Source organism: Magnolia sinica, chromosome 5 (assembly GCF_029962835.1).
Source record: "Magnolia sinica isolate HGM2019 chromosome 5, MsV1, whole genome shotgun sequence".
Lineage (NCBI taxonomy): Eukaryota > Viridiplantae > Streptophyta > Magnoliopsida > Magnoliales > Magnoliaceae > Magnolia > Magnolia sinica.
This window is the reverse complement of record NC_080577.1, coordinates 15946884-16091062: the sequence shown is the minus strand read 5'-3', so window position 1 is coordinate 16091062 and position 144179 is coordinate 15946884. Positions and strand designations below refer to the sequence as shown.

Genomic DNA, 144179 nt, shown 5'->3' with positions numbered 1-144179 from the left:
AAATCACAGTGGGTCCCACCCACCTCGGCAAACAGAGGATCCAAACCCAAGAATAATCCTCATCAGATGGGAACCTATACTTCACGTGGTCCACAGGAATTTCGGAATCTCCTGTATTTCGCGTGGTCCACCGGAGTTTAAAAATCTCCTGAATTGTCATCTATCTCTTCATCTGGTGGATCGTACATGATTACTAAAATGGTGGGCCCTAGATTCCATCTGGACGTTTCTATGGTGGGCGTCACTCTCCCAATGTTCCCCATTGTCTCCTTTGGTGTAGCCCACCCAATTCATGGATGAGGACGGATTTTGGATCTCAGGCCTAACAGAGAGAGGAGCATCTAATGGATGAGTTGGATTTAAGTCACACATCACGTGAGCCCCACAAAGCTAGAACGCATGGTGACGCATGGGATCATTCTCCAAGAAAGAAAAAGCGAAATTGGCTTAGTGATGGATCATAATCCTAACTTCTTGACTAGGACTAGCTTCTCATCATCATATCCAATTCCAACCGAACAACTGTCCCTTGATGATAAGAAGTCCTCCTTATCACATCATTAAGTATCTTATTCAAACCCATAATCGATGTGGGACCCACTTGGGCGTGCGGCCCACTTTCTTAAACATCTTAATCAACGGCAAAATGATGACTTGGATGAAAGCCACCTTCTCCACGTGTTTGTTAAGAATCTACACTAAAAGTATGGTACGTGTGGCTGACATTAACTCAAGCCTACTAAGTTGTGGAACCCACTGTCTAATTCAACTCACCAAAATCAGGTTCGTTGAATGGTTTGTAACCTCTGATATTTGGATATTTTCTCACTCCTCTTTTAACCGTTCAATGCATGTCTATCAATCAAAGAGTTAAATAATCAAGAAAGTGTAACTTTTTGTTCATGATACAATTAAAATAGCAGCCATAATTTGGACGGTTATTTGAATTAATTATATGCAATTTGTATGTAGTTTCTAAGTACCTGCGTATATCTATCGCACTCTGCCTGAGTATTAAAAAAAAAAAAAAAAAGGGGTGCTAAAGGCAGAATAGTCCATTACGCGTAAAATCCGGGGGAGAAGCACGAGCGAAGCTTCGCTTCGTCAGTAATTATAAGATACTCGTCCGGAGGCTTTCCGCCATATGCTCGAATTTCAAATTCTGACAAGTGGGACCATATTTCAGTAATTCGGACTCTTGAGCTATATGCCCACGCTATTGATGGCATGTGACCCAAAAATCGACTCGATAGGGCAACCTTAACCTCTTTAGTTGTGGGACTTTAATAGAAAAGTCGACATTCAGCTGGAAAAGAGGCATATTGATTACGTGCTGGGATCTTTCAATCCTAGATATGCTGGGCCATTTTCTATAGATGGGAAAAAACAGCAGACCAGTGGTCTAGATTACTGAAACGTGGACCCTACATTGCTGGAACTAAAAATCAGATTGTACCACCCAAAACCTTGGGTCATCGAGATCACCATTGATTGGTTATCGTAGGCGGCCCAAGTGATAAGCGAATGTTTTGCTGGGCCACCACCGACATGAACCAGTCAATGTGCACGAACGAACATTTGCCTTCCACGTGTCCAGTAAGGTTTTTATTCTTCTCAATCCATCGTCCACCTCATGTCAAATCGTTCGAGGATAAACATAGGAACGGAATAGGTGTTATCCGGGTAACACTTCAGTAGGTTTTCGCCTTACAGTGGGGCCCACCTTAATCATGTGTTGTATATCCATGCCGTCCATCCGTTTTTCCAGCACATTTTAGAATGTGATGCTATAAATTAATCAGATAAAAGTCTCAGGTGGGTCACAGTACAGGAAACAGTGGTGATTGAATATCCACCTTTAAAAACTTCCTAGGGCCTACCGTAGTATTTCTTTTCCATCCAACCCGTTGAAAAGGTCAAAAAGACCTAGATGAAGGGAAACAATAAATACCAGATTGATCCAAAACTTTTTTGGCCCATAAAAATCTTTTAATGACCTTTAACCACTGTTTCAAGAGGTGTGATCCACTTGAGATTTGGATCTTCTTAATTTTTTGACTGACATGTTAATATGATATGTTAAAACGAATGGACGGCATGGATATATAAAAACTTCATAAAGGTAGGCCCAACAAAGTAAGGTAAACACCCGCTAAAGTGTTACCCGAGTAACACCTAATCCACCCCCGATAAATATGGGATGGGCATAATTATCCGATGTAACAATTTATTTCTGTAATTACTAACTTCAAACGTCTCGCACGTAGAAATGAGACATACGTGCTTGATACTGGAGCCGCTCATCCAGCCATACCTGTTGTCTCTATATCATGTATAGAATTTTAGGTCGATATGACCATTAGATGGGCCACACATTCAATTTGGACCACCGGACATTTTCTCTTGACCGTTAATTCAGGTGGACTTATCTGTGTAGTGCAACGCGGTTGCAAAATTCATAAACACCTTCACAGGGAGAAGCCCATGCAACAAAAAGTCCGTTGGGTCTACAGAAAATAACTGTGTCAAATCCAATCCATCCATCAGTTTCTCCAATTCATGAGACGTGAGACTAATGTGACAGATTTAAAATTCAGGTCGGCCACATCACAGGATAACTTCTATTCCCCGATGAGCTTTCAATGGTTGTTTTCTGTGGTGTGGCCCAACTGAGTTTTGAATGTATCTTATGTTTTGGCTTGTGTTGTAAAATAATCTGGTGCAGAGAATGGACAAGGTGGATTTCATAACCACATCACGGTGGACCCCACAGTACCATTTCTTGCTCGATTTCTAAGAAATTCGCGCGTGCAACGCACGTAAATCTACCTAACATACATACGTGTACACCTACGGTTCAAGTCTTCAAAGGACCCACTCGAGTATGCATGCTCATTAACCCATTAGCTTTTATCCACAGCCAACCTGGCCGCCATAACTCCACGCACGCAAGAAAATGCCGACAACGAAAGGAACGAATGGAATACGGCCACGTCATCAGATAACCGCCTCAAATCATGACACAACCCTGGCGGTCCACACACACGTCGGTAGCCGACCAACCGCAGCCATCAGGTCCCAAATTCCACACGTGTAAAAACCAAGACCTTTTGATGAAGTATTCCATCTGGTGGAATCTTGTGTGCTTAGATTGGGAGTGACTGAGTTCCCGCCTTCCCAGATCAGACCTTTCCAAGTAGCCTTTCTCAATTCACCCTGGTTGAGATTGACCCGCAAGCCTTCCAGGTCGACACACCTCATCCATTACGCAAGCCTCCCAACCTAATTGCATCCGTTCTTATCACAGAACCATCAATCCAGACCGTCCACATCATTTTCTCTATTCTGCATGGAGTATATAACTTAAAATCCCCACTCGCAATGGTTTAGTCATCTTCGCCATCATTTTTCTCTCATTGAAATTGGATCGCTGACCTTTCAATTTCAGTTGATTGCTACATGATTATTAATTTGACGGTAAGGATCGTCTGATCACCGTTTGTGTATCGAAAACGGGCCCACCATTTATGACTGTCTTGGTTGATGTGGATGTATCGTGGATGCATTTTATGAGATTAATTAGAATGTAAGGATATTCCTTATTGGTATACCCATTCTACACGGCAAGCTTCAAATGGGGACACGTGTGAGCAGGGACCACATGTATGAGTTTCCAGCTGGGTCCACAAGTCAGGTCGTCCGTCGATGAAAATGGATGGTTAGAAATTTTTCCCAACGATCTAAACTCATTGTGCTCAAATCCGGTAGTTAGGATGGCCCTAGGGGCCTAAAATTTGGCCTAGGTCACATCTACGGTGGGTGTTACCTGATGAACGGCTAGGATCCAGTACAAATGTGCCTGCTTTTAGGTTGCAATTAATTATACCAGCTCGTTGATTGGTCCACCTTAGCCAGGACGCGTTTGTTAAATACACGGACGCGGATTTCCGCCAAAGCCTTTTTGCAGGAAGTTCCTGACTAAGGATTTTGGGTGGGGCCCACTGTGATGTTTGTGAGATATCCAACTCGTTCATCCATTTTTTCTAGATCATTTTAGAACATGCGACCAAAAATAATGTGGATCCAAAACTCTAACGGGTCACACCAGAGGCAAGAGTGGAGATTTAGTGACCACCGTTGAAATATTTATATGGCCACAAAAGTTTTGTATAGGTATAAGTTTTCGGTGTTTTCGTTTCATCCTAGTAAAAATGACCTTACAAACGGTTCAAATGACAGATAAACATCAAGATGGATCCTAGGAAGGCTCCAGCGGTAGAAATTCCTTTACCCATTGTTTCATCTTGTATGCCCATTAAGTTTTGGATACTCTTAATTTTTTATCCCATATTTGAAAATGATCTCTAGAACAAGTTGGATTTCTTACAAACATCACAGTGGGCCCACCTAGAATCCTTGCACAGGAACTACCGTAAGAAATCCGCGTCCTTAAATACACTATCGGTAGAGGTGTACACGAACCGAGCTAGCTCGGTTATCTCGCTCGACGCGGCCTAACCTGGAACTAAGTTCGGTTTGGGACGGGCCATTTTCTTCAGCTCGAAACTGAATTTGGGCCGGTTTCAAACAGGTCCCAGTTCAGCCCGACTCGATCCGAAACCCGATTCGACTTGGCCCGACTCGGCCTTTATGGTGTGTGTGTGTGTATGTGTGTGTGTGTGTAATGATTTAAAAAGCCTTAAATTCGTTAATCGAGAGCTTTGTAATGGGACGCGAATTACTCGCCAAATTTCTTCCCATGAACTTACTGTAAGGTTCGAAATTGGCCCGAACTCGTCCGATTGTTGATCGGGTTTGGGTTGAACATGTTGGCCCGGTGACCGGGCCGGGCTGAGTTTGGCTGGTGACCGGGCCAGGTTGAGTTGAGCCCGGTTTGACTCGGTTTGGCCCTATGCACACCCCTATGTCTTGTTTAGGTGCACCAACCAGTGCTAGGCTAATTTTTTCTAATATGAGGACGCCAATTTCCTTGCCATGTGCCCTGCATTCGAATTGGACACGTGGCAGACAGTTCGTGATCTGGACCGTTGGTTGACTGTACCCATATGGGGAAGATTCCCTGAACGCGTGTCCCTCAGATTGGACCGTCCTACACATTCATTTCGTGGAACCTTTCCTGTTCAACATTGACCAGCACTGGTCATCCATCAGACGGTTAAGAACCTCCAATCGGTGAGAGCTTTTGTACATACCATTCTAAGTGGAGCTATACATGAAAGGACCGCATCATTGACCGTTTTGCCACGTGCACAAACTCAATGGACGCTGAGAGCAACGGGCACGGGTGCACGGTGCACCTGCTCGTCTTATTCATTCTACTATTCCCTGTTTTATATGATTAGTGAGGTAACCCCACGTAAGCCTTCCCGTGCACATACTTCTATTTGAATTTGATCATTCACATCTTAGATCGGAACCGTTCATTAGGCTCAGTTCCAAATTATTCTGTTGTTTGAAAAAAAATCAGAGAAATCTAATGGTTTTAAGCATTAGTAACTGGGCCTATCTTTTAGGAAAATATCTTACATTCATTTCACATGCAATTAATGGACGGTATGGATTGTTTGATCAGTATGTATTTTTTTGTGGAAGACTGTGACAAGTGAAATGGACTTAACGGATGTTCCAGATAGTGACATCGAGGCCACCGATTTCGAATGAAACTATGGGCATGTAAACGCTCCCGTACACTTAGCCCACCGGATCTTTTTAAATATCTTGCTGTTGTTGATAACGGCTGCTGTATGTGTGTGCTTGTTTCTTTTCTTTCTATTCTTTTTCATTTTTGCCTTTCCTTCAATTTTTACACTAGCCTCGGATTATGCTTCATGCGCATGCGCTTAGGAATATTATAAGGGGCATGTTTCTTATCATTGCTCCCTGGACACCATATGTGTACGGAAGGATAAGGTGCAACTCATCTATGAAGGAAAAACCCCACTTTCTGATAATTACCTCAGTTGCATCTTGCTTTTCATATGAAAGGATTTTTATCAATAGAAATAGTTAAACAAAAGAAAATATTTACAATCAATTATATGATGTTTTTCTGAAAAATAAATTGATTGTATTGATTAATCCAGCACAAAAGCATATATAAACTTAGATTATAGTTAAAGATTATTACTACTGAATTATCACTACTTTTATAATAGAGCCCATGCTATTGTATGATTGGGCATGCAAAAAATATGATTGGGCATGCAAAAAATTGACAAGACTTGGTTTATTTTGATCACGTGTGATATATGCAAGTGTACTAGAATTGATTTTACAGTACGATTCAAATTGAATAACTTGACCCCAAGTAATAAAATAGTCAGATACACAATAATTACAAGATAATAAGGTGATTATCGGATAATGAGGTTCTTCTTCTAAAGATAAATTGCACCTTTAAGGGAAAATAATGTGAACTCATGCTAAGAGCCTGTTTGGATTTACGTACATGGGTGTGTTGTATTGTATTACTACTGATCATGTATATTTTCGATCAATTTTAGAATACATTCACATTAACATGCCATAAATCAATATTTGGATCGGAGGAATTGTTCGGGCAAATATACAAATTCTTCATTTGATCAAAGTTCGGATACAATGTATTAAGGTTGTGTATTATATATACGTATAATATTGAGAATACTCGTAGGACGATGGCTATTTTCAACAGCTGCTAGAGTAGAGTTGATTTTGAGGAACTATATGGATCCCTCAATGACGTTCGCGAGCCATCCACACTGTCTATCTATTTTAGTTGTTAGATTTTGCTTCGATTAGGACCAAACAGCCAATCGATATCGTCCGATTAGAATTTTGGGACACATAGTATCCAACATTAGAAACCTTTTCATTTTTGTGAGGTGATCCGATTCCAACCTTGCAGCTAGTAGTTGTGGGACCCACCATGATCTGACCCACTTTTTTTTTCCGTACAATCTCTAGGAAAGATAAGAGATGTAGAATATAATGTATTTTCCGGCTGTATTATAGAAGTCAGACCTTCAGAATTGAACCTTCTCAGCTAAATGGCCACATGCAGAAGGCGGGGAGATGATCTAAGGCAATGCCGGAGTAGAAATTTTTGGTCGTCTTCAGATAGAAATCCCCCTGCAACAGACGCAGCCTCTATCAAATGCGAATACAGTATCTTTAATGGGTTGTATTGCAATAAGCAAAGCTGTCTGACAATACACTACCGTCATTTGAACTTTTTGATGAAATGATGTATACGCGCACATGGTACTTTACAGACCTCAACTCTAAATCAAACATTGTATGATATATTTTAACCCATTTAATACAATATAATTCAATCGGACCGTCAATCCAAACATGCCCTAAACCAATTATAGTGTGATAATTGCTTTCTCTAACTCACAGTAAAATAATAATAATAATAATAATGGCCCAACATTGGTAACCTTTGATTAATGGACATTTGTCTGGATGTTTTCAGCTCAACCGGGTAATAAAATGGCCAATAATAGGATAGTTAGATTATAATATATATGCATAAAGCTACGGTTCATCATACATCTAAACTAGACCCACAAATTGGACAGTTGATTTGAATTAAATTATTCGTATTCCACCTTTCTGAGAAATTTGTAAGTGCCTGCGTGTCAAGCACGGTGAGTTATAGTGGTCCAAGTAGCATAAGAACACTTAGACAGTCCCATTGTTCAATCTTGACTGTCCATTGTGCACAAACACATATTTCATGGACCACCATGCAAAAAATCACACCAATCGTACAATTTCTAACCATCCGATCATTTGCTTTAAAGATGGTCAAGATTGTTTATGTAAAAACAGGTCCGATCAAAATTTTGAGCCATCCATTTATTGAGGCCCATGATGGATCACTTGAAATTCTAAATAGTTACTTCTTGTTCTTATTGGAAAATGGATGGCTTTGAAAAGCTCAGCTTACGATTGGATTGGACAATCTGATCAGTTTGATTTTCGGATGGTAATCAAGTAAATGCAAGAAGGACCTAATTGACAGTTGTGATCGATGGATCGGGTGTCCATGTCTCTAGATTCTTCAGTGTCTTAAAGAAATGTAAGGTATTCACATCTTTTGGACCTTGTTATTATACAATATAAATGGATAACAATTATTGGTATTACCCTCCACATTCTCAAATAATACACACCTTACCTACCCAAAAAAGAAATACCAACTAGGCCAAATGACCAAAATGTCCCCAGATTCTGTGGGTGGGAACAGGCATTCAATAGTCAAGATTATCATTGTCATTTTCATTGAATGATCCATGTTTCCATGGAAACCTCTCAACAGAATCAAACCATCTCCTTTTTCAAAAATGTCAAACATGCTTTGGTTTCAAAAATCAATTGCTCTCCTCTTTTAGCAAAAACAAATCAAGGAATCTTTGAAACTTGACTGCAAAGGTATTAAAAATCCATAAGCTTTTTATCAATTTGGAGGTGGGTGGCAAAAAAAGAAAAAAAAGAGGAGAGAGAGAAAAAAAAGAAAGAAAAAGAATAAAAACAGAGAGAGAGAAAGTATTGTAATATCAGTCACAAGTCAAGCTCTCTTTTTCAAGGAAACTTCTATTATTTCATTTTTTTAATTTCTTTTTTTAATCCCTCAGCATTTCCGGAGAGAGTATAAATTCATGTGCTCATGCATTGTCCTTCCATCTCAACTTCCAACTCTTCCACTCTTCTAATCTCCAAAAACCCATATCCAGAATCTTCTGTTTCTCTCTGTTTTCTTCAGCTCTGCTCTTGAAAAAAAAAAAGAAAGAGAGAGAGAAAAAAAAGATGGTGGTGTTGTCCCAACCAGCATTAGATCAGATTAGTTTTGTAGAAAACCAGAAGCCCGCGTCCTACCCTGGCATTCCAACCATAGACCTGTCAAAGCCCGAGTCCAAAACTCTTCTTGTGAAAGCCTGTGAAGAGTTTGGATTCTTCAAGGTTGTCAACCATGGCATTCCATTAGAGTTCATCGATAGGTTGGAAGCTGAGGCTGTGAAGTTCTTCTCCTTACCTCAACCTGAGAAGGAAAAAGCTGGCCCTGCTAATCCGTTTGGGTATGGAAACAAGAGGATTGGACCCAATGGTGATGTGGGCTGGCTTGAGTATCTCCTCTTTCAAACCAAGGTCAATTCCATTTCTCAGAGATCTTGGGCCATTTCTAGAGAAAACCCAGAAATCTTTTGGTAAGAAAAACCAGAAAATCCAACCATTTTCTCTTGCAGCTCAAACCCAATTGCATTTTTCAAATAGCATTAGCTATCTATAGCTACGATTCTTCAGCTAGGAGCTTCTGTTTTTATGCAATAATACTTCTTGTTTTGATGAAATGACCTTTTTTTTTGGTGGGTTATGTTTCAGCTCTGCTGTGAGTGATTACATATCAGCTGTGAAGAAATTAGCTTGTGGAGTTCTTGAATCTTTAACTGAAGGGCTGAAGGTTGAACCAAGGAATATTTTCAGCAAGCTTCTGATGGATGAAGAGAGTGACTCTATTTTCAGGCTCAATCACTACCCTCCATGTCCTGAACTTAAAGCATTGAGTTGCAACTTAACTGGCTTTGGAGAACACACTGACCCTCAGATAATATCAGTTCTGAGATCAAACAATACATCAGGCCTTCAAATCTCTCTCAGTGATGGGAGTTGGGTTTCAGTCCCACCTGACCACAACTCCTTCTTTGTCATTGTTGGTGATTCCTTGCAGGTATAAATCTGCATAAGGATGCTTCTTCTTCTTCTTCTTCTTCTTCTTTCTATTTAATTCCCAAGTTTCTCTGTTTTTTTTCTTTTTTCCACCTCTCATGAGAAAAGATAGATTTCAAAGCTTAAATTCATAGATTTCACTTCTTGGGTAATTTTACTTATATCTTTTGAAGCTTTGTTTTCTTAGTTTTTTGTAAAAATTTAATATATTTTCTTTTAAAAAATAGCTTTTTTCTTCTTCTTTTTTTAAGTCATACCAAATGAAGTTAGTTGCATGTTACACTTAAAAGATTCTCTTAACACAACAGTAAAAAGCTCTTCTGATGCATTATCCAAAGCCGGAAGTAATTATTGTGGAAAATCCCATGAAATAATTACTACAAATGAGATAAAATTACAATAACAAAAGAGTAAAGGAGAAGTAACTGACAAAGATAGAATTTATGTGGTTCGACAAGATAAGTCTCTGTCCCCAAAAAAATACACTGGACTTTCTTCTTCTTCTATCTTTTCAAGGGTGTTCACCAATCGCCCGTGTCAAGACTCATTTTTATCATCTCAGCATGCGCGTATGAAAAGACACCTGAAAGCAACAACCTTTCTTCTCTAAAAGGCTTCGACCCACATCTTATCTCATGGCACGTGCACGTGCTCCAAAATGACCTCTAACTTTTCCATGTATGGTGGTACAAATCACTTGTTTCAACATTTCAACTCTTCTATCCCTTTTCTACATTTTGTAATACAATAGTAAGTTGTTTTAGGGTCTGTTTGGGTATGAAATCCTACAATATTAGGATTAAGTCTAATTCTAATTTTAGTACTTCATGTATGATTTACTGTTCTTTTCTCCACTAAAATGCAGTTAGAGGGTTTTTTTAGTTTTTTTTCTCTCTCTAAAACTTCCTTAAGTTTGTTTATGGAGAAAAAGTGCTACTTTAATGCAACAAATCCTACATGGAAAGCATGGGGCCCACTAAAATCAAAATTATGCATATCTCCTACCTGAATGAAACTTCACCAATGAGTTTACAGCTCCTAGTGAGCTTGTGTCGGCACAACATTCCATATCAGTTCCTCCAACAAGTATTATTTGCCTGGCCCATCTAATGGTTGGGATTGTTCATCTCTAGCTAATTCTCATTCTTGGAATAAGGGGGATTAAAAATCCATATGGTGATTTCAATTCATTATCTGTAATCTGGAAAGAGTAGCTAACCTAATCAAGAAATAGTAGCAAACTCGATCAATTTTGAAGTCCACCAAGATATTAAGAAACAAAAACAAGGTGTATGTAATACTCTATTATTAAGTATAATATATAGAAATTCTTGAGATTAGTGATTTTTCTGCAATTTTCTTGTCGTTTCTTTAATGGGCTTTTGTGGGTTTATTCATTTATTGATTTATTTTACAGGTGATGACAAATGGTAGATTTAAGAGTGTGAGACATAGGGTTTTGGCCAACAGCTTCAAATCAAGGGTCTCAATGATTTATTTTGGTGCACCAGCTCTAAGGGAAAAGATAGCACCTTTGCCAATTATAATGGAAAAAGGAGAGGAAAGCTTGTACAAGGAATTCACATGGTGTGAATACAAGAAATCAGCCTACAAATCAAGGCTGGCTGACAATAGGCTTGGGCTGTTTGAAAAGATAAAAAGCAAAGATCATTCATTAGAGGTCATCTGATGTTATAGATTTCTCTTTTGTAGTACAAATGGGTTTTGTCAAAAACAGGTTGGAAAGGCTGCCCATATTAACCAAAGATGGATAGGAAAAGCTTGTGTTGCTTATGTAATTACCTACTTCAGATATAAATGCTAAATGGGAATTTTATCATCATGTGTATTGCATGTTGTCATTTCGGAGTGGTAGCATACGTGGCAATTGGGTCCTTACTCTTGATGGGGTGGTAGACTCGAGTTTCAACACCTGGTCAAGGGTTCGTGTACCCATAGGTGGTGAAATTCCAGTAAGGCGTGAGTGTGTGGGGGTATGTGTGCGTGTGTTAAAAAAAAAAGAAAAAGAAAAAGAAAAAAAAAAAAAAAAAGTGGCAATTTCGACATGCATGGTATTTGCAACCGAAATGGTACTGTGTTGTTGTGGGACCCATGTGATGTGTGTCAGATTCACTCCATTTCACGAGCTCTTAGATGTTAGGCCATGAGGCAGAACACTCAGGTGGGCCACACCATAGGAAACGGTTTGGAGGGGACTCCTAGTGTGGAACAGAGCACCAATGTTGGTAGTATGTGCTACTTGAAATGTCCATGGGCCTTATCATGATGTATGTGCATTATCCATTCCATCCATTCATTTTTACAGTTAATTTGTGGGCATTAGCCCAAAAATAAGGTAGATCCTAGTCTCAGGTAGATCACACCAATGCCCACCCTTAAAAATTCCTAGGACCCATCGTAATGTTTATTTGACAGCTTGATCCAAAACTTTTGTTGCCCTCAAAAAAAAAAATTAATGGTGGGCGTTCAATCATGATTTCCTATGGTGTGGTCCACTTGAGACTTTGATCTGCTTCATTTTTAGACTATGCCAAAAATCGATTTAGCAAAATAAATGGATTGTGTAGATAAAATACATACATCATAGTGGAACATAATGATTGGCAAAATGGATGAACGACCTGGATAAAGTACATACATCACGGAGGAACTTATAGAGCTTTTCAAGTAGGATACAGTAGGGACTTCAGTGCTGTGTGCCACACTACACAATCTGACTCAGGTGGGCCAACGTGTCCTGAACCATCAGCCAATCCATGCATCTGACATCCAACAGGATAAAGGACCGTACTATAATTCCTGCCATTTCAAAGATCAGGTGCACCACGTGAATTTAGTGGGTTTAGGCGTGATTTGATCTTTTCCGTACGGTGTAACTCACCGTCTTTTTAGACTAGGCTGATTTTTGGGTTCCACATTGAACATGAGGGGCCAAACAAGATCTACGGAATGGATCTGATGCACACATCACATGGGACTCACAAAAGACTGGCACCCGTAAGTTTACATATTAACAATAACTGTCTTGAATATTTGTTATTACTTCTTGCTGCTTGGGTTATGCTACCGGCAAACAAATGAAGGGAAGACGGGGATTGCCTGTGACACCTTGTTGAATGGAGTTCCTGTGCTAAGAAGGTAGGAGAAGCCCACTGTAATGTTTGCTAGAAATCCACTCCATCCATCCATTTTTCCATATGATCTTGTTACAATATGACTTCAAAAGTAGGCAATCCAAAACTCAAGTGGGTTGAGTGACAGAAAACAGTGAGGATTGAACATCCACCGTTGAAACATTCATGAGGCCGCAGCCATGGGAGTTTTAGATAAGGCTAATGTTCTTTTGTGTTTTCAATTCATCCCAGTATGAATGACTTTATGATTGGTTTAGATGCTCACTAAAGGAGGTTTCAAAGGTAGAGATTTTGCTGCCCACTTTTTCCTAGCTTTGGCAAAACTTGAGTTTTGGATCTACGTCAGTTTTTAGTTTTTTTTTTTTTTTTTTTTAAATAAATTATATATATATATATATATATATATATATATGTGTGTGTGTGTGTGTGGGGTTAGATTGTTAGTACACACCCATTTTTAATAACCTCCACTGGAGAATCGATACCGAGACCTCAATATTGAAACGAGGTATCCTCAGTTTTTAGCTTATGTCCTAAACTTGATTTGGCAAAAAATGATATATGGATGAGTAGATTTCTCATAAACATTATGATAGCCCTACTTAACTTCCAAGAGCCAACATGGTGGCGCAGGCAATCTGTGTCCTTGAAGATAGAGTAGAGGAGAGAAAATGAAAGACACGTGGAAGAAAATGTGCCACTACACACTACATAGGCTAAAGAGGATAATTTCAATGATGAGAGTCATATTCATTTTTTTTCTAGAAACATGGCCCACTTGAATTTTAGATTTGCTTGGTGAGCTTTGAGAGAAATTGGGATATTTTTGTCCACCAATTTTATTACTTTATAGAGAAGGGAAATATACAAAATAGATATATGTACAAGCAAAAATAGAATACACGCAGGTATGATATAAACCGTACGGTGGTTTGCATGACCACACATGCATACACTAATACTTCCTCTTAAGATGGTGTATGAATGTCAAACATATCCAGCTTGGACACAGTAAAAAATTAAAAATTAAAAATTTGAGGCCTAATAATTTGTTTAACAAAAATTTTGGCAAAATGCTCATTCGATGATATGTAAAGAGTACAAAAAGCACCACTAGATAAATTTTCTTACATAAAATAATAGTCAATCCTAATATATTTTATGCATTCATGAAATATGGAACTAGGGTAATGTGGATAGTTGTTTGATTGTTACAAAATAAAAGAACTAGATATGGGCATCAATGCCAAATGCTTTAAGAAACTAGTTTCACTAGTGCCTGATATATGGAGCGACGAGGTTTAAGCAAATGGACGCACAATGATAGATTATTTCTTACTTTTTCATGTTAATAGATTTTACCCCGATGAATGTATAAAGCTATATGCAGACTAGTGATCAATTGCACAACTAGCATAGTTGATGCAGGGATGAACGTGATGAGGTCGAGTACTGTTTTCCTCAATAGGATAAGTGTTCCGAATCTATGGAACTTCTCTGGACTCCTCACAAAGGCTTCTCGAATTCACGAGAAAGAAAGCAAGAAAAATGGAAAATAAATTCTATAAAATTTGAAATTGATTAATGAATGAAATAAATAAGTTCACAACCCTTTAAATAGGGGTACCAAGCAATGAGAGAGAAATCAAAAACAAACTATAACTAAAACTCTTAGAATTCACAACTTACTATAAATAGTTAACTTACTATTTATAGACGGTTGCGATGTCTACTAGTGCGCAAGGTTTTCAGCCATAAATAGTAAGTGTCCTATTTGGCTTCACCAAGTTATTCTCCTAATTATTCTAAGCACTTTTCATGTTGAACACAACTCCTAAAGCCCAAAGATGAAGAGTTATAATCAAACTAAAACTTACTATTTATAGTAAAAACAGAATTAAAATTGGGAAACGACCGTCGATTCGAGGGTATTTCGCAAATCCGGCTTGCGCAACCCGACATAGCCAGGTTGGTTGGCTAAAGTAGCTTGTTCTACCCTAAAATCATATATTTTACGCCGATAACTCATTCCGAATTGTGAGATACACTCGATCTAACGTCTGACGGTTCAGATCACTTTTGTCGTCGATCGGGCCTTTTCTGATCCATCTTGGCCATGAAACTATCCGCGACCTGCTCTACATCAGTCCCCTTCACTTCAAAAGAACTCGTACTCGAGTTCTCATCCTGCTTTGGTTTATGATACTCGGTCAAGTCCATGATGTTAAAAGTCTGTGAGATCGCTATGTCATCTGGAAGATCAACAACATAAGCGTTGTCATTGATCTTCCAGATGATTGGTATAGGTCCAATCTTCTTATTTTTCAACTTATTTTACATTTTAGTTGAAAATCTCTCTTTGCGCAGATGACCATAACGCGGTTGCCCACCTCGAATACTTTTTGTCATCGATGCTTGTCCGCTTATTCCTTGTATTTCTCGTTCGAGGTATGTAACTTGGTCTACACCTCCGCATGAATGCCCATGATCCTGTCCACCATATGATCTGCTGTAATGCTTGTGTTTAGGAGCTTGGGCGGAAGGACCAAGTCAAGTGTGTGGTGAGGTATTTGTCCGTATATAATCTGAAACGGTGATTTCCATGTCGAGCGGTTCACTATGTTGTTGAATGCAAACTCTTCTTGAGACAAGGCCAAATCTCACTGCTTCGGTTTTTCTCCTGAAATACAGCGAAGGAGGTTTCCCAACGTGCGATTCACAACCTCGGTCTACCCATCAGTTTGTGAGTGGTAAGCGCTGCTGAATTGAAGTCGTGTATCGAATCAAGTTCACAAAGTTCGCCAAAAGTAACTAATGAACTTCGTGTCACGATCAAAAGTAATAGTCTTGGGGATCCTGTGTAGCCTACGATCTCCCTGAAGAATAGATTCGTCGCGTGTGTTGCATCGATGGTCTTCTTGCAGGAGATAAAGTGCGTTATCTTGGAGAAACAGTCTACTACCACGAACACCGAATTCATGCCGCGTTGTATTCGTGGGAGACCATGCACGAAGTCCATAAATAAATCCTCCCAAGGACCGTCAGGCACAAGCAATAGGGTGTAGAGACTCGTATTCTGATATTGACCCTTGGAGGTCTGACAAATATGAAAATGTTGTACGACTTTTCCCACATTACTTACCAATTGTGGCCAGTAGTATCGCTCTTCCACAAGAGCTCGCGTCTTGTCTCACCCAAGGTATCCACCAAGGCCACCTCCATGTAGCTCTTGAATAATCTGTTCTCTCAGAGAACTTGGGGAATGCACAATAGATTTCCTTTGAAGAGGAAACCGTCCTGTATATGACCTTCTTAGCATTTCATCCAAGAATCTTTAAAGTCATTGTCCTCGGTATACAGCTCCTTAAGACAGCTGAAGCCAACCACCTTGTTGCTCATCGTAACAAGTAGTGATGCACGACGGCTAAGTGCATCAGCCGCCTTATACTGTTGCTCTAACTTGTGCTTCAGAATGAACGTGAATTCCTGTAAAAATGCAACCCATTTAGCATGCACACGATTCGCGTTAGTATGACTATTAATAAACTTTAATGTTTGATGGACAGTGTACAGAACAAACTCTCTTTGAATCAGATAATGCCGGCTCATGCTCATACGTCAACCATTTCTTTCGGGTTTCGTTGAGCTTCTTACTATAGAAGGTTGCCGGCCTGCTTTCATATGATAATACTCCTCCAATTCCGACGTATGGAGCGTCACACTCAACCTCAAACAACTTGTCAAAATTAGAAAGCAATAAGACCGGTGTTGTGGACAAACGATGCTTGATCGCATGAAAGCTCTTGTTAGCTTCATCGGTCCACTGAAACGGTCTTTTTTCATGCAATCTGTAATAGGAGCGACTATTGTGCTAAATTTTCACATAAATCAACGATAGAAGGTCGTAAACCTGTGAAAACTCTTCACCTCATGAATGTTTGTTGGGATCTGCCATTCCCTAATGGCTTGCACCTTTTTATTGTTCACACGGATGCCCGTGAATGTTATAACAAATCCTATAAACAATAAGTTGTCCGTTAAAAAACTACACTTCTTCAAGTTGAGGTACAACTTATTAATTTGTAGGATCTACAGCACCTGCCTGAGATTTTTTCTATGCTTCATCTCATCTTGGCTATATATCAGTATATCATTAAAATATACTTCCACAAATTGGCCAGTGAACGGTTTTAGAACTTGATTCATCAAACGTATAAAAGTACTTAGTGCATTCAATAGGCCGAAGGGCATGATCAACCACTCATACAACCCTTTCTTGGTCTTGAATGTCATTTTCCACTCATCATTGGGTCAGATATGAATCTAATGGTACCCGCCCCTTATATCTAGTTTAGGGAACACATTGGCCCCTTCTAGCATTTGAGCATGTCGTCTAATCGTGGTATTAGGAACCGATATTTGATGGTAATTTTGTTAACTGTCCGGCTGTCGACACACATGCGCCAGCTTTCATCTTTTTTTAGCGTTAATAATGCTAGTACGACATATGAGCTCATGCTCTCTCTCAAAAGACCCTTATGGATCAATTCCTCCACCTACCCCTAAAGTATCTCACACTCCTTCGGACTTATCCGATAATGAGGGCGGTTGGGTAAGCTAGCCCTAGGGACAAGGTTTATGTGATGGTGGATGTCCCTCATGGGGGGCAGTCCATCAGGTAAATATTTAGGCCAGACTTTTTTGAATTTATTTAGTAATAGTCTTAAACTTGGAGGAATGTTTGAGGATTCATATTCCTCACCCTTCACCACTATGATGTATACCTCGCCAGTTTCCTTTGATTCCTCCATGAAATCCCAAATAGTCAAGAGGGAACTCCCCTCCACTTTAAAGGCTTTGGGGTGATTCTCTGGTATCATAGGGACAAGGATTATTTTTCAACTATCATTGACGAATATGTAGACATTGTCTCGTCCTTAATGGGTCACATCACGGTCCAACTGCCAAGGTTGACCGAGTAATATATGACATGCTTTCATGTCGACCACGTCGCAAAGTATTTGATCCTTATAATTTTTGTCAATTAAAAACGAGATAGTACATTGTTCAATCATCTTGGTCTTGTTTACATTTTTTAATCAACCAATTGAGTACGGGGAATGATGTTTTGTCGTTGGTAGTTGCAACTTGTCCACCATCACTCTTGAGACGATGTTCTCACTACTACAACTGTCTATGATTATATCACAGACCTTTCCATTGACAGTGCACCATGTACAGAATATATTGTATTGTTATGGATGTAATTCCTCCTGTAGTATATACAGTAATTGCCTCACAACTAGAGATTCGTCACAATCCTCGCTCGTCAATTCATCGCCATCTGTTATTTCCTCTGTGGCTTGTTTATATTCATCAAAGCCAGGGTCTTCTTCTTTGGTCTCATATTCAATACCTCATTCGTTTATGGTCAAGTGTGTTGCGGGACGTTGAAGACAAGTGTTTGATAAGTGACCCGGTTGGCCATGATGGTAACAATTGTTCCACTTTAGCCGAACGTAAGGATTTGGAATTCTACTTGGGCCCGCTGTTGTGGGTGCTACACGTTGAGGCCTATATGAGCCGCTCCCCGTATCACGGTTTGCGGTTATAAGAGGCTAAGGACGTTCTCCTACTGCTTCTTTTCCTCGTGCTAGCACTAGATCCTGTGTGAGACCTGTTATGGGGGGTTGAGTTGAAGGATAAGGCTGATTTAAAACTCTTACAAGCTGCGTTTCTGCCCTACCTGCCAACTGAAACGGTTCATCCATGGTCCCGACTGAGTGCATCTGAACTCGATCCTGAATTGTCGATCGTAACCCTCTTATAAATCGTGCCACCTTCTGTGACTCAAATTCTGACAAATCGTTTCATGTTGCCAACCGCTGAAATTCTTCAGTGTAATCTATGACGATTCGATTTCCTTGTCAGGAATTCTGGTATTGCTAGAATAATATCTACTCATAATCGCTGGGGAGAAATCGTGACTGAAGAAAACGTCTCATCCGTGGCCATGATGAGATGAGCGTCTTGTTCTGGCAGGCTCGTGAGAGTTGTAATTGCTCTCACCATATAGAAGCACCAGATTTTAATTTAAACGCTAGCAATTTTACCTTTTTATGATCTGACACGTTCATATAATCAAAATATCTTTTTACTTCGGCTAGCTAATCGAGGAAATTTTCTATGCGTAATAAACCATTAAAACTATGAAGTTCAGCCTTACCTCAATAGTTTCTTTCAGCACGATCTAGATGATCGCCTTCATGGATTGGTCGTCGGGTAAAACCTTCATCGAGGTTCTCATCGCTAAAACTTGAATCATCTGGTAAGCCCTACGGTTTTCCACTGGTAATGCTCTACGAAAATCGAAGTTGTGTCGTATAGCAACCATGGGTGATGGAGTAATCATAGGCAGCGGAACACTGCCTAGCGCTCGAGGCGGAAGTAGAGCATCCGCAAGACGGTCGAGGGTTGCCTACAGCTCTTATATGATCAACTGACTCTCCTGGCGGAAAGCTTTCATTCTTTCTATAAGATCACGAATCCCCGGATCACCGTCCACAGGATTTTGACTCATACCTTCATTATTTACCATCGGCCCAAGAGGAATCCTTGCTTTGATACCAATTAACACAGGGATGAATGTGATGAGGTCGAGCACCATCTTCCTCAATAGGATAATTGTTCTAAATCCACGAAACTTTTCTGGACTTCTCAAAGAGGCTTCTCGAATCCACCAGAAATAAAGCAAGCAAAATAGAAAATAAATTCTATAAAATTTCAAATTAATTAATGAATGAAATAAACGGGTTCACAACCCTTTAAATAGGGGTACCAAGCAATGGGAGAGAAATCAGAAGCAAACTATAACTAAAATACCTAGAATTCGCAACTTATTATAAATAGTAAACTTACTATTTATAGACGGTTGTGATGTCTACTAGTGCGCAAGGGTTTTGTCCAAAAATAGTAAGTGTCCTATTTGGCTTCACCAAGCTATTTTCCTACTTATTCTAAACACTTTTCATGTTGGACACAACTCCTAAAGCCCAACGGATTAAGAGTTATAATCAAACGAAAAGTTACTATTTATAGTAAAAACATAATTAAAATAAGAAAATGATTGTAGATCCGAGGGTATTTTGCAAATCCGGCTTGCTTAACCTCGCCAAGCAGGGTTGGTTGGCTAAAGTAGCTCGTTCTACCCCAAAATCATATATTTTACGCCCGATAACTCACTCTGGATTGTGAGATACACTCGATTTAAGGTCTGACGGGTTAGATCACTTCTGTCGTCGACCGGGCCTTTTCTAATCCATCTTGGCCATGAAACTGTCCGCGACCTGCTCTACATCAGTCCTTCCACTTCAAAAGAACTCGTCCTCGAATTCTTGTCCTGCTCTGATTCATGATTCTCGTTCAGGTCTGCGATGTTGAAAGTCCGTGAGATCGCCATGTCATCTGGAAAATCAACAAGATAAGTGTTGTCATTGATCTTCTGGATGATTGGTACTGGTCCAATCTTCTTATTCTTCAACTTGTTGTACGTCCCGGTTGGAAATCTCTCTTTGCGCAAATGGACCATAACGCAGTCGCCCACCTTAAACACTTTTTGCGTAGATGGACCATAACAAATTATTTTGCTCTAAAATAATTTCTAAGTGTATAAATCTTGTAAGTGACATATGGTAAGTTAGTTCAATTCTTTCTTTAAGGTCATTCTTAGACTTAAAGAGGGGTAAATTGAAAACATGAAAGTTCAAATTTGATAGCTATAAGTCATTTGAAGGAAATAATTAAGATCATTCTTATATATTAATTCTTTTTATAATCATAGTAATGGAGATGGTAAATTTAATAATGTATAAATTCTCTTTATAAGCATATATTTGTGCCCTCCTCATCAATTTGATCCCGTGAACAAGTTGAAAGGCAAATAAACATTACATTGGGCTTAAGAAAGCTTCCACAATGAACAACATTGTCAATGCTACTCTATATAGTGTGGTCCACTTGAGCCTTGGATTTGCCTCTTCTTTGAATTATATTTTAAAATAATCTATCAAAATGAATGTAGTATAGCATCGTATCCTTGCCCTTCCTGGTGATGGGCTTATATGAGATTAGGTGGGATGGAATTGTATATTGTCAATGTCAATTCTATCTTATTTTTGGAGTGGATGAAAAGGGTTGAGATTAAGTGGGTTGGAATTACATTTGGTCGCATGTGGAATTTCCAATAAATTTTAAAAGCCACTACACATATGGAGCCCACATTCATGCATGTGTTTTATTCACGCCGTCCATTCATTTACACCCGTGCACATAGCCTTCTAATTATATATGTGTAAAAGCGACCGATATCTGTTTTGAATTTGGTTTGTTGATTACAATTTCATAGTATACCAAATGAGATTTTGGTTAGTACTGTATTTTTCCTAGAGCAAGAATTTTATTCCAAACCAGAGATTGAACGGTATAAATACCATGGTATTTTTAAATATATAATTATTATAGAATAATAATATTAATTGATACAATTTTATACCATTTAATTCCAGGGATCGTCGAAATGAATGAAGCACAACATGAATAAAACAAACACGTACATCAAAGTGGGCAACTGATGAAGTCCGTTGTTGTTATAAGGATGAAGATGCAATCCACGTCAGGATCAGACCAACCGATTAGTAAGCGCATGCAAAGTGGGCCCACCCAATCCAGGTGCCCCATAACTAACGTTGCTAGCACGTGCAGTTCACTTGGTAGCTGTCATACCTCGGCAACTACTCCCATCTCGTAAACAGCAGTCCATGCGAATCAAGAGCCTCCCTTCTCGCCACACGTGAAAGTGAATCCCGCACATTTAGAGGGAGAAATACTAACCACGTGGCAGTGCCAGCTGAATGCTCTTAGATCTGGATAAGTGTCAAACATGCGGAGGAAATCCTGTATCGTGACAACAATTGCATACCAGTGATAGCTTACTCGTTTTTTATATAACATCAACAGCTCTCTGATATTTTTTAAGAAAGTATACACACTCTTTCAAATATGACAAGTGGGACCCATGATTTTCTACCCCAGGAAAATTCTATATGGGACCCACCTAGATAAATAATGCCTGATCGAACAATAACCCTAGAAGTTGGGAGAATGTGGCAGTTTTTACACTACTCTTCTTATCCATCCATATGCAGGTCATAAAATATAAATGTGAATTTTGTTCTGTGGTGTTATTTTGAACTATAATCCATCCATTGTGGGTCCACAACTGATGAATGGTCTCGATTCCTGAAAAATGACTTCAAGTTTCATAAATAAAAGAAGAGGTATAGTAAGGAAAGATGCGGGTCATGTATCATTTAATTCCTTATACAATTACGTGGCAAGTAGCGTTGGAAAGGAAACAACGCCATTTGCCAGACTTGTTTTAACTGACACCTATGCTGAAAATCAGCGGGATGGTCGGATGGGTGGGACACCTGAAGTTAACAGGTGTCTGTTAAGTCACACGCGTGATGGACATTTCTGGTATGCACAGATTGTTTCTTTCAAGTGGGCATATTTACGAAAGATCCAAGCCGCTCATCAAATGGGCCCTGTCGGTTGAATACCGAGATATAATTTTTATGTCAATATGTTCAAAATATAAACTGTTTAATCTAGAAAATGGATGGATGGAAGGAAATTGATGAGGGGTCTGAATTCAACATTTGAAGTGCATGAACGACCGAGATCTATCCTAACTCACCATTGAGTGTGTCGTGATTCCGACATCTGTTTCAACGGTACATACATGGAAGAAGACAACAGTCAGGATGCTATGCTACCAACACTCGAGTATCAACGGTTGGATCTTGTCGGTGTGATTTACATCAGGATTACATAATGATGCTCCACATATAAAATAGACTGGTTTTCAAATTCCAGTTTCCATTTATAGAGGAAGAATGGATAATGGGATGGTATCTATCGCTGCTTTAAAGTTACGAGATGATGATATATACACTGAAAAATGAATATGTCCTCTTAGCAAGTAGTGAATCCTACACCATCAACGACCGCAGTGGGGCCCACCGAATTGATCACCAAGGTTGGACTCATCTACGATGGAGACTGGTATAGGTCTCAATTTCTATACCCTGCACAACATACTGATGGGCCCCACTTGTCAATCGGTCCTTAACGTTGTCAATGATCAAGTATTTTTCGAATTTTCGCTGTTGGTTGCTGCATATATTGATGTCATTTTTTTATGACATCGAGATGTGTTCAATTACATCGGAAATGCGTTCGATGTCATCGAAGCTGGATTAAGTAATCAAAGATTTTTGAATGGTCGATGTTTTGTCTCTGAACAGTTTTATGCCATCGAAGTGGCTTCGATGTCATCGAAGTTTAAGTATCGATGACATCGAAAGGTGTTCCATGACATCCAATGTTTTGTGCGAAATTTTGCGGATATGTCGGATCTATGAAATTTGTTACCGATTTTGTGGGTGTAAATGAGAGTTTCTAAATCATCCTAGGGTTTCCAAAGGTAAAGCAAGAGTGAGATTCTTTGTCTTTATGATTTCTGCTTTTGAATTGTTATCGTAGATTCATCTCTCTATGTGTACGTGGTTCCCGACAAATTTGTAACTATCCATGTTCCATTAAAGAGTCCGAATGTTGGTGAATAGGATCTTCCATTCTAGGTCCCTATTCATGGCTAGTGGGAGACCCTGTGGGTTTCAATACCAAGGTCATGAGTTTTGAGTATCCATGTGGTGTGTGCGAGCATGGGTGTGAATGTATATGTAATATAAAAAAAATTAAAATGAAAAATAAAAATAAAAAATTAAAGAAGGATGTTATGTTATGAGACATGCTCATCTTAGACGGATACAACGGAGCCATGGTTTGGATTAGTGAAACATGGCCCCACTTTTCATGGCTGAAGACCAGATAATCAAACCATGGCCAATGGTCCCATCATGGATGATCGAAACCATAGGCCCTAGTCATGTTTTTATGATCAAAACCATTTATAAGGTGGGTCTCATCACAGATGGAGAGAATAACCCCAAAAATTTTGAAGCATGAATCATTTCAGATTTTTATAATTTATCACTCTATTTGGAATGCAAGATTAAATGGTATTGAGTTGCATTATGAGCAATTGGGGCATATACATACATTATGCTGGTATTTTGACCGTCCAATTTCATATTTCAAATTGAAATACTCCTTTGAAAAAAGCGTTTAGTAATTATATTGAGTGAAACCTATGTTTATTGGACCATAAAATTGTAATCAATAGATCAAATTTCCTCATTTATATAAGTTGCTTATATACATATCCAACTCAATTAATATGAATGAAATGCATGAAAAATACACACATATCAATGTGGAGCTCATAGACATAATGGATTTCAAAATCCATCATGAATTATGTCCCATCTCTTATTAGGGCTAGGGTTGCACGCGAACCGAGTTAGCTCGGTTAGCTCGCTTGACTTGACTCGGTTTGAAACTGAGTTTGAGTCGAGCTGATGTTTTGAGCTTGAAAAAATTTCTAATCGATGTTGAGCTTGCCCAAGCTCGACTCAACTCAGATTGAACCCCAACTCAAATCAAACCAATTCAGTGACTCAATTACTTTGATATTGATGTTGCTCATCAAGTGTTTGATGAAATGACTCAACGAAGTGCCGGCTGATAGGAAGGAAGGTATATATATGAAACAAATATTTTTTTTTCTTGATTTTGATGTTGCCTACAAGGCATTTGATGAAATACATGTAGACAACTACTATTGTTTTACATACAGTAAAAAAAAAATATTGAAAATGCAATCCATGTGTTTATAAAAATGCCGCATAGGCTCGATCTTGACTCAAACTTGGATCAAATTGGCCGAGCTACTGATCTAACTGAACCAAGCTGACCAGTCAAGCTCAAGGACCAAGCCAACTGGAGTTCAGTTGGGGTCAGCTAGTGGCCGAGCTAAGTTGAGTTGTGCCAAGCTCCACTCGATTCAACTCATGTACACCTCTAATTATGGCGGGATGAAACAACACCTAGGTCAGTGTAATCACTCGTGTATTGTGGAATTAAATTTACATGGAATCAAAAGCAATTCCATACCACCTAATCCCATATTCCAAACATGTCCAGTCCTAAGAAGCCTACCTAACCTTGCCTACCCCATAAGGTTATGGAAGCCGATTGCTTCCTACACTTTGGGAATGGGCAGCAGCTTTGAGTGTCTGCCCTGATGTATGGGTCTTATCCAAGTTGTCCATTCAGTTTTTGGTATCATTTTAGGGAAGAAGCCAAAATTGAGGCAGATCTAACGCTCAAGTGGACCACACCACAAAAGCAATGGTGATATTGATTCTCACTGTTGAAACTTTTCTAGAACCCGCCGTGATGTTTGTTTACCATCCAACCTATTTATAAAGTTATATAGACCTGGATGAAGAGAAAACACGTATATCAGCTCCATTCAAAACTTCTGTGGCCCCCAGGAAGTTTTCAACAGTAAGAGTTTAATTGCCATTGTGTAGTCCACTTGGGCCTATGATCTGTCTCATTTTTGAGTTTATACCCTAAAATGATTTTTTTTTTTCTTTTTTTTAAAGGATGAACGGTGTGGATAAGACCCATACATCAATGTGGCCACTCAAGCTGCTGAGACCGCTGGGGTAGGACGCAATCTGCGTCCAAGGTTAAGACTATGGCTAAGGCCTTCCTAGCCCAAGGGGCTACGGGATTTCTTATAGGGCTGCACTAGGTCAAACCCAGCTTATCCCAAGGTTGGTGATTGTCACTTTCGGTGGTCAGCTTACTTTTTGGGTTCCCTATATTTATTTTGCAAAATTAGAAAATTAAGGTCAGTCAATTGGTCGGGTTTGGGCCAGACCAGAGTACTGGTGGGCAAGCTCATGCATGGGTCCGGTCTAGCTGGATCTGGGCCCCTTCAAGTTAGTATCTCATTTTCAACTGGGATGATGAATACGAAGCCGACCAAGATTGATAAGGTGGGTCCACTAGATATATGTGGGTCTGGATATCTATTTACAGCCATATGCTAGATTTTCAACATGTCAGGCTCAACCAGTTCAAACTGGGGTCCAGAGCCAACCCCAGGCCTGGCCACTGCACTACCTTACAGGAGGATTGCCCGTGCTCCCTTCTACACAGGAAGTTCCCCGTGGTCGGAAGCTATGTGGGCCCACAGAGATTCTCGTGAGAAATCCACTCAGTTCATCAGTTTCTCAATATCAAGATAGAACAGGAAGCCAAAAATCAGGCTGATCCAAAAATCAGGTGGGCCACACAACAAGAAACAGCAGAGATTAAACGCCTACCATTGGAAACTTTGTGGGGATTACAAAAGTTCAGATCAGGATGATATTTGGAACTACAGTTTATCTCAGTGTTAATAACCTTATGAATGGTTTGGATGGCATATAAGCATCATGGTCGGCTCCAATAAGGTTTTCATTCTCATTATTTCCTAGCTCGTGGCCTGTATGACTTTTGGATCTTCCTGATTTTTGGCTTCCAACTCTGTCAGGCTGAGAAACTAACTGGTGGAGTGGATTTCTGACGGGCATATCTGTGGACCCCACATGGCTTCCAAACACAGGAACTTCCCGTGACCAGGGCACACGCAATCCGCGTCCGAGATAATACATGCTGTCTGTACAATATCTGTGCACGTGTATGATCAACCATCAGACTTTGCTAGAGTACCATATAACTGACACTTGATCATGGGAGCGGATTAGGTGCGGCCCTTACCGTGGGCCCACCTTGATGTATATATTCTATATCCATGCCGTCCATCCATTTTTCCAGATCATTTTAAGGATTGAAGATCCAAATCTCAGGTGGACCCCTACTATAGAAACAGTGGTAATTGAACACCCTACCACTAAAAACTTCCTAGGGCCCACGGTAATGTTTCCCAATGTCTATTTACCATGTAACCTATTTATAAAGTCAGAAAAACCTAGATGAAGGTAAAAGACAAATATAGTTTGATCCAAAACCTTTGTGGCCCATAAATGATCAATCACCACTGTTTCCTATGGTACGGTCCACCTGAGAATTGGGTCTGCTTTGCTTTGGGGCTCATGCACTATAATGATATGGCAAAACGGATGTGCTGCATGGATATAAAATACATTCACAAGGTGGGCCCCATGGTAAGGGCCGCACCTAATGCGCTCTCCTGGATCATAGACTCACGAGAACGGATTGGCTACTTCCCCTGCTACCAGTCGATGCTCTTTGAGCCCCAATATGATGTATGTGTTTCATCCATTCCGTTCATCCATTTTAAAAGATCATTTTAGGGTTTAACACCAAAAATGTGAGGGATATAAATCTCAGGTGGACCACACCACAGGAAAACAATAGTGATTGGATATCCGCCATTACAATCCTCCTAAGACCCACTGTACTGTTTATTTGACATCTAATCTATTGATTAGGTCATACAGACCCAGATGAATGGGAAAAAAAATAAAGATCAGCTTGATCCAAAACTTTTATGGCCCCCAAAAAGTTTTTAATGGTCGACGTTCATTCAACACTGTTTCGTGTAATGTGGTCCACTGGAGATTGGTATATACCTATAATGATACCATAAAATGATCTATAAAAATAGATGGGTGGCATGGATGAAACACATACATCATGGTGGGGCCCACATAACACTGACCATCAGCCATTCGTTCGTGGCCGGGGGAGTAGCCAAACCGTTTCCTGGACTCACGGCCTTGTTTTCGGATCCTGGCTTTATAATCCTGGAAACAAGGATCTGCCAAGAATACTTGGTTTTTCCATTTGTACATGTAGGCCCATGATTCAATGATCCGGATCATTGGTCTATTGTCCCCATGATTCCATGATCCGTATCATTGGGTATTTTTTCCATTAAATGCAGATCTTTACTGCATCTAATTGAAAGGCTATGATCGACATGGTCCATCTGCAGTGGGGCCCAACAGACCCAATGGTCTGATCATCAAACTGTCAGCCCCACTTATGCGTTATGAAAACCTGACTGTATACATGTAGCACATGGGATTCCTCAGTGTAAGATGACTAAGATGCTTGTGGTAATCTTGTGGGCGCTTTTCTGAATTGGCCACAATTAAAACGTGTTGCCTGCTTACTTGTTTATTAAAAGAGCTAGACAGAAATCAGAGGATGAATGCAGACCATTTTTCTTCCACCAGCTGGCCACCAATCCATGGTTAGACCATGGACCTGGAACATCTCTTTTCCTGCGCCTGTAGATTGTGAGCTATTGTACTCATGTCTAAGTTGATTATAGCTATAGTGATGGAGTTAGGGCTCAACATTATTAAACCAAAGAAGTCAGCTGACGTCCTAGAAGTGCTAGGTTATGTACTTGAGAGGGTGGATAGGGCTACGGTATCAGGCGATATTTACAAAATTTTAAATGCCTTTACACAATGCCAAATACAGATGGCCTGGTGATTTACCTAACTACTAAGGGGTGAAAAAATATAGCCAGCCAATCAATGGTTTGAATTGTTTAAAAGTAGTCTAATGAATAATGAATACTCTCTTGTTATTCAACTTGATTTTCTTCTTTAGTATGTGTTTATTAAGAAATGCATCATCTTTTATAAAGTGAATAATTAAAAAGATTGGGAGAGTTTAGATACGATAGCTCTTATACATATAATGCATTTGAACTCTTTCACTTACCACTATTTTTTTTTTTAATTAAAACTTCAAAAAAATAAAAAGAGAAATATTCACTTGAAAATTGAAAGTATTATGTATAAAAACTATGTTGAAATAATTCATTAGCGGTTGTTCATAAGTGGGGCCCTACAAACCCATATCTAACGATATGCAATGGATCATGTGACAATAATGTGAAATAGTGGTCACCATAGAAATGAGTGCATCGCTCGAGTGCAAAGAACAAAGAATTGAAGTCATTTCTCTCCTCTCGTTAGGTACTAAAATAATCTTTGAAAAAAGTATTTTTCATTATGCCAGGAAAGAACCTAGACAAACGACTAAGAAAAATGCATGGGAGAATTAGATTTTGAACAATTTAAGCCGGGCCTAATGATGTAGAGCGAGTCGCGGACAGTTACGTGGCCAAGATGGATCAGAAAAGGCCCGATCGACGACAGAAGTGGTCTAGACCATCGAACCTTAAATCGGGCATATCTTGCAATCCGGAATGAGTTATCTGACATAAAATATATGATTTTGGGGTAGAACGAGCTACTGAAGCTAGGGGTGTACACAAATCGGGCTAGCCCGGTTAACTCGCTCGACTCAGCCCGAAAAAACTCGACTCGGCCCGACCCGGAACTGAGTTCAGGTCAGGACGGGCTAGTTCTACAGCCCGAAACTGAGTTCGGGCTGAGTTCGGATACGTCCAAGTTCGGCCCGACTCGATCCAAAACCCGACTCGACCCGTCCCGACTCGGCCCGACCCGTCCCGACTCGCCATACTATATATACCCCTTTTAAAAAAAACCTTAGGTCGCTTTCCCCTTTTCCTTTTGAGAAAACGCCCCACCCCAGCTGTCCCCACCAAACCCTCTCCCTTGCTCGCTCTCTCCCTGCCCGACCCCACCAAATCTCTCTCTCTCTCTCTCTCTCTCTCTCTCTCTCTCTCTCTCTCTCTCTCTCTCTCACTCAGGTGGTGTGGCTGGGGGCTCACACTGACTCGGCTCGGTCTGTTTCTCGCGGACTGAGTTGGGACTCTCTGCTCGTCCGACCACCAGAGGCCGTCCGCCTCTCTCTGCTCGTCCGTCCGTCCAACCACCAGAGGACCTCCGCCTCTCTCTGCTCGTCCGTCCGTCCAACCGCCAGAGGACCTCCGCCTCTCTACTCTTCTCGCCGTCCGTCCAGCAGAGCTCGCTCGTCTTTCCGTCCAACCGCAACGAGTATGATCTCTCTCTCTCTCTCTCTCTCTCAGTGTGAATTCCAAATCTCTCTCAATGTGATAATAAGCAAAATGGAAGGTTCCACCAGAGGACCAAAGCCCTTTCCATAAACTTGTCATAAGGTTCGAAATTGGCTCGAACTCGAAGGTTCGAAACTGGCCCGAACTCGGCCCGAACTCGCCCGATTGCTGCCCGGCCAAGTTCGGGCTGGTGATGTTGGCCCGGTGACCAGGCCGAGCCGGGTTCGGGCCTGGTGCGGCTGTTGAAAGGGCTTGGACGGGCTGAGGCCAGTTCAACTCGGCCCGACCCGTGTACACCCCTAACTGAAGCCAACCAACCCACTACGTCGGGTTGCGTAGCCCAGAATTGCGAAAAACCCCTGGATCGACGGTCGTTTCCCTATTTTAATTTTGTTTTTACTATAAATAGTAAGTTTTAGTTTAATTATAACTCTTCATCTGTCGGGCTTTAGGAGTTGCGCCCAACGTGAAAAGAGCTTAGAATAATTAGGAGAACGGTTTGGTGAAATCAAATAGGACACTTACTATTTTTGGCCGAAAACCTTACGCACTAGTAAACATCACGACCGTCTATAAATAGTAAGTTTACTATTTATAGTAAGCCGCGGATTTTAGGAGTTTGAATTGTAGTTTGATTCTAATTTCTTTTCCATTGCTTGGTACCCTTATTTAAAGGGTTGTGAACTCGTTTTTATTCATCAATTAATCAATTTCAAATTTATTAGAATTTATTTCTATTTTCTGCTTTCTTTCCTCGTGGATTCAAGAAGTCTCTGTGAGGAGTCCAGAGAAGCTCCGTGGATTCAGAGTAGTTATCCTCATCACGTTCATCCTACATCACCTAATCAAAACCTTTTATTTTATTTGGCCTGAGTCTAAGCTACTGACGGCTGTAAAGAGAGCTTTTCTTGCTAGAGAATCTCTCTCTCACCTCTATCTATAGCACAACGTTCGAAAAGAAAATAATATTTATTTAGCTTTTATAAAATACCTTACTTGGAGTTCAAGAAACCATGACTTCAGAGTCATTTTTTTCTAATGTTAAACGCCATCCCACGTAACATGGCCAAATGACGTTTTCACACTCGAAAAAAAGCCACTTGATCGCTACCCACGGATTGGCTACAACCCCTGACACCAGCCATTGGCTGGTGGTTGGTGCTCTGTGGGGCCCACCATGATGTATGTATGTCATCCATGCTGTCCATCTATTTTTATATATCATTTTATGATATGATAAAAAAACTGAAGTATATCTCAATCTCAATGGACCACATTACAGGAAACAGTGTTGAATGAATTTTGACCATTAAAAACGTTTTGGGGGCCATAAAAGTTTTGGATCAAGCTGATATTTATTTTTTCCCTTCATTTGGGTCTTTATGACCAAATCAACAAATTGGATGTCAAATAAACATTATAGTGGGCCTTAGGAGGATTTTAATTGTGAATATCCATTCATTATTATTGTCTTGTGGTGTGACCCACTAAGATTTATATCCCTATAATTTTCTGTATAAAACCATAAAATGATCTGTAAAAATGGATAAACAGAATGGATGAAACACATACATCATGGTGGGGCCCACAGAGCAATGACCACCAGCGACGGGGCTGGTGTCAGGGGGAGTAGCCAATCCGTTCCCCACCCAACATTGCTGTTTTTACTTTTTCATTTTCTTCTTTGCTTTTTATCTTTGAAAGATGGGTGGCATCCATCTTTAGTGGGCCACAATCTCATATTTAATTCCAGCCATTGGCATGCTTCCAAGAGAAAAGTAAATTTTTTTTAAAATAAAAAGAGGGATAGCATTGAAATGATTTTTTTTTTTTTTTTTGTGTGGCTCGAGTAGGAATCAATGGCTCTCAAGGGGACATTTAAAACAGATTCATTGGCAGAGTCATTGGCCTGTGGGTTCGGGCTTCTATTGGCCTAATGGTTGAGATTGAGGCCTAGCCTGCCCTCTTATGGGCTTAAGAATTTAGACTGGATCAAACCTAGCCTGAATATCTCTACTATTTCCTTGGAGTGGCGATCTAGCTAGTGGGTGATGTAGGGATGAACATGATGACACCAATCGAAATAATTTTAAAATATTTGAAATAAATTTGTTGAAGATTGATAAACGAGTCAACAACCCTTTAAATAGGGATACTAAGATGTGGAAGAAGTTTAGAAGTTAAACTATAACTAAAACTCCCTAAATTCGTAACTTAAATTTTCTATTTATAATAAGTGTCATATGTGACCTAAGCACATTATTCTCATAATTTTTCTAAACACATTTTATTTTGGACACAACTCTTAAAACCCTACTGATGAAGAGTTATAACTTATTATCAAACTAAAACTAAAAAAAAAAAAAAAAAGGGAAATAAACATTGTATTTGATCGCCAATATAATGGTATTCATCCATCGCACCCTCTTAAGAATGTCATAATTTTTATCTCAAGAGTATCAAAAATTTTATCATAGTTGCAGGTATGAGCTTTGACATGAACAACTTAAGGCCTTAAGTCCACTCGCATTTGTAAGGAACGTACATGGGTTAGGTATATTATGGTATTTGATTGAACTGTGGGCTAAAATGAGGCCAATCAAATACATGCTCCACCAATGATTTTCAAACATATTTTGTGTAAACCCATATCATATTTTGTGTAAACCCATATCTCACAATGGCCTGCGATTCAATCCCATACTCTTTCATCATCATCATCATCTACACTCATGACATGTGTCAGCCTACAAGTTCAATATCCGAGCTGCCCATCATGTGAGTTTGGCCGTACGTAGTATTCTTTTCTGCCGCGCCTACTTGATTAATTGTAGCCCACCTAAACGGTGGACCGGCCTGATTCCTCGGGGAGAGCATCTGAATACGGAAGGGTAGTTGAATTCGACTACTCCATAATGGTATGTTGTCTCTGACACTTTTTCAAAGATGGTGACTTGTCAATCTCATACATGGCATACATGTAAATTACTCTAGGCTGTGTAAATCACGGCCCAACAACGGATGATATATTAGAATCACGACTATTGGACAATCATAACCATGGAGTTGGTGACCCATGGTTTTGAGCATCTGTGGATAGTGCGTGATTGGACTAGATTGGGTGGTGACCGGAACACCACCCAGCTAACTAATAGAAAAGCTATGTGGGCCCCACCATAAGTATGTGCTTTATCCACACTTGTACATCTATTTTGCTAGCTCACATCAGCTCAAAAATGAGGTAGATCCAGATCTTAAGTGGATCACACCACAAGAAACAGTGGGTATAATGACACCTACAATTGAAACCTTAAGGGGATGTTTGGAGCATGGGATTAGATGGGTTTAAGCCGGATGGAATTACCAAAATGTAATGATTACACTGTGTCAGGAATTGTTTGTTTAATCCCCTGGCTTGGAGGCCATCCCACTTCATGTTTGGAAACGGATTGGCTACTCATCTTGCCACTACGAGTCGCTGCTCTGTGGGCCCCACCATGATGTATGTGTTTCATCCATGCCGTCCACCCATTCTTCCATGTCATTTTATGGTATGAGCCCAAAAATGAGTTTGATCCAAATCTCAAGTGGACTGCACAGTTGGCTCTATTAGGTTTTTCACGGTGAAATTCAATCACTATTGTTTTCCCGTGGTGTGGTCCACCTAAGATTTATATCTACCTCAATTTTGGGATCAAGCCCTAAAATTATATTTCAAAATGGATGGATGACATGGATAAAACACATATATCATGGTGGGGCCCACATAGCACTGACCACTAGCTATACGAAACCAAAGTAGGATTGAAAAAACCCTTACCCCGGCATTGATTCCAAGAAGGGGATCTATAACCCATACCTTATGTGAGTCCCCGTTGCAATAATCCACGATATCTTAACACCCATTCCCACCAAATCTCATTTAAACCCATGCGTCTAACGCCCCAGCTTCTGTGATTTTTATTATCTGCCCGCAATGTTCACAGGGTCATACACACCTAGATGAATGGAAAAACACAAATATAAGCGTGATTCAAAACTTCTGCACTGGGAAGTTTTCAATAGTAGGCATTCAATCCCCGCTATTTCCTGTGGTGTAGTCCACTTGAGGTTTGGATCACCGTATGCTTTGCATTATGCTCTAAAATGAGCTGGCAAAACATGTGGACAGCATGGATAAAACACTCACATCATGGTAGGGCCCATAAAGCTTTTCCACCGGCTAGCTATCCGAGTCCTGCGTGATTAAGGGCAATCATAACAATCGAGTTCATGGCCCATGGTTTTGAGCACACGTGGATTGACTTCTATTGCTAGGACTGCGTTTACGGTGGATGAGTCACCACCACTTTAAGAATTTCTATTCGAAGCACCTGTTGATGAATAGGATGTTAGAAATATGCCCCATCCACAATGTCCCCCACTATTTTAATGCCAGTGATAGTCGTACATGAGTGCCCATACGGCCAAGATGAGTGAAGACTATTTCCTCCAACCGTTCATTTTTTTTTGTACAAATATTAGGGCTGACAATGGACCGGGCTGATGGCCGGGCGACATCTAAGTCTGTCACAGAAAAACCTACGGCCCAGCATGTCCAGGCCCATGATGGCCCAGCCCCTGATGATTATGCACGGCTTGAGCTCGACCCCGACCAGCTACTTTTGTGCAAGATCTGAGGCTGTTCTTAACTTCGCCCCATCATACATTATATTGGACAAAATTGCTCTTGATATCCTAAACGGGCCTATCTGGGCTGATGTTACTAAATGGGCTCATATTTTAGTATTGGGCCCATCTTGGCGGCCCATTTACAGGCCTGACAAAGACGTATTTAATTTGTAGGGTGCTGATGCAAGACATGCAAAAGATGGAAGCGCAGCACCACCCCGTCTCTGCAGGGCCCACCATGATGCATGTGTTTTGTCTATTTTGCCAGCTTAGTTTCCAGGCATGAGCCCAATATTGAAGTATATCCAAAGCTCAAGCGGACCACACCCTAGAAAACACTGGGGACTAAATGCATACGGTTGAAATTTTTTTTGGAGATCATGGAAGCTGATATTTGTGTTTTCCTTTCATATAGGTTTGTGTGACCTTATGAATATGTTAGATGGCAAATAAATATCATAGTAGACCGTAGAAGGTTTTAATGGCGGATGTCATTTTGCCCAATATTTCTTGTGGTGTGGTCCACTTGAACTTTGGATATGCTTTAATTTTAGTGTTACATCTTAAAATGAGCTGGCAAAGCGGATGACTTACTTGGGTAAAACACATACATCATAGCAACCCCACAAAGCCCGGTCATCGGTCCCACCCAAAATTCATCTGTTAATGAAGTTGGATAGCTTGTAAAATCAGCCGTCAACAATGTACAGGAAACTCCAGAAAGGATGGTTAGGATCATCCTATTATTACAATTCATCTTGTATCTGACCCATCAGACAACAATGTATAAGTATGGAGGGAGTGGATTAGGTGCAGCCTGGCCTCACCCAAGACGGTATCCCTTACCGTGGGGCCAACCTTGATGTATGTATTCTATATCCCTTACTGTGGGGCCAACCTTGATGTATGAATTCTATATCCGCCATTCATCCGCTTTTACATGATTCCAAAAAATGAAACATATCCAAATCTCAGGTGAACCATACCATAGGAAACAATGGTGATTGATCATTAAAAACTGCTTGCGAGCCATGAAAGTTTCAGATTAAGCTGATATTTGTCTTCTTCTTCTTTTTGTTTTTTTTTCTTTCGTCATGTTTGTGTGAACTTACGGTAGGTTGGATGGCAAATAAACATTTCCGTGAAGTTTTTTTAATGACAGGCATTCAATCACTATTATTTTTCTTATATTATAATCCACCTAAGATTTGCATCCGTTTCATTTTTGGGCTCATTCACTAAAATGATATGAAAAAAGGGATGGACAGCATAAACTTAGAGTACATACATCTAAGGTTGGGCCTGACCGCACCTAATCCGTTGCCAGGTATGACTTACCATACTTCATGTATTTCTACGACTTATGGTGCTCTGGGGTCACTTTAACAGTCCAATTGGTCGGTTGGAGTTATCCAGCTGTAAGTCCAAAACACTTTTCATGGGCCACCATCTTGAAAAAGCTTACTAATTGCATGATCCAACTCATCTTCGATTTGGCTTTTTTTAGCCATCCCTTTCTATGCCATGGATCGAAAGATTAGGACGGTCGTCCAATAAAAGTGGTTCTTTAGAATCACAAGCAATTATGATGATCCCAAAAAAAATGTTGAGTAGACTTATTTTATTTAAATAATCTAGGGCATCCATATTGGGTTCTATTGATCATATGGTTGAGATTATCAGACCGTTGTCATCTTTGCATTGTATACAATGAAATATGTGTGGACCTAACGGACAGTCTACATCTATTGATTGGACAGTCTTAATGATACAATTGGAAACGCTAAACATACAAGGCTCTAGGAGCACTGGAATATTTTTCTTGCATGTGAGCGAAACTTTGTGAGCATGGGGGCTATATTTCACTAAATAGACATACTGCTAAAAAAAATACTTGAATGAAGTTTTCTTACATACTTGTCTGTTTCTAAAATCATGGCCCAGCTGATGAATGGAGTATATTTGTTTCGTGACGACTACATCTACGGGATCAAGATCACTGACGTAGGAACGGTTTGGATATCGAACCTATAGGCTATGTTGGCACGGATGGTGTATAGATGATATTCCTTATAGGAGAGTGTGGGGTTGGACTGGCCTCCAACATGCACAGATTCCCTACAACACTTGTTGTAGAGAGCCCAGCCATTCCAATAAAAAGTTGTGTAAGCATGCTATGATGACTTTGTAACATTCACTCCTTTCAAGCTAGCTCAAGTTGAAATGTGCGTCAAAATTCAAGTATGCTCAAAAGCTCAAGCTGGTCATGCCACGGGAAGTAGTTATGATAGGATGCTCCTGAATGGCATGTAATTCCACTATAGACAGCATATTGTGCATCGAATCCCTCATCACCGGAATTAGAAAATGAGGCGATGGGTACCTAAGAGATGCACAGACGCGGATTCACTGTTAATATCATTAGTATCGAATTTCATCGTTGTGAACGTTGGAGATCGGTGCCCACGCTGATTTATATTTGTTTTAGCATGATATGGGCTGATTTGGATTGTTGATACGATAGACTTAGAGTCGCCACTAGCCACTTAACTCAAAATCTCGCAGTCGGCTAAAACCTGCAGAATATGTAAAGCTAGAGAATCCGGAGACTCTCTTGCTTTAAGTTCACTCCTGATCTGCGATCTGAGATTCCGAGTAAGGGACATCAGTTACAGAGGGAGAAGGTGTTAAACACCCTCTATGCCTGTACGAGTGTACAGTCTCTACTTCGTGTGATAAGATAATCTTAGGAGATAAGATGATATGATGCAAAACATTAAAATGAGACTAGGCAGACTCGAATTTCTGATGTGGCATGGTCCGAAATTTCAACAAGCAACAGAGGTCCAGAGAATGTCTAAAAATAAAATTTAAGAATAGATATGAGATGATATAATGACATGTAAGAGGACCAGACTACCATGAGTTTCTGATGTGACAAAATCCAGAGTTCTGACATGTCACAAAGCATACATTCAATGGAAACCTAGAGATGCAGGGGGGTTGAGAAGGGAAGTAATGATGCGATTGATAAAATATGAATGCTAGTGATGATTGCATGATCTTTGACTTGTACTTGACATGGCTTAGATATTTAGGTGCATCATAGTTGGAAGGGTTGACCTAAGTGGGATTAAGAGGCTAAGAGATGGCTGAAGGATGCCTCTCTCTCTCTCTCTCTCTCTCTCTCTCTCTCTCTCTCTCTCTCTCTCTCTCTCCATATCTTGGTTTGTAGTTGTTGTTTGTTGATTATTAAATTGAGAGAAAGGAAGGGTATTTATAACCTTTTAGGATGTATTTTGGTAATTCTTAGGACTTTGAAGGATAAAGAATGATGTGGTGACTTGTGATTGGTTGAGAGAAGGGTGATGCCACTGGCATTCCCTTATAAGCTCTTAAGCTTGGTAGGATAGTTAATAAGGTAAATTTTATGATTAATTGTATAGGAGAGTTGATTTTGGGAGGGAGGAACAACTATGTGCTCAGAAGGCACATTTTTCGAGAGAGGGCGATAATCGGATTACCGCCGGCGATAGTCCGACTACCACCTGGCCTCTGTTGACTCTGAATCTCAGCCAGCTGGCTCCGCGCGCATTTTTCAAGAGGCGGTGGTAGCCCGATTATCGCCCGGGTACAGTTGCTCCCGCAGTTTGACTAGTGGGTCTATTTCGGGCCCGGAGAGTAGCCCAAAGCCCGTTTTTGGATATTTGGCTCAAAATTGCTCGAAATTGGCTCGATTATGACCCGAAAGTGGCTCGAAAAATGAATTGATTGTGGGTGAAGGTTTAGGTATGCTTTCGCTTGGGTGATGGCTTGAGTTAAGTTAGGGTGTGAGGTAATGGAATGACTCAGGTTCAACTAGGGTTTGGATTAGGTTTGGAAAATGACTGCGGTTTTGGGTAGGGTGTGGGGTTTAGGTTCAGTACCTAAAGATTATTCATGCCTTATTAAGTTGCTAGCCTGGGTGGGGTGTCTATAGATGCCCCTCTTTGGCAGAGGTTGCATGCAACCGAATGCCAAAGCAAGTGGACACCCCACCCCTCTGGTCATAAAAGATTATGGTTTAGATCTACTGTCTGTCGTAGTATCATTGTCAATTTATTGTTTGGAAAAGACATAACTTGCACATATCACGAGGGTTTATGGAAAATGTTATGATTGTCAATGCACTTTCTGCGGCATTTCGAGCCACGAATCACAACCATTTCGTATCGGATAGGTAATAGGATCAGAGGATAAATCTGAATAATAGGGCCCTAGTGCTTCGTGGCTTTACGGGGATTTCCATACTGTTTGGATGTGTGATGTTCCTTTGCTACATGATCACCCTACGAATACTTGTTTTATTTGATCGTCAAAGTGGTTAGCTGCCCTTTGCGTTCTGTGGCCTTGTGGGGAACTCACTACGCCAACTTGGACTCGATCAGACTTTCCAAGCATCCCGAACTAGGTATGTGCGGGTGACCTATTTTTCATGCAATCTTCTGTTTTGATACATTGGTTACAATTGATCTTTTCCATTCTTTTAAAACGATCACTCTGACCAGAGTTAGATCGTGCTTACCATCACTTTGCATTAATTGTTGCACGGCCGTCCTAACATTAAGATCCGGGCCAACTGTGCTTGTATCGCATACAGATTTTGACAACTCCTGAGGAAACCAGAAGTGGTCGAATCTTATTTTGTTGTTTGCGCTGAATGCCACTAAGAGGTATAAAGGATTTTGAAAACTATCTCATATGAGGAGCTACATTCCCTGAGAGATTTTTATTGCAATTTTTGAAGACTTTCTTGAGGCCCTTTTGAGAAGATCCGTCTGATCTCGCGGGAGGGCGTCGTTGTTCAGTTTTTATTATGGTCATTTTTTTAATAAGTCCAGATAGTTCTGTTGCCTCTGTTAATGGTCTCGTGGGACTTTCGACTAATCTGGTTTTTATTGGAATTGTATTAAATATGTATTTTTGTGATCTTTTTTAAAAGGATCCGATCCGTCGTTTCGCACTCCAATGATTGCGATTGAGATTGGATTCACTGGGGAAGCATATTTTTTTTTTATAATTTTTTTCGAAGGGATGAGATTATATATGAAAAATGAAAATGAAATGAAAATTTTTGTGCCATATATATTTGTGTGTGCTTGTGTCTGAACTTGTGCCTAGATGGTGGAATCAAAACATTGAACTCAGCTCACGTCGAATCCGGTATTCTAAGTTGTTTGTCAGGGATCTTGATTCCCTGATAGTAGCGCATACTAGGATCATCCTCCTTAGATTTGGGTAAAGTCTGAGAGAATTTTGATCCATGACTTATCTCTTCCTTGTGCTTCTTCACTTTGCTCGTTACCTTAGCTTCTTCTGTACCTGCACCTTTTTGTTTTCTATTTTCGTTTCTTTTCTATCCATTTTTTTCTGTAGCATCTTTTCAGGTTTTCACCACGACTGGCTTTCCTATCATTTTTGCCCGTGACACCCTTTTGGATTTTCACAACGTCCCAGATCTTCGCTCTTGTCTGCCCCTTGGCAGTTGTGTTCTTTTTACCCTTGCTGCCTTTTCAGGTTTTCACCGAGTCCGATACATGCTCACTGTTTTTACTCGAGGCGCCCTTTCGGGTTTTCACCTGGCCCATTTCACTTAGGCATGCTATTTTTCTTTTTTTTTCTACAGAGGCGGGAGGCTAGATTCCATTCATTGCTGGTTGACTGGTGAGCTGCCTGACTTTGTCTTCCATCATGATTGTGAAGCTGCTAACATTGGGGTAAACTATCCTAAGGGGAAATGAGCTAGTGAATTGTGTTCTCACTCATTGGGTTTGACTCTTTTTTTTTTAGACTGCGCGCTTTATTTGTTTATTTTTTTATTTTTTTCTTTTTGAACCCTTTATTTTTTGGAACACTTATTGGATGGAATGAATGATGATGGAATGTACCTCAGGATGCTAACCTCTGGTCGTTTGGCTTTAGCTTTACGATTGTGGTTGTTGACATAGTCAGAAAGGATTACCCATGATAGATATTCGCGTTGTCGGCGTTGATGGGCTCTGGAAGATCTTTGCCCCTAATGATGGTGAGACAAATGGCACCTCCCAGAAGAACTTCGCAAACGATCAGTGGATCATCCTAGAATGACTTGGACTTGCCCCTTAGATCACCACTCATTTTTCTTGATTTGTATCGATGATGTAGGATGTTGTCGCTACCCACTTTCTCTGCCACGAGAATGCACTCACGACTATTGGATGCCTTTGGATTCATTCTTTCGATGATGTCCACACCCCTTAATGAAAATGGGCTAGAGTGTTGCCAGGTTATAAAGACTCGAAGCATGCACATGGATCCGTTATGTAAGCTTTGAATACTTGAAGCATTTCCTGATATAGTGTCTCCATCGTTCATCAGTAACAGTTTAGTCACAAGTTCTTCTTAGACATCGCATGTTCATTTATGCGTCAGTTGTGGACTTCATCGTGAACTTCAGATATGATCTTGATAGCTTTGTTTGATGGACTTGACTTCAAGCTTCACAGTAGATGGTGTATGATTAGCTCTTCGTTCGATTTGGGTAAGGCTTCGTAGGAGAACCCAAAGTTGGATAGCCCCGGGCTTCAAAAATTTTGTCATCTTCTACTTATATTCAAGAGGTGAAGATATCTTGATGTGTACTTTTTTATGGAGCTCGAGAGATCCTAAGTTCACAATTTTGAAATTATCCGCAACGATATTGGCTTTTGTTTCGAACTTTCTGAGGGAATCCACTAGTTCAAGAGTCGGATCATCATTTTCCCCATCTTGGGCTTCGTCCAAATTCATGAGTTTGAAGTTTAACTCTAGATCAAAATCATATGAGTCGACTTCAAACTCAAGTGTTTTGACAGACACACCTGATACATTATTGCTTCTGATTTTTTAAAGATTTTCTATTATTTTTATGTTTTGAGAAATTTTCGATTTTTTTTTTTTTTAAGTATCTGAATTTTTTGGCATTTCGAAAATATCTAGTGTTTTGGCTTTTGAGAATTTTTTGATTTTTTTTTTTTTGATTTTAACAAGTATTTGAATTTTTCAGCATTTCAAAAATATCTGAAGTTTTTAGCTTTTTTGAAATTTTCTGATTTTTTTTTTTAAACGACCTGAGCAAGATGGCGACATGAATCAAGGATTGCCTAATTCAACTTAGGAAGCCAAGCATTATTTTCTTTTATTGTGCCGTCTTGAAGATTGCGAACCAACTATTGCCCTGCACTCTCTCTCCTTATGAGGCAGGGCCAGATGGATCAATAGATGGGCCCTCACCGTCGGGCCGAAACGGCATGATGAATTTAGGATTGGGCTTTGAGTTGGTGTTGTATGTATCTTTTCTCAGCTCATCCCCGATGCATTGTGACTCTTTGGATACTCTTCTAGCTCGGGTGGAACCCAGACTGTGGTCCAGTCAATTAGGGGCAATTCTTGCACCTTGCCCAAGTCTTCTTCAAATAACTCAGATAGGCTGATTCCACTCATTTGGTCTTCCACGGTGGATCTCGACCTGCCAACCGGATAGATGATCCCTTCTCTGATGGATTTGATTGATGTGTGGATGAAGGGATCATCCTCTTCTTGCCGACTTTGCCCTTCAATACATTTGTGCTTTGGTACTTCACCTATAAGAGGTTGATATCCCAGTCCTTTCATGCCTACGTTCTCTTGATATTCGAACTGATAATAAAAATGTCGGTGCTTAACTGGAGGGAAGACATAGTTTGATCCGAAGGGACATGCAAGAAGCATGTAATTCACAGCCTCAATCTTGAGACTATGGTATGGGATGTTCTCATCGGAGCATTGTATGTCTATAACTGGGATATGTAGCTCTTGATGATTGGCTGCTTTTATCAGAAAGATTTGTTCGAGATCATCCAGGATAGCCAGCGCCTTGTCTCTGAAAATGTACTTGGCCTTTTGGTGAAGAATTGAAGAGATAGCCTTGACTCTATGAATCCAAGATCGATCAGGGAGGAGATGAAATGAAGTTGTAATGTCGAAGACTTGAAAAGTGATGGCTGATGTTTGGGGACTAATCAGAATCTCGACATTAATCTCTCCCTCGACCTGTTTCCTAGAGGCGGGAACCACTCATCCTAGACTCTTCTCTTGAAGGATTGAAAACTGAGTATAGCAAGGCAAATTCCTTTGAGTAGCAGAATGTTCTTCCCGGAAAGTTACGGCATGATTGAAGTTGGGCCTTGATTTTGTTAGGGCATGCGGTATGTTGATCAGGGAAGAGGCATTTCCTTGAAGCATGATAGTTGGAGTGAGGGTCGGATAGGCAGATGGTGCCCCTTACAAGATGGAAGATGTATGGACTGAACTGTTGTGCGTGTCTCTTGTAGACTTAGGGCCATGGAGATTGGACTGGTTGAAGATGCCCCTTACATATTTAAGGGCACAAAGATTGGACTGGATGGGTGTGCCCCTTGCAAATTTGGGAGTATTGGTGTTAGGCTGGCAGTGATTGAATGGATGGATTGGACTGGATGACAAGGTGATTCTCCCTGAATGATATCGTTGGTAGGGGTTCCTGATGAGCTGGGGCATACTTGATACGGCGGAAGGGAATTCTAGAGGATGTAGCTGGTGGCGGCAGCAGCAGGAGAGGTAACCATAATCCTTTGGCTATCAATCAAATCTTAGACCTCATGTTTCAGGGTGAAACAATGGTCCATTGTGTGGCCTAGAGATTGGTGATATGCACAATACTCATTCTCATTATAATTTGGTAGCAGAGGGTTTGGTGGGAGCCTAGGTAGTAGCGGTATAAGTATTTGCCTTTGGACTAGCATGGCTAGTATCTACTGTAAGTTTGGGCTATCGGTGTGAACTGCCTAAGTTCTTAGGTCATCCCCATATGATAATCATGAATGGGGTACTGAGGAATCTCCCTTTGCTGTTGTTGTTGTCATTGTCCCTCTTGATAAGTAAATTGAGCGCCTTGGGTAGAAGCCACAAGATTATATTCTTCTATTAGATGGAGGTCAAGAACACTTCTGTTACTGTTCTCGTATCCAGTAGGCCTTCCTTCTACTATCCGTTGTACCGAGGAGGCTTGATGAGGCCACCAAGGGGAGATCGTCCCAACCCTTATTCCGGCTTCAACTTGTTCCCCAGCGCGGATGAGTTGGGTAAAGTTGGCATATGGATATTAGACGAGGTATCCAGAACTACTCGGGTTTGCCGAGTGGATGATCATGTACATTTACTCCTCGTCATTAATGGGTGTTTTCATTCTAGCGGTCATGGCCCGCCGCTATCCAACATAAGTTGATAATGACTAATCATTCCTTTGCCTTAAGGTAGCAAGATCCACCCTTTTGGACACTACATTAAGATTGTACACGAAACGATCAATGAAAGCTTGGGAAAGTTGGTCCCAAGTTTTAATTCAATGGTAGTCTAATGACATGCATCAATCTAACGCATCGCCTTTTAAGGATTTTTGAAACAAACAGATCAACGCTCTGTCATTACCAACCACTATATTAAGCTCCCCACAGAATCCTCTTAAGTGATCCATAAGACACCATGTACCATCATATCTTTTGAATTTTAGTATTTTAAAGTCTTGAGGTATCTTTGCATCGGGAAAGGGACGAAGATCCCTGAACTTGGTGGGTGGGAGATCCACCCCTTGCTCGTGGAGTTCTTCAATTTCGGATGGATCATATGAGGGCGTTTTTGCCCCATGGAATTAACTAGATCTCCTATTAGGAAGAGGATATTGGAATTCGATGAGATTCCTGGCTGTGGGAGGTTAATTTTGATAGCGGTTATCATTAGTGAGAGGCTGCTGGAAAGGATTCTCTGCGGAGGAAAATTGGCCTTGAAGGTAACTCTTGTTACAGGAAGGATGCTGGAAAGTTGAGATGACCGGGGCATTAGGAGATGACACTTGTATAGTTTGGACAACCTCTCTTTGAATACATTGGGCAAGAAGGTCCTTCAAAGCCTTGAGATTTTGAGCTATTTCGTCCATGGATAAGGTAATTGCAATATTACCAGCCATGAGTTCAGGTCATCCGGGAGTGCCTTTTAGGCGTAATGGTTTATTCTTTTTGGTTTGTCATGACAACTTTAGATCGGATAAGCATGGGGTGAGCGGAAGCCTTGAATGGGTGTAAGCCAAAGATCGATGCTCATCTTTTTTTCCTTTTTTTTTTCTTTTTTTCTTTTTAACAAAGTATGAATGCAAATGTTTGTATGTAAAATATCCCCTAAAATTATATTACCACATTCTTTCGAGTTGGCTCTTAGCTAGTACGAGTTAGCAAATCCCCAATAGAGTCACCATTCTGTAAACGCTAGAGATTGGCGCCCACACTGATTTACATTTGTTTTAGTGTGATGTGGGTTGATTTGGATTGTTGATGCAATAGACTTGGAGTCGCCACTAGCCACTTAACTCAAAATCCCGCAGTCGGCTAGAACCTGCAGAATATGCAAAGCTAGAGAATCAAGAGACTCTCTTGCTTTAAGTTGACTCTTGATCTATGATCTGAGATTCTAAGTAAGAGACCTCAGTTACAGAGAGGGAAGGTGTTAGGCACCCTTTCTGCCCATATGAGTGTACAGTCTCTACTTTGTATGGTAAGATAATCTTAGGGGATAAAATGATAGGATACAAATCATTAAAATGAGACTAGGCAGACTTGGATTTCTGATGTGACAAGGTCTAAAATTTCGGCAAGCCTTAAAGTATACGTATAGAGAATGTCTAAAAATAGAATTTAAGAATAGATATAAGATGATATAATGACATGTAAGAGGACCAGACTACCATGAGTTTCTGATGTGACAAGATCCAGAGTTCTGGCAAGTCACAGAGCATACATTCAATGGAAACCTAGAAAAGTAGGGAGGTTGAGAAGGGAAGTAATGATGTGATTGATAAAATATGAATGCTAGTGATGATTGCATGATCTTTGACTTGTACTTGACATGACTTGAATGTTTAGGTGCATCATGGTTGGAAGGATTGACCTAATTGGGATTGAGAGGCTAAGAGATGGTTGGAGGAGGCTAGAGGGGGGCTAAAAAGATGGGAGCTTGAGAACTCAAACACTCCCTCTCACTCTCACTCACTTACTCTCTCTCTCTCTCTCTCTCTCTCTCTCTCTCTCTCTCTCTCCCCCTCTTGGTCTGTAATTGTTGTTTGTTGATTGTTAAATGGAGAGAAATGAAGGGTATTTATAGCCTTTTAGGATGGTATTTTGGTAATTCTTAGGACTTTGGAGGGTAAAGAATGATGTGGTGGCTTGTAATTGGTTGAGAGAAGGATAATACCGCATAACATTCCCTTATAGGCTCTTGAGCTTTGTTGGATGGTAAATAAGATAAGTTTTGGGGTTAATTGCATGGGAGAGTTGACTTTGGGAGGGAGGAATAGTTGTGTACTCAAAGGGCACATTTGTCGAGAAAGGGCGATAATTGGATTACCGCCAGCGGTAGTCCGACTACCGCCTGGCCTCTATTGACTCCGAATCTCAGCCAGCTGGCTTCGGCGCACATTTTTCGAGAGGGGACGGTAGTCCAATTACCGCTCGGGTACAGTTGCTCCCGCAGTTTGACCGGTGGGCCTATTTCAGGCCCGGAGAGTGGCCCAAAGCCCCCTTTTGGATATTTGGCTCAAATGGCTCGAAATTGGTTCGATTATGACCCAAAAGTGGCTTGAAAAATGGATTAATTGTTGGTGAAGGTTTAGGTATGCTTTGGCTTGGGTGATGACTTGAGTTAAGTTAGGGTGTGAAGTAATGGAATGGTTCAGGTTCGGCTAGGGTTTGGATCAGGTTTGGGAAATGGTTGCGGTTTTGGGTAGGGTGTGGGGTTTAGGTTCAGTTCCTAAGGATCATCCATACCTTATCAAGTTACTAGCCTAGGTGGGGTATCTACAATCGTTTAGAGATATCATTGTAGAGCATGATCTAAAGAATGAGGCAAATCCAAAGCTCAAGCAAACCCCATCAAACAAAAGAAAAGTGGAGATTGAACGCCTACCACTAAAATTTTCTTATGGGTCACATAAGTTTTTTATCAAGCTCATATTTGTGTTTTCCCTTCGTCTATGTCTTTATTAACTTTCGAACATATTATATCTCAAATAAACATCATGGTGGGCCCTAGGAAAGTTTCAACAATGGGTGTCACTCATTGGCTCTTTCGATGGTGGGGCCCACTTGAGCTATGGATCTGCATCATTCTTTGGCTGATGCCTTAAAATGATCTCTCCAAATTGATGGACAATGTGGATACAACACATACATCATGGTGGGCCAATAGAACATGGTGACGTCACTTCATTAGTGAAACTTGATGCTCAATCGACTAATCGGCATCCAGTAATGCACACATGTGGAGTTACAGTCAGCATTATTCTTCTCTTCTTCTCATTTTATGTCATTTCACACCACTTATGAGTACATGGGTAACAGCCTACTTTGCTTCCAGCCTCTCCCAACACTCCTACCTGTTATAATATTTTATGTTTAGGAGGGATTGTATCCTTTGTTTGTGGTGTATGTTTTCTCACATGTGACATGATGAATTTGATTTTCTGTTGTTGCATTAAATTGATAATTAGTTTAATGAGACAAACTGAACCATATTTGGATAATTTTGGTAATGTGAATTTTATATTAGGTGAAAGGAAATAAAATTAAATTTTCAAGTCCATGGACATCAATTTGGAGCTTGTTGTTGGAATTGCATACCATATACAGTGTAATTCCATCTGCCAATGCAATGATCAGATTTTATCATTATTGTGACCACCGCCAAGGTGAGACCCATGGTATTAAAGGTATACATAATATTTATGAGCATGAAACAACTCTAAATATAATTGATAGAATTGTATCAAAGGATGGCTTCTCTCCCAAAAACGAGATTAAGAATTCGTGTGCATGAAAAATTCCTACAATGTGTGGGCATGGAAGATTCCTATTAAAATGCTAATTATACTGCTAAAACTAGGGGTGTACATTGAACTGGTAGAACCGTGGAACCGAACCGGAACCGTTGGATCGGTCCGGTTCTAAACAGCACCAGTTTCAGTTCCGGTTCCGGTTCCAAAATTTTAAGAACCGTTGGATACGGATCGGTTCCGGTTTAGGGCCCTATAGAACTGAACCGTGAACCGAACCGTTGAAATGGGTTTGCAGATTCTGATGTAAGCAGATGAATTTCATGTGAGATTTTCAAAATTAGCTTTTTTGGGTTTCTATTTTTGGCGAAATGGCTCTCCAAATTTATGTTTTCGGAGCTGGATTTCATTTGGAATTTTTGATTTTGTTGAGTGGGAATGTTTAAGCGTTGGGACTGGTTTGTGGTGTTGTAGAAGGCGTTTGAAAATGGCAGTTGGAAGAGAGCATATATCAAAGGAAGGATCAAAGGTAGAACCCTATGATAGTTGGCTGCCCACCATTTAAAAATGGTGGTGACTCAATCTCCTCACCTGTAGAACTCATGCATAGCTATCCAGGCCTGATTTTTAGGCCAGAACTGTGGAACCGATCCGGAACCGAACCGTTTTTCATAGTTCGGTTCCAATTCGGTTCCAGGGTATGAACGGTTCGATTCCGGTTCCTAAACTTATAGAACCGTTCGGAACGGTTCAATTCTGGTTTCACCCTAGAACCGGACCGAACCGACTTGTGTGCACCCCTAACTAAAACAAGCAGCTTGAGCACCCATAGCGTAAAATATCCTCCACAAATGCCATTGTAAACAAAGGACTTATCCAGATAGTAAGCATGTTTGATTTGCTGTAAAACTTATAATAATAAAATAGGTGAGAAGTCATATGTAAGATGTTGACATCTTTTTAAAACTTGAATAATGAAGTTCACCGTCTGTACCAAGGCAAAACTCCTTGGATGCCACCAAAGATATACGTATTTTATTTATGCCTTCCATTTATTTTGATGGATATCGTCTTAGGGTAAGAGCTAAAAAATGAGGCAGGTGTAACAGTCAAGTGGACCACACCATAGGAAGCGGTTGCAATAATGACGCTCACTATTGAAACTTATATAAGGCTCATCATCACGATTATTTGAGATCCAGTGTATTCATAAGGTCACATATACATGAACAAAGGAAAACATAAATATTAGCTTGATCCAAAACTTCTCTAAGCCGCGAGGCCCACAGTATTTTAGCGTGGGAGCCCAATGGTAGTTCATTTATTAAGGCCCGATCTTCGAGGTGAAATTTGGACTCTATTCCAAATGTGTTTTAAGAAACATAATTATACTTTTATATTCAATTCTTAAGTAGGGACAGGTAATGTACAATCATGACAGAATTTGCAAAAAAGAAGAAGAAGAAGAAGAAGAAGAAGAAGAAAGGAAGAAATAAATGAAAGAATGTAAAAAAGAAAACAAAACAAACAAAACAGGCCCTTAGAGCATTATACTGTGATGGGCAGTCAACGTGCCAGGTTGGCATCAGCCTGAATTTTTTGGGCTGGACCCATTCGAACTTTTTATCTTGCCTAAACCAAGCCCGACTAATTTAAAGCCCTCAATGATACAATTAATTCTAAATCAATCATCCATGTTATGGTTTTTACATTCGATTGCCACACTATCAGATAGGTGGGGAATGGAGAAATCCAAAAGTCCAATTTTAACAAGTGTCCCTTAATTATGGGTTATGATCTTTCAACCAATCTTATACTGTGTGTTGGGCACTTCTTTGGTTTGGGTTTGTTGTGGTCATGTGTAGTGTGTGTGGGCATGCCAGAATCAACTATGCAGCTCGATTTCAACCAAACAACTTGACCCCAAGCGTTAATCTAGGCAATTACGATGACTGTGACAATATATGGGCGAGACCTGATTAGATCGATCATATATTCAGCCACTTGCAAATTATTTTGGAGAATAGTCAGGTGGTTGTCAAAGACTCAGAATGTGAGGCTCTTCTTCTAAAAATAAATTCAGCTTTGCCTTCTGTATACTATAAAATGACTTATCTTTTGACTGTCATCAAATGAAAAGTAAATACTTATAGTCAGTCAATGCACAACTATAAAAAGCCTTCTTGAATAGAGAATTGCTTGTATTGAAAATGAATAGGGTCTAACGTATAAGCGTAAACCAATATTACAGGTAAAAGATTACCATTATTAAATTATCGCTACTCTTATGAAAGAGCTAAGCTATAAACTTAATGAAAGATAAATTGACAGATAATTGAAAATTAATTTAATTGGTTTGTATGATTGGTATAAGACACTCTGCTTTGTTGATTTTCTCTGTTATTTATAAGCTTTTTTGCTACATAGATATTTTATATTTGCTTCTCTTCTTTACTTCATACGTTACAATAGTTGAATTGTTGCCATGTCAGGCTTTTAGATTCTTTTGTCTCTTTACATTCCTCTGATCATTCCCCTTCTCTTGACTGCTTTCTATTCGTTTGAACTTCTCAGCTGTACCTCACCATTAGATTATGTATATGCCAACTCAATGCCAACTATGATTTTGTAAAAATTGCTCCAATGGCCAAAATTAGGGTATAACATTGTGTTTGTGCTTTAACCACATGCAATTCTACACCAAGTGCGCTTTTTTTAGTGCCTATGTATAGATTGTCATGACTTTCCCAACATTGACTTGGATTGTGCAGTGTGGCACGCACCACCGACTCCTTGGTGCATGGATGTGGCAAAGTTATGTGGGCCCCACTATGATGTATGCGTTATATCTACATTGTCCATCCATTTTGCCATGTCATTTTCCAGCTTGAATCCAAAAATGAGGTAGATCCAACACTCAAGTGAACTACATCACATAAATCAGTGGCGATTTAACACTTACCAATGAAAACTCCCCGAGGGCCAAAGAAGTTTTGGATCAAGCTGATGTTTGTGTTTTCCTTTAATCCAGCTCAGCATGACCTTATGAAAATGTTGGATGGAAAATAAACATCATGGTGGGCCCTGAAGGAGGTTTCAATGGGGGCATCGTCATGTTGAATTTGCTTCAGTTTTAGGCTCATACTATAAAATGATACGGCAAAATGGATGGACGGTGTGGATGTAACACACACATCCATCATGGACAGGACTTAGGTGTAAGACCCTTACTGGTGGGCCCACCAGATGTACCCATGCTATATCCCTGCTATCTATCCATTTTGCTAGCTTATTTTAGAGCATGGTCCCAAAAATGAAGTATATTTAAATTTTAGGTGGACCACACCATAGAAAACACAGTAGTCAGTGACCATTAAAAAGAAGTTAATATTTGTGTTCTCTCTTTGTCCACATCTTTGTGAATTGTGATGTTTTCTGCAAGTTGTATAGCTAATAAACATTACGAAGAACACTATGAAGTTTTTAATGGTGGCCTTCAATGGCCATTGTTTCATATAGCGTGGTTGTATCTCTTCGTTTTTTGGTCCATACTATAAAATAAGTTGGAAAAATAGATGGACGGCGTGGATATACAATGCATGCAATGAGGTGAGCCCACGTTCAAGGTCCCACCAATATTGCTAGTTCCATGCTGGACACGGTTTGGCTAGTGACCACCATACACCTAGCTGGTGTAAAAAAATGAGGCAAATTCAAATCTCAATGGACCACACCACAGGAAAATAGTGTTGACCGATTGTCCACCGTTAAAAATTCCTAGGCCCACTGTAATGTTTATTTGACATCCAACCGGTTGATAAGGTGGCACAAAACACAGATATCGGCTTCATACAATACTCCAGGCTTTTGAAACGTTTTCAACGTTGAGCGCCAGTTTGGGAGCCTGGATTTGAATCCCCTGGATTCGGAACACTCTGGATTTGAAATCCTCCTATTGTGTCTAGTACCCTAAATTGGGAATGATCTTTAGTCGAGAAGTAGCTATGCATGATATATTTATGGGTGTTTGAATTTAATTGAATTTATTTACTAAATCAACTTTAATATCTCTAATTAGTGATGTATATAATATTTGACATAATGGTTGTAATAAGTCCGTTGAAATGTAAGCTTTGCAAGAAAATGGTGAAATTCCAAGTCTCAAATGGGCCACAAGCACAAAATCATATTTGAGTGACTAACCAACAAATTTTAACTATTAATTTACATGGAAATGATCGGACAATGTTGATCATAATATTAAAGTAATTATAGTAATGTAATGGATGATCTAATTATTTTGAAATATCATTAGTGAGCCATATGCTTAATAAAACAATAGTTTAATAACACGCATGTTACACATGAAACTCTTGAAAGAATTTTAGATGTAATCCAAGCTCTCGTGTCGATTTCAAACCCCTATTTGAGGGGATTTGAAACCCCCTGAATTATGATGCTAAATAACAATGGGATTTAAAATCCTTTCGAATCCCCCCAAATCCATGGCGCAAAGGACCATTGAGTGTGCAGTATCATTGTTCATTGTGATTGGGCACCTGGCCAGTGTTTTATCAGGACACGGATTTCTTGCAAGAGCCTTGCACAAGGATGCTAAGTGGGGCCCACTGCAACCGTTTTGCAGCGCATCTTAGCATGTGAGATAAAAAAGGACGTGAATTTACTGCAAAAGCCTTTGCAGGAAGTTCCTGCGCTGGGAAACAAGTGGGCCATTGTAATGTTTTTGCGAAATCTTTACTGTTCATTTGTTTTTTTTTAAATTTAATTTTAGGATATGATGTTAAAAATGAACCGCATCCAATGCTCAAGTGAGCCGTAATAAAGGAAAAGATGATTAGAGAAATTCCTACTGTTAAAATGTTTTAACAGTGATGTTTATATGACAAAAATATTAACATGAATCAAACCTTCCGTGGCCCTATGAATAATTCAATTGTGTATGTTCAATTATCACATTTTCGTTCCACCTAAGCATTGGATAGGGTTAATATTTGGCATCATTTCCTAAAATGAACTTAGGAAACTGATGGACGGGGAGGATTTCACACCAACATCACAGTGGGTCCTACCTGGGTTCCCAGCGCAGTGGCTTCAAATCCGCGTCCGAAAGAAAATGAGATGGATACGGAACTTGGGTCACACGAGATTGAAAATTGGGAAAAGAAATTTCCACCGTTGAAACCTTCTTGTGATCTATCTTGATGGAAAATTGGGAAAAGAAATTTCCATAGTTGAAACCTTCTTGGGATCTATCTTGATGTTTATATGCTAACCAAACCGTTTATAATGTGATTCCAAATGGGATTAAGTGAAAACAACAAAGATATAGCCTGATACAGAACTTTTATGACCATAAAGAGCACTCAAAACGGATGGACGGGGTGGATTTCACATAAATATCTCAGTGGGCCCCACCTAACGTCGCGCAGGAACTTCGTGCGAATGGCTTTCGCAGGAAATCCGTGTCCCTTTTGTCAGAGGGAGGGAAGTCGAGAGAGCGAGAGAGAGGCGAACCGAAGAAGGGAGGGAGAGAGAGAGAGAGAGAGAGGTGAGCCGAAGCAGGAGAGAGGTGCTGAGGTGCTGTTCGATTCTAAGGCGGGCCGTTGGGGAGCGTACTGCCGTTGCATTCGAAGGGACTAGGGACGTGGGGCCGGCAGATTGCGGACAAAGGGAAATCAGATCAAACCCTAATTTCCAAAATCAGAGACTGATTTTGTAGAGGAAGAAAGAGAAGAAGAGATGGGAGAAAGGAAGGTATTGAACAAGTACTACCCGCCGGACTTCGATCCGTCGAAGATCCCACGGCGTAGACAGCCCAAGAACCAGCAGATGAAAGTCCGAATGATGCTTCCGATGAGCATTCGTTGCAACACCTGCGGAAATTACATCTACAAAGGCACCAAATTCAATTCCAGGAAAGAAGATGTTGTTGGTCAGGTACCATTTCCATACGTTGTCCTTCCTCTATCTCGTTTCAATTCCTGGGATATGTATCTTGTATTGTTTTGTGTGGAAATCTTCAATCAACAACACATGTAAGTAAATCCATTCTCAATTTTTAGTGCCCTTTTTGTGTTGATTTACATCCACCTCAATTCGCCTTTGGATGTGCTATCGAATAGGATTGTTAATTATTAGGCTACTAATAAAGGGAATAACCAAATTGCAATTGCTTTCCTTTGCATTCATATCAAGGGTCTGCATTCCAGTTGGACTTGATGGAACTGCAAGTTGAGGGCTTCTTTCTTGTTACCAGAAGGAGGTGTTTGGAAGTAGAATTGACTTGGAATGTTGTAATTTAGTTGCAACAAAGTTGAAAGGTGTCATTGCCATATTCTCCACTTACAAGTGTCCTATATGTTGTCACACACACACACACACACACATGTCCAACTTAAAATGGACAAGATGCGGTTGGATGCACAGCTGAATTTTGAATGTTCAATTTGATCCAGAGGAAGTGATGAAAATAAGTGATCTTTTCTAGTTTTCATAACGAGGAAGTATCCCTCAAATTGCAGTTATGTTTGCATTTGAGCCCGTGGAAGCTCTGTGTCATAGAACCTGCCTTTCAACATTCGAGGGGCTGGGTTTTGGATTCCAGCTTATGCATGGAAAGGAAAATAATTGCGGTTCCTTTTTCTCAGGGTAAATGTTTAATTATTTTTGACAAATAACAAAGTTTCTTAGGATAAAAAGATGCCAGGTACATCAATGGGAAAGTGTTTCCTACAAAGGGAGAGAAGGGCGGGTTGTTCCTTTATTGGCTAGGGAAAATGCATCTGCATTAGCCTCTATAGAAACAAAGGAAAACTAAACGTTTAGCCTTCACATCATAGAAAAAATATCATTTAACAAGAAAGCCAATATCCAAGGCTCTACCTTCTCCTTGAACCACAATGCAGAACAATTAGAGATAACTTCCACGATAGTCGGGCCCAAACTCACTGAAGGGAGGATTGGAATGCCTTAAGTGCTCTAACATTTCGATTCCAAAATTTCCTTCTCCCTAAATGGCCTGGAAATGAATAAAAAATTTCCTTGCTATAATTTCTTGTACTGCCCCCACCTTGCTTCGACACCATTTCCAGAAGAGTACCGTCTGTAGTCTGAGTTGTGAAACACCCAACAAATGTTACTTTTGAAGATAAAACATTTTTCTAGCCGAAAGCTAAACACACAAAGGGAAGCATATGCCATTGGAGGCACATCAGGAACTTTGAAAGATCAGAAGCTCCACTGCATAATTCCTCATTGAAAATAAAAATTAAATAAATAAGAATAGAAAAGAGCAACACCCAATTTACCTTGCATTAGTGCCATGGTCGTTGACTGTAGGATTTGACAGTAATTAGCTGATTAGTAGCTAAGGGCTAAATTCATACTTGTTAAAATAAATACATGAGTAACATGTACAAAAGTGTTCAAGAACAAGATTTGGATAGGCAATAGGCGTACAACTTAGGGGGAAAAGGTAAACAAACAAACAATCAGTGGCCGAGTTCCCGTAACGAACAGCATCAGATGCATCTTATTATGTAGAAGGTAAATCCGGGAAACTACTAGTCCCGAAATAATGGATTCCAAGGTCGGGCAAGGAAGTGCATGGCATCATCACTTGATGGGAAGCACAAAGGAGACAAAATTGCAAACAGGACAACTGCAGTCGAATCCACAAAGACAATTCAAGCTAGAGCAGGAGGCCTTCTAAAACATATCCCAGTTAATAACCTAATGCCTATCTTACCAGAACAGCTTGAGTAGATTTCTTGGAAGTCTGCAGAAAATTAGTGCCATGAAATCATCTGTTTGTAGCCAACCTGATAGGATTCCCACCCACACTCTGGCTCTTTACTCTTCATGGATGGGCCAGTAATGGCCGCCTGTTGAAAAGACTTTGTCTGCTCTTCCATTAATGAATTACTATTTGCAGGAAAGAATAGGTGTCTAACATTTCCTCCACTAACTTTGGTCTCCAAGGAAGTAACTCCTACATTCAAGTTGAGGTTAGGCCTTACGATACCAACATCATTTGTGCCTGGTGTGCCAGTGACATCTAGATTTGATGCTCTAGGGAAACTGGAGAGAGTACCGGGGCCCAATATTTGGGGTAGGATGGTGGCTCCACGTGAGTCCAACATGTAAGGTACAACATCTGAAGGACATACAGCAGAAGGAAGAGGGAATGCAGGGCCCATCCCTAAGCCATTATAGGATAAAGCAGGCAGTTGTGCATAAGGCAGAGTAGGTTGCGCAACGAGTCGTCTCTCTTCACGGTGAGGTCCTTTTTCAAGATTCTGTCGGCCAACAACGGTAGTACCTCTCCTCATCACCCCCACTTCACATGGAAATATGCTGTCCCTCCAAAGCTACAAGTTTTCGGATGGCTGGTTGGGAATAATAGAATTCTTACTCCGGACAACCTAAGGAAAAAAGGAATGATCCTCCCGAATGCTTGTCTATGTTGCCTGTCTTCTGAAGAATCGGTGAATCATTTGTTGATCCATTGTTCGTTTGCCTACTCAATTTGGTCAGCCATTCTCTCCTGCTTTAAGGTTAGTTGGTGCTTCCCTAGAGATGTGGACATGCTCCTTAAGGCCCGGCATGGTGTCAGATTAGGCAAACCCATTTCTCGGATCTGGCGGATGGCAATCTTGGCGGTTTGGTGGGCTGTCTGGATAGAAAGAAACAATAGGTGTTTTCAGAATGAAGCGAAGCCTCCCCACTTAGTCTCCTCCTATGTTAAATGTTTCATTGCTGAATGGGTGTTCCATAGTGATGGGCTCAATGTAGATTTATCATTCCTTCAGTCTTACAGGTTCTGCCTCCTCAGCAGTTCCTTTCTTTTGTTTTGTTCTCCTTCTTTTAATACAAGTTACCTTTCAAAAAAAAAAAAAGGTTGTGCAGCGACCACTCTCCCCATCTGTTCTACAGAGCAGATAACGTTTGGCCCAGCCATCAGAAACGGTTGGGCAGAATACATGTATTCCTTCGTGCCATGACCATGCCCAGAATCTTGAACTGAACCCAAATCCGCCCAACAAGCAGATTTTACATTCTTAGGTTCCAGATACATTGTAGATCCAGTAATAGAACTAGCACGATCATCTAATGCCCTGTTTCTTGAAGGCCAGATGCCGTGAACTGGTCTATGGACATCATGTGCTTCACTGAAGGATGGGTTGTCATTCAAGTCAAAATCTTTAATAGAAGGCCTTGATGACGATGATGGAGACGGGCTGTGGGCCCTGTTCCTGCCAGGATGCAGTTTATATTATGTCCTCCAGACGGACAACAGCTCTGGGCAATTATTATCATTATCGCTGAGACGATTAAGATCCAGATTGAGCCGCTCTGCCTTTCTGGAGTTAACCTCGGCAGAAGAGTCTCCAGATGGGAGAGTTGAAGATCCTGGTACATGCTTCTTCGGGAACAGTTCCACAACTGAGTCATCTCGAGCATCAGCTATATTCGGGTCAATACCACGAAAGCCCTTGGAGCTACAATCATTTTCTTCGATGGAACCTGCCTACTCTTTATCATGAGTCTTGGCTGGACGGAATGCGCTAGTTGCAGCAGAGCCTCTCCAGCCTAGTTCCCCTTCAAATTGTAGTGGTGTTGTAGGTAAGCAAGCAAGTCCTCTAGAAGTAGCCACCACCGGAATTGGAGCTGACAAATTTGTCACGTGGCATGAAGAAGGCGTTGTAGTCACTGACTTCTCACTGCATTCAACTTCCTCTGTCTGAACATCTTCGTTCAAATCGAAGCTGGGAAGATATCTGTGCTCATTCATGGCCAGATGTGCTTCAGGCACTGTTGTCAGCTGAGACGATTCCTGCTCGTGCAAGCCATCATCAGTTTCAGGCACTTTTGCAGACATCCCTTGAGATGGATCTTTCACCCCCCGAACACAACTGTTCTTTTTTTTTTTTTTACACACACCCACACACTCACACTGGTGGAATTTCACCACCTATGGGTACTCGAACCCTTGACAGGGAGTTGAAACTCCTGAGAGTTTACCACCCGGGCAAGAGTAAGGACCCTCCGAACACAACTGTTCATTTCCAGTTGAAGTTTCTTCGTCCATCTCTTCCTTCGTAGAACAGCAGCTGTGCGATTCACTTCTGTCACCAATTTCCTTCAAGCAGTCACTTCGCTTGAGTTCTGCAGAATCAGCATTGTGCAAAAGCATGGTCTCACAATTCCTGTCTTCTACAGACAAAGAGCTTCCTGAGGCCTCCCTGTAAATTCCAACCTCACACTCCATTTCTTTTGCAACCCGTCGAGCCACCTATAATGCATCATCCAGCTCAAATGTGAGCTCCATTTCCATGTCCTTTCCAGTCAGCAGTTCTGCGTTCTTCTGGCTCCACTTTTGAATTGGAAACTCAATCTTCTCTGTGATTACTGGTTTTTCTTCTGCATCTGTCCTGAGACCAGATTTCAGGACCTTCCCCACATTGTCTGCTCTGCAACTTTCCACATCTTGGGAAGTTTTACCCAGGTTTTCACGTTTGCCATGGAATGGAACAGAAACATTTTTAGTGACCCGGGAAGTAATGTATGAATCAGTTTGCGTCTCAGGTTGTTGTTTCATGATATTCTTCCAGTTGTTCAATGACCCATCCTCTGCCATTTCCAGCAATGCATTTTTGGCTGTACACTCTTTCTTGCTTTTCTTATTGATAGCGCTTGAGTTATCTTCAACAGATGCTTTCTGACAGCCATCATTTGAACAGGAAACAGAAGGAACAGTCTTTGAGTAAGAAGATGAGGGCACAGTTCTGATTTGTCTATCTTTCAAATCAGCCATCACAATAGATATTGAACCAGTTGCATTGGTTTTCTCCTGACAGTTTTTTCTTTCCAAAACACCCAACTCTTCACTTTCTGTTGGATTGTAAGATTTCACTGTTACCAAACTCATTCCAGTTTCGACAGAAATGTTTGCTATAGAAGCAACCCCTTCCAAAGAAGGTTTCGGCACTTCAGAACCAAAAGATTGTCTGCCACCTGTAACTTTCTTCAGGCTAGAAATTTTATTATTGCTATTGGCAGAACTTGAAGCAGAGTGTTGCAATTTGCAATAACTGGCATCTTCTTTGCCAGTCTTCTCCAAGAAAACCTTGAAAAGAAGTATTAGTGCTGTCACAGTTTGAACTTTCCGCTACCTCTACCGGCGCTGTTTTAGTTGTGCTTCCGTCATCAGAACAGATTCCATTCTCAGTCTTCTCCATTTCGATCTTCATTTCAGCAAGTTTCTCCCAAACATCAGATAAGAGTTTTGCCTTTCCCTGAATCTCCATGTTTCTGTGAGAATGGAAGTGCTTGACAGTATTACCTATTCCACACATCTTCAACCCTTCTTGGTTCGTGGGTAGTTTTTCAAATGCACGTAACATTGCACTTATCAGATCTTCCACGAGCTTATCGGAGCCGTCAATGTTACACCTCTGTGCTTCTTGAAGCCAACTGTCCAAAAAATTCACCCCACCTAGTTTTATAAATTGCCTCAAGCAGTCAGAATGTGTGGCAGTTAAAACGCTTGCAACAGTTGACTGGCGCTGTGTTACTTCAGCTGTACTTTTAGTAATAGAACATTTGTCCTTCTCTATCAAAGAGACCAACTGCTCAACACTCACAATGCTTTCAAGCCCATCAGTCATTTCAACTGGGTTAATGAAACCATCTTGCTTCATATTATGACCAGCAATACTTTCAAAGCCTCGGATAAATTGGTTGCCTCAGTTCCTGATGGAAAGACAAGCCTCGTTCCTGCAACATTACCAGGAGTGCATATTGATTAATAATATATTATTTGAAAGACAACAGACTTCAGTTTCATGAATGAGAAAGGAATCTTATTTCCCAATTTGGAGAATAAAATGAGCAAGAAAATGAGGTAGGCTAGCTACACATATACGATGTACATTTGTCTACAGCATACATGTCAACCTAGCTAGTGTGGATCATATATCATATTAGTAAGGGGGGCCCAACGGAGAAGATGACCATATGCAAAAAGTCGGCTGATTGTAGAATGTCCTGATCTTTGCATGTCCATCTTCGTGATGCGGACCACACATCATGCACTGCTCAAATGTCCCAAAAATTGCCAGTTCAAAACATGTGCTGTGTGTAAGGGTGCATGTGGGGCTAGCCAATGCTCTCAAGAAGAAATCAAGCACCGGAACTTGTGTGAGTAACAGGCATTGTCAACAAAAATCAGTTTCTAGAAGAATCCAAACATTCTGATTTCTAATTTCCAAAACAATTAATCCTATCCAATGCGAGGAAAAAAAAAAACTGTCATTAGCTGTTCAATGACCACCATCATTAAAATTATAAACATCAAACAACCAAGTTTCCAAGCACCTACATTAACCCACCCAACAAAGGTCGTATTTTTTTCTCTTTTTGTTGAAGTAAATAAATTAAGGTGTTTTAGGCCTGTGCCGGTATTCTCTGTTAAAGTTGTTGAGATTTTTTCAATAGTTTATAACTATATACTGTCACTGTCTAACACAATGAATAAAACGTGTACTAAATAACAAATAGAAGTTTGATTAAGTACAGGTTAGCAGAGTTAAATGCATCACAGCTCAAAACAAATTTCAGATGCCCGTACTGGGAAGACACTTGCCAGTTGCTTGGATACAATTCCTAGTTTATCAGTTTATTGTTGAAGAGCTTCCCTTCACAAGCTTTACTTAAAGTCACAATCAGGTAGATGAGATCTACTGCTGGTCACTGTTAGAAAGAATCCCATGCAACTCAAGGCAGATTGGGCAGAGTTGGTGAACATATGGCTGGAAAACCAGAGAAACTTAGCTGCTTGTTTGAGTTGATGAGTGTAATAGAATGAATCAGGTGTAGCATCCTGATTCATATAACTAATTATACACACCTAGACGTATACGTACCTACCTCGCAAGTAATACGTGGAGAATTTAAGCCTAATGGATCAGAAAGGATGATAGGAATAATTTCAAAGTCAGAGTACGCGGTGAAAAACTTAATGGGCCACGTAGAGGTATCCCTTACGAGATTATGAAATTTCGTGATATTCCCCATGAAGTATGAGACAGTCGAGATTATGCACAGATGGAACCATGCTTAAGCAAAATTTGTGCAGTTTGATTCAAATTCTAAGTCCTAGAAAATCTCAAATGATCCCGATGCCCTAATCAAGCAAAGGATTGAGATTTAACAGGATTATGAATTGATATCGGTAAATCCTCTGTACTGTGCAGGCAAAGGAACTATGTATTGGGCACAAACCCACTACAACCATCTATTCATATTATCTCAAACACAGGAAGTAAGAAATCCTTAGAGGCTTGAAACCATGGCATCCCAAATCGGTTACGTATCGGCCGTAACGGCCGATACGTAATGGTAACGGTGGGACCCGTTACGCGATACGGGGTCGAAACGGCAGTTACGGAATTCTGTGACCGTTACGGGCCATAACGGCCGTTACGGGCTGTAACGGCCGTTACGGGCCTTGGAAAAAAAAAAACAAAAAACAAAAAAAAAACTTACCTTTTTTTCCTTTCTTTTCTTCTTATTCTTCTCTTTCTTCTTCTTCTTCTTCTTCTTCTTCTCGAGCAGCTGCGGCTGCGGCTGCGGCTTCTTCCTGTTCGTCTTCTTCTTCTTCCTCTCTCTCTCTCTCAATCGCCGCAGCCGCAGCTTCTTCCTGTTCGTCTTCTTCTTCTCCTCTCTCTCTCTCTCAATCTCTTCTTTCCCCCTTTCCCTCTTTTTTTCTTTTCGTTTCCCTCTCTCTCCATTTTTTTTTTATTTGCAGCAGCTGGCTGCTGTAGGTACGTGTCACGCAAAGACGAGCGCTGACACTCCTCGAGCTCCGAGTTGTACGAACGGTTCAAAGGAGATCAAAGTTATATGGGCTCCACAGTGATGTATTTATTACATCTACACCGTTCATCTATTTTCAGAGATCATTTTAGAGCACCACCTAAAAAATGAATTATATCCAGAGATCATCTGGACCACACCAAAAATAGCAACAGAGATAATGATTTTCACGGTAACGTTATTTTCCATCCAATCTGATCAGACCCGAGTGGGCCCCACTATGATGTATATATTTTATCCATATCGTCCATCCATTTTGCCACATCATTTTAGGTCAGGATTCAAAAAATTAGTAATATCCAAATCTCAGGTGGACCACACCATAGGAAATAGTGGTTATAGAATGCTCACCATTAAAAATTTCTTAAAGTCCACTATAATGTTTATTTTCAATCTAACCTGTTAATTGGGTCACATTGACGTGGATGAAGGGAAAACACACATGTCAGCTTGATCTAAAACTTTTCTAGCCCCCAATAAATTTTTAACGGTGAACGTTTAATTATTGTTTTTTTTTTATGGTGCAATCCATCTGAGCTTTGGATGTGCCTCATTTTTGGGCTCATGCCCTAAAATTATTTGGCAAAATGGATGGATGGTGTGGATATAACACATTCATCACGGGTGGGGCCCAAAAAACTTTGACACGTGTGCTGCACTTTACATCCGAGTCCCCCCTAATTCAAGCCTTAAAAAATTGTACAGGAGACATATTAACTTAAAATTTGACAATTAAATTATGTACTGCAATTGCTAACTCACAATGCCAAAATCAAATTATTTAAATAGTTTTAATTGTTAATTTGTGAACTTTTATTTTTTAAAATAGGGCCTTTTGATTTTTTATTTTTTTTTAATGGTTCACTATTCAATAAATGTCCACCAATTTATAAGTGGGATAATGACAATAAATGGCATGAATTTGAGGCTGATTTGGAGAATAGATTGGTCCTCCAAGTCAGCCCCAAATTGGCAATGCCATCTACCTGAATTTAATTTCATTTTTTTAAAGAACTATTGAGAGAAATGATATCAAGTTGTTAAGTATATAAATTACATATTTAAAAAATTAAATATATGAATTTTGTAGTTAAATTCAAGTTACCTGGTTAAAAAATTAATCAGACAGTCCGATACAACTTCTCACCAAAGAGTGGACCGTTACACCACCATAAACATGTTTCAATTTATAAATGAATGCATATTTGGAATGCTTAAAATATTTCGGATTTAATCCATATTTTTTCATGTTTTTTTGGCAAAAAAAAAAATATTTTGCGCCGTTATGGGCCGTTACGTCCCCGTATCCGTATCGGTTTCGGAGGGCACCGTTACGCCAACCGATACCGATACGGGACACCTTGCTTGAAACATGGCTTAAATAGTAGAAGTACTAAATTTCGGGGGCGAAATTATGTTTAAGGGGGGTAGATTGTAACACCCCGAACATTTCAATACCCGAATATTGAAAATCCTCGAGCGTTACCTAGAAATTAACTGATATGTGTATGTATACGATACCAATCCAACTATCCTAGCCTTACATCCCAACCTTGACACAAATCTAACCGTTGGGAATTTCATCCATTCAATAAATCCAACCATCTGACTCTTGATTTCAAGACAAGACCATCCATCATGTGATTTGACATAAGTACTTTCCCATGAATGACACGACGAATAATTGCCTATCCGTAATGATTTAGATATACATTCCTTTGTAAGAATTTCTTAGAAAGGTGCCTAGAACCATGTGGAGCCATCGGATTTCTCAAAACTCACAGATTAGTAATAATTACGAAAATGCCATTGACCTAGACCCCTGAACACTAGATCACGTGGTTCCCACAACCCGTTTCATGTGAAATTTTATACCATTCCTAATTATCATAAATTAACCGTACACGTTAAATTTCAGTTCTTAGATCATAGTAAACTAGCTACTTGACCTATACATCCATCCATACATTTATCAGATCAAGATTATGATCCATTCATCTTGTTCACCCCATATGTGCATGCTTAATCCACCATTAGAACTGTAATATGAGGAGTGTACACAGGGGAACAAGTCACTCAAATCTAACGGTGTACATGTGCTACCCCTAATCACTCCAGCAACCTACTTTATGACCACCCATTTACAAAACAGACCGTACATCCACCTACATACATGGTTAAAGTGCTAACCATCAGACTTCCTTATTTTTAGCAAGTCATATGACTATCCGTCACGTTCGGATCCGTCAAACGGGCCACGCGAACATCACAGTAAACCAATCATCATTAAGACCATAGAGTTTAGATCCAAACTACCGAGTAACCTGTCAATCAGAGGTGTACAAATGTTATTTGGAATTATGGAGTTTGTTAGCCACTAAAGGAGCATCTTGGTCATCCTTGAGAGATCCCGACCCAAATTTAACTTGTTAAGAGATCTTGAAAAATAACGATTAGTGGTGAAATTTCGTTTCATTTGGACGGTGTAATTAGGAGGAACAGACGACCAAGTCGTGAAAAAAGAGATGGGCAAATTTGTAATTATAAGCCTCTGTTATACAACCAGCATGCATGTGAAATCCACGTAAGTCTTACATGTAAGTTTTCACTCGGATGTTTTGCAACATGTGGGCCGCTTAGGGCTCAGATTAGGTTCATATTCGAGCCCATAACATAAAATAACTCAGTAGCCCTTGTGAATGGAGTGGATTGATCACCAAACATCACAGTGGACCCCACCTTCAGTCATTCATGAAACCAAAAATCTCATGTGTAACTGATTTTCCACATTAGCCTGTTTAACGGTGAACGTTGGCTTCTGGTGTGGCCCACCCCAAGCTCGGACTTACTTCAAACTTGGGGTCATGGGCCCAAACAGCAAGCTAAAGTTGATGAAGGGATTGGATTTTCCTGAAAAACTCATGCCAGTGGACCCCACCTACCAGCAAAATGAGTTAAAAACAGTTCCTCCGCAAGCACAGCGCCATGAAAACCGTGCGCAAGAAGAAGAGTGAACGTTAAGGCTTTCGAGTCTTTGAAACCACCTTTAATCCGGGCCGTCCAAACTCCAAAGGAGGGAGTTCCGACCATTCCCAACTAATAAGAGAGGTCCAACTCTAACTTAAGACGCTGGAAGATTAGGAAGACTCCAACGACGCCAAGATCCCTTAAAGAAATAGGAAAGCATGCAAAAAATGGATGTTGCTCATCGTCGCAAGACCCACCAATTGGAGCAAATCCAAACCTTCAATCATAGGACGTCCCAAGCTTTCCTCGATGGATCCGAACCATCCAAAAGAAACCATTCGAACGATTGTGGAGCAGAGGACGATCCACCATTAAAGTAGAATCATCTTCCTCATCCAAGATGGGCCATTGATGAATCATCTGGCACCCGACAACTCGAGCAATTTTGATCGAAATTATCTTCCAAGAAGCAGGGACCGAGCACAACACGTTGCTGTCACAAAGTCGTGTTGTTGTTACATGCGACATCACGCGAACAGAATGCGTAATTAGCCTCTCCAGAAAATTCTACAGCAACGTCTTGGGCCACACATCCTAAGGGCCAATGTGGCCGACAACAGATCCAGATCGTCCAGAGGGACTGATCAAGCAGATCAGGACCATAGCCAAGCTATCATTAAAACAGTGCAATGCCAGCAACAGATCCGAAAGTAAACACTGTCTACACGATTTCGCTAGTCTCCGTGCAATTGGAGTCACATAGGAAGAATCCAAAAACTCAAGAAACAATTATAAAAAAAACCACCCCCAATCCGTGAAACAACCCAAAACAAATTAGAGAGAGAGAGAGAGAGAGAGAGAGAGAGAGAGAGAGAGAGAGAGGGGATATCGGCCCAAGTTCAGTTTCTTTTCCTTTTCTCGCTTTTCCTTTCCTCCTTTTCTTTTTCTTAAATTTCCCATGCATAGGGGCCATCACATCCGGACGAGTCGACTCGGTGGTGGGATGGACCTAGGCATAGTAAATCTATAATTTAGATCTAATATCTTTTGTGTATCAAACCTAATTAAAGGCTCAATTTAAAAGTAGGTAAATTAGATTAGGACCTGACTGTAGGAAATATTTCTAAAGGATCAATATGCTAAGGTGAGGTTTCTTTCCTTTATCATATGCAATTTATTTGATCATATTCTTTATCTGTTTCCTTTCAAGGCATGGCCCTATTTCAATTTCTGTTTTAATTCCCTTATGAACGACCCCATAGATATTCACATTTATTTTATTCTCCTACACGCAAATATCGTGTCGATCATACCACCTCCAATAGTCATTATAACTTTGTGGACGTAATGTGCTACAAGTAGCGGCCCTCTTGGTCGGTACGTAAATCCACATGGGTTGATTGACGTGGCGCACAATCGATGTATGTAAATCGCAATTGCAGTGTTACATTAACTTTTCAAGATTTGGTGTCGCAAATAGTCGCTCCATGAACACATCGTGTTACGTAAATCCCCCAACCACATCGTTGTACCGCCTTGTGATGTTCGCGTAAAGCTACGTTAACGTTGGACGCGCCGACGAATATCCGTATAGTGAGAGTGCGGGTCGAGCTGGATATAATAAATTGCTTTCCACAATGTGACCATGACTATTGAGTGTGATGGATCGCACATATTTTGCTAGGCATGCATCCCATGTAGGACCCTATGCATATTGATACCCTTATATATGTGGAGTATGAGGAGTATCAATGCCCTTTTATCCTTATGATTCAAGATGAATATATTGTAAATTGTAAAGGAATAACCATCACTATGAGTAGGGCATTGACCCTCTCCCAACTGTATAGATCATGCAGGTGACGTACAGATTAAAGAACTAGAAGACCACCTTCCGTAGGAAGACTATGCTGAATAAATAAGAAAATTAGTTTCCTGATTTAGCTTAATTACGTTTCCGCTGCAACTTGAAATTGTAATAGGCTCCTCTTCGTGGGAGCATTTGTCCATTTATTTAATTATGAAAAGAGGAATGCAGTCAATTTTATTCTTGTGAATGATTACCATGACAAATGTAAATGGATGTGATTCAATATATATATATGGTGTGTTTTTTTAAAAGCATCCAATTCATTTTATTATTAACACCTAAATTTCCTCAAGCACGAGTATAAATTCTGACTGTGAAAATTCGGGATGTTACAGTAACATCCTGAATTTTCCCAACCAGAGTTTATACTTGTGCCCAAGGAAATCGGGTGTTAATAGTAGAATGAATTGGATGCTTTTAAAAATGCACCATAATTTTTTATTTTTTTATTTTTATTTTTTTAGATCACATCCAATTACATTTGTTATGGTAACTATTCACAAGAATAAAATTGACTGCATTCCTCATATCATAATTAAATAAATGGCTAAATGCTCTCACGAAGAGGAGCCTATTACAAATTCAAGTTGCAGCGGAAATGTAAATAAATCTAAATCATTAATCTAATTCTTGTCTATTCAGCATAGTCTTCCTCTGGAAGGTGATCCTCTGGGTCATCAGCCTGTTTGTCACCTGCATTACGCTACTCATAGTGATGGTTATTCCTTTACAATTTACAATATATTCATCATGAATCATAAAGATAAAAGGGCATTGATACACCTCATACTCCATATATATAAGGGTATCAATATGCACAGGGCCCTACATGGGATGCATGCTTAGCAAAATATGTGTGATCCATCACACCCAACAGTCATAGTCACATTGTGGAAGGCAATTATTATATCCGGTTTGACCCGCACTCTTACTATACAGATATTCGCCGGCATGTCCAACGTTAACGTGGCCTTACGCGAACATCTCAAGGCGGTACAACACGCGGTTGGGGGATTTACGTAACACGATGTGTTGATGGAACAACTATTTGTGACATCCAATCCCGAAAGTTGATGTAACACTGCATTTGCGATTTACATACATCGATTGTGCACCAAGCCAACCAACTCACGGAATTACGTACCAACTAAGAGGGCTGCTACCCGTAGCGCATTACGTCTACGAAGTTATAATGACTATTAGAGGTGGGATGGCCGACATGATATTTGCCTGTAGGAAACATAAAATAAATGTAAGTATCTACGGGAACAATTCATAAGGGAATTTAAACAGAAATTGAAACAGTACCATGCCTTGAAAGGGAAACAGGTAAAGAATATGATCAAGGTGTAATACCTTGAAAGGAAAATAGGTAAGGAATATGATCAAATAAATTGCATATGATACCTCACCTTAGCTTATTAATCTTCAGGGGTGATCCTTATGGTCAGATCAGATCTTAGCCTATTTTACTTGTTTTTAGGTTAAACTTTAATGAGGTTTTAATATATCTAAAGGTGTTAAATCTAGGTAAGTCGTGCATCCATGTTCTTTTAAAGTTTCCATGCTTAGGTCCACCACACCACTGAGCTGACTCGGTCGGGTGTGTTGGTGCCTAAAGCATGGGAAAATTTAGAAAGAAATGGAAAGAAAGGAAAATAAAAGGACGGGAGGGCAAGAAAGAGTTGATTCTGGACCGTGAGATGGTGAGGATTTTCACAGCCAACTGCTCCTTCACCCCCTTTCTTGGAGGCTGTTGGATTCAGACCAGACTCCCTTCTCTCTCTCTCTCTCTCTCTCTCTCTCTCTCTCTCTCTCTCTCTTTGTTCCGTCTCTAGTGGGATCGATGGCTGCCCTCTCTCTCTCTCTCTCTCTCTCTCTCTCTCTCTCTCTCTCTCTTTCTCTCTATGTTCCGTCTCTAGTGGGATCGATGGCTGCCCTTTTTATAGTTGATTTGAGAAGATTCCAGAGAGTCGGTTTACGTATCTAGAGGCTTCCTGCGTAGAAGGTATGAAGGTATGTTGGCAATGTGCGTAAAGAGTAGTGCTGCTCTATCGTGATGTTACATGATACGCAGCTTGAGTCGTGCGTGAGCTTTGTTTAGCAAATGTAGGATGTGAAATCGTGGTCCAGTTGGCTGTTTTGGTTTGGTTTAGTATTTAAAGATTGTAGACGTTTAGATGGGTCATCTGATGTGTGGATTTGATCCAGGATCGGAATTAAAACATCGAGCAATGGCCCATGTTTGATCGGAGAAGATGAATGTCGCTTTAATGGTAGATTTGAGTTCATTGGATGTTTCCTCGAACAGACTTTGATGGATGTCTTAGATTTATCATATAGATATTGTGGACAACAAAAATCAATCGTCCACCAGCTTGATCGGTGGGTTTTTGTCAAAGAAAATTCCACATCACGCAGGTCAGTTCCAGGAAAATTGGCAAGATAACATGTCAATGTTTGCTTATCTCGATTTCTTATCTTATTAGGAGACGTCGGAATTCCCTTGGAGGAGGATTGGACGGTTCAGATTTGCTAGATTGAGCAGATACATGGACTTTTGGTGGAAGGAACCTTGGTGCGTATGCACCCTTCGGAAGCTATAACAGCATATGAAACTTCCGTTGTTGGACTGATTTTAATGATCAAGTGGGGCCCATATGTTGGGTTTTTGAAGAATCCACTTCATCCATCTATTTCCTTGTGTCATGTAGGATACAACATTAAAAACGGGACAAATCCACCACTCGGATGGGCCACATGATTTTTACAAAGTTTTGAATCTGGAGGAGGCTTCCTTCAACTCAACACGTCTCACGTATGTGAGGTAGTTAGTGCGTATAAAGTGGAGTCTATTGTGGTGATTTCTTGAGTAATCCACTCCCTTCATTGGCTTGGTCGGGCCATGGGCCAAAATATGAAGTACATCCGATTCTTAGGTGGGCCACATCACTAGACAACGTGTAGGCGATACTTACCGTGAAAACCTCACGTAACTGATTGCAACATTGCTAGATATACAAGTTTTGGTCTTATAATTACAATTATGCCCTTCTCCCTTATTACAACTTCTGAAGTCCGTCTCCTAGCTGCATCGTGCAAAAGGGATGAAATTTCACCAACGTTTGTTATTTTTCGTGCTCTTTCTAATGCCTGAGTTTGGGCCTTGATCGCTTACGGACGACTAAGATACCACTTCAATGGACTATACTAGTCCGGGGTTTTAATGTGGTGTTTATATATGTCTAGTTGTAGTTTTATCCGGTAGTTTGGACCTGTGCTCTAAGATCTTCAAAATGACCGATTCATCCTAATATTCGGGTGGCCCATTTGGCGGATCCAAACATGATGGATGGTCAGATGACTTGCTAAAAATAAGGGGGCTTGATGATTAGAACTCTATCCATGTATGTAGATGAATATATGGTCAATTTAGTAAATGGATGGACATAACATGGGTTTCTGGAGTGATTAGGGGTAAAGCATGTGTATCGTCAGATTAAAGTGTCTCGTTCATATGTGTAAGTTTCTCAGATCGTAGTTCTGATGGTGGGTTAAGCATATTCATAGGTGATGAACAAGATGAACGGATCCGAATCTTGATCTGATAAGTGTACAGACGGATGTAGAGGTCAAGTAGCTAGTTTACTATGATCTAAGAGCTGAAATTCGACGTGTACGGTTAATTTAGGATTTATAGGAATGGTATAAATTTTCACATTAAGTGGATTGTGGGAACCACGTGATCTAGAACTTAGTGGTCTAAGTTTAATGGAATTTTCGTAATTATTGTTGATCTGTGAGTTTTAAGAAATCTAATGGTTCTACATGGTTATATGCCACTTTTTAAACAATTCTTACAAAAGAGCTTATATCCAAATCATTATAGATAAGGAGTTATTTGCCAATTCATTTAAGGGAAGGTACACACGTCAAATCACATGATGGAGAGTCTTGTCTTGAAATCAATGGTCAGATGGTTGGATCTATTGAATGGAGGAAATTTCTAATAGTTAGATTTTTGTCAGGACGAGAATGTAAGGCTAGGATAGTTGGATTGGTACGTACACACGTATATATTACGTTGAATCTTATGGTAACGCTCGATGACTTTTGATGCTTGAGTTTCGAAAAGTTCGGGGCGTTACAATGAGACTTAGCTGAGTTGATCAATTCCATTGGCTGCTTGTTTCCCCTCTTTTTTTCTTTCTTTCTTTTCTTTTCTTCTTGGTTAGAACCTGTTAGTAGCTTTTTAGATATGCATACATGTTGATAAATTTTGACATCAGACATGAGATGTGGTTGCTGTGCCAAAAGAATATCTTTAAAAGGGGGTACTTTTCCTTCTTGAAGCTAACAACTTACTCTTGATTAGTAAGTGCATGCTTGAGAAGATGAGCTCTTTGGCATCTTAAGCTAGCAACCGTCTTCCCATTGATGAGGTAAACACACGCTTGGCTCTATTAAAAGGAACAAACCCAAGCCTCCACAAAGTCCCACTTCTTTGATTTTGATCGTCGCATACTACAGTTGATCTCCATGTCCTTGGAACATGGAAGTCCTCAGCTTCTTTGAAATTGAAAAGAGTATGGTCTTTTAGTTCCACAAAGCACAAGGGGAAATGGAAGCGGATAGGGGTGCTTCGGTGGGAAGTGCTTGTTTCAAAGTAGTAGTGATGCTGCCTAGCAGTGCTGTTGAAAGGTTGATAGTTGAATAAAGCCCATTTGGCCCAAGTCCATGTAATAAGGCGGATAGGCCCATTCACATTTTTACTACTATAAATAAGAGTAGAGGGATGGGGGTTCAATAGACCCTAAGCATCTCCCTCCCTCCCTCCCTCCCTCTCTTCCATCTTTCTTCTCCTTCTCATTGTAACCTCAAAATTAGCACAATGTAGTTGTTTAACATGGCATCAGAGCCTAGGTACTCCTAGGGTTTCTTCTTCTTCTTCTTCTAGGGTTTCTTCTTCTTTTCCCTTAGTTTTTTCTTCTTATTCTTCAATTCTTTTTTTCTTTTTCTTTTTCTTTTTTTTCTGAAGAACTTGCTAATTTTTGTATTATTCTGACTAGGGTTTGTTGGATTTTTCCTGTTGAAGCATATTTTCATGTTGCCTTTAGATAAGGTTTCTGAATTTTTTTCTGTTAAAGAAAATTTTGTGTTGCATTGGCTAGAGTTTGCTAGATTTTTCCTGTTGAAGCAGATCCTGGATAGTGCTCTAATCACCCATGAATCTGTTGATTCCTGTTTCGAAGCAAGATCGAGGATTGAAAGGCATAGTTTGGAAGCTTGATATGGAAAAGGCATAGGATCATGTTGTATGGTCATTTCTGGACTACCTTCTTGGCAGAATGGGTTTGGGTCTATTTGGAAAAAGTAGATTTGATGTTGTCTCTACTAGATTTTTTATTCTAATTAATGGTTCCCCTTTTCGCTTTTTTAATTCTTCTCGTGGGCTTCGGCAGGGGGATCCCCTATCCCCTTCTTTTTGTAATTGCTACTAAAGCTTTGAGTAGATTGTTGGGCAAAGGTCAGTTGGCTGGGCTTTTCAAAGGTTTTTCTGTTAAAAATTTCCCCCATTCAATCACTCATCTTCAATTTGCCAATGATGCGATTCTGTTTTGTCAAGCTGAAGAAACCATGGTTGTTAATCAGATTAACAATCGGTTGGTTTGAGGTAGTATCTGGCTTAGAAGTTAATTTATCAAAAACGGAAAAGTTGGGAATTCATTTCCACCACAGTGATGCTTCTAGAAAATCTCCAAATTTTCATTTGTTTATGAAACTAATCTCCATCGGCCCGTGTTTCTCATTGTCACTCTACCCTCCTTCAATTAACAGACCCTTAAAAAAATTGCTCAAGGATCTTTAAGCCTTCAAAGAGAGCTCTATCACAGACTGATCATCACGGGACTAAGTCATGTACTTAGCCAACTTGTACACCAAGGAGGTTTTATACATAGCGTAGAGAATTTAGAATAGAGTAGAAGTGTGTGGAAAGTTTTAGAGAATGGTAGAGGGGTGTAGAGAATTGTAGAGAGTTCTAGAATTGTGTTGAATGGTGTAGAATTGTGTAAAGATTTCTGGAAGTTTCTAGAGAATTCTAATGGAATCTTGCAGAGAAGTGTTGAATATTCTAAAAAAGTTTTAGAGAGTTCTTGACCACTGGCAAAGTTATCATGATCATTATCATATCGTAAATCGTAGTAGGGCCTGAATCGAATCATATTGCAAATCGTAAGATTTTTTTTCTTCTTAAAAATTAGAAAAGACTGAATAAATTATATATAAATAAGAAAACACATCAATTGTTTATTTTCCATCAGTATGCACTGAGAAAGTAACATATCATGACATTATCAATTTAGAACCCATAACTAACTCGATGGACATCAACATGATGTTGTCCTCAAAGCATAAACATTCTCATGTTTTAAAGTCAAAATCATACACTGCAAGTTCCTAATGACACCTTAAAAAAAATCTTTTGTAAGTTTTCATTATTATATAAAGAATAAAAAGGGCTTTGACTTTAAAATCACATAATGAAACTCTAGAAAAACACAATTGAATTTAAGGTACGTGGAAAAATAAATAAAGTATATATCTTTAAGTTGAAATCAAATCTTAAACACCATTACTATAATAAATATATGTAGATATGATTGCAATCGTCCATAAAAGATTCCTGACAAATCAGAGATCAGTTTCGTGTTTTGACCGGTTAAGAGGTAAGAAATCATAAATAAAAAAAAGGCTCCACAATTTAAGAATAAAGATAAGATCCATCATTGTATCTCTTATAACAAATAAAACAAAACAATTGACACATTTTAAAAGATCTTTAAAGCCTCCACAAATTTAAAAACATGAAATGGAAGCCAATAAATTGAACAAAGAAGAGAGCAAAAATAATTTGAATGATAAATCGGGAGTTAAATTGTAGATCGTAGCATTCAAATTATTGAATTGTAGGATTCATCCAAAAAGGGTTTCAAATAATTTTGCTTATGATTTGACTTAAATAATAAATCCTAGGATTTTGACAACAGTGGTCCATTGGATGAGTGCCATTGGCATACTCTTGGCCATTCATGTGTCGGTTCTAGCTGCTTCTTAGGTCTATATAAGGGAGAAAGACCCTTATTTATAACTAAGCTGAGAGAAGTTATAACTTTGAAAGCTCTAGTGTAATACAAGGTGTTCTTCCATAACACTCTTTTGTTTTTAGTGAATTGGGGTACTTAGCACATGCAGTGTGCACTTGGGGAAGGGCTGACTTGTTCACGATGGAACCGTGAGAGGAGTTCCGTGTGGTCTATGTTTGGGGAAGCACATGGGCTGTGACATCTTGCTCCTTAGCTTCCCTATGGAGAATACGTGTGTAGAATATCCACCCAATGATAGTACTAGGAAATGTCCAGATTTTCATATGTGTTATGAATTCTCTTCATTGGCCCTTGTTTCCTGTTGAGACACCCTTAAAAAGATTGCTTGAGTAGATTTAAGTCTTGTAAGAGAGCTCTTGCTCCAATTCTGTTGAACCTTCTCAAAGATCTTTAAGTCCTTGAAGCTAACTGGACCTGAATAAGCCATTTTGACTACCAATAGTTTTTCATGCTTTTTTGTTTTTGTCAGAAATGTGCTAGTTCTTTTGGCACCGTGGCATGCTACCAATGATTGCTGTGTGAGTTCTAATTGGAGACTTTGATTATTTAAAGTTCTTACATGATGCACAGTATCCCCATTTAGCTTGGATAAGGTGTAGATGATGATGAAAACATGATGTGTAGTATATGTTGTTATCAGTGATAAAAGTTTTTGGTTGTGGTTTTTGGAATCAGTGACAGTCTCTGAAGAATGCTGTCTATTTGGGTGCTCAGGGAATTCCATCCTATGCATATTTTGATGGGTCAAGGTTGCCTGCAGCCCTTATCCTGATTTTCCGTATTATCCAAGAGGGGGGCTTTGACCAAGCATTGCCTGCAAAGGAAGGAATTCCCGTGTGTGCAACTCTTATTTCCTCTATCCTTTCAACATATCAATATATTTTATTTAAAGTCTGCTTCATTCTGTGCCCTGATTTTGTTTTTAGACAACTGTGCTTCCTTCTTCTTTTTTTTTTCTCTACTGGATATGAACTGAACCTGTCCTTTTCACTAAACGGATGTGCTTATCTATCAAATCTTGCAGACATATTTAGGAATCCAAATATTCAGATTCTACTTCAAATGCACTAAATGCTCAGCTGAACTTACAATGAAGACCGACCCGCAAAATTCAGACTATGTTGTTGAATCAGGTGCGACTCGCAATTTCGAGCCATGGCGTGCGGAGGATGAGGTGAGCAGTTATAATATTGTTGGGCAGTTATTTATTTTGCAATAGACGCTACTTTGTTTCCTGGTGCATTTCTTGGCTTGTTATTGCTTGCAATTATTCAAGATTATTTTTATTAATGCACGTATTACTTCTTTCATCAGGAGGCAGAAAAAGAAAAGAGGAAAAGGGATGCTGAAGAGATGGGGGATGCCATGAAATCTTTGGAGAATAGAACTTTGGATTCAAAAAGAGAGATGGACATACTTGCTGCACTGGATGAGATGAAGTCTATGAAGGTTCTGATCTGATTTTGTTAAGAACCATTTTGTCTAATAGAATTTCAGTGCTTAGAAGTTTCGATGGATTTTCTTTAAATTGTCCAAATGCATGATGAACAAGAAATCTCTCATGATGCATGAAGGAATTTTACTTGTATGATTTGATCTCTGTTGTGTAAAATTGGATTCACAAATTCAAGTTATGGCATGTCCATTGACACTGTTTTTTTTTTTTTTTTATTTTTATTTTTTATTCTTATGGTTCTTCAGTCAAGACATGCAACTGTGAACGTGGATGAGATGCTTGAGGCATTGCAACGCACTGCTGAGGAGAAGGTATGATGGTTTCATTTCATTTAGATACATAGTGGTGTCTGCTTGAAAGCTTCTGACACTGTTTGAAGTTGTTACTTGTCTGACAGGAGAAGAAGTTAGAAGAAGAGGACGAAGCACTCATCAAAACAGTTTTTTTTCGTGTTAGTGAATGAGCTTCCTTGGACTTATAGTTTATTATTTCAATCTTTAACAGCCAGATTTTATTTTATTTTTGATAGTTGGTTAATTGCTAATAAATAAATTTATAATGTAGGCTTCAGAAAATTTTGTTCGGCGGATCCCTGATGAAGAAGATGATGATTCAGATGAAGATTTATATCAGCCAATTTCCAGTTCAGGCGAGCAATCGAATACAAAAGTATGTTTCTGCTTTATTTGATATATTTGAGTGGTTCTGCATTTCTTCCTTTAATATGTATGTACATGCGTGCTCGTGTGTGTGAATTTGTGTGCCAGCCTTTTCATTGGGGTATTTAAGATGATTCACTTAACGAAAATCAAGTTCTTGTGCATATACTACAGTCTACAGAATTCCAATGCATTCCAATTACAGGATTCCAAACAGAATATTTGGATTCCAATGCATTTCGATTACAGGCTACCAAATACAACTGAGTATTTCAATTGCACTTGATTCAAGTGTAATTGTGATTCCATTTGCCTCCAATTACATGCTCTCAACTGAGCCCTTATACCAACGGCCAACTCGGTGCTGTTCTTGGTCTCTGTTGCACAAGACCAAACCATCTAAGTCTACGTTCTCTCATCTTATTACCTATTGGTGCTACTTCTAAGTTCCCTCAAATGCATTCGTTTATAATTACATCCTTCCTCATTGTGCTTCTCATCCATCTCAACATCCCAAAATTTAGCTACACTTGTCTTATGAACATGTTATTCCTTAACTACCCAACGTTTTGTCTTATAAAGCATGGTTGGTTTTTATAGCTACCTTATAAATTTCCTTTTCAGTTTAAGTGGTACATGATGATCACATAAAACTTTAGAGGCACATCTCCATGTCTTCCACCCAGCATGAATTCAATGGGCAACATTCTTCTCAACCTCTTCTCTTCACTTTTATCAACCCAAGATATTGAAAGTGATCATTTTGCGAAACTTCTTGGTCAACAGTCTTAACTAATACCTTGTTTTCAATCCTATTGTTACTAAAATTGCATCTATATACTCTGTTTTAGTCAAATTAATTTTAAATCTTTTAGATTCTAAAGCATCCTCCACAAATCTAGCTTTGTGTTTATGCCCTCCCTTGTCTTGTCAATCAAAACTATGTCATCTGCAAACAACATACACCATGGGATCTCTTCTGCAATTGCCTTATTGACTCATCCATAACCTGCAAAGGGGTACCAGCTCGATGTCAACCCTTAGTGCAAGCCTACAGTAATTGGGAACTCACTTGTCTCTCCATTGGTGAACCTCACATTTGTTACTGCTCCATCATATATATTCTTAATCATGTCAAACACACACACGCGCATGCATGCGCGCGCGCGCACACACACACAAGCCCCTAGCATCCTAAAGTAGAGATTATCCATAGGAAATTTTATTTCCTAGTGTGTTACTATTGAAGGCTTCTAGGATTTGGGTGATGAGAATTCCCAAGCGCGATTTTTGCTCTACTCAACGGGATCCTCTACTGCATCCTCCACATCACCCGATATTTTGAAAATATCACAGCTATTATGGTCTCTCTCTCTCTCTCTCTCTCTCTCTCTCTCTCTATCATTGAGGCACATTTTAACTAGTTTTCAAATGAGCCAAACGACCCCCAAATAGTTCCTATGACCTTTATATAAGCCACTTTTCTGTGAAGCTGAAGATCTAATTCTGACACCCTTTCTTGAATTTATAATGTAACAGTTCTAAATTTTGGAGGATTTGTTTTTAGTTTCTTCCGACTCACGGTTTTGTTTTGGTGTAGAGGATAAAAATTACTGATGAAGTTCCAGGCGGAACAGTGGATAATCCAACAAATGTATTGACAAAAGCTAGTACCATTAATGACTCTGACAATAAAGGTTGGTCCCTTTGCTGATATGATGATTTTATGCTGCAGTTGTACCGTACAAAGATGATATAAGTCCGCATGAACTTGTACATGCAGGAGAAAATGCCGGCCCTGCATGTGTGGGCCCACCGTGTGGATGACCTGGCTGAAAAATATACAAAAACACTGCTTAGATGTCCCACACTGCATGTAGAGCTGCGTATGTTCTTGGGTAGAGTGATGTGGTGATCCGTTTTCTTCACTAACATTTCATTTATTTCTTTCTGTTGTCAGAAACGGTGAATGGTGTTGAGGCCCGTAAACCCAAGTTTATTATCAAACCCCCCTCTGTGACGGTCAAGGTTGTTAAGAAGCCTCCACCTGCTCAGATGGAAAACGGAGAATCAAAAGTGGAAAATAAGCAAGAGGAGTCCAAAGCCAGTGAGATGAATACAGGACTTCAATCACTCTGCCAGAATTACGATAGTGATGAAAGTGAATGATGTCTTTGGTAAAATCTTATCTTTATTCAAAGCCCCTGTATGTTTGCACCCTCTACGTGCCACATGCCTAATTTTCTCATTCATGGAAAATAGAAACACGGCCCAGAAGATGGAGGCCCCAAAAGTTCTGAATGTACGGGTTAAGCCTGTTAAAATGGCACGTAAATATAAATGATGGTGATTGTTGTTTAAGAAACAAGCAGTGGAGTTGGCCTAAAAAATAGTTGGAATTTTGGTCAAAAGGCAGTTCTATAGGCCCCAACTTTGGATGATATAACCACCACCCATCCTTTCCTATTTCGGTTGCATAATGGTTACAATTGTATAACCAAGAGAGGGAAGTATGGGTGTATTCATCCCTAGGGAGGGTGCAATAGTCAAAATAACGATACTAACTAGTTGTTTTTGTTTAAAAGTTGGAAAGACCTGAAAAGAACTGGGCAACAATTTGATTCTCACCAATTACTGACTGAGATGCAATACTGGATCTTTCCTTAAGATGGTGAGTTGTTGTACTGTGTGTTCTTTGTTTTACGGCTTTTGTTTGAATCTTTATTCACTGAGTACGAGGTTAACTAAGCCAAGCACATCTAGAATACTGCTCATTGCAAGCACCACACACCCTATATGGCATGTGCAAGAGAACTGAGATTTTCATCTGGTATGCTGCACTAGTTAGATTTGGCCTAAAATAAGGCCGTCTCATCCCTCAACTTGGCGAAAGAGCACAAAGCAAATGGATAGTAAGAACAAGTTTGTTTTACACATGTGGGCCACTTGAGTGAAACAACCTATTTTGAGACAGGATAGAATGTCTACTTAATTGTAATCCACATGGTGGAAGGTTTGGATCTAGTTCTTGGCCCCATGGTCTACTCTGCCGTGTGGAAGCAAAACCTCATTACTTGTCGTGCATATCAAACAATTAGGGAAATGGATCGATTTGCATGGCCCCAGGATCTACTGGCTGTGGCCCTATGAAGTAGGGAAATGGAACTGCCGTAAGAATGAGTAGTTGTGTTTCAGCAGGTAGCCTGTAACCGGGACCCCTCGGTCGGGCCTCAACCTGGATTAGCTGCAGTGTAAAAACTCAAAATTCTTTTGGCAGTCTTGCTCATATGGTTATCATTATTCTACGTAGCGAAATTTACAATATTCTGCTAGTATTGCTATTATATCACAGTAAGCAAATCATGCTTTCCTAATGCACGCATGAAATCCAAGCCATTTGTTAGGTGGCCCCCACTGTGTTGTGAAGACAGTGTCGTTGGGCTATTAGGTGAGCTGCTTGTGACCACTGTTTTTTTTCTTTTTAAATCTTTTTTCAGACATGTGTGCCTGTATTAACTGAACTGGCCAGGCGTGAATGGTATCTCCAGATGACTCGGTGTCACGCTTGCCATGTGATATACTTGGGGATTAGGATTCGAAGGAAAGATTTCTCCTGTTATGATTCAAGCTGCATGTTGGTACACTTGAGGAGGAGGATTCAAAGGAAAGATTTCTCCTGTTATGATTCGAGCTGTGCTGCAAGGGAGTTGAAAATGGGCATTCTGTAATTGCATCGAGATGCAACTTGAATTGTAATTTGCTGAAAGTGATGTCTTTGGAATCTGGCTCTGCAGGTGTGCCAATGTGCACTTGTGAGATCCAGGTCATTGGGCCGTAAATTCAGGTGTTGTGGCCCCAACAGTCATGCAGTCTAGGTGACCCACACGGAGGAAATACAGGGTCCTTGTTAGCTGATAGAGAGGATATCATAGTGGATCTTATGGACCTGACCTTTTAATGGGTGATGCCCTGTTCCCTGATTGGAAGATATTGACCCTTAGATTTTTGTTGGAACTGTTCTGTAAATGAAGACTATCGTGGTGTTCTCTCTTAACTGTCTATTTCTGGGCCACTGTTTCAGAAGGTTGAGGATCTTTAAATTTGAGCGGTGGGCAATATCGCATATGACAAGGCACACAAGTCAAAACGGTTGGTGGACAACTTTCAACTTGTTGTGTGCAAGCAACATCTGACTCGTCCAATAGGTTGGCCCTATGATGAGGATGAAATCCATCCACTCATCAGGTGGATTAGCCTTGGACTTTGTTATTTATCAATGGCTACAATCGCATTCACTCATCAGGTGGATTACCCTTGGACTTTGTTATTTATCAATGGCAATATATTATCTTCTATGGGCTGATTTTTGCACAAGTGATCCTCATGGTAGGGCTAACCTATAGTATGGGGTGCATATCACATATGGTGATCTTCACATCCCACCATCCAAAACCGGTTGGATGTGAGCATCTCTCATTAAACATGAGTTGAGGGGTCTTGAGTTTGCGGGATGGGTAGAGTCAACCTGACCAAGTACAATTAAGTAATGCGCTCAGGTTAGGCTTGGTTGGATGAGTTTTAACTCAGTTGAGACAGCCTTAGGGAACGTGGATTGCCTGCAACCCCGGCTGCAGGACCTTCTTGCAGTTTGGGAAACTAGGTGGGGCCTCTGTTTTGCTAGCTCATGGTAGGTCCAAAACTCAAGTGGGCCATACATCAGCAAAATGTAGGCATGTTGAAGCCTTCCTGACGTTCACTTTGATGCTTATATGCCATCCAAACCGTTTAAGTTATTCTCATCACGCATGAATTGCAAACATAAAAATATTGGCCTAATCCTGTGGACCCATGAATGTTTCAACGGTGGACACTCAATCTTCAATTTTTCCTTTTGTGTGGCCCACTTCAGATCATTCTATTGATGTGATTAAAAAAAAAACACACACACACACAATGCAAGCACTAGTATCATCGGCATGCCACATGTACAATGAATCAATAGCTTAGCAACACCTTTTTATTTATGTAACTCTTCAGCTTTTAATAAAATTTTATTTTTTATTTTTAAAGCCATTTCACTTGAATTACATTAGAATCTCAGTAAAATTAAAAAAAAAAAAAATTAAAAATTTAAAAAGTAAAAAAGAAGAGAGATTTCAAAACAGACCAAAGTTGTATTTTCCATTTTCAAATGATTTCGTTTACTTGTGGGACTCTACGCGATATACTGTCCCGGAATCCAGGCCGTTCCACTCATCAGGTGAGCAACGGTTGTCATGTCACTGGAGGTTTTATTTCTAGCCGTCCAATTTTCTCATGCCAGTAGTGCAGTCGGATTGATCGGACGCGGATTGCCTACTCACACTGCCAGTACCGAGGTACTATATGGCCCAACAATGATGTATGTATTTTATCCATGCTGTCCATCCATTTTGGATTATGATTTTAAGGCATAATGTCAAAAATGAGGCAGATCCAAATATCAGGTGCACCACACCACAGGAAACAGTGGTGATTGAACAGTCACCATTAAAAACTTTCTAAGGTCCACTGTAATGTTTATTTGCCTTCCAACTTGTTGGCCAGGTCACATACATCTGGATGAAGGGAAAACATATATAAGGTAATGTTTGGAGCATGGCATTAAAAACATATATAAGGTCATGTTTGGAGCATGGCATTAAATCAAATTAGATGGGATAGAATATCTAATCCCACGTAATCCCACACTCATGTTTGGTTAGGGCCGTAAATCAATTAAAACTTTAGAATCCGTGTCTATGCATGGATTGAGGATTGAAGATGAATATAATTATCCATTTTGGAAGAAAATTTTGGCGGTGTATTGAGTGGTGTGCCACCATGACAATTGTGTTATAGATATACCGTATACTATATCATTTCAAGGCATGGGCCCAAAGTTCAAGTAAACCACGCCTCAAAAGTAAGTGGGAATTGAACGTTTAACATTGAAAATGTTTTAAGGTCCACAAAAGATTTGGACCGATATGATATTTGTTTTTTTGGTTTTCCAGTCCATGTGACGTCGTGAACAAGTTGGATGACAAAAAAATATCAAGGTAGACCCTATTAAGGTTTCAACAGTGAGAATTATTGTTCCCTCTGATTTTTGTGGTGTGATTCACTTTAGCTTTGGATATGCCTTATTTTTTTTCTCATGAACGAAACTGATCCTGCCAAATGAATGTACGGTGTAGCTATAACACATACATCATGGTGGGCCCACAGAACTTGGTGACGTAAACACTCCGAGTCGGTGGTGTACGACACTCAGTACACTTCCAAGCACGAAAATGAAATTTGGTGTGTTACTTTAACTGCCGACAATTCCAAACATTCCCTAATTATTACCTTAATTAAAATTTCATCTACTTCATCTCATTTATAAGTACGTGCACCAAACGCACCCTAAGCTTGTACCAAAACTTTTGTGACTCTCAACATGTTTCTAACGATAGGCATTCAATCACTACTGTTTCTTGTCACATGGACTACCTGAGATGTGGATCTGCTTTATTTTCTGGATCATCCTCTAAAATGTGCTGGGAAAATGGATGGACGGCGTGGATAAAACAAATACGTGATGGTGAGGCCCACAGACCACCGTCCAGTAGCGAGTCGCTATACATGTGCCACTTCTGCACACGTGACGCGATTCACCTCTCCAGCTGTCGTCGCGCGAATCTCCGTAACTTCTCTTGGAAGATAAGAGGACAGCAAAGCTTTCTTCTCGAACTTTCTTGTTCCCTCTCTCCCCTTCTTTCTCCACACGCCGCCCCTTTTCTAGAACATTCTTAAACCCTAGAAAACACCAAAAGAAAGAAAGAAAAAAAAAAAAAAAAATCTTCTCATAATCAACCCTTCAACTCCCTTTTTTTTTGTTTTTATCATCACCCTCACCAGCTCCATCCTCTCTGTTTTCAATTTTCCGTTTCTCCAAAGCAAAATCGGAAGAATGGCGGACGAACTGTCACTGGATCTGGACGAGCTTCGCCAGCTGCAGACCATTGCCAAAAGGCCCAGGATTATCTCTCTCATCTCCTCCGAGATTCGTAACTTGGAGAAGGTTCGCCGTCTTCGTCTCTTGTAACTAATCTCTAATAACTAATAATCTCTCCCTTTATCAGTATTGTTACAGATTATCTAGAATATTCGAAATGACTTCGCCATTTTCCCTCTAATAATTAATAATTTCTCCTTTCATCCTTATTATTACAGATTATCTAGAAGATTCGAAAGCAATTCGTCATTCTTTCCACAAACTAACAATCTCACCCTTCATCAATATTATTACAGATTATCTAGAAGATTCGAAAGTACTTCGCCATTTTCTCTCTAATAACTAATAATCTCTACCTTCGTTAGTATTATTACATACTATCTTGAAGATTCGACAGCACTTCGCTATTTTCTACTAATAATTAATAATCTCTCCCTTCATCCATATTATTACAAATTATCTAGAAGATTTGAAAGCACTCCACCTTTTTCTCTCTAATAACTAATAATTTCTCCCTTCATTAGTACTGTTACAGATTATCTAGAAAATTCGAAAGTGATAGCTCTGTTTGAATTCGATTGGCTGCTGATCTTTTCACTATAGGTGATTTTGCGCTATGGTTGATTTTGGGACACTACAGTGAGATGCCATTATGGGCGATTGGTTCTGCTTGAGAGTTATCAACTTTCCCTGAGATCATCGAAATGGGAAGAATTACCCGGTGCTCTGGCAGGTGGTGGGCCATATGCATATGCACCTACCCATGGATGTGGTAGGTGCTTGCCTAAATCTGAACCGTCTAATGTGGGACCCACTGTGGATGGGACAATAATCTTAAGAGTTACATTGATGTAATGCTTGTGACTTTTCTCTATCGAAGGCCATTAATGGATGGTTTCGAATTAAATAGGTAGGCGGTCTGGATTGGATGAGCAGATGCCCGTTGATCAGATGGCTAGGGTTATCTGGTTAGTGTTAGTTTTGGATGATGCCCCATCCACAATATGGTGGGCCATATGCGTGTATCCATTGACATAGCAGATGTTTGCCTCAATCTGAACCTTCTGAATGTGGGATCCACTGGATGGGATGATAATGAGCAGGGTCATACTGATCTGATGATTGTGACTTCCTTTTATTGACAGCCATTGAATGGATGGTTCTGAAATAAAAAGGTAAGTGGTCCAGATTCGATGAGCAGATGTCTGTTGATCGGATGGTTAGGGTTTTCTGGTTGGTGTCTGTTTTGGTTGATGGCCCATCCACAGCGTGGCGGACCATGTATGTATCCATTGACGCGTCAGATGTTTGCCTCAATCTGAGCTGTCTGAAATGTGGGACCCACTCTAGATGGGATGATAGTCTGAAGAGTCATGCTGATCTGATGATTGTGACTTTTATTATTGTTGTTGTTGTTGTTTGTTGTGGTTGTGGTTGTTGATGTTGTTGTTGTCGTCGTCATCGTCATCATCATCATCATCATTGGCAATCATTAAATGGATAGTTAAATGAATAGGTAGATGGTCCAAATACAACGAGAAGATGTCTGTTGATCAGCTGGTTAGGTTGTCTGGCTGGTGTTAGTTTTGGTTGGTGGACCATCCACAAAAGGGGCCACAACTTCGATGGTTGAATGAGTTAAGTTGGAGTAGGTTAGACCAAGCTGAACGTTTTGAGTGGATTCATGTCTATAAAGGGTTGAAAATCGGTTTTGGTGTGTGCCAAATTGATCACCGTTGAAATCGAGTTGGGTTGCATTGCCACAAACGCTCCATGTTGAGCTGTGTGGGACCTAATCCGGCCAGTACATCATTATTGTTTATGGACCATGGTTCGTATTGGGTGATATGTAACCATTCCAGATGATACTTTGAAATCCAAACCTATGGTCTATCTGAAGTAATGGCCCTAGATAGAGTTAACTGGTGTAAAAGGATTCATGTATTTGACCCAAATTAGTTGGGATAAAGCTATGATGATGATGACGACGACTTTAAACCTTGATGTCTATGGACAATCAACGGGGGGTCCAACTCACCAATGCTAGTGACCCCTTATGGTGATATTGGTTTGGTTGTAATAGTTCAGTTTTCGTCTTCTTCCTCTTTCATTCCTGAACAAAAATCCATTTTAGGATTTATTTAATCTATTCCTTGACCGGAACAAAGGGGGATACACGTTACACCACGAGTTCTTTTTAAAGATTTTGCTTGATTGTCGATCCTTAGTTCAGATAAGGCTTAGATGGTGGTATTTGTGATCTTGCTTGATTGAGGTTAGCTACTGTTTTTCCCCCGCTTTGAGAAATTGAAATTCCTATAAGCTATTCAATTGTCACAAACACCAGATGGAGCACTGGTCGCTAAGTGAAAATAATGTAAAATCAACCACCAAATTCGACGGCCAAGACTGATCAAATAATTTTTCTAGTTATTCGATGGCCTTAGACGTCAATTTTTGGGGTTTAGTAATTTGACGGGCATGGGCTATCAAAATTTTGAAATTTGGGGATTAACAAAAAAAAAAGTAGCGCGAGAGAACCCATCAATTTGAAATTTGAGAATATAACAAAATCAGCGCGAGATAACCCACCTCTCTCTCATCCACGCCATCCAGCTGAGATTGGGATCTACTGCATTTGTGGGCCATGCACGCCGTGGATGTATATCACATCATCACGGTGGGGTCCCACAATGTGGGCCCCATCACATGATATAACATACACAACACATACATCAAATGGGGTCCACGGTGGTGGGCCCTTGAACGGTTTCAACAGTGGGCATCTTTGTCACCACTTGGTCCTATAGTGGGGTCCACTTGAGATTTTGGATTTGCTTCATTTTTGTTATCATACCCTAAAATGGATTGGAAAGTGGAGATGAAATGCATGGATCACGGTGCACCCTAGAGTGTTCAACGGTGCTCATCATTGTGCCCACCAAGGTGTGCCAAGACAGTTACGTATCGGCCGATACGTAATGGTAACGGTGGTACCCGTTACGCGTTTCGGGGTCGTATCGGCCGAGTCCATATTCTGTACACGTAAGATGCTCATACCCACCAAACCCAACCCGCAACTCAATCAGGTTAAGTCAATGCAGCACATAACACATAGTAACTCACCCTCCTTGCTCTCATTTCTTCTTCTTCTTCTTCTTCTTCTTCTTCTTCTTCTTCTTCTCTCTCTCTCTCTCTCTCTCTCTCTCTCTCTCTCTCTCTCTCCCTCTTTTTTCTTCTCTCTTCTTTCCCTCTTTTCTTTTCGGTTTCCCTCTCTTTGTTTTTTTTTTCAAGCGTACCGCGCACCAGCTAGGGGTACGTGTCACGCTAAGACGAGCGCTGACACTCTCGAGCTCCGAGTTGTACGAACGGTTCAAAGGAGATCAAGGTTATATGGGCTCCACAGTGATGTATTTATTACATCTACACCGTTCATCTATTTTCAGAGATCATTTTAGAGCACTACCCAAAAAATGAATTATATCCAAGGATCATCTGGACCGCACCAAAAATAGCAGCGGAGATAATATTTTCACCGTAAAACAATTCGAAGGGCCCACGGTAACGTTTATTTTCCATCCAATCTGATTTGATCAGACCTGAGTGGGCCCCACCATGATGTATATATTTTATCCATGTCGTCCATCCATTTTGCCACGTCATTTTACATTAGGATCTAAAAAATTAATAATATCCAAATCTCATGTGGACCACACCATAGGAAACAGTGGTTATAGAATGCTCACCGTTAAAAATTTCTTAAGGTCCATTGTAATGTTTATTTTCAATCTAACCTATTAATTGGGTCACACTGACGTGGATGAAGAGAAAACACACATGTCAGCTTGATCTAGAACTTTTGTAGCCCCCAATAAATTTTTAATGGTGAACGTTTAATTAATGTTGTTTCTTATGGTGCAGTGCACCTGAGCTTTGGATGTGCCTCATTTTTGGGCTCATGCTCTAAAATTATTTGGCAAAATGGACGGACGGTGTGGATGTAACACATTCATCACGGGTGGGGCCAAAAAAACTTTGACACGTGTGTTACACTTCACAATCCAAGTCCCGCCTAATTCGAGCCTTAAAAATTTGTACACGAGACATATATTAACTTAAAATTTAGCAATTAAATTATGAACTGCAATTGCTAACTCACAATGCCAAAATCAAATTGTTTGAATAGTTTTAATTGTTAATTTGTGGACTTTTATTTTTTTAAATAGGGTCTTTTGATTTTTTTTTTTCATGATTCACTATCCAATAAATGTCCACCAATTCATAAGTGGGATAATGACAATAAATTGCATGAATTTGAGGCCGATTTGGTGTATAGATTGGTCCTCCAAGTCAGCCCCAAATTCGCAACGCCATCTACCTGAATTTAATTTCATTTTTTTAAAGAACTATTGGGAGAAATGATATCAAGTTGTTAAGTATATAAATTAAATATTTAGAAAATTAAATATATAAATTTTGTAGTCAAATTCAGGTTATCTGGTTCATAAATTTATTAGACAGTTCGATACAACTTCTTATTAAAGAGTGGACCGTTACATCACCATAAACATGTTCCAATTTATAAATGAATGCATATTTGGAATGCTTAGAATATTCCGGATTTAATTCATATTTTTTCATATTTTTTTAGCAAAAAAAATAATTTTGCACCGTTACGGGCCGTTACGCCCCTATATCGGCGTTACGCCCCCGTATCCGTATCGGTTTCGGAGGGCACCGTTACGCCAACCGATACCGATATGGGACACCTTGGTCCCCACTGTTCACTGAGGTGGGTCTACTGGGTGGGTAGATAAAACACAAATCATGGTGGGCCCTGCCCCCAAATAGAGGGGTGTAGTGGATTTCCCATACATAGTGGGACCACACAAACATTAACTTGATCCAAAACTTTCGTGGCCCACCATAAGTTTTTAATGGTCAATCATCACCATTTATTGTGGTGGGGTCTATCTGAGATATGGATCTACTTCAATTTTGTGACCATGCCCTAGAATGAACCATAAATACATATAGACATTGTGGATGTAAAGCACATACATCAAGGTGGGCCCCACAACCCATGGTTTTTAGGACAGGGGTGCGGCTTTAATGGATCTTGGATCGACCAAGGTTGGTGAATTCGTGAATGTGGGGCCACCTTGATGTATGTCTTTCATCCACCTCGTCCATCGATATTCTAGATCAATTTTTAACATCTGTTGTACATGTGGGCGCATATGTTGTAGGCTGATGATTTTGCTCATCTAGATTGAATATCTAATGATCAGTTAATATCTCTTGCATATTGTTAAGAGTTGATTGAATATCTTCTATTTGTATACATGTTGTTAATGGTTGGTTGGATGGTGAATGCTAGTTGCGATTGAGCATGGAAAGTAAACCATGTGTGTGTGTGTGTGTGTTCTTCCCGGAGGATTCATTTTTTAGGGGGATATGATATTCTTGTAGCGTATGGTATTGTGCCCTAATATTGCTTCTACGTTACTACTATATAGTAGATGTTACTAGGTTATTTGGTTTATACTTGTGGAAATTAAGAAATGGGTTTGTTCAATTTATACACATTTTGTTATGAGTTGGTTGCATGATGAATTGTAGTTGTGATTGTGTTAGGATTTGTTTTAGTATAGGAGAATTAGTTGCCCATTTGAGGATTCTGTGACTAGGCATAAATATAGTGTGTTTTTGGCGGCATAGAAATTCTCAAATTATCCCATTTGGACAGGTCAAAGTTGGATAGCTTGGAATGCTTTCATTTTACCGATTTAAATGCACATGTTTGTTTTGCGCTTCATCTCTCATTTTCTCTCTGAATATGTTTCTTACATTTATTTTCATTGTCAAATATCATTTTGTGTGGATATTTTATGTGGGAATCAAATGCAAGATCAATATATCTAGAAAGACATGGGTAAAATGAAAGCATTCCAAGTTATCCAACCTTGAACTGTCCAAACGGGACAATTTGAGAATTTCTATGCCTCCAAATGCACATGTTTGTTTTGCGCTTAATCTCTCATTTTCTATCTGGATATGTTTTTTACATTTATTTTCATTGTCAAAATATCCTCACTTTGCATGGATATTTTATGTGGGAATCAAATACAATATCAATATATCTAGAAAGACATAGGGAAATGTTGCCGGAATTTGGGCATAAGCATTTAAATTATAGTATGAAAGCTTTACAATCTATCCGGTCTTGAATGGGTGACCGATTTAGTCAGTTTGGTAGAGATTCTCTTCAAGGGATTCTATAGGATGTGTAAATATTTATTTCCATGAGGTCCAACTTGTAACTCCTCATATCTTGCTCTGCTGTAAGATATTACAATGCATGACGGGTCCCAACGGGTTAAGTTGTAAGTTGGTGAGGGATGAGTTTAGTTGTTTGTTATCTCACTTTTTATACGCCTCTTGCATGTTGTGAAGAGTTCATTAGAGATATCTTCTATGTGTATGCATGTTGTTAATAGTTAATTGGATGATGAATGATAATTGTGATTGATCATGGAAAATAAACAACTAATAATATATATATATATATATATATATATCTATCTGGAGTATTCATTTTTTAGGGAAACGTCATATTCTTGTAACCTATGGTACAATGCTTGAATATTGCTTGTATGTTGCTTGTATGTAGTATATATTACTAGATTATTTGCTTTATACTTGTGGAAATTAAGAAATGGTTTAGGGATGAATTCCATTCTAAGTAATTGATACTCTTACATGTGTGTAGATGATGTTTTCAACGTCTGCAATTCCAAGCAAAGAGTGGATGTTGAAACCCAAGCTATCAGAGGAATACCTAATAGGTGTTTTGGCATTCCTTAAGTACTTGAGACAAAATATTCAGAGCTTAGGGGGTGATGATCGTTATTATTGTCCTTGTGTCAAATGTTGTAATGTGGCGGGAGGGAGGAAAAAACTGGACGAAATTTCGGAACATTTAATCTGTGATGGTATAGATACGTCTTATACAACATGGATCTTTCATGGAGAACAGTGGGGTGAAAGTCAGGTAATTGTTGGGGCTAGTACGCCCGTTAGTAATCGCAACGAAGATACCTTCCTAGGGATGGCCAATATGGTGAATGACACACTTGGACATTTTGTTGACAAAGAAGATGCAAATGTTACATGCATAGACGAATGTCATGATGGAAAAGATAGGGAAGGCCCTGTACACGACATGGATGGGGGGATCACGAAGATCGCTTTGCGTCATTTGGCTCCTTTACGGAGTCGACTAGATGCATTGGAGAGTCAATTGTATAATGTGACTCAGCAAACACATGCAATGATGACAAAGATGAATGCAATGACACAACCGTCTATGGGGTCTTCCTCCCAATACAAAGATAGAAGTTCTTCTCGAGTATGAATTTTAGACACTTTCATCTTATACTTAATGTGATTTTTTTACTTCTAGCGTTGAATTATGAGATTACATATGTAATGGTCGGACCGAATCTTAAATCCCTTAATTGTTAATAGGGAAAATGCGAATCTTCAAATTCCAAGAGACGAAAGGACAAGGACCCGACACCAGCAACGACACCGTCTCCTTCCCCTCGTATGTCTAAATCGACGTCCTCCATCTGAACCAATAAGACATGCGATTGGATTATTGGTTCAGACGGAGGACATCGATTCAGAGTACTACGAGGCTTGTATTGAGAGGATCTTCGATATGACTGCAGAGCTACAGGATAAGGATCTTGCTGAGGGAATGACATCTGCAGATGTAGATATAGGAGTGTTGATTAGGTGGCCTAGGTCTATGACAGTGATTGTCTAAGTTAGTAACACTTATAGAACTTGTTTTTAGAAATCCATGTATTTTTATTTTGAATGTGGAATGTTATCACCTTTCGTTGTTAACTAACTACAATGAATGAGAGTTTGGTTTGATTATGTTCAATTGTAAACTGCATATATTATTGAGTTTGGTTTGATTCGAATGGGTGTTTGTATTTGATGGGTGTTTACAGGTTTGGATGGGTGTTTGTGTTGGATGGGTGTTTTGTTGATATAGAAGTGTGGATTGGATGGGTGTTATGTGAATATAGAAGTGTCGATTGGATGTATGGTTCGTGGATATAGAAGTGTTCCATTGTAATCAAAGTATTTCGTATCTGTTACGATATGGTCGTAAAGGCCGATGCGTATAAGTAACAGTCATAACTGTTACACGATGTGTGGGTGAAACGGGATAGCTGAATTTTTTTGGACCGTATTGGCCGTTATGGTGGCTGTAAAGGTTGTTACGAGGCATGACAACCGTTAGCCTCGTAACAGTTGAAAAACTATCACTTTTTTTTCTTCTTTTTTTTCTATTTGAATACATTTTTCTGCTCATTTTTTTCTCACTTTTCTCATTCCAAAAACTTTCATAGATCAATTTACAATAGATTTCGACCACTCTACTATAGTTTTTAAGATTAAAATTGTAGATTAAAGTGATTTGCGTGAATAAAAGCTCCGAGGGCAATTTTTTTCAAAAAATTGAAATAATGGTATTTGTGCCTTTTTTCTGATTTCTAGTTCTAATGCTTAATTTTGATGTGTAAACAATATAGACATATAATCATGTTCACAAATTCGCCGGACAAACCAATACAACACTCTCGCCAAAGAATGGACCGTTAAACTACCATAAACATGTGCAAAATAGAAAAATGAATACATATTTGAAATATTTACATTATACTGAATTTTCTAGATATTTTTTTTCATAATTTTTCTGGTAGAAGAAAATTTTCAATCGTTACAGGGGGTCGTAACAGTTGTTACGTTCTCATATTGGTAATGGTAGTGACCGTTACGGCCACTGTTACCGAGATGGAACACCTTGATTGTAATTGTAGGTTCTTATAGCTATTCGGACATAGCCATAGTTCTAACGCTCCATAATTAAGGTTGTTTCTCTCTTTAAAAAACAAAAATTTGACGGCTTAAGGCCGTTGACACCAGAAAATATCCACCTCCATTTAACGGCTACTTGATGACTGTCGAATACTAATCGACGTATTCTGACTGTCGAATTCTGAATTCGACAGCAAAAATTTCAATGGCAGTGTCCGTCAAATTTTACATAATTCGACGACTTTGGGCCCGTTGAAAAATCCCTCTTTTCACATAATGGGTGTCCCTTGCCTAGTTGTAAAATGACTGTCTTGCCCCTGCGATTTCATTGGTTCTAGTTAAGGTATTTGATGCGGGCATCAGAGTGTACCAGCGTTGTCGTAGGAGAGCCCCAGGCCCTGGCCCAACCCAGCCCACACTTTATTTGGGTGATCACTACTTGGGCCTGGCCCGTGGGCCACTTTGAAGACCCCATGTGCATAGGATGAGCATCATGAAGGCCCCAAACTGGGAGGATGCACATGGGCTGCATTATTTGGAGTGCCAGGATATTTTTTGAGAGTTTTGGTTGAGATCCGACCGTTGGATCGCATCCGATCACATGGAAGTTGTGGCAGTAACGGCCTGCCTCAGGGCTGTTATGTTATGGCCCTGTAGGGGTCTAATATTTTCTAAAGGAAAAAAAGGCATCGACTTCATACTGCAGCCTGTTGCAGGCATGTAACTGGCCATTCTTTTTCAAATCAGGTGTTACAGCCCTGTATCATGTAACAGACACCACCGTTACCATTATGCAACAGCCATTATGGCGGCTGCTCAACCGTTTTCAATACTATCATGTGTTCTCCCGATAATTGGGGGCCTTTGGAGATTGCATGTCTTAGGATTATGATCTGATTCTGGCCTTGATTAATCAGTTTTTCAATCGTTTGAGAAAGTTGAAAATGTTGCTTGTTATCTTTCACAACGACATTAATTGGATTGATTTGCTGACCTGGAACAGCTCTCAAAAGCTGCAGTCGCCGCACCCCCTTCTGGAACAAAGGCACCCACCACTCCATCGCTGAACTATGTCACACTTGGATCATTCAGCTGGGATCAAGACAACGAAAAAATCAAGGTATGCCAGTCACCTACCCTTTGCATGTAGGCAAATGTACACATTATTTGTATTTGTTTTCCATGAGATTGTTGATGCAGGACAATTAACCACTTGCTCTAAAAGCTTGAACTGGTAGAGCATGGTGAATCAATCCCTTTATCTCATAGCCCAGGCCCCACATCCCATGGGCTTTTAGAGCAGGTGGTTAATTGTCTTGCATCAATTGTACTTTCAACTTAGGTGTGAAAGTTGTTCTACCTGAATATTCTGACTTGCTGGAAAGTTCGTGACTGAACTTGGTAATCATTCTAGCTATCAATGCACTTCAATCTACAACCATGCTGTGGAGGTTGACTGATGCCTCAAAAAAAAAAATTTGATATCAAGTATGCAAAATGAAGAACCTGAGTCTTCCTCTGCTTGGGGCTACAATCGCTGTTTCTGGTCCTTGAAATTTGTCAGATTTCTAAACTCAGCTCCTTGTTGAATCTCCCAAATTTCTGTTACTACTAAGAATACTATACTCAGAAAGTTGTGTTGGTGGATTTTATTTTTTATTTTTCTAGTTGTATTGATTAAGTAGGTATGAGATGAGTTGCACTAGTAGGAGCCTCACCTACTTTGAATTGGGTGTGTATGGATGCTACCGAATTTGGTTGCAATTAAAAGTATACTAAAGTGGAAATAAGCAAAAGTACCTGGCAATCATATTCAAGGACTTTGGCTTCCAGTTGCAACTATGCCACTTTCAAGTCAGATTGGAAAGGAATATGGTTCCAGTTTGAGGCTTACTTCTTCATTACAATCATTAGGGAACATCATTAGCTTAATTGTACATACATACATGGGTTTTTTTTTTTTCTTCTTAAATCTTATTTTCATAAATGCTGTACTTAAATTTTTAAAGACGGTTGGAAACATATTCTCATGTGTCTTTAGTGTTTGTGGTTGATAGAAATTAAACGTAAAAGTTGATTTTATTTTTCATCATTTGTTTTCCTTTAAGATTTACGTGTCCTTGGAGGGTGTGGAGCAAGAGAAGATGGAAACTGTTTTCAGGCCAATGTCTGTTGATATTAAATTCCATGACGTTCAAGGGAAGAATTACCGTTGTGCCATACCGAAGTTGAACAAAGAGATTGTGCCTGAGCAATGTAAGGTGGCTGTTAAGCCCAACCGAGTCATTGTCACACTGTCTAAAGCTTCAAAAGGGAATTGGCTTGATTTGCACTTCAAAGAAGATAAGGTAAATGCCAATTTTCCATTTCCTCTTTCTTAGTGTAATTACTATGAACAAGAATTAGGAGAAGTCAGCCCCTGTTTTAATTTTTTCATTTCCTCTTTCTTATTGTAATTACTATGAACTAGAATTGGGAGAAGTCAGCCCCTGTTTTTAACAGTCATGCCCCCGAAAATGGAGCCCCAATTCCATCACATGATTGTGTGTTGTGTTCACAAGCACGTCATAAATTCCACATATTCATGGGGCTGAACAATTTGCTGAACGGGCCACACACACATTGCAGTGGGGTCCACTGTCCACCTTGGACAGCATGGACGTGCAGTACACAAGGTGGGGCCTACTGTCCAATCTGGACAGCGTGGACAGCCCTCACAACGGGCGGGGTACACTGTCAAGAATGGGAACTGTTCTTATCTCTGGGTATGAACAATGCCCTGATCTGAAAACAAATGCTGTAGCTTTTCCTTGGGAATCATGACAAGAGAGATGAAATTCTACCATATATTGCAGTTGCTGCCTGTTCAAAGAACATATGCATGGCATGGTAAAAAAAGGCATTGTTATTATTATATGGCAATCCACATTAATGCTATCCAAGGAGTCAGCCTGTCTTTGGATGATGAAAACCGAAATTGATATTGTTTTGTGAATTATAGTTGAATGTATATGTCCACATGGATACTAGGGTACCTTGGAGATTATCATCTTTGAACAGCTCTATACATTCCAACTTGTGTGGTTTTGTCTCGGAAATGGTTATAAGGTTTGTTTTATTATTTTGCAGCTGAAGCCAAATATGGATAAAGAAAAGGATCCAATGGCTGGAATTATGGATTTGATGAAGGTGAGTCTTGTATCCTCTCTTTTCTTGGGAAATGTCCAATGCCTCGGCCTGAATTAGCAGTTTTAGTTTGAGCCAACATTCTGTGCATATGAGTCCTAGCTTTTGTTGTGCCCCATTGTTGATTGGGTAAATGCTGTGGAAACCACCTCTGGGAGAAGATCCTCACCATCTATAATTGCTTTCCTACAAATGGACGGCTAAAAACCAAAAAGCAGTTATGCTAGCATGAAATGAACTGTGTCTGGATCACTGAAAAGCAGGCCTCAAGTGTCCGGGGTGCTGACACAACTGAAAATTGCCCCTTTTTTTCTATAGGCCGAGCATTGTACATTACCTCCTTTTGTCAACCACCATGGATATCAAGGGGTTGCACATTCTGGATTAAGCTGAGAAAATGACCTGTTGCAGAACATGTATGAGGACGGAGATGATGACATGAAGCGGACGATCGCAAAAGCATGGACAGATGCAAGATCTGGGAAAACAGCTGACCCATTGCAGGGATACCGGTGAAATTCCCTCAGCCTGATGATCAAGTCGTAGAAATAGGAGGTTTACCAGTATCCCTCTTTTTCCCTCCTCATGTGGGCCCTTTTTTGTGTGTGATCGTTGTTTGTGTGTTTGAAGACACTCTTCTTCATTTGTCAATCTTTTTTTAGGGATTTGGATTTATCCATGAAACAGCAGGCCATGTTATTTTCTTGAAGCTTGTTAACATGATCCTCCCCTAGAATTAGGTGTTTTGCATTTTTGATGGACGGGTGATACTAAACTGAACTTTACTAGGCGTAGAGCTTCAACCATGCACCTGTTTAGATTATCGACTACACCTCTGTTTGCTCCAATCTCTTAAACCATTGATAGCATAAAAATAATGAAATGAAGGTAATTAAAGGATAAGCTATCTGGAGCGTCAATCACAAACCTTCTTTGGAATCATTTGCAAAGGGTGTCTAAAAGCATCTCACAACTAGAACATGTTTCTAAACACAAAGCCAAAGTTAAATAGAAATTTGCAATATAAAAATTTTCATAGCATTATACTGTTCCATAGAGTACCCAATCCTGCTTGAAAGAAAAGAAACTGTCGGGTAACCATAAAACCATTCCTAGATTGTCTGGAACTCGCAACAAAGTAGAGATGTTAAAGAGGAGAGAAGTAAAGAGTTGTAATCCCATCATCAAAGTGGACTGTTTATACAGGACTGGAACCATAAACAGTTTTCTATAGTAAGTACTGATAGTGTATGGGGTGTATGAATAGCGACCAATTTTTAGTCTCAGAACAGTCTGGTTGCACGTGTGCCCCTTGTCCAGCTGTATGTTTTATCTAGCTGATTGGCTATGGACCCTACAGCCCAAACAGGCCATTTTAAAAAAAAATCTGATTGGATCAATAGGTCCCCATGGCCCAATTGGATAGCAGATCATGGCCTGATCCGATTACAGGCTGCAGACCCCGTTGAGGTCTTGATTTGAGGGATTGAACACCCTTAGATTGTTTCATTTCACTTGAAAACTTGCATGGATGCTGGCTGGATTTTGTACTTTTTATGGGGCGAGCTCATAATTCTAGAGGAATGATCTGATGTGAATCTCATAGCTGGTGAATCTTAATTGGAGCATGGTGAGATTTGGACCCAACTGAAATGATTACCTCTGCATAATCTAATGAATGCCGATTATTATTTTTTTTCGCAGTGTTTGCAATCACATGTTGAATTGTGATCAGGTGGGATGCATAAATGAAATCCTAAAAAATAGAAGGCTCCTAATCATGTCAGCTCGTTTTTGTTATGCTGCTGATAGGTGGGGAATTAGAAAAATATATAAATTGCTGTCAACAGCGGAATTCGAAAAATATATAAATTATAATAATTAGCCTTGCGGACAATATGATGGTTCCGACCTAAAAGATGTAATGGTCTGTGAGCATTGTTTAATGAATTAAAGATTTTCTGCTTCAAAAAACATTAATCTGTTTTTCAAAGGTGCTGATGGAGATGATGATTGCCCAATCAAGCGTCTAAAGGATAAACAGCTTGGTAAAAACTCTCCTGTCGAACCACATCTCTCCGACCACGATGCCTAACCAAACGATTATATTTTTGGGTGCAGATGAATAAAGGCGCAACTGCATAACGACAAGGAAACCCAAGATCAATCTTGGAAAACATGTTGCAAAATCACAATTTCAATTCAGTTGTGCATCCAGACACGACCTGTAGATATCTAAATTTATGAGATAATGCCAACCCTCCTCTCTCACTGCAACCTTGATTGCCTGCCAAAACACAACAAGATCCATGGCCTGTAGACAGCTATCCATGTCACAGCAACAAGAAAAGGAAAGGAGGAGGAAAACACTTAAAACAGTCCTCATACATATGAGAAAAAAGAAATATAACAGATTCTCATATCCCCTACTTGTGCCCCTTCTTTTTCCACAAATCCCCAAACATTCGAATACCTGACCCCTTTCTCTTCCCTCCTCCCAACCCATCATCCGAGTCATCAGCCATCGGTGAACCGAATCCAGTATAGCCAACTGGGTCATACCCACCGAGGTGCTTGTCCATGGAGCTGCACCTCTCAGCCACCCTACCATTCATATCTGCTCCCCCAGCCAACACTGCTGCAGCTGCATCTGCTGCCTTCCTCCATTGCTCCGTCTGCACCCTCAGTTTCTTCATCTCAGTTTCCAGTGCGAGCTTCGCTCCTTCCACAGTTTTCAACTCCTCTGTCAACTGGGCCATGCGGGCCTTGCTCTCTTCCAGCTCCATTCCCATGTGAGTAAGCTTCAAAGCCGCTTCCTCTTCCTTTGCCCGAGCCACAGATGCCTCTGCTGCTGCCTCAGACACCTGCCTTTTCAGCTCATCATTCTCCGCACAGAAGCTCTCCAGCTCCTCATCTTTCTCTGCCAACTTAACATTCAGTTTGGCTATCTCGGCACTCTCAGGTGAATCCACCGGCTTCTCCATCTCAGCTAGTAGTGCTTCTGAGCATTCTTCAGTTGGTTTGGTTTCATAATCTTCTTGCTCAGGTGTGTGGCCCACCTCGATATTAGGCTCCACTGATACTGGCCCTGGCACTGCTGGAACCTCAAAGACATCAGTTTCTGGAGAGTTCTCGTCGAATGCATTCTCTTCTTCACATGATTTTGCAAGGGCGATGTCAATGCTCTTTTTCTCTTGGGTTTCATGGATTTGTGGAGTTTCATCGGTTTGTGGAGGATCTTCAGCAGGGATCTGTTTCTTTGTATTCTCAAGCTCTTCTTGAACTTCTTTCTTTGCAGCTTCTGAAGAAGCCAGCTGCTCCTTCAGTTTCTTGAGTTCTTCTTGTGCTTGGCCCAACTGGGTTTCTAAATCAGAGATGCGGGTCCCACGTTTCTTCTGTGATAAATGATCACACATTTAAACATAAAAGTAAATATTACAACCCGCTTTCTTTTCCTGAAAGAACAAAAAACTATGATTTACACAAAAAAATAAAAATAAAAATCCAGACAGGCCATTCTTCAGGTGGGCTATCCATGTAAATGGGACCCTCAGCAACTCTTTCTGCACCATAAATTTTGGAATCCAAATCCTCTCCTTACCACAAACATGAAACTCCTGTTTGTTGCAATCTGATTGGGCCACATCATCACACACTGCATGTAATGAAAACAGGAGTTGCCTGTTTGTGGCAAGCAGAGGATCCGGATTCTGCAGCAGACGAATGAACCAGCCTAGCTTCTGCAAATTATTCATACTAGGGGTTATGGCATGTGCAAGACGTGGAGAGAGTTGGGGAGAGGAAACCGGAGAAAAAGAATAAGGGAAAGGGTGTGGTTACATGCACGTGTGCTACATGCAGAGAGAGAGAGAGAGAGAGAGAGAGAGAGAGAGAGAAGGTTTTCAATAGTGGGTGACTCATGCACACTTTTCCAGTGCTGGGACCTACTCGAGCTTTACATCTGCCATGGTTTTTGGCCTACTTCCTAACATGAGCGAGCATAACAGGTATGAACTAGATGCTGGTATTAATCAGAGCGGGCTCCAGAGAGACTTTATTGCACAGGCTCCCCAATGCTACACCTACCGTGTGAGTACGTGCAAAGAAGGGAGTGTGCAAGGCACTCCCGGGGAGTTGAAATGACAAAATTGCCCTCAGGTTTTAGGGCTACACACGTAAAAAAACGAAGCTTTTTTTCACTTCACATGACTGATTACAGGGGCAAAAATATCCCAAAACCGTGTTCCTGAAGACCTCGAACCAAATGAGGAATCACCAAGAATGAGAGGTAAAACATAGAATATTAAAGCTGAAAGCATACCTCAGCAATTGGATTTCGTGGAGAACGCCGATCACTACTGAGCTTGGGACTCCTATCAACTGTAGGGCGGTTGGTCATGCTGGAGTGCACTCCATCAGATTCCGAGCTGGAAGTCCTCAGCTGAAGAGGCACACGAGGAGAACGCCTTTCTGGGATTTCTGACCCCCTATAAATTACAATACTAATTCAGAAATCTCAATTTTCCATTGGTTAATGAGGAATGCAATTTTGCAGCTCAAAGGTTTGTGTCAAGCAAGGCATTGACACATGCAGGAATGGCACAAATATGCAAGTTCCAGGTAGCTCATCGGGCAGGCCCCATGATAAATCTTCCTTTGCCGAAAACTCCATCCAGACCAAACATCAGGTGGACTACATGAGTACATATGCATTGAAAAACATAGCTAGAAAACAGATAACCAATTTTATTTTATTTTTCGAAAGATAACGAGACTTTGATTAACATAAAGGAAAAAAAAACAAAAAACAAAAAACAGAACAAAAACAGCAGCCGATACTGCTGAGATAGCAGACAAAGGCTACAAACCAAGAAACAAAAGGTTGAAATCCTTAGAGGATTCAACAAGAGTGGCCCATTCAATGATTAACGACTTATCTGCCGTTCCTCTCCTCCCAAACGCACCACCAAATGGCAAGAAGGGCCATTTTCCACAACATGTTCCGCTTCTTTCCAAGCTTCACCCCTTGCCAATCCAAAAATAGAGAGGAGACGGAATTAGGAGGGCACCAACTGAGACCGAAACAGGTCCAAACAGCAGCCCAAATTGAAGAAATGAATGAACAGTGAAGGAGCAGATGGTCCACCGATTCCTCCGCCTTCATACAGCCAGACAAATGTTCACTAAGCACATCCCTCTCTTCCTAAGAGTATCCACTATCAGAATTCTTTTCAAAATGACCACCCAGCCGAACATGATGAAATATGGAGGGGCCGGGATTTTCCCAATGGCCCAACTGATGGGTGGGTCAACCTGAGTTTTTACTAGTTACATGGTTCCGAATATTGGTGCTGCGTATTAGCCGTGCAAAAAACCAATCTTTTAATCACAAAATCCAGTCTGAAAATATCATGAAATTGGAAAAAAAGGAATTCAAGAATCTATCATTGTTGTGTTTTGGATATGCATATAATGGCATATCACAAACTTCTGGAAAACTTGACCTACTAAAAGTCGACCAAATGAGCTAACATGAACCAAGTTTGCTTTTGCAGATCAAGGCTCATTGCATTGAAATACAATGAAAAAGTAGATGAAAACATGAGAATAGAAGTGACGATAGACCCTTTTCCTGATTTTTCTTATAAAAATCCATTTCCCATTTCGCTTCGATGAATCCTACTAAATCTTTTGTTTTGACCCCAAAATAGGACTGGACATAGCCTAATTTGACTTTCTAAGGTTCTCCATCTCCATGATTGAAATTAAAATAAAAAAGAAGAAGAGAGAATTTTGAAAAAAATAAAAATAAAATCAAATTCCAGCCTCCATTTTGTATTGGGATGTATTTGACTGATACGGGCCAATGTACCCAACACATGCCGCTGTTTTATTTTATTTTTTGGGATGGGCCCATATGGAACTTGTGCCACATATGGTATGGGACTGATACAGCATGGATATTCCAAACCGTAGATAGGAAACGCTAAACAGCACCCTTGATGAATCAACTTGTCAACACACATGCTGCACTAGCACACGTGGGTTGCTGTGTAGGGTGCATGCAGATGAGTAGCTACAAATACCACTCCTCACCACCCACCCACTTAAGCAGCTGTCCCCTTGCCGACTGTGGAAGCTAGGCAACAGCCAAGGGACCAGATGTCTAGTATTCAGGTTAAGTGCCTTGAGATTTGGGAGGCATTTGAAGTGCTCATGCATCAGAAGTGAACAACGATGGGGATAGTGTCCTGACTCCTGATGCACCTACATGCACAAATAAGGGCCATGCTTCCGTTGTCCAGAGCATTACTTGTGGGCCCTATTGTTGAATAGTAGCCTAGAAATAGACATTAGACAGTTACAGGACAAAAAAAAATAAAATACAACAAGAATTGAAGGGAAAAGGCAGGAATCATTCATGTTCGGACTTTTGAGAAGATTAAAAATCATTTTCGCCCCTGCTCATTTGAATTATGTTAAGCAACTCCTTCAGGTTAGGAACTTTATTTACCATAGTGATCAACTATTATATGGATAAGATATACTAAGGCCCTGTTTACCACTTTAAAAAATGTTCTCTTCTCATTTTTTAGGTAACAGCAGTTATGTATTAGAGATTATAGTTTATATGAATTATGGATTATCAAGATTCATTTTTAAGTGGGCATTCAAGCAGGGACTAAAACTGTGTATCTTAATAAATAATTAAGCAGGCATCCAAAAATGCATCACTGTTATGGTCATTCAATCAGAGCAATATTGGACCATGGCCAGTGATGACGATTCCAACTGACTGAACAGTCACAACGACAGGCTAGAAGTTTAAGTAGACCACAGCATGAGGTCTCAACGTTTGATAGTATCACTCCTCTTGAAAATAATTTTTTTTACTATTGTTGAATTATGTCAAGGATGTCATCAAATACTCTCATGGCTAGGGAAATACAGAAGTGAAAATAATGAAATCTACACAGAACTCTAGAACACAAGATCCAGAGGCCAAATGAGTTGCATTTCTCACCTTGATCTCGGCATTTTTGGTTCTCACACTTGGAAGTTTTTCTTTAATCAGGATTTTCCCGTCCACCTGGAAGCAGAAACTTTTGCACTGAGGACATTAGTAGTAGAAGAAAATTAAAAAGAAAAAGGATGAGCATAATGCTAAGAAATCAATCCAATTCTTGGCCCCATTGCAGATGGTATATGAACTGATTCAAGCCATTTAATCTTGCCTGTTGAAATAAAATTTATGCTTTTAAGCCATCCATTTGATGGACCTCAATCATATGGGTAGGATCATCTGATCAGAAACTATTGCACTGCGGACATCTGTGATAGAAGAAAATTACAAAGAAAAAGAACTAGCATATATGCTCAAAAATCAATCCAATGCTTGACCCCCTCACAGATGGTACATGGCCCAAAGATCACACCAAACTGATTCCTAGCCATTTAATCTTGACTGTTGAATTAGAACTCCTGTTTTCAAGCTACTCATGTGACGGACCTCAATCACATGGGTAGGATCATCTGATCAAGAAAAAATTTGGACCATGCTCCACAAGTAGGGGCAAACAATTTGGACATTCTGGAGGGATGTAGGCATGCAACATACTGTCTTAATTCCTACAATATTAGAAAGGAGCACGCATTGAAGTTGCATGGTCGCAATAAGTTAAATTCAGAAATGAACTGTGACAAAACACTCCAATGAGACTTGAGGAGGCAATTTGTAGCACACGCGCCCAGGCCACCATGAACAGGCATGTGAGATCTGTACCACTCATTGGGTGGGCGCCACCATGAACATGCCCAGGCCCAGAAGTCAGTCGATCCACTAATCAGATGGCCAACACATGTAGAAGCAAGGTGGATATATAAACTCCTAGCCCCAAGTAAGCTGCTCAGTAGGAGTCTTGGGACTGCTACAAACTGGATGTCAGTTGCTAAAGCCTCCGCAATTCGAAGTATTATATAATGCCTGACCAGAGCATATCACATCTCCGATGGGCAGAGTAGAGGTGTGAGTGGGCCCACATTTGGGTGATCCAAGTAGTTCATCAGGTGGCCCAGCATGGATGAACCATGCCCCAGAGCATCTTCTATCAGATAATTTGAACTGCCATATGGGTGGACCGCAAATAGATGGCATGGCCAATGGCCACATTTAACAAGGAGAGATTCACCTGTGATATGCGTGAGATTTTCGGATGGAAGATTCCTACGACTGATTCATGATGAGTCCCACAAATCGAATACAGTGAAACAGGGAAGCCAGGCGCATCTGTACAATTGCAAAATTCCTTACTTCTTGCAGGCTAATGTAGCATTTCTCAAAATTTGAGTTAAAAAACAAGTGACAACGGAAGAAGAAGATAAAGGGCAATAGATTCTTCACATTTTCATCGATCTAGACCATCCAAAATAAGGACCCAATTGGGATCTTAATCATCTGATGATACTATCATGGTGACCGTTCAATTTGTACTGCTGACCATTTTGTTTTGATGAAAATTGGATGGTTAGCAATATCAAATAAGTAGGATCTTTGCCACATGTTTTGTCTACTGCATGGATGAGTTGGAGAAGTACATGTACAAAGCTTGCAGATTATGTTTGCTGTGGTGGAGAACCCACACCTCAGCAATATACTAGAGGGAGGTTTGATCCGCCCCTACCAACCACTAAAAACAGTCACATGTGCCAACAATGCAGGTTGGTGGGAGATCCAATCTATTAATCAGGTGGGCCCAATTTGTCGATGACCCAGTTCCAAACTCAACCCATTCAACTCCTCCGTTGGCAGAAATTGTACGACTGAGCAGAGAACACATGTTCTTCACACGTGATCTAAGGCATGCAAAGTTGGCACGTGTGGCTGCGCGTGGGCTTCGCAAAAAGCTGTAGCAGGCACCGAGTAAAATAATTGCCCATTGCACATGCGGCCCACTCCTAAAGCAATATTGAATGCGTTGTTTCACGACTGAAGAGCTTCTTTTTTTTTTTTTTGTTCACGGCAGCGACCGACATCTTTAATAAAGCTCATCTGTCAAGATTTTCAAAAATACGATACATCTGATAGCCATTTCAGATCAAGAAGACCAAAATGCCCTCGTAGATGTTGGTGTAGAACTAAACTCTGGGGTTGGTTAGGGAAGAAGTTAATAGGAGTTTTTGGTCATTTCATTTCAAAAATACCACCACCGAGTGCCTCTGCTATTCTTGCCCTCGCATTCGCTCGTAGGTGACTGTTTCAAAATGACAAAAAAAACAAAAGGAGCCACCCACCCAGACCGTACACAGTGGAGACCACTGTTGTTGAAGCAGTCCCCAGAATCACACGGATGGAACGATCCTAGCCATACAATTGGGTCTTTTCTGATGGATTTGCGGAAATATGAAATCGCGAGCACACGAAATTCGTTGGATATTAGCCTCCATTCGTATGGGATCCACTACTTGGACGGTGTCGATCCATCGCTCCGATTTTAAAACCGAGGAATGCAAATCGCACTCGCATGTGGGCACTTAGTTACACGTGTTTGAGATCATCACTGTCCATCAAGCGATCCTAACAACGTAGATGGACCATCTAAAAAATCAGAATTACAGGATTATTATGTTATCCTCAACTGTACAAAATAATATGAACAGTTCAGATAAATCTGATTGACGGCTTAAAGTTCTCTGTACATCTATGGCCCACCTGATGATCGTATTTGCGTGATTCTATATGCATGAAATCATCACATTGGGGATCTCCTGGCGACAAGGTCAGATCTTTCACACGTGTGCACGTGAGACTGCACTCGTGCACTCGAGCAAGTGCAATTACCATTTCTCAATGAAATGCATATAAACCCTTTTTAGCACTGCTCGTTCTCGCATCGCCATTCTCCACTGCAGGAGTGGAAATCGTAAACCATCGCTCCGGTGGGCCACCATCTTTGCAGGCAGAATAAGACAGCTTAGATTGTTTAATCACTACAATGTCTAGCCATGGCATGTTCATGTGATCACCACCAAATCAACGGTTCAGATGACCACGAACTACAAGGTAAATATGCGAGCGATGGGCATTTACAATGTCACAACCCTCGAAAAAAAATAATTTCGTATAAATGATTCTGGAACTGAAATCTCACAAAACAGCTTATTTAGAGAGATTAAAACAACAAATAAAGAAAAAAAAATCGCATGTTGAGCTAAAAGCAGAGGCGAAAACCCCCTCTTCAGTTAAAAGGTTCAGTAAAAGGAGATTAGAACACACCTTCTCAAGAAAACAGAGGAAAAGGAAGCGTAAAAACATATTCTCACGAAAATCAGCTTCAGCAAAAGAAAAACACTCGATCTACAACGAAAAATCGGAGAAAAACAATTTACTTTGGAAAAAAGCGGTCTACTCCAACCAAACATCCGAAAATCCTCAAGAACTCGGAAAAATAAAATCTCAGCAGCGATATGAGCAAAGGAATCTCACCAATGAGAGAGATCGCTGAAGCGAGACGAAACCTCAATCGCTTTCTTCTAACAGATCCGAACACCCTTCCATATTACCAATCGAGTGCCTGAAAAATGCACGAGAGAGAGAGAGGGGAAAGCTCGGTGAAGGAAGGGCAGAAAGGTATTTATAAGCGACGGTGGTTTTCAAAACAAAAGGCGGTAACATTGGGAGAGAAGCTGTCGGGGTTTTTGGCCCTTTTAAATTAAAGTGGAATGGACACGAGTTTGGAATCCGCAGAAAGGACAAGAGGAAAGTTTTGAAAACCCTTTTCTTGAAAATCCAACCTTTTATCCTTTTCCCGACTTGCTCTCCCGCAGAGCAGAAAAGCTGGGGTGCTGTGGCCAGGCAGGACCTCCAATAGCATGCAGATCTCCTGTCCACGTGTCACCCATATATCCAACTTTGCGAGCTATTCAAATTATAGGACACAGGAATCAACGGTCAAATGAATATTTTAGTCAAAGGTTATAATTCAACAAAATTTTCAGGTTACCCGATTAGAAACATCCAATCTACCCATATCTTGTGTTAGTGGTTTAGTTCCATCTAGAGGAAGATTACACGACATTGACGGTTTAGATTGAATTTATTGCTTTTGGAGGTTAGCAGTTGTTGGGGGCATGTGTACGCAAGGTCATGATCCATCATCTCAAACAAGGGAGCGGATTAGCTGTTACCCAGGCAACAGCTTAGTGGGTGTTACCGTAATCATGTGGGGCCCACCTTGATGTATTTTTTTTTATATCCAAGCCGTCCATATGTTTTTCCACCTCAATTTAGGAAGCGATCCCAAACCTTAAGAAGATCCAAATCTCAGGTGTACCATACCACTAGAAATAGTAATGAATGACCATTAAAACTTTTTGTGGCCAACATAATTTTGTAATCAATCCGGTCTTTATAATTTTTTTTCCTTCATCCATGTATTCTTGACATTATCAAGAGGTTGGATTGCAAATAAACATTACTAAAGCGTTACCATGTGGCTCTTTGGAATTTTTAATGGGGAGGCACTCAATCACCACTGTTTCCTATAGTGTGGCCTACCTAAGATTTAGATTTTTTTAATTTTTGAAAATACTTACTAAAATGATCTGTTGAAACGGATGGACGGCGTGGATATACAAAAAATCATCAATGTTGGTCTCACGGTAAGGGTAACACCTCCCACTGAGGTGGACATGATGGTTTTGATTTTGGGGCCGTGAACGAAGAGAGCCATCGTTTGCTACATGACTACCATACCAACTTGAAATACCTCCTTCGTTTCTGCTAAATTACATAATAGTCCCAAATGTTGGTGGCCACACGACGGAAACGCCCTTGTGGTACCAAGACAAGAATACTCTTCGCCTAAGGGATCTTGTGCCCACACATGTACAAGATCTAAGCCTCTTATCAGTTGGGCCCCACGTGTAGATGCCATGACAAGAAACATGAATTGGGATTGTGGACAGTTAGCCAATTTATTTTAGCCTTCCATGTCTTTCGTGGATGTGTGGCCCACCTGACGAGCCAATCGCCCTGAACTCTAGGCCAAGCGATTGGATCTTGTGCACGTGTCGGGTCCACTCTTCCTCATCGGCCTATCTTCTATAATAATACTTCAGTGATGAATCTAAGTTATTAAGAAGAGTTTAATGCAAGCCATAGGGATTTATTATTATTATTATTATTATTTTGGTACTAAGTTTATCACCAAACACTGTGTAGCCTGTGAAAATCATTCTTCTAGCAAGTTTATTACCGTAGCCCGTGTAGCTTATAGTTCACGATATGGATGTGGAAGGTCAGATCCACCCCGTCCATCAAGTGGGATGCCTTGTGCTTGTCCTTGATTTAAAAAATCAGGTTGATCAAAATTAATATAAGATTATTGGCAGTTAAAAATGAAAAATATTTGTACTTATTTTAAAAACAAGTGTTCACAAATCAGAAGTTAGGATTGTTCAACAATTTTGTTTTAAAATGCAACTGCTATGCTACCGTGGATTCCACAATTTAGTTGATTTAATTTGAGTTAATTAGTTATGTTTGGAATAGTTTGATTTTTGAAGTGTCCCATCAACTGTCAATGAATAGATTAGATGGAATGTAAAAGCCATTGACCACAATTTAGTTGAATTAATTTGAATTAATGTAAATTTAACTCTCAATTCATGTAGCATGCCCCACCCAAAGTGTTCTAATATTTCACCAACACATGTTCTAATATTAGAATATGAGCCCAAATATGAGGGAGATCTATAACTTAAGTCAGCCACATAAGTGAGGATCCATGCTCTAAATAGAAAATATAGAACATAGCGTGTCACATAGTATTCAACCTTCTAAAGTGTGAGGTGTGAGGGGCATTGCGTGTAGTGTGAATTACAGACTACTACTAAATCTTTATCCAAGGTTATGGTTGATTATGCCAAATTAGATTAACTATTATTAAAATTTAACAAAATTTCATGACATTTAGTGCAACCTAAAGTAATAAGAAGAGATAATGATTAAATATAAAGATGAAGAAAGAGTAACAAAATTGATTTAATATTATCACTTACATTATTTTATGAAAAGTATTAAAAAGATCGAATAACTAGTTTTGTATGAGGGTGATATTTGGGCTTTCCCTCGATCCAGGTGGGAACCACCTTAATTATGTTTTAATGGGCAATATCTAAATATCGCCGTAAGCTCCAAGAAGGTTTCAATGATTGGGTGTCTCCATCATCACCATTTCCTGTGGCATGGCCCACTTGTATTTTAGATCTTCGTTTTGTTTGGGATCATAATGCCCTGAAACAAGCTGACAAAATGGATGGACGACTTGGATATAACACAATTATGGTGGACCCCTCTTGAGGGTTTTGGGACGCTATAGGCAAAATAGCATCCCTAATTAGTGTGGGTAGATGGGGAATGATAGGAATAGGGAGAGGGATGCGTTGATAAACCAGAACAGAGGTGTGATGATGGGCTCATTGAAGTAGTCCATTAAAATACAATCAAAGTTGTTGAGCGATGTGGTGTGGACGTACACTGACGTAGAATTAAAACATTCTCCACACGTGCACATACGCTGCATGTAAGATAACTGGCAATTTCAATTAGAGAACTGATATCCTAGACGCAACCGCGCTAGCTCGTGGTGCCGTAACATCTTTCTGGCACCTACAATGAAAATGGTAGGCCCCACTCAGGTCACCTTTCATAAAAATCAGGATCCACTGACCTTGGGTGGGCCACAATTGTAAATTGAGTCAGATCATCTGTGGTCCATAGATTCTAATGGCGTGGCCCATCTAATGAGAGCACGACCCTAACTTTTCATCAGGTGTTCATGTGGCAGGCCTACCATTTTCATATTATGAATGACCAAACACACACTCTCTCTCTCTCTCTCTCTCTCTCTCTCTCTCTCTCGTACTTATTCAGGTAGATTTGATAGAACAATGGAACTGCCGTGGTGTACTCACCCATAAATAATACGTGGATATTTAATGGTATTTGCACTAGTTGTTTTGGGTACATGTGGCCCATATCAACTCATCTCAACCGTTGACAATTTAGGATGCACTCTAAAAAAAGAGAGGATATGATACAGTAAAGCCGTTCAACCTATAATAAAGTAGTGCACCAATCAATGTATACTGGCAACATCTAAAAAGTTGAATTGATAACACTGAGCTAGAAGAACCGGAAGGGAAATTCCTGCGGTGGGCCATTCCATGAAGATTCTGTATGTCTTCCTGCAACACTAAGCTATGTCAGGTTCATGCTAATGCCTGTATTGTATCTCTGCCGTTCATCTTTTTCGCCAGCTTGTATTAGGTCATGAACCCGAGCATGAATTAGAACTATAATCTTAAGGGATCCTACCAAAGGAAACAGTGGCAATATAACCTCTATCATTTAAACCTTTCTATAGCCTAAGGTGATATTTATTTTGGCATCTCACATAGGTTACTTGAACTTGATGAAGAGAAAACATAAATATCAAATTGATTTAAAATTTAAGGGCCTCTAAGAAATTTTTAACGATGGGTATTCAATCCCCTTTGTTTCCTATGGCATGGTTCACTTGAGCTTGGGAACTACTCTTTGCTTGGTTTTATGCCATAGAATGTGCTAAAAGATCAAATGAATAGAATGAATATAATACATGCATCATAATGGCTCCCATTAAGCCCGAAGCTAGGTTATAGGAATCCTTGCAACCCCTGCTATAATACTTTATTACATGCAGCAACATATTTTATGTGTATTATTCTAATGTAATTGGCAGTTTGATGTATGTCATAGTTTTTATAAGACCAGATATTTCACATGTAGTCGGTGTTGTAAGCAGATATATATTAAACTTCGGCAAAATAATATTAAGAGGTAGTGAAATGGCAATTTCATTATTTACGAGGTAGAGTGGAATACGTCTTGACATTTAAAAATTTATTGGAAAAATTAGTAAGCCATGTGGATATCGATTATACAGGAAATATGGATAACAAAAAATCGACTTCCGATTAAGCGTTTGTACTAATGGATGAAGCGATCAATTAAATGTCAAAGCTTTAATCTTTGATTATTCTTTCCACAACTGAATCTGAATATATGGCATTGACGGAGGTGTTCAAGGAAAGTATTTGGTTGCGTGGAATAATGAACGAACTTAGGCTTCAATACGAGGAAATGCTGATTAATTGTAATAGCAAAAGTGCGATCAAGCTCAAGTGGTAGACTGAGTGAAAGATACCTCGTTTCAACACTTGAGGTCTTAATATCGATCCCTAGTGGGGGTGGTTAACAGTGAAGTGTGAACTGACAGTGGGGTTTACTAACAGGCTAAAAAAAATGGTAAAGAATTCAGTTTACTATTTTAGAACTAAACATGTTGATGTTAGTCATCATTTTATCCAACAAGTGTTTGAGGAATGCGATGTCACTTTCGAGAAGATCTATACGAGCATGAATCTGACGAATATGCTTACAAGGTAGTTCTCACATAGACGTTTAAGTTTTGTTCGACTTCTTTGGGTTTAGCATAAGTTTAATGAAAACAAAGTGTGCACGAGAAGTGATGACGATGGTGAAGTTATGATAGAGATTAGTTAAAGCTTAGAGTTGCGGTTCATGCTAGTTGAAGCCATGATAGAGATTGTTGTCTGATGTCTGCAATTTGTATAGGAAATATGAGTCTCGATCGATCGACTAACATAGTCGATTGATCGAGTGAGCATAGAATTATACATATTGGCCTCTAGATAATTTTGGACAGGTTCAACCGATTGACTTGGAGGCACGAACAATTGACAATATTCGAAAAATATTTGTAAACTCTCTAGACACTTTTGAGCATGTTTAAGTGATCAATCAAGTGTTACTCGATCGATATCGGTTGATCAACCCTTAGATCAACAGCACACACGATTCTATGTAATTGTACAATTAGTTTTCTATTCCAGGTGTCATGTTATATTATATGTGTGTGTGTGTGATATGAATGTGAATCTGAATGAGGACACATGTGCATTTTTGTTAGGTTAACACCCAAGAACTCGAAATTAAAGTATATGTATTCGGGTGCCGATTTTCGAGGTATTACTTTCTATCATATCATCTCCTTATAAAAAGTGATTTTAATAGAGAGAATAGAGTTACAGTTTTTTATATAATAATTTGTTCTTTACTTTAGTAAAGTTCTGCTAACTCTATCGTGTGAGCCTTTTGGGCCAAAAGTCAAATTAGTTTGAATCAAGTCCAATTGATTTGAAACTTTGGTAGATTTTGAATTCAGATTCCTAATGACAGGGTCATAAGCTGCCTTTAGAAGCACTCCCTTTTTTTCATGTTTCTTTCTATCAAAATGTTTTTATAGCACCTGCTGTCACCCTCTAAAACAAAGTGGCGTACGTACAGCAAAAAGTTGTACGGCAATTGTTTGTGTTTAATTTAGTTTAGAACATTAAAAGTATGGTCAAAATTGGGTTTTAAATAAATGAAAACATCAGAAATTTAAGAGAATGAAAAGCTCTATTCTAATATAGTTTTAACTTAGAACTAGAGTGAACAGGGCCTATATATGTGCGCATGCCTGTATGCACACGTATGTGGTTAAAATAGAAGACTTTAATTAGAGAAATTCGAATTTCTATATATATATATATATATATATATATATATATATAATGAGAGAGAGAGAGGGGGTCTTCTTTGCCTTTTCTCAAATTGTTCAAGTAATCTGCATATATAATTAGCCCGTGTATATTAAAAAAATTACCTTTTACTCAAATTTATGATCAATTGGTGGTAACTACCTGTTTCTATTTTAAATTGCCTCCGAAAGTGTTTTTAAATCAAATGTGATTAATGGAGAAAAAAAACAAGTGTAGCTTCCTTTAATGCGAGTCTCAAAATGTGTTTATCAAAATGAGATAATCCAACCAGTGTGAGTTTCATATAGTTGTAAACGCACTGCAATTCTCATAATGGATGGTTCATAGTGGGCCCATCAATGCATCATCATGGATTGACCAGCATATGGATCCTTCACCGCTGCTCTCCCATTCAATAATGCTATTAATGATAAGAAAGAAACTACTCCTAAACTCCAACCACACGACGTCGAGTGGATGACCCCACCAGCTGTCCTATTCACATCATGTGATGGACCCTCTTTTTTTCTCTCTCTCCCTTTTTTTTCTTTCTTGTTTTTTCTCTTTTTTTTTGAACTCACACCTTACACACCCGCGCACTCAAAGTGGGATTTCACGGCAATGGGTAATCAAAACTTTGGCCTCGTGTTGAAACTCTCGTGAGCCTAACGGTCTTGCATGAGTAAGAACCAATGCTTAGACACCCCACATGCTGTGGACTTCAATGTTTTTTCACTCACACTCCACGCACTTACGCAACAGTAGAATTTCACCACAATTAGTACTCGAATCCACGATATGGTGTTGAAACTCTTGCAAGTCTACCACCTGAGGCATGAGCAAGATGCTTGAACAGCCTCACATGCTGTGAGGGACCTTACAATTTACACTTGATCATTGATCTTTTCTGGTGATACTGCATTCAATGGGCTTAGTCCAGTGATTTGACACAATGCATGGTCCCTAGGTCTACCTGCATCCAGACCGTCAAAACTTCCTGCGTACTTGATTCTTCAAAGGGTCGTCATCTGTCCCCACTGCAACCTTTTCTCTGTTATGCAAGAGAAATGGAGTATTTTAAGGGAACTTTCACATGCAGGCCTCCCTTGACATCCACTCCGTTCCCTAGGTGCGCCCTTAGTGTCAACCCCGCGTCAAAAATCTTCCTAATTCACAACTAAGGTGGGCCACATCACAGGAACAATGGGCAACCACAAGTTAGTTCCATCCAAAGCGTTCACTCGGGTGGGCCTCATTAGGGTGAACAGGAAATCCAAAATTCAATTGGGGTGAAGTGGAAATCCAAAAATCACACTGATATAAAACTCAGGCGGGCCACAATGTATGTACTGAAAGTTTTCAGCATGATTTTACATTGTTTCCCCTGGTGCTGCTAATATAAGTTATGGATGTGGATGGTTTTTTGGACTGTAGGTGAAAGTTATAAGGATCACAAGATGGATGGAGTGGATGTCACAAGTACAACATGGTGGCCCACTAAGATCTGTTAGGAGACTGCGGAAGCACGCAGAGATGAATCAAGCAAAGTATTCCAATCGCAACAACTAAGTCCAATACAAAAACTCTGAATTTTTTCATGAAAAAACCTTTACAAGAAAAAAACCATGGCACAAAACGACAATAATACACTATGAAAGTAAAAATTATAAGAAATAAAGAAAATACCCAATTTGAACAAGTCTTAAATCTCCTCTTAAAAATTCTAGGAATAATTTAAAAAGTTTCGAGATACATCATAATCCCAATTACACCCACACACACACACACACACACACACACACATACCATTTAGGTGAATCATAATCGAAATATAAAACAAATCCCACACTTATGCAACTTTGCATTACTCTGAGTGATCGTTCAATGACACCTTGGATAGAACTTCAATGGTATCGACAGACCGTCGATAGCATCGAACCCTTTCGATATCATCGAAGTAACCATCAAAACGTTCTAGCGACTAAACATGAAAAATCTCAATTTTTCTGATGTCATCAAACCTCTTTTGATGCATTGAACCTTTTTCGATGGCATCAAGCAGGACACCTAAAGTGTCCAACAACCAATATTAGAAATTTCGGATTTATACGATGGCATTGAGCAAGACTTCAATGGCATTGAAGTCTGCTCGATGGCATCAAACCTGTCTACTCGATAGCATCAAACTTGTTATCGACAGACCCGTTGATTTACAAATTTAAGAACACATGTTGCAGAGTATCAACTGGCATTAAAATTACATTCAACCACTCCATATGTACATTGGGCCATCCCACCGGTAGTCCATTGATTTCCATGTTGTGCCCCACCTGATGAATTGACCAGGCTATACTTGTACCAGGCCATCTTCACGGTGCGGCCCACTATTTTTACGGCTCCACAGGCCTGCGCATGTACCTTTGCAAAGTAAAAAACATGGGTCGTGTTGAAAGTTCACGTTACTTTCAAAGCCAAAAGCTCCTTCACCAACCGTTCTGGTTTTTAGTTTGTAAAGGGATTGCAATGATTTAATGTTCCAGGAGATTGATATGACATGCCTCACCATGAATGAATAATGTGGAAGATGCTAGCTGTACAATATTTTGCCTCTTTGTTGGTTGAATGTGGACCGTTGCTTTATTTTCTCTCAACACCTGTTGTTGGCCACTCATGGAAGAATTCTCTCAGGGGAATTTCTCGTTCCTGGGGCCCACTCGTACCAACTGAAAACCTAGAGGGTGGCATACCACCTAATTTCCAGCTAGTTGTAGGCGACTGGTCCTCTCATATAAGATAACCGATCCCATACACGCAATAGTACCACAAAAAATGTGGCATGGCACCTTCTTTGGCACCAACGTGACACTTATTTATGAAATCGGTACCAAGGAAAATCATAGGCCCCAACGTTAAGATCACATTTCTTGAAAATCAGGCTGTTTCACTTGGCCCACACTGGTATTTGAGTCAGATAGTTGATTATCAACGATGTGGTCCACCTAAAGAACGGACCAGACTGAATTTTGTGCCAAGTGATCTTCATTAGTGGGTCCTACGTTTTTCATGGTAATAGTGTCCAACATGACAGACATGTTCGTGGGAAAGTGGTACATTGTAATATCTTGCCTGTAGGTGGTCAGTTCTCCTTGCATGATACCTTTTTCTATTCATGCAATGCATCTAAGGGTCTGTTTGGGTGTAACTATCTTCATGGGGACTGGATGATGCAATCTACAAAGGCCTTATCCGGGTTACTTCAAGTCCGACTAATTGGAGCTGTACATCTATGGATGTTTGGTGAAAACAAAGATTTGTTTGGATGTGTTTCCAAAATAGTTACTGCTCCAAACATCTTCCCATGTGGATAAATGTCATAGGGTATGTTGGATTAAAAGGGGTCTAGGTGCATCCAAACAAGGGTCTTATGCTATGGCGTAGTGGTAGACAGACTCCATTTTAACATTGAGATCATGTGATTGAGTACCCATGTAATGTGGGTGGGTGTGTAAAAAAAGTGTATCCGAACTATTTATCTTAACCATGGTTCTAACACTTGATGACTTGGCATCATACATGAGTGAGTCAACTCGAGTCAATGAGATTTCAAACTAAGGGCGTGTTTGGGCATGCGTTGCATGTGGAATTAAGAGGGATTAGGATGGTTATCGTCCGCGATCCCATCAAGCACGTGATGTTTGGGATGGCAGGTGTACGTCGTCTACCGCAACCCTCGTAAACGATGCCTTCGTTGCAGCCAGATTCGGCGAATCCCTCTGGATATCCCTCATCCCTCGATATCTCATGGGATTTAGGATGAGATGGAAGCTCTGTTTCAAGCGGTGGGTGCAGCCTAGCGGACGGCTATGGAAGAGACGATCGAGACCATTGATCTGAAGGGTCCACAATGAATGAACAGTTTATGAAGTCATTCCTAATGGAATGAAGTGAAAACACAAAAAATATAACCTGATACAAAAGTTTAATGGCCAAGATAATGCCTTCAACAGTTCTTACTGAATGTCCACCGTTTCCTCTCTTGTGGCCCATTTGAGTATTGGATACACATAATTCTCGATCCTAAATACTAAAATGATCTGAAAATCGTCATGGATGGGGTGGATTTCTCAAAAACATCGAGGTGGGCCCCACCTGGCATCCTTGCATTTTGAACATATTACGGAAGGCTTTCGCATGAGAACTGCGAATTGCGTCCTACCCCCACCCGGACATACGGATTACCGCGCAGGCAGGGCTATATGGGGCCCACTGTGATGTAAGTATTTTATCCACTCTGTTAATCATTTTTATCAAATCATTATAATATTTGAGCCTTTCTATTGGGCAGGTTCACAGCTCCAATGGACCACAGCAAATGAAGCTGCAATGATAATGACAGCCATCGTTGAAACCTTTCATGGTACTACCATGATGTTTTAATACCATCCAACCCATTAATAAGGTCACGTAGACGTGGATGAAGTGAAACAATAAATGTCAACTTGATCTGAAACTTCTCTGGCTCTCAAAATGTTCTAATGGTAGAAGGCAAATCCCGACTTTCTGGACCATGGATTCATTTCCCTCTCTCATGTTTTGTCTCAAAATTTAAAATGATTTGAGAAAAACGATTGACGGATTGGATTCAACACTTCCTGATCACGGTGGGCCCCACATAGCCCTGTGGGGTAGGACGCAATCCACATCCCCACATGCGCTCCTTACGGCAATCCCTCGGCTGCCCAAACACATCAACAGCGTGTTGACGGTCACTAAACCCAATCCCACTGACTGTCCAAACACGTAGCCATCAATCCCATGGGCTATTGCAAACCCACGGGATCAACGGATAACCACTGGCAGTCTACCTGCAACATTAAATTTGATCCCATCCTATGTAATCCCGTCTAATTCACCTGCCCAAGCACGCCCTAAATCAGCTTGTCTTAATACTACCACATAAGTAACTTTTTTTACTTACAACATTAGATAAGTAACTTATTTCATATAAGTTTGGTTTGTGTTAGTTATAAGTAATATATAAGTTTAATTTACGAACACACCTAGATCCATAGCTCAAGTGGTAGGCTGAGTGAAAGACACCTCGTTTCAACACCGAGCTCTTGGCATCGATTCCCTAATGGGGGTGGCTAACAGGGATGTGTGAACTGACAGTGGGGTGTACTAAAAAGCTAACAAAAAAAAAAAAAAATTTACGGATAATCATAAGTAACTTTTTTTTACTTAAAAGTACATAATTACTTTACTTTTAAAAATAAAAAACTTTCCTACTTTTCAAAAGTTGCTGAAAATAGGCTAGCAGATAGGAAAGAGAGTAAACACTGTTAAGCATATTGTTTGCCAAATATATTTATCTTTTTAATAAGTAAAAATTAAAATAAACTATTTGTGAAACAAATAGCTTATCTTAAACAACTTAATATCCAAATGCTCTCCTGGAAACTCATGGATGAACAAGACTTGCACTTTTAATTTGACAAGATTCATTGAGTCGGCACATGAGAATTCTTCCTAACCCACCATATATTTGGTTTTTCCAGCAAAATGAACCATTTTTATACTTGTAGTATTTTAATGACTTACTATTTACCAAAGATCTTCTTAATTTAATTATTAATATCTAGCTGATTTAGGTCAAGTCATCTAATCAACTCGACCTCGCTGACTATTGGGTCTGAGTCGAGTTTTCAGGTTTTTGGACTATGCTCTTAACTTCTTCGGAGTTTCATTAAAACGTTGTTCAGGTATAATATCTTTTAGTTTAAGCATAAGCAGGACCCCATTTGAAAATAAACGTTTTATCAATTCACCCACATGGTGGGACCAGACAGAACTGACAGGAAAAGTTGGGCCGTTGGATCAGTTGATCCAGACGGTTCGAATGGTTTTGTTTCCAAAATGGGTCTTCAGTGACATTATTTAATTGAGATTTTAATTGCCCCGAATAAGGCAAGGTGACTAGAAACTGCTGAGAAATATGACCATGGTGCTGGACTCTACACCATGTGAGAGGATTCCAGGATCCAGCAGGGCAATCTCTCAGGACACGTGGTAGGTTGACGTGAAATCAGGTCCACCCACATAACGGAGTCAAGTGAAGTGGCTTATATTTTCCAAATTTTATATAAATATATTATAAATAAGTAATTATTATTTTTTCATCTAATTTGAAATAGTTCAGTAAAATTAGTCCAAAAGTATTGGCTTATATTTGTGGGCCCACCATCATGTATATGAGATATCCGTGCTGTCCATCCATTTTACCAGAACATTTTGAGGCATCAACTGAAAAAATGAGACAAATCCATCACTCAAGTGGCCCATACTAAAAGATAAAAGTGGCCCTAAGAAGTTTTTAAGGTAGATGTTTAATTCCCTTTTTCTTGTGGTGTGGTCCACTTGAACTTTGGGTCAATCTCATTTTTTGGTTTATACCCTAAATTTAGCCAGCACAACAGATGAACAGTGTGGATAAACCACATATATCACAGTGGGCCCCACATATTTCTTAGTGCAGTTAATTTTTGCATTGAAAAAATAGAAAAAAGGTAGGCTGTCAAATCCAGGCATTAGAAAAGATGCCGTATTTATTTAAGTAAATAATTATTACTCATTCACAACTTATTTTAAAGTTGGCATGGAAAATCAAACAGGCCCTAGGCAATTTTATTCATGAATTGTCTATTATTTTATAGGATTATCATATTAATGGTGGGGACTCATGCTCCCCCACATGGGGCTCTAACATGCACAGGACCATCCAAATTGTAGGACCCATTGTGGACCAAGCATATCTCTCAAATCGGCCTGATCAAGCAATCCTAACCATCCAGATAATGGCTAGCAAATGGATGGTTAAAAGTAAAACAGTGTGTTCCGAGTTGGAAGGTAAAAATGAGACTGTTAGTATATCTTTGTACTGGAATTCAGACATGCTTCAGCTCCAGTAGGGTCGGCCACTTAAAAACTCTAAATTGCAGTACAACTATGCCATGTGTACGGTTCAAAAGTCCTCACTATTTTCTAAATGGTGCAAAACTAACACATGAGTTTAATTGATGATCATGCCATAAAGCTCAACTGACAATGACGTGTGAGGCCCACCATGATGTGTGTATGACATCCAATCAACTCATCATGTATGCCCGGTCATGTTCTCATTGCTCACCAAAAATCAGGCTGATTAAAAACTCAGGTGGCTCCGATCTATGTAAAACCATGCCTAAAGCTTTTAAAATCATGTGTCGTGGCCCACCTAAGCTTCATCTTTGGGTTGTACATTCATCCTTGTGGATCTAGTTCTCTAATAGATGCGGTGGTATTGAGGAAACTCTATATGGCCAAACGTGATGTATGTGTCTTATTCACAGCTTCATTCATCCATTTTGCCAATCATGTTGAGGCATGAGTCTAAAATTGAAACATATCCATAGATCAAGTGGACTACACCATAAGAAATATGGTTAATAGCGTTCACCATTGAAGCCTTCTTAGGGTTACAACTATATTTATTTGTCATCTAATCTATTCATAAGTACAAAGACACAAATAAAGGAAAAACACAAATTTCACTTGATTTAAAACTTTTTTGTGGCCGGAGAGCGAAAATACCAGCTTGATTTAAAACTTCCGTGGCCCCTGAAATGTTTTCATATGTAAGCATTCAACTCCAATTGTTTCTATAATACGGTCTCATGGGAGTGTTTTTTACCTTTGCCCTACAATGATACCGAAAAATAGATGGTCTGCATGGATACGACACGTCCATCAGGGTGAGCCCCACAGTGTTAACAGAGTATGTAATCCATCATTTTCTACTAACTGGATGGCATATAAAAAGGGAGTGGATTAGGTGTTACCCACCCCTACCATGGGGCCACCTTGATGATTTGTTATCTATCCATGCCATTCATCCGTTTCTCCGGCCCATTTTAGGGTGTACCACACCACAGGAAAAGTGGTGATTAATTGCCTCACCATTAAAAATTCAAAAGGGCCTTTCATGAGGTTTTCATAATGTTTATTTGCAATCCAACACTAAGAAGATCTGAATGAAGGGAAATAGAAACGTAAGATTGATCCAAAACTTTTGTGGCCCACAAAATATTTTTAATGATTATTCATTAATATTTCTATTGGTACGGTCCACCTGAGATTAGATCTTCTTATGATTTGGGATGGCGTTTAAAATGAGATGAAAAAACAAATGAACGGCATACATTTATCTCATATAAAAAGGGTGCAGTGGGCTCCACACACCACCTGGAACACTTTATCCACCGTCATCCCCATCCTAACCGTTACGAGTGGTGTGGCCCAAATGTGTTCTGGATCTGTCTTATTTCGGGCGCCGAAGACGAACCAGAGGATTAAATCTCAGGCACGCATCAAGGAGGGCCCCACGCGTCGTTACTTAAGCTAAACCTACAAAGCTGTGGAATGAATCAGGCCTCGTCAGATAAAGCAAGACTTTCTATTCAATGCCTTTCCTCCACAACCATAATCTGGGTGATATCCGGCTTTGCTTAGTGCACACGCGGGTCCAGTAAAGCTCATGCACACGCCACACACGTGAAAGCATGGTACACGAGTGCCAGATCCAATCCATCCACCAGGTTGGCACGGCTTATTATTTTCTTTGAAAAAATAAATCTGGTCCACTAATCTGTGGGCCTCAATGTATGAAAATGTATCCAAGTTTCTCAGATCCGTCCATTTCTTTTTGTAATCTTTAGCCCACATGACCAGTGGATCAAATGATTCTTGTCAAGAGCATCAATATAGTGTTTCCTTTCTGATGGATGGCCTGGATCACTGACCTATCATGCCATGCTGGCACTTTGTGTAGCGTGTACACGCGCATTACTGCACTGACACGCGTGTGAGCTTCGCAAGGCTATGTGGACATCCCTTTCAACTGACTAAAAAGATCATATGGCACGACAGTTTCTGGAAAATCAGGATATTTTGCTCTTTGAATGAAAAGCATCGGAGCGAAGAACACCACATGTGATGTGGTGTAGGTAACCATGACCATTCAAGACATTGCATGTGAAGGCACTGAGGCTGGGATGCACTCACTTACCTGTCTCCACCACATCATAGATGTTTCTCAACCTACCCCAAAGCAACCTCTTTATTATGTGGAGCCCATTTATTTGACACGTGTCGCATCACCCACCGTCGAAACAACTCATCCAAGCTCCTCCAATGATACGGAGGGCGATTGCAACCCGGGAGCCAGCTATGTTCGTGGAGTCCGGATCCTGACAGTATGGCCTACCTCGATGTATACATTGTATATCCACGCCGTCCATCTGTTTTTTCAGCTTATTTTAGACGTGTAAGAAAAAATGAAGCAGATCAAAACTTCAGGTAGACCACACCACAGGAAACAGTGGTTATTGACCATTAAAAACCTTTTGTGGGCCACGAAGTTTTGGATCAAGCCGACATGTGTTTTTTCCTTTCATAGAGGTCTGTGTGACCTTATCAAAATGTTGGATGGTCATTAAACATTACGGTGGACTCTGTGAAGTTTTTAACGGTGGACGTTCAATAATCATTGTTTCCTTATGGCGTGGTCCATCTCAAATTTTTATCTACTTCGAATTTGGGACTATGTCCTAAAAGAAGCTGGCAAAACATATCGACGGTATGGATATATAATGCATACTTCAAGGTAGGCCCCACTGTCAGGGTCGGAGCCATGTGGCGCTCCTCCATGAGATGGTTGACTGGGTTTTTATTTTGTGTAAAAGGCCGGTTGCTTTACAACTATTGAAAAATAGGCTTCTTCTGCAATTGTGTGCATGGGCTCCACCATGATGTAGGGTCAACATCCACTCCGTCCATAAGGTGTGGCCCTTTAATTTCATTCCATATCCAAAAATTCAGACCGATGCAAAACACACCCGGGTCACAATCACACCACATGGCACAGTTGGGATATTGATCCCAGCTGTTGAAAGCCTCAATCATGTGTGTTCATCCAATCCATTTATCAATGCAACCTGATGGCCTTCATCATGGATAGACTACATCCCAAGATCTTCAAGATTGGAAGAACCTAGCTGCTCGATTTTGGCATTTTTTTTCCAGTGAATATGAAATATATGTGTGCATTTCCTTAACTCCTTAGGAAATGCTCTATCCATGATGGGATCCAGAAGATCGATGGTTTGGATCACCAAAACAAAGGCCTCACAGGTGTAAAGGTTCCGTGCACAGTTGGGGAGTTTCATAATTGTAATGGACACCATGTTATGTGGCAGTTGTGAGTGAGATCCAACCTGTTCATTAGGTGGGCCACACTGCATATATATCCTATCACAAAAATCATACGGGTGTAATCAATAGATGGGCCACACTTCACTGAAAGAACAGTAGGTAGAGAAATGACGCCCACGTTTTTAAGTCCCCATTGGCCCATTTTCTGCCAGACTGCTCTGATTTTAGTAGTTCATCAGATAAATAGACAGGATCTTCCATCCACGTGGCACATGATGACCATAACGGTCCGGATCTCATATATAGGTATTACATAGCCAAGTACAGAGAGGTAGATGAGATGATCCTACTCTCCCGAATAACCTTGGATTTACTTCTGATCCGCGAAGAGACTCTCAGCTGAATCATGTGAGGGGTGGGTCCATGAAATGACATTTGTGAGAGAGTTGCGCGACTCAAGTAAAAAAGAAACGATTATAAACAGCGGATGTATGTGGACTCTCAGTGCAGCCATTTCTTTTCAACCAAGGTGTGACACGTGTAGAACATCTACTTCGTGCAATAGCGGGCTACGTGATGATCACGTGTTAGAAAAATCAGGCCGATCCGCCCATCTATCAGGACAGAAGTCTAAACCATTGGATAGCTGATCGTATTACTCGGTGTAATGGTGTGGCCCACCAAATAAGTTTTTGGAACTGATTTTTGTACCAAGTGATCATCGTGGTATGTTCCAACTTTTGCATGGATTGGATATTCTACGGATGTGAGATGTTAGAGGGAAAGAGATAGCTGTATGTGATCATTTATCAACAAAAGAAAGGAGAACCGATGACCGACAGGCCAGGTACCACAACTTGTGGTACTGTACAATCTTTGTCGCTAACTTGCCACCTAGCAGCGTATCAGTGCTGTGGAAAGTATACGCTCTATACCGTCAGGACGGACGCAGTTTGGCTAGTGACCCCAGCACCCGCCAGCTAGCTGATGTCAGAGCTCCGTGGGCCCCACCATGATGTATGTGTTTTATCCGGGTCGTCCATCCATTTTTCCCACTCATTTAAGGGCGAAACAAAAAAATTGAGCAACATCCAAATCTCAGGTGGACCACACCACAGGAAACAGTGGAGATTGAATGTTTAACGTTGAAATATTTTGAGGACCACATAAGTTTTGTATATGACCTTATCAACAGGTTGGATGGCAAATAAATATTACAGTAGACCTTAGGAATTTTTTAACGGTGGATGTTCAATAATAACTGTTTCTATGGTATTGATATTTGGAACTAACTCAGCTATAAAAATGGATGGACGGCGTGGATAAAACACATACAACGTAATGGGCTTTGACACGAGCTAGCTGGCGGCTAGTGACCCAATACCAGTCAAGCAGTTGGTGTCAAATCGCTGCTGAAGGGTTGGATTTTGTACGAAAAAATCACATTGACATGTGCTTAACATCTGTCCGTATATGTGACAATCTCTATGAGGTTGACGCTTTTGGACACGTCGACTCATTTTTTCAACCGTATGTTTGTCGAGGCATGGAAAGAACGGCTATGTTCATCTTATGAAAATGGTTATAGAATGCGAGAAATACTTTGATGCTCTGCCAAAGCGTGATGGATCATACACAGGCCTTTTGAAAATTTCTCACCCAAAGCCTGTGCAACCCTTAACCGTTAGGCCCATATATATGTATTCATTCGCACCGTTCATCTATCTTGCCAGATCATTTGGAGCACAAATCTAAAGATGAAGTAGATCCAAATCTCAAGTGGACCATATCATAAGAAATAGTGGTGATTAACTATTAAAACCTTCTTTGTAGGCTAAAAAAGTTTTGGATCAAATTGAATTTATTATTTCTTTTCTTCCGGTTTCATGTCACCTCATAGACGGGCTCAATGGCAAATAAACATTAGCATAAGCCTTATGAAGTTTTTAACTGTAGACATTCAATTGCCATGGTTTTTTATAATATGGTCCACTGATGATATAACTCTGGTTTTTTTTTTTTTTTTTAGCTAATGCCCTAAAATAAATAATATGGCAAAACAGATAGATTGTAAAATACATACATCAAAGTGGGCACCTTAGCGAGGGCCGCCCCGGCCGTGTTGGCTGAGACTGGGGCCCACCTAATCCGCTCCCCCATTAGTTTACATGTACCATGAATAAAAAATTACAGTTATTTGGTTATCAAAATATTACAAAAAAAAAAAAAAAAAAACAAAGTGTCCACAAATTAAAGGTTAAGATTTTCCAACAACCTGATTTTTACACTGTAACTTAATCACAGTGGATCCCACATTTTAGCCAGTTTAGCTTAAGTTAATACTAGCCAGCGTACCAATGCGTACTACGCAGCCGTTGTATTAAATAACTCCCCATCGAATAACACCCAGATCCATAGCTCCACTAGCAGACTAAGTAGAGATACCTCGTTTCAACACTTGAGGTCTTGGTATGGATCCCTAGTGAGGGTCGCTACATGGAGTGTGTGTACTGACATGAGACTCCTCACGGAATATGGATTATTCAATTCAAATCATCTTAATTTGTCTGTTTGCCAGCGTTTGGATGAAAGAATTCCGAGAAAGTTAGTTGAATCTAGTGGTACCGTCTACATCCATGATTTGACCACCTGATGAACGTAGGCCTGCCATGCCTGCCATTTTAGACATCAGTCAGAGGCCTTTGCAGGTTGCTTGCATGGTCACATCATCATGGGTTGAGCTAGACCAAAGTCCTCCACAACACTTGATTTAACATGGCACCCTAAAATACCCAACCATTGTGGGGCCCACCATGTGTAATATGTAAAATCACTCCATCCGTTATTCTATCCTCGATTTTAAGCGTCGGTGGAAAAATCATCCCAATTCACAATTTAGTTGAGCCACACCATTTGGAGCAAAGGTTACGGGATGTGTGGTAACCATTGTACCATTGTGTGTATCTTCTCTTCCATCAAAGTCATTAATAAGGTATACATCATTAAGATAAAGTGCAAAAATCAACGTATTTAAAACTCGAGTATCATAGATGATGGATCATAATAGATATGATTTTTTGTTGAATATGTAATGATATTATAGTTAATATATAAGAATATCATAAAATATACATAAACATATATTAAAAGGAAATGAATTCCTTTAATTGTCCTTGGAAAATCCAAAATCGAACACAATAACCATTGATCAAGAGAGAGTTGCAATTCTTGTATCTTTAGTATTCTATTATACTATGGTCACTTAGTAAACTTTCTTACCAACCTATTGCTATTACTTTATGTGCGAGGAGATTGATAATGAATTGGGATAATGATCTTCACTAATGTACATGATGATGAGTTGGTTTGTCTTTTTCTTTCTTTATAAAAGAGTGTGAGTGTGTTAGAAATAAAGGCTCTTCCTTTCCTTTACCCTATAAAGAAATGTGAGTATGCTATGGATAAAAGGTCCGCAGTTGACCTATGAACACTTGCATTGGGAGATCATAATCAAGTCTCTGGACCTGATGAACTTAAAGATGCAAACCTTAGACCTAATGAAGCATCAGGGTTCGACATCTTGATTACATGTACTTTACTTTTTTTATAAGATTATCATATAGTTTTTTTTTTTTTTAAAGGTCAACGGAGCCTATGCATCCTTCAGGATTCTTATGACTTGGCTTTAGAAGATTGGATATTCATTAAATAGTATTTTTATTACACCAAGTAACTAAAAATGTTTATAAATGTTTTCATCTATCAAACATTTGTTTTAATTATTAAAATAATTTAAATTGCACTTTGATAATAATATAATAGTCTAAATATGGAGATCCACCACTTGATGTCCATGGACGCTAGGTCTTATGTGGATGGTCATGGCAATGAAACTATTAGATCAAATATAGGTGCATGGATAAAGAATGATCATATATTTCAAATACAATGAAGCATATGAAAAATTACAGGTAGGGGTGTACACGAACCAAGCTAACTCAGTTAGCTCGCTTGACTCGACTCGGTTCGAAGCTGAGTTCGAGCTGAGTCGAGCTGATTTTTAAGCTCGAAAATGAGTTCGAGCCGAGTTCGAGCAAGCCCCAGCTTAACTCGACTCGGATCGAATATAGCTCGAATCCAGCTCAAATTGAACCAGTTCGGTGACTCGGTTACTTTGCCATTGCTGTTGCTCACCAACTGTTTGATAAAATGACTCAACGAAATGTGACTGGTGGCAAGGAAGGTTTGGCTGGTGGCAAGCAAGGTTTGTGATGTCGGAAACGATGGACCAGTTCGAAAAGCAGTTTGTGAACATGGAGGTCCAAGGCGAGTTCATGGAGAGCTCGATGGCAGGCAACACATCATTGTCGACTCCGAAGGGGGAAGTCAACAACCTGATGCAATAGGCGGTGGACAATTATAGGCTGAAAGTGTCGGTGGGGCTGCCATGAAATAAATACCTTTGCTTTGTTTTTTTGGGTTTTTATGTTATTTAGAAGGTGTTTAAGAAAATACGTGTAAAACCATTGCCCTTGTTTGTAAAACAGTGAGATTTTGAAGTTGCAGTTCAGATGTTTGTGGAAATGCCTCAATGACGAACTCAACTCGATCTTGGATCAAACTCGACCCGAGCTGGCCCAAGCTGCTGATCGAACCGAGCTGAGCTGGCCAATCAGGCTCGAGGACCAAGCCGAGCCGAGTTTGAGCTGAGGTTAGCCAGTGTTCGAGCCAAGTCGAGCTAAGGCCAGCTCGACTCGATGTACACCCCTAATTACAAGTTAATAAAGTACCAATCTTTATAAATAGATCCCATCTTAAAAGGAGAAACCCTGCACAAGTGTATGGGGAGAGCCTTGAACATCTCCCTTAGACATCATCTTGTAGAGAGAGAGAGATTACACTCTTCCTTCCTCCTTTAGTCACAAATGTGACGTGTGAGGTCCACCTTATTGATAGCGTGTCTTCCCTAGCCCTATTCAAAGGGATTAGATGTAGGCTCACACCTCTCCTTCAGCTCAAATAGATCTTGATGAGAATTCCTAGATTGGGATACATCATCAGCAAATTAAACAACAATTCATCGGATAACCTTCTGATTAAGTAAATTCTAACCGTTCATTTTAGATTTTTTTTTTCTTCTTTTAAAAACTTGAGAATATCTAAACAAGAATTTTTGAGGCTGTATAAATTCCAAAATTTTAAAACCTTTACATTTTGTTGCTTTTCAAAAATCTAAATATCCGCAACGTTCACTCAGAGAATTTTGATTTTTCATTTCTCCAGTAAAATACAATATAAATAGCAAATGACTAATTTTTACCTCTATTTGAAATTGAAAGAGCATTTCCTCCTCAAAAAGTGGCCCCATCATATGTGTGTGACATATCCAGGCCGTCCATCTATTTTAGTGGAACAATATATGACATGAGCCTAAAAATAAGGCATATTCAAAGCTCAAGCGGCCTGCATGCACCACGGGAAACCATGGTTGTAAAACATTCACAGTTGAATTTTTTTTTCTTAGGGTGATCTTTTATTCATATGATTCAAATAATAATTATCATGAGAAGGACGATATGGTAGGCCCCACAACTTGAATGTTTTGCGCACCTAAAATAGCTGTTGTTGACCATTCATGTCCAATGATCCCTTAGTATTCAAAGGGCCTTTGTAGGAAAATGATTGGACTCTTTAGTGCCCCATGAGAAATGCAACCTTCCACAGGGAATTGCCCTCTCATTTATGATGGTAGGTCGTCCAAGTAAAACCCATCAACAGGAGATATTGGACTTGGATTCGATAGTGACATTGCCACCCACTTCAGTAGAGGTTGGTGTTGGGAAAGCTCCCTGAGCCCTACCATGATATACATGTGTTTATCCATTATGTCCATCCATTTTTTATTTTATTTTTTAGCTTATACAAAGGCATGAGCCAGAAAATGAGGCAAATCCATCTCAAGTGAACTATACCATAGGAAATAGTGGCGGTTGAATGTCCACTATTAAAAACTTCCCAAAGGCCACATAAGTTTTGGATGAAGCTGATATCCATGTTTTCCCTTCACTTAAGTTTGTATGACCTAATCAACAGGTTCGATGGAAAATAAACATTATAGTGGGCCTAAGTAGTTTTTAATGGTGGGTATTTAATCACTCTTGTTTCCTCTGGTGCGGTTCACCTTAGATTTGTATTTGCCTTATGCTTAAGCTATTACCCAAAATCAGTTGAAAAAATGGATAGACGGCGTGGATAAAACACATACATGATCATGGCCCCACAGCTTTTCCGGTACCTATTGGTACTGAGGTCAGTACTGGCGGTGTCGCTACCAAATCGGAGTACGAAGATATTTGGCCGTTGCCGTACCTTCCATTGTGTATAAAAGACAGCTACACCTTAATCATCCATTGTCGTACCCATCTGATCCATCCGTTAGTTTGATTTGCTCCTCCCTTCGGACACCATCCTGCTCATTGAATTTAAAGGGGTGGATATTTTGTGTCATTCTCTGGTTGTTGGATAGACTTTTTTATTCCTTGATTCGGCTTTGCTTGATCAAGGCCCATCTGTTATAAAAGATCATGTATACCCGTTCTAACCACCAATTGCTTCCGCATCTGTGGACCCTTTCTGATACGGCTGTCAACAGGCGGGCGGGGGCTGAGGTAGGGCTGAAAGTTGGGCGGGTTCAACGTGACCGACCGGTGACGGACCGACATTGGGTTAGGTTTAGGTAGGATGTATTGGGTCTGGTCTCGGACTTGGGCTATACAAATACCAACCAATAAAACCCGGGTGAGGCTCGGTTTGTTGCCCAACCCAACCCAAATCCAATCAATATAGAAACTACTTATAAATTATATTTGAGCATGAGTCATCTGTGTTGAAGGCACAAAAAATTTCAATGTTGTTCAATCTCATTGGTCTCCATCATTTCTAATAATGTAAGCTAACATGATACGTGAGATTTCTCTCTCCTAAATAGAGTGGGTGCTATACAACACAACTTTTAAAGGAGTAGTTGTCCTATATTTTAACTTGTTTGTTTAGAAAAAATGAAGATCTTGACAACAAATACTACATATATAATTAATAAAAACATAGGTACAAAACATAAGGCATGTATAGAGATATAATAAACTAATATAATAATAAAAATATTAGTATGTATCAATCCAATCAACCCTATTGAGCCCGTTTAGGTTAAGAATTTCCAACTTGAGGTTGGGTTAGGTTTGCGATATAGGAACATTGGGTTGGGCTAGGGTTGACCACCAACCCAACCGACTTTCAGCGTCAAGCTGAGGTAGGTCTTGGCACAGATTTTGAACTTGTCTCGGACTGAGCAGTCAGCTGATATATTCAAAATTAAGATTTTTAGGCCCGAGCTCATCCCATTAACACCCCTACCTTTCGCCTTTGCGCCCATCGGCTGTAAACGAGAGCAGAGTAGGTGCGGTTTGGCCTCCTCAACCCGGTGCGGCCCTTGCCGTGGGTAGGGGTGTACATCGAGTCGAGCTGGCCTCAGCTCCACTCGGCTCGGCCACTAGCTGACCTCAACTTGAACTCGGCTTGGCTCGGACCTTGAGCCTGACTGGCCACTCAGCTTGGTTTGATCAGCAACTCGAGCCAGTTCAAGCTGAGTTCAAGCCAAGATTGACCGAGTTTGCCATTACAGCATTTCCACAAACACCCGGATTGCACCTTCAAAATCTCACTGTATTTGAGATAATAGCAATAGATTTGCAGGTATTTTATCAAACACCTTCAAAGTAACATAAAAATCAAGAAAAAAAAGAGTGTTGGTTTCATCAACATACCTTCCTTGCCACCGGTCACACTTCTTTGAGTCATTTCATCGAACACTTCTTTGAGTCATTTCATCAAATATTTTCGAGTGAGTCAAGCGAACTAACCAATCTAGCTTGGTTCGTGTACACCCCTGGCTATGGAGCCCACTTTGATGTATGTATTATATATCACGCTGTTTATCGGTTTTACCAGCTTAGTTTAGTTCATGAGATTAAAATTTAAGCATATTCAAATCTCAGGTGGACCTCACCGTGGGAAAAAGTGGTGATTAACCATTGAAAATTTTTTGTGGCCAACAAAAGTTCCGGATCAATCTGGTATTTCTTTTTACCCTTTTTCCCATTCCTGTGTAACCTTATCAATAGGTTGAATGGAAAATAAAGTGGGCCTTAGGAAGTTTTTAATCTTGGGCGTTCAATCACCGTTGTTTTCAATGGTGTGATTCATCTGAGATTTAGATCTGATTCATTTGATCGATCATGCGCTGAAATAAGCTGGAAAAACGTATGGACGGCATGGATATACAATACATACATACCCCACCATCACAGCCCCACCAGTTTCTTTTTTGAGAGGGGGCAGCACCTATAATCCGTTCCCAGCTGTAAGCACCGTGTGCTGTGTGCAGTGAAATCGACCTTGATTGTGGTGTCTAAGGGGTTTTTGCCAGCGTGGGGTCATATCAACGGCTAAAGTAAGATGGACGGTCAAAAGTACAATAGTGATCTTCCCAAATTCAAACGTGAAATCAGATGGTCATTATCATCTTATCGTACAACCATGCCATGTGTCACATTTCTTAAAAAGTTTCGTGCATATCTTCACGAGGAATGATCACACACCGTACGTTCAAGCTGTGTGGGGCCCATCTTGATACGTGTCAGCCATTTAATTATAGGTCCATTGATTTAGCTACCAGGAAAATAATGTTGTCAATTCTTTTTTCCATAAGTTATTTTTAATGGGTCAGTGGATGTGGCTTGCTACAGAACAAGAAGTGTAGGTAGCGCGTAGCTAAGGGTGTACGCGGACCGAGTTAGCTTCGTTAGTTGCTCGACCCTACTTGAAAAAGCTCCACTTTGACTACTTCGGGGCTGAATTCAAGCTGATTTTTTTAGCTTAAGAAAAAATTTTGAGCTGAATTGGTGCTCGCCCACTCTAGACTCAGCTCACATTGAACCCTAACTCAATTCGAACTAATTTGGTGACTTGGTTACTTTGTTATTGATGTTGCTCACAAAGTGTTTGATGAAATAACTTAATAAAGTGCCAGCTAGTCACAAGAAAGGTATGTATATGAAACAAATATGATTTTTCCTTGATTATGATGTTGCCTGTATGTTTGCTTGATGTAATACTTGTTGCTAATTTAGATATGGTGAGAAATTAAAGCACTGAATGTGTTTGTAAAAAAGTTGTAAGGGCTCAATTTTGACACAATCTGGCTCGAGCTGCTGATCGAACTGGGCCGAGCTGGCAAGTCAGGTTCGAATACCCAGCTGAGCCAAGTTCAAGCTGGGTCAGCTAGTGGCCGAGCCGGGTCTGTTCGGCTCGGTGTACACCCCTATGCGCACAACACCCAAGCTCTTTGTGGCCCACAATGTTGCATAAGTGAAATCCACTCCGACCATCAGGTGAGAACTCCTTAATTATAGTAGCAAATATAAAAGATTGATGCCACAAAAGCTCAAATGGGCCACACAAATGGGAACAATGAAATCCACCCACATGTTCACGTCTTGTGGCCCACCTGAGTTTTCGATCAGGCTGGTTTTTGAATCTTCCCTTCATCCTGGTGAATCATCACCTGATGAACAGGTTTTTCATCTGACGGCGTCTACCAAGTTCAGGTGATAGCAAACATCTTACTTCAATGCAACAGTGTAGTCAATGCTTCTCTTCATTAACGTACGGTACGTGCTACTTGTGTGAGGGGATTTATTTGATACTCTGGCTACTTTTGACGCATGATGCACAGACACTTGGAAATGGGCCATGTGGCATGTATTAACTCAAAGAAACCGACTAAATTGTGTAACCCACGGTCATTAAGTTACAGCATAAAAATCAGAATGGTCGGACAATCCTAACCCCTGATTCGTGGCCACTTGTTTTTGAAACGAGAGTAATGGAAACCGTCCAATAAATGTCAAGATATCTAATACTTGGATAAATCAAATAAGAGCATCTTCTTTTTTATGGTACATCTAAACTTGTACCTATAACTTAGACGAGTACTTGTGTGCCAATTATACAAATCTCTGTAAATTCCTACTGCCTGCTTATCATCCATCATACTCTGCCAGAGTATCAAAATAGTTCTCTTTTATGTTTTTTAGTAGGGCTGTCATTGGGCCGGGCCTGGGGTAGGTGTCAGCCTGAATTTTGAACTGTTTCTGGCCGGAACATCGGGCCGGGCCTATGCAAATTCTGATTTTTAAGGCCCGATTCCGGTCCATTGACAGCCCTACTGTGGCCAGATGGATACGACACATGCAATATTCCACGTTTGTTCATCTGAGATTCTGATGTAAGGCCTATAGACTCTTCACCTGTCTTCTTTGCATCTCTGTTTCTTCCAAGAAATCCTTATTTATTTTTGGTTTTCTTTGAAAATGATGATAACTCAAGCATCCTCCTCACACATGCCACTCACGTGAAGTTACTAGACCGTCCAGATTGTAGGATACATTGTAGACGGAATCTATCTCTAAAATTACGCTGATCAATAAATCCTAACCACCCAATTGGTGGGCATCAAGTAACGACAGTGAGTGGTCTAAAATGATAAATCAAAGTAACATGAAAAAAAAAAAAAAAAAAAACCCATACATGTGGATATTAGTATTAAAAAAACATGTGTTTCTTTTGTTGAAAAATACCTGACGTGTCCACAATGCATGGCATGGATGACACATGATATTTCTAAAATGATAAATCAAAGGGGTACGTCGACGACATTCTGGAATTCCCATGTGAAAATTCAATGTATGCAGTTTTAAAAAAAAGAGAGAGAACAACTTTGATACTCTGTCAGAATGTGATGGGTGATGCACAGGCACTTAAAAATTAGAAATCCATACATCGCATATAAATAACTCAAATTGAACTGTCCAAATTGTGGGTCCCAGTTTAAACGCATCATAAACAAAAAAAAATTAAGGTTATCTGAGCATCTGTCTGATTGGTGAACATTAATCCAATGGTCCTATTTCTACAAACAAGTGTTCATGAATCAGAGGTTAGGATTGTTCAACTAATACAATTTAGGGACTGTGACTTAGAGTATGATGTGCTCCAAAATTTAGTCAGTTTAATTTTATTTAATATATGCCACATGTATGATTTCTGAGTGCCTGCGTATCAAGCGTCTTGCTCTTCTAAAGTAAAACAAATAAAGAAAAATGGACTGGCATGTTCATGGACCTTCTCATCATCATGTTCTTTCTTTGATTATTTTAATAGATTTTGCTATTTTTAATAATATCAAATTAAAAATGAAGGAGAAAACAAAACATCCCAACTTTCAAGAAATTAAAAAATAATAATAATTCAAACGAATAAAAAAAGAGGAATCCTAAGCATACTATCTCGCATTAGGTGGACATGGGGCACACATGATGAAATCGCACATGAGTGTGAGATCCAGTCTATTCATCATGTAAGGGCAATTTCAGCATGATCCAGACCGAACAACAGCTGGGCCCACTCATAAAACGAGCAAAAAATTCATGATGGGATGGATGGTTCACAAATATATATATATATATATATATATATATGGATCAAAGGTCCACATTCAATGCACATGTCTATTCTACCAGATGATTGGGCCAGCCTGAATTTTGGTATAGGGCATGATCCAAGTGCACCCTACATGATGAACGTCCTGGATTTGGCAGACGTGGTATCGATGGCACATGTGCTGAGATAGAGATAGATTATTGGCCCACCTGCATAGTTTGCAAATGAGTCGGATTTCATGCATGTGGTCCAACCATTGAAATAATCATCCACTCCATGAATGGGGGGAAAGCTGTAGGGATCTCCCACGTTGAAATATTTTAACCCTTCAGTATATGATTTCTTCTCATTGAATGTAGACCGCTGCTTTTGCATGCCTCAATAGAAAACCTGGATCTCCGAATATAGGAGATCACCAGGTACGACCCACTTATGATTAGGCCTATCAGATCCATGGCTTGGATTACAAAGCATGGGTCCCACAAGCTAGAATTCAGAGAGAGAGAGAGAGAGAGAGAGAGAGAGAGAGAGAGAGAGAGAGAGAGAGAGAGAGAGAGAGAGAGAGAGAGAGAGAGAGAGAGATTGGATATAAGTTGTAGCAACCAAAGCACATAGGGTGTTGTGTTCTTGCCTCACAACATCGAAACTGCAACGTTAGAAAATTTGAAATGTCCGATTTTCAAAGCAAAAGAGATTCCAAAACGTGATAGAAGCTGATTGCGCCAGAAATAAGACTATTGAGACTGAGACTGTATTCTTGAATTCTAAAAGAGGGAAACGGTATCTGCACCCATTCTGATAGATTCGCACGCACACCTGGGTCGTTTGCATGCAAACTTCCCAACTTTGGCATTCTAGTGGCATGCAATTCAAAGAGAAACTCACAAATTTGGCTTCCAAATATGAAATTACCTCAGATGCAATCACTTTACAGACTATAGGCTTCTAGATTTGTTGGATCATGGTTTACAGGATGGAAGAGAGCAAGAAGTGTCTAAAATGAAAGTCCTGTACGTACTTGTATTTTGGAATTTCAAGAGGAGACTAGCTCCTATGAATTACTATGATCCTTCCCAATAATTTTATTTTTTTTTTAAAAAAAAAAAATCTAGATCTACACCCTCTAATCAAATAGATCCAATATGAAACTTCTGAAACTATAATTCTCATCAGGAGTGACACTGCACCAAACCTAAAAGTGAACAAAAAGCGATTTGTCTCAATCTCTAACTGCTTACCATCAATCGTAGACTTGATCATATTTAATTGGGTACATTTAATTTCATTTGTAGATGCGCACAAATCCGAATGTTCTGATTGTGACTTATATTTATTTATTTTTTAAATTAAACAGATTTTATCTTTACAAATTTGATAGACCAAAATCGTAGAAAATTTTAATATAATAATATATAAATATTTTTTCAAATAATAATATAAACAAAATTCGATCTTCTAATTGATTTAGCACCTCAGATAAGTCTCATGTGCACCTTCCTAATATGTAATCATCTACAAATTTCCTCTAATCCATCTTCGTATTCCTATCTTAATGTAGCTACTTTCTCAATGTGTTTAAGATCTTGTTGAATTTGTACTCGTGGCCTTGAGAATAGACACCAAAGTAACATTATCTCATTACAACTTCATTGCATAGCGTAGAATAATAAGAATACAATAATATCTTATGTGACAAGCATGTGTGATTTTGCAGCATGTGTGATTTAATTTGCATATTTATGATTACTCAAATGTTTTCCATTTATGCGATCATCAAGTGATCCATCCAATCAACCAATAATTCATCCATGCTACCATCCATAAGCTTACATGATATGATTGCTCGAAGCAATTCACTGAAAGTAAAAATAATCCAAAGTTGAATTCAATTTAAAGTTACCTAAATCTCCAACCCCTCAGTTTTCAACTTCATGTGGCTAAAATGAATTGTCGGTCATTTACAACTAGAAATTCTGGGCTCATGCGCTTAAGTTGCAGTGTAGATTTATGTCTAGATTGTAGATATTTATCTGTTGATTTTACAATAGCATGCATATACTTTAGTTTTTAAGAATACATATATCATGTAATAATATAGTATCCATTGTATGGTTAATTAACCACGCTGAAAGGCCAGCAATGATAATTTAAATGTAGGGTTGAATGTGGGCTATTGGAAGTTTTCTTCTCAATGGTACACATTCAAATCTAATATCAATGGTTAGATCAGCGAACGCTCCTTACAGTAGGCCATCTATGGTAGCACCTTCCGATCTTTTCAATAGTACACATTCAGCTCTACACATCAATGCTCAGATCACCATAAGTTTAATAAGGTGGCCCATTAATGGTAGCAGATTCGGTTATGATTCGGCCATTTTACGGGTGGGCCCAATGGACTACACATACTAGTGATTTTGAGTTGACACATGAGTGAAAAGAGCTCTTCCGATTCTAGGTTCTCTTCTGACCGTCCAACCAAGGAATCAAAAAGCTGCTGCAGCACTCTCGTATCCTCGATTTGTACTTCGGACCATTGTCCTCAATTTGTACCGGTGGGGACCATTACCCCATGGTGCTAATATGATGGGCCCCACCATCTTACGAATGAAAGATATTTCATGATCATCTACTCTCTCTCTCTCTCTCTCTCTCTCTCTCTCTCTGGGTTTCGGCAAACAATATTTCATCACCGTACTGTATTGAGCTTTGCTGCGCTCGCAAACAAGTACGAGGCAGTGCATCAACACGCCAAGACGTGATAGGGTGACACACAAACATCTGATCTGATCTATCGGTCAGGTTTGTCACACCATGTACATAATATCGTATCCCAAAAATCATCCAGTTTACTAATCACGTAGGATAATCAATGGGAAATCTAATGCAGCAAAACCATGTGAATTGGAATCCTGTCAAAAGGCTGAGAATCAGATGCAAATGCCATACATCTGATTTTATAAAGTGGCCCACCTGGGGTTCAGAATTTCCTATATATTTCGATGGGCTTATTATAATTATTATGCCAAATGTCACGTATATATAATTTGAGGTATTAAAGTTAATTTACTTAACGAACATTTCAATTATAAGCAACTAAACACATTTATTGGATTCAATTGTATTCAGATTACAACATCCAAACACAACTGAGGATTCCAATTTGCATCGATTCCATTTACCGTGTGATTTGGATTCCAGTGCATTCCAATTACAAGCATCCAAACGGGCCCTTAAACAACAAATTGTATGGATTGAAAACGCATGGGATAGTATGCCCTTCTAAAATCGGCAAACATTGAGAAAAATTGAGCAACGTCAACTGTAAATGCCATTTCATGTGACACGTGTGATCCAATCCCTCCAATGGATTGGGCCCACCATTTGGATGCTCTTAAGACAAAATAGGGCCTGTCCACTGATCAGGTGAGCCACAGTATATGACATGAAATAGATATATTAAGACATTAAGGGCATATTTGGCAGACGCATGAAAATGAGTTGATCTCATTTTCATTAATCAGATTCATGTACTAGAGATCAAGATCTCTAATATACAATCCCATTTAGTTAATCATAATTATATATTAGAGTTCATGATCTCTAATACATAATAATGATTAGCTAAAATTAGATTAACCCATTTTCAGGTGTCTACCAAACGGGCCCTTAGGGTTTTTTTTTTTTGAAAGATGAATTCATTAAGAAGAAAAAAAAGGAAACACATGGGAGAACAGCCTGCTGAGAGGGCAGGCAGCAACTACACTCCTACGAAGAAAATATCACAACAAAAAAGACCCTTAACATTTGTAGCCCACTCGATCACGAAACGTTTAGCCTTAGACGCAACCACCCCAGCAAGATTGAAGGAATTCCTCAAGCATCCATTGTTCCTTTCTCCCCAAACAGACCAAGAATGGCCATTCTCCAGATAGTTGTTTTCACTTTTCCTAATTTCACCCCATGCCACGCCTGAAGTAGGTGGTTCACCTCGCTTGGAAAACACCAGTCTAAGTTGAACCAAAGCAGAAAATCAGCCCATATGGCCTGAATGAAAGAGCAGTGCAGAAGCGAGTGATCAACACTCTGCTGCCGGCATACAATATAGGCAAATGTTGGGCAGAATCATCCCTTTCCTCCTCAGGTTATCCACCGTTAGGATTCTTTTATTTTCCGACCAGCCAACCGAAAGCGAGAACTTTTGGGGAAGCTGGGTATTTCCAGAGAAAAGAAAGATTTGCCTTGGGGGTGGGCTGCTGCAAGTGCAACTGGTGATAGAGGGATCGAATAGAAAAGGAGGAGGATTTTTCTGGTCTCCAATAAATGTTGTCCTCAGACGAAGGGGAAGGGACCGCTGCGTATAACCTCTCCAGAAGGCCCGCAAATTCTGGAATCTCCCAATCTTGGAGGCCCCTTCTGCATTGCACATTCCAGACAATTTTTCCGGCAATAACTGCATAATGATCCGCTACATAGGAGTCTTTAGAAGAGGCAAGAAGGTACATATTAGGGAATGTAAACTTTAGCAGCTGATCCCCAATCCAAATGTCGTCCCAAAACCGGATTTTGGCGCACCATTACCGAGCACAAATCCAACAGCTGAGAGGACCTCAACAGGCCCCTAGGGTAGCATTGTGGCCCATTTGATGAGCGGACTTGCCTGATATGGATAGTGCGGGCAATAAAAAAATCAGTTCCATATATGCAACAAAGCTTAGTCTCCTCATTAGGACCCTTGGTAATAAACATTATTATGGTAGCATTAACATTTCCATATTTTTTTTTGGCTAACCTATGGAACAGAACGGGTCACTTGTAAGCATTAGTATCAATTATAATTGCCATGTGCTTGTTACTTCAATATCGTCAACGTGTTTTAAAAAAATAAAATTGTGGAACATCTTTAAGCTAAGTTCGTGTTCTTGTTATTTAATAACTTTATACAAAGGTTTGTTAGAAATTGAAGCTACTTCATTTAGGGATGTCAACTTCAATTCTCTCTTTTTGGGTCTGAGTATATGGTTTGGTTCTGTTATCTATGCCTTGGGTTGAAATTTAGTTCACAATGGATAAATCCAAAGAAAATACTCAAACTCAGAAAGAGAGAACCTAAGTTCACAACCTAAAATAAAGTAGTTCCAATTTCCAAAGAATATTATATGAAGTTCGTAAATAACAAGAACGAGAACTTGGCTTATAGAAGCTCCACAATTTTATCAACAGATGAGGTGCCTGTGGTTGTAACAACCGCCCCGTCTATATAGTGGCAACAACGAGTGCACTCTCATGCTGACTCTGAAAAATGCTGGCGATATTGAGGTATGGCAAGCTCGTCAATACTGTACTGCTTGAAAGTGACCTGATTAGTTCCATTAAGATAACCGACATATGGAAACGCTAATGCTGCCACAACAGTGCATTTACCGAGAGTCTTAATGAGGAGGCTAATAGCTCTGTTGCAGATTCCCCTGTAAACCTGTCAAGCTCTCTATCCCTCCCCAGCCACTATAACATCGCTGTTTTCTTCTTCTCATTTTTTATACATCTGTAAATACGGAAAACAGAAGTAAAGGAAAACAATACTATAAGAACAACAAAAAAACAGGGAAAGAACAATAGGAGCAATAGCAAGAGAGAAGGACAACAAGCAATTTGGTTACTGCTACCTTTCTAAATTCTTGCTAAAGCCAGGCAAGTCCCTGTGCGTTTGGCCGCCCTCGAGCCTCTGCTAGCGAAACGGCCATGGCCAGCATCATCTGCTCCTCAAAGCTCTCGGGAGTGATGGGCCCTGCCATGGCAGGCTGAAAATGGTCCCCAACACCGTCATTGAGCGTTAACGTGGCCCCTGCCTCCATGGTGGCATCCGAGCTGGCATAGCTGGTCCCAGCCTCAGCCACCTCGGATCCATGATCCATTGTCCAGTCGCCCTCTTCCCTTGGCACTGCCCTTCCGCTGTTTGGTGAGACCTCAATCCAGCTCTCGGGCGGATAATCCCCTGCAACTCTCACATCTCTGTTAGGCAAAGCCCCTGAGTTTGGCAACATGTCATAGACCGTCTCATTCCCAGTGGCACTAGTAGAAGAATCCCCACCATCCATGTGCTGACGCTCAGCTAGGGCAGCAATTGCACATGCGAGCCCACCAGAAGGGGATGATTCTGCTGGGGTTGTCACCTCAGACACTGGTTCAGCTGGAGATGTGTCACCAGAAGCTGGGTTTCTGGGAGCGCCATTCTCCTGTTCCAACAGCAAGTTGGATCATTTGCAAAGTCATTATATGTCATTATATGCTCTTGAAAGGAGGAGAGAAGGGATAATGGCCAGATTTATTCAGTTATAATATTAAAGGGTAATGACACAACAAAAAAACAAATTCATGGGAGAAATAAGTGCGCCAACTCCCAAGAGTTCAAATATTCCAGCAGTCTTGCAGGCATGACATCAGCAGTTTTGGTTTCACATGGGTGTGTGCTGAGGTACATTGTCATAGTGGTCATTAAGGTATCGGCATATCACTGTAATATTGCTAAAGAGCAAGAACAAATAATAAAGTCCATAATACTTCAAATCCCGCTAAGACTCAACTAATCCCAGCACTGAAATGATCACAAAACCAAACAATAGTCTCAAATCTGATGTTAGGTGTCTAGAAAAATCCCACTAAGACTCAAGATTCCCAGTACTTGATAAAATGATCACAAAACCAAACAATAGCCTCAAATCTGATGTTAGATGACGTGTCCGGAATGGCAAGACTGTTGGAGTGGCACATCTGTCAAACTCGGACAACCAGAGTGCAACTCACAACTTTCTTCACAACATCCTACGAAACAGAGAGGCAACTATAGGAAGTCTCTTGTGATAGTATGCAAGTTCCATTACAATCATGCCCTTTTCTTGGGGCGAGCTATAGAGGATGAGAAATGTTTCCAACATTTAACTGTCTTCATCGATAAGAGCTGAAAATCCAGTTAAGAGTTAAAACAATGGATGAACAGGACACTTGAACCAGGCACTCAGGTAAATTTTCTGTGCAGTAACTGTTGCTGCAAACTCTAGGCTAAAGTTGTATAGACACGAACCAACCTAGTTTGAACCACCTAAGGGATTGATCCTTAACTGAAGTTCAGACATCCATGGTTAAAGCTTCTACAAACCACACATAGCTGCATTTGCATAAGTGAACAAATTGCAAACATTCAGTTTAATTGCAGCTACTCCATTCTAGAGGCTCTGTTCGTTTGTAACCAGCTAGACTTGAATGCTAAGAAATCAGAATCAGGTTATTTTCACTTCATTAGACTAATAATGATCAGATTCAACAATGGGTAAGAATATACCTTTAATTCCCCCCGCCCCCTAGTCGCGAACGTCCAATACCAAGCCCATTATTTTGGTTTTACCAGCTGATGACAAATGTTTTTATTTTAGTTTATTACAAACACATGATATCTGGAGATATTGGATATTAATCGTAAAGATTGATAATCAATTCCCTGACATAGCCTAGCTAAACCAAATCACCAGGATCTTTACTTTTTTAGCCAGTCTTATTTCTTAAGATAGTAGTATGGGCATGGTGATGTTTACCTTTAAGTCAGTCTTAAGTCACTATGTATTCTTTTATATGCACAAGCGCATGTACATACACATTCCAAACAAAATGGTGATAAATGACCAACTAGTTAGATGTCATTACTATTCAAGATTTGCATGTCCAAGTAACTTTTCCCTAGAATCCAAAATCAGTATCTTTTGCTTAAAAATGGGGTCCCTAGTTGCTCATGCCACTTGGTGTCTAAGCAGAAGCCTGAGATCAGTATGCTCCAAAGATTGCCATTAGCAACTATAAACGGAAGTACACCCACAAATAGATGGCATATTCAGCTTCTATATATTAGTCGCAATATTCTATGAAACATAAATGCGACAATCCAGGTGAAGAGTTCAGAACCCCCTGTAGCCCTTCAAATTAACATTGACAACTAGAAGTTCACAATGATTCACATCTTCAATTAAACAAGTAAATAAACTCATATTTCTAACCTTGAATTCTAAGGAGATAGGCCCCAGAGTCTGGTTAATTAATCAGGGCCAAGTGATCAGAACATGACGGACAGGTGAATCCTTTATATTGGACTTGGCCGTACCAGATTGCCCTTTTACCACTTTCAAAGAGAAGCAGGAGGAGGCTGCCATTGCCTATCCATCAAATGACCTATGCTTGTATTGCTCTTATCTGGAATTCTAATGCATATCATCATCACCATCATCATCATCATCATCATCATCATCGTGTTTTCCTATCTTTTTACAATCCTGTTTCACCAATTTAAAAAAGGATTTTTTTTATACATAAATTGCAACAGTTAATATATAGAGCATATATCAATTCAAATGTAGTCAATGCCACTTTTTCTCTCTAGATCATATAGGTGCCTTTCTGGACCATTCACACCTCTTGTTCTTCTCAGCAAATTTGGAACCTTTGTAAGTAATGAAATGAAAGACTTGCACAGGAAAGCCATTGCCAAAGTGATAGGGGAAATCATTGTGGAGGCCTAGAAACATGCAACTCTTCAGCCTTACTTTGGAAGCATCTCTTCAACTCATCTCAGCAAAGACTGGATGACTGCTACAAAAGTCTATACTTTCAAATCCAGCCTCCTAGTGCAAGGGAACCTCCTCTCCAACAAATGGCAGAAATCCAATTTCAATGGTCTGATCCATCCACCACCACCACAAGAACACATCAAGGCCCAACTAAATCTGTGGATGGTTTACCATCAAGAGGGTCAAACCATACTCGCATGGACAGGCTTGATAGCAATAACTATGATAACTTGATGCAAGAGATGAAAATCAAGATTTCAGGCTTTAGATCATAATAATTTAGAAACAATCACAATAATTCCACATCCCACATAAAGCCAAGCATTCAACAAGAGGAATCTACGAGGGTCCAAGCCTACACATGTTAGGGCTGAATCAATTAAAAATTATAGACCAAACAATGCTCAAAGGATAGTAGATTCATCCACACATGCAAATGATTATTTCCTAATCCAAAGGATTCTCACGTTTCAATTCGGGAAAACCTAGGGTTTCAAAAGTGGAATAGAACTTAGGGATTTGAGATAATTTAGGGTTAGGGTTATGGAAACAAGGCGAAAGAGGAGTGAAATAGAGACGAGAGGGAACCTGTGATCAGTCTGCACGTGTTGACAGCAAATCGGCTTGACGCACGTGCGTGGATGGCGGCCCGCACGTGTGTGGGGGCCCACGAATTTGGAATCGTCTAGGGATGGGTCACCTTCCCTCCAAATTTCAGGCCAAACGGATAATCGGTTTGAACACGGTGTTCTGCCAAAGTTTCAGCCCTCCTGCAAGGCCAGATTCTGGAAATCTGTTGTAGGGGAAAGATTAGCTGCAAACGTGGGTGGATTTAATGAGGGGATGGCTACACGAGATGAGGAATATGGAGGGTAGGAGATGGGGGCGATTTGGAATGGGTGTGGCTTCGCACCACGGTACTTAGCCATTCAAAGAATGGAGGGTTTCGCACCCAATTAGGTTTCCACAACCAGGAGAATTAGAGAAGCAGGAAAACACAAAATTTTATTAATCATTTTCAATGAGAAAAAAGACTAAAATTGATGTTTATTTATAATAAAATCTTATACCCCAAAACTCGAGCCATGTGCGCAACCCATTACTTAGAAACGAAGTAACCACAATTAACAACTAATCAAAATAATGTAAACCATCCATGATATTCCTAATAACAATAATAACCCAAACTCAAAGTACTAGATCGTTTGGAATAGTGGGTCACGATCATGAGAACCCATGGTGGGATTCACATGACGATCAGGTCCACTCCAAGGAACCAAAACGCAGTCCTCTAACTAAGAGGTCCTCCCTAAACGACGTCATCGATCCACATCGATGGTAAGGCCTTCCTCTTTCTTGCATACATTGGGGCGTGCATGTGCGCGAGATGTCTCCATCAATTCTCCCCGGCTGTGCGGGAAACAAAACTCCTAAACCGCTCCAAAATGCTGGGATCAAGTCTGTGAAGCTCCTCCTCAGCAAGCCACATACTGTCTGAAGCTGGGCATGACTTCCACTTGACCAAGAACTTTTGAAATCCGCCGTCCGACGTCAATACTATCTGATGGTCCAGAATATCGTCTATCTCTTCTCTGGGCGTGGGAAGGGTAGGTATGGGAGATAGAGGCTAGGAAGATGGGTCGGAAAGGGGCCATGGATCAAGGGAAAGGTCTGAGGAATCAGGATGATTAGGTGAAAGGCCAGACAATGTATCAGTGGTCCCCTAAAATGCAACTAGATTCTCCACATTGAATGTGGAACTAATTCCTATGGAATGTGGAAGATCTACCACATACGCATTGAGACCGTTTCGTTTTACAATTTTGAATGGTCCAACGCTACGCGCGTGTAATTTATGAATGACTCCCTGAGGGTACCGCTCTAGCCTAATGCGGACCACCACAAAGTCCCCTACATTGAATTCCTTGAATCGTTTATGTTGGTCTACAGAAATTTTGTAATGTTCATCACTAGCAGTAATCTTTCACCTGATTTCTTGATGCAATGAGTGAATGTGATGCGCAAAAGACTCTGCAGACTCTGATGGCCTATGGGACAATGACATAGGAATAAGATCAATAGGGTTCCTAGGTTTATAACTAGTAACGACTTCAAAAGAACTTGCATCTGTGGACCTATCAACAGAACTATTAAACGCAAACTTGGCTATAGGTAGTATAGTGTCCCACGTCCTAATTTGTCGTATATCCCTCATAGGGGGAAACTCATCCCGTAGATCATCAGGAAAGACATCACGAAACTCATCCACTACCGGAATGGCCTCAGTAGGTAACTCTACACTATCCTCTGGTGCACTCTCTCTAGCCACAAGGTCGTACATGTCATACCGCTTAAAATAGTGGTCCATGCCTGCCAACCAATCTAGAAAAGTTTTAGAGTCTTAAGTAGCCATCAAACGTGGAGACATCTACTCTAACTCCTTTGAGAAGTTGCGCATCGGGGTCATAGTGGTCTTAATGTCCCTCACAGGGTGGGTGCACGGGTGCGCGCCCATAACCGATTCCTTGGCCACCTCTATTCTTTGGTCTATCCTCCTGATCACCTA

General features: G+C 40.0%; 6 protein-coding genes across 13 annotated transcripts in view; 3 read left to right on the top strand and 3 right to left on the bottom strand.

Moving 5' to 3' along the window:
- The first annotated feature begins 8680 nt into the window (after positions 1-8680).
- On the top strand, positions 8681-11575 carry LOC131245560 (gibberellin 2-beta-dioxygenase 1-like). The gene is made up of 3 exons (XM_058245105.1): positions 8681-9215; positions 9391-9736; positions 11153-11575. Exons 1-3 carry the CDS (start codon positions 8818-8820, stop codon positions 11423-11425), a joined length of 1017 nt encoding a protein of 338 aa, XP_058101088.1. The 5' UTR covers positions 8681-8817; the 3' UTR covers positions 11426-11575.
- Positions 11576-52913: 41338 nt separating this feature from the next.
- LOC131245558 (uncharacterized) lies at positions 52914-78195 on the top strand. Its single transcript, XM_058245103.1, has 9 exons — positions 52914-53380; positions 74349-74498; positions 74639-74773; positions 75026-75091; positions 75178-75231; positions 75345-75449; positions 77040-77136; positions 77400-77616; positions 78025-78195. Exons 1-8 carry the CDS (start codon positions 53183-53185, stop codon positions 77606-77608), a joined length of 1014 nt encoding a protein of 337 aa, XP_058101086.1. The 5' UTR covers positions 52914-53182; the 3' UTR covers positions 77609-77616; positions 78025-78195.
- LOC131245559 (uncharacterized) lies at positions 56336-57690 on the bottom strand. Its single transcript, XM_058245104.1, has 2 exons — positions 57502-57690; positions 56336-57357 (listed from the first exon to the last, which is right to left on the bottom strand). The coding sequence occupies exons 1-2, from the start codon at positions 57636-57638 to the stop codon at positions 56973-56975; spliced, it is 522 nt and encodes a 173-aa protein (XP_058101087.1). The 5' UTR covers positions 57639-57690; the 3' UTR covers positions 56336-56972.
- Positions 78196-82286: 4091 nt separating the features above from the next.
- On the top strand, positions 82287-95219 carry LOC131245557 (uncharacterized). 5 transcript variants are annotated; one of them, XM_058245101.1, is made up of 6 exons: positions 82385-82526; positions 92365-92481; positions 92851-92920; positions 93470-93709; positions 94491-94550; positions 94959-95219. In XM_058245101.1, exons 2-6 carry the CDS (start codon positions 92432-92434, stop codon positions 95061-95063), a joined length of 525 nt encoding a protein of 174 aa, XP_058101084.1. In that variant the 5' UTR covers positions 82385-82526; positions 92365-92431; the 3' UTR covers positions 95064-95219. The 5 variants fall into 5 exon arrangements, with proteins under 5 accessions (XP_058101081.1, XP_058101085.1, XP_058101083.1 ...); XM_058245100.1 differs by lacking the exon at positions 92851-92920 and having other exon boundaries at positions 82302-82526; positions 94866-95024; XM_058245099.1 differs by lacking the exon at positions 92851-92920 and having other exon boundaries at positions 82308-82526.
- Positions 95220-96726: 1507 nt separating this feature from the next.
- LOC131245556 (interactor of constitutive active ROPs 1-like) lies at positions 96727-105175 on the bottom strand. 4 transcript variants are annotated; one of them, XM_058245094.1, is made up of 4 exons: positions 105031-105175; positions 101572-101650; positions 98869-99034; positions 96727-97942 (listed from the first exon to the last, which is right to left on the bottom strand). In XM_058245094.1, the coding sequence occupies exons 2-4, from the start codon at positions 101583-101585 to the stop codon at positions 96974-96976; spliced, it is 1149 nt and encodes a 382-aa protein (XP_058101077.1). In that variant the 5' UTR covers positions 101586-101650; positions 105031-105175; the 3' UTR covers positions 96727-96973. The 4 variants fall into 4 exon arrangements, with proteins under 4 accessions (XP_058101077.1, XP_058101078.1, XP_058101080.1 ...); XM_058245095.1 differs by having other exon boundaries at positions 101572-101637; XM_058245097.1 differs by having other exon boundaries at positions 101572-101658; positions 105031-105172.
- A 32751-nt stretch (positions 105176-137926) lies between these two features.
- The window catches only part of LOC131245555 (E3 ubiquitin-protein ligase DA2L-like), a 15184-nt gene continuing 8931 nt past the window's right edge, over positions 137927-144179 (bottom strand). Inside the window, exons 8-9 of the mRNA XM_058245093.1 lie at positions 138668-139237; positions 137927-138546 (exon numbers count right to left, since the gene is read on the bottom strand). Coding sequence (XP_058101076.1) covers positions 138683-139237 — 555 coding nt within the window. The 3' untranslated portion in view covers positions 137927-138546; positions 138668-138682. The remainder of the gene's footprint in view (positions 138547-138667; positions 139238-144179) is intronic.

Excerpts from the sequence above, each read along its gene's own strand:
- LOC131245560 (XM_058245105.1), top strand. The coding sequence starts at position 8,818 with ATGGTGGTGTTGTCCCAACCAGCATTAGATCAGATTAGTTTTGTAGAA. Across the intron at positions 9,216-9,390 it reads GAAAACCCAGAAATCTTTTG|CTCTGCTGTGAGTGATTACA; the intron begins GTAAGAAAAACC and ends GTTATGTTTCAG. Across the intron at positions 9,737-11,152 it reads TTGTTGGTGATTCCTTGCAG|GTGATGACAAATGGTAGATT; the intron begins GTATAAATCTGC and ends TTTATTTTACAG.
- LOC131245558 (XM_058245103.1), top strand. The coding sequence starts at position 53,183 with ATGGGAGAAAGGAAGGTATTGAACAAGTACTACCCGCCGGACTTCGAT. Across the intron at positions 75,232-75,344 it reads TCAAAACAGTTTTTTTTCGT|GCTTCAGAAAATTTTGTTCG; the intron begins GTTAGTGAATGA and ends TTTATAATGTAG. Across the intron at positions 77,137-77,399 it reads TAATGACTCTGACAATAAAG|AAACGGTGAATGGTGTTGAG; the intron begins GTTGGTCCCTTT and ends TTCTGTTGTCAG.
- LOC131245559 (XM_058245104.1), bottom strand. The coding sequence starts at position 57,638 with ATGCTTTTGCACAATGCTGATTCTGCAGAACTCAAGCGAAGTGACTGC. Across the intron at positions 57,358-57,501 it reads ACTTCAACTGGAAATGAACA|TTGTGTTCGGGGGGTGAAAG; the intron begins GTTGTGTTCGGA and ends AAAAAAGAACAG.
- LOC131245557 (XM_058245098.1), top strand. The coding sequence starts at position 82,416 with ATGGCGGACGAACTGTCACTGGATCTGGACGAGCTTCGCCAGCTGCAG. Across the intron at positions 82,527-89,232 it reads AGATTCGTAACTTGGAGAAG|ATGATGTTTTCAACGTCTGC; the intron begins GTTCGCCGTCTT and ends ACATGTGTGTAG. Across the intron at positions 89,872-89,990 it reads AAGATAGAAGTTCTTCTCGA|GGAAAATGCGAATCTTCAAA; the intron begins GTATGAATTTTA and ends AATTGTTAATAG.
- LOC131245556 (XM_058245094.1), bottom strand. Across the intron at positions 97,943-98,868 it reads CACGAAATCCAATTGCTGAG|AAGAAACGTGGGACCCGCAT; the intron begins GTATGCTTTCAG and ends CATTTATCACAG.